This window comes from Centropristis striata, chromosome 19 (genome assembly GCF_030273125.1).
Source record: "Centropristis striata isolate RG_2023a ecotype Rhode Island chromosome 19, C.striata_1.0, whole genome shotgun sequence".
NCBI classification, from domain to species: domain Eukaryota; kingdom Metazoa; phylum Chordata; class Actinopteri; order Perciformes; family Serranidae; genus Centropristis; species Centropristis striata.
The window spans coordinates 34,728,070-34,872,248 of record NC_081535.1 but is presented as its reverse complement, the minus strand read 5'-3'; the positions used below and the strand labels follow the sequence as shown (position 1 = coordinate 34,872,248).

The 144,179-nt window shown below is 39.8% G+C and overlaps 6 protein-coding genes across 8 annotated transcripts; 2 read left to right on the top strand and 4 right to left on the bottom strand.

Annotated features, from left to right (window-relative positions):
• Nucleotides 1-13,467: 13,467 nt before the first annotated feature.
• Nucleotides 13,468-15,350, top strand: LOC131992215 (SCAN domain-containing protein 3-like). Its single transcript, XM_059357700.1, has one exon. It carries the CDS (start codon nucleotides 13,468-13,470, stop codon nucleotides 15,328-15,330), a length of 1,863 nt encoding a protein of 620 aa, XP_059213683.1. The 3' UTR covers nucleotides 15,331-15,350.
• An 11,988-nt stretch (nucleotides 15,351-27,338) lies between these two features.
• On the bottom strand, nucleotides 27,339-38,170 carry c19h2orf42 (chromosome 19 C2orf42 homolog). The gene is made up of 9 exons (XM_059358218.1): nucleotides 38,078-38,170; nucleotides 35,848-37,070; nucleotides 35,479-35,577; nucleotides 34,896-34,985; nucleotides 31,536-31,640; nucleotides 30,551-30,658; nucleotides 29,929-30,029; nucleotides 29,622-29,784; nucleotides 27,339-28,017 (listed from the first exon to the last, which is right to left on the bottom strand). The coding sequence occupies exons 2-9, from the start codon at nucleotides 37,019-37,021 to the stop codon at nucleotides 27,785-27,787; spliced, it is 2,073 nt and encodes a 690-aa protein (XP_059214201.1). The 5' UTR covers nucleotides 37,022-37,070; nucleotides 38,078-38,170; the 3' UTR covers nucleotides 27,339-27,784.
• Nucleotides 38,171-39,813: 1,643 nt separating this feature from the next.
• Nucleotides 39,814-56,801, bottom strand: LOC131992387 (cytotoxic granule associated RNA binding protein TIA1-like). 2 transcript variants are annotated; one of them, XM_059357955.1, is made up of 12 exons: nucleotides 56,610-56,801; nucleotides 53,989-54,085; nucleotides 52,837-52,935; nucleotides 50,620-50,674; nucleotides 49,709-49,796; nucleotides 48,150-48,225; nucleotides 47,908-48,013; nucleotides 47,582-47,680; nucleotides 47,349-47,433; nucleotides 46,777-46,915; nucleotides 46,499-46,647; nucleotides 39,814-41,742 (listed from the first exon to the last, which is right to left on the bottom strand). In XM_059357955.1, the coding sequence occupies exons 1-12, from the start codon at nucleotides 56,633-56,635 to the stop codon at nucleotides 41,604-41,606; spliced, it is 1,158 nt and encodes a 385-aa protein (XP_059213938.1). In that variant the 5' UTR covers nucleotides 56,636-56,801; the 3' UTR covers nucleotides 39,814-41,603. The 2 variants fall into 2 exon arrangements, with proteins under 2 accessions (XP_059213938.1, XP_059213939.1); XM_059357956.1 differs by having other exon boundaries at nucleotides 46,499-46,644.
• A 1,058-nt stretch (nucleotides 56,802-57,859) lies between these two features.
• Nucleotides 57,860-64,103, bottom strand: dtwd2 (DTW domain containing 2). The gene is made up of 6 exons (XM_059358125.1): nucleotides 63,800-64,103; nucleotides 63,457-63,547; nucleotides 61,899-61,993; nucleotides 61,210-61,816; nucleotides 59,640-59,768; nucleotides 57,860-58,410 (listed from the first exon to the last, which is right to left on the bottom strand). The coding sequence occupies exons 1-6, from the start codon at nucleotides 63,973-63,975 to the stop codon at nucleotides 58,231-58,233; spliced, it is 1,278 nt and encodes a 425-aa protein (XP_059214108.1). The 5' UTR covers nucleotides 63,976-64,103; the 3' UTR covers nucleotides 57,860-58,230.
• A 13,267-nt stretch (nucleotides 64,104-77,370) lies between these two features.
• On the top strand, nucleotides 77,371-104,398 carry LOC131992025 (homer protein homolog 1-like). Of its 2 annotated transcripts, XM_059357363.1 has the most exons (10): nucleotides 77,371-77,628; nucleotides 91,739-91,895; nucleotides 93,563-93,694; nucleotides 94,151-94,243; nucleotides 94,848-94,901; nucleotides 95,899-96,041; nucleotides 98,429-98,588; nucleotides 98,822-98,932; nucleotides 99,093-99,173; nucleotides 104,184-104,398. In XM_059357363.1, the coding sequence occupies exons 1-10, from the start codon at nucleotides 77,624-77,626 to the stop codon at nucleotides 104,370-104,372; spliced, it is 1,125 nt and encodes a 374-aa protein (XP_059213346.1). In that variant the 5' UTR covers nucleotides 77,371-77,623; the 3' UTR covers nucleotides 104,373-104,398. The 2 variants fall into 2 exon arrangements, with proteins under 2 accessions (XP_059213346.1, XP_059213347.1); XM_059357364.1 differs by lacking the exon at nucleotides 94,848-94,901.
• Nucleotides 104,399-113,532: 9,134 nt separating this feature from the next.
• jmy (junction mediating and regulatory protein, p53 cofactor) lies at nucleotides 113,533-139,871 on the bottom strand. Its single transcript, XM_059358663.1, has 10 exons — nucleotides 138,918-139,871; nucleotides 128,496-128,669; nucleotides 120,277-120,427; nucleotides 119,142-119,311; nucleotides 117,916-118,081; nucleotides 116,895-117,085; nucleotides 116,653-116,733; nucleotides 116,367-116,459; nucleotides 115,750-116,272; nucleotides 113,533-114,210 (listed from the first exon to the last, which is right to left on the bottom strand). Exons 1-10 carry the CDS (start codon nucleotides 139,755-139,757, stop codon nucleotides 113,900-113,902), a joined length of 2,700 nt encoding a protein of 899 aa, XP_059214646.1. The 5' UTR covers nucleotides 139,758-139,871; the 3' UTR covers nucleotides 113,533-113,899.
• Between the last annotated feature and the right edge of the window lie 4,308 nt (nucleotides 139,872-144,179).

The window sequence follows — 144,179 nt, the reverse complement described above, 5'->3', positions numbered from 1 at the left end:
ATAAGCATATACACCATGAAAAAAATATCTTGAAACAGATTTCTAACACATTATCCAAGTTGTAACTCTACAATATTTCCTACCTGGCAGCTGGAAATGTCACATGTCCTGCACATTAGAACAATACAACAATATATAGGTGTCATTTTTTGTCAAAATAAAAAATATCGATTTTTTTAAATGATAATTAAACACATACAATATTGTTTGAAGTTATACAAATTAAGCTTAGGTCATGAAAAAAAATTCCTTTCAGTGTACAATATCCAGGTAGCTGGAAATAAAAACACAGATAATACGGTCAAACACATCCGGGTTCAGCCCCGAAGAGTTCAGCAGAACGTTTCAGACATAGAGACGTTCTCCACATCCCCTACAGGTTCCTGCTCCTCTGGACTGATTGAATTAGGGAATTTCTTGGTTACCAGTTAATACCAAATAGGCTAGTTATTTTCACAAACTGCCCTTAATCATTTTTACTCTATTTGTACCAAGCAAAAAACTTTGAAAACCTATTAAATAAAATAAAAAATGTATCATGTATCTCACAGAATATTTTGTCTCCAGATGGTCTTTGAAGATTTTAGAAATATTTTCAGTAATAAATGCATTTACTGATCTTTTGGGTCTTTCACCAGGTTTCAGGGGAACTGATGCTGTGTGATAAAATATATTGGATATTATGTGATAAAATGATTTTAACTCATGCAGCAGTCTGTGTTTCTCTAGTTTTCTACCTTTTTTATTCTCTGCACCTGCGGCACTCTGCCGTGTTTCCACCTACACCAGCGAGGGCAGCAAAGGCCAATTTATGGTTAGTTTGCTCAATACATCCAGTGTGATTTAATTCATTGCCAAGGACCTGTGAAAAAGTTTAATGGCGGTATAGAAGGAAAAGAATTAGCGATACCAAAGCAGATTAGAGAGCATTAGGATCTGGGAGGCTGCTTAACGACTCCTCTGTCCTGAACAAATCAGTTTTACAAAGCAAAGCTGCTCTCAGCAGAATTATAGCCACTGTTATCCTCCTCTTATTGCCTGGCCCCATTAACTCCAGGTAGAACTACCTGGAGAGGGATGGCTGCAGCAACACCATCCATCCAGACCTGCTGGCCAGGTAGACCGGAGGAGCTTCATGTTTATAGAAAGACAGCAGAGGAATGCTTCAACTCTTTGTTCCAGACTCAAATATCTCAACAACTATATAATATAAATATCCATCAAGTATTAAACAGGCAGTCATGGTCCCCAGTGGATGAATAAGCCTGTTATAACATCTACTTATCAAGCTCAGCAAAAGTTATCGACTTCATTAATGTACGCATGTTTTTATTTACATATTGACAACATTACACCATAAAAAAGCAGGAAAACTTGGGTGATGCACCTTTATTTCTGTAAATATTGTAAATATGTAAATACTAAATACACTACATTTAGTTTTAGTTACTTTTCAGGTCAAGATTCAACATTAAAATATTATTAATTTAAAGTGATTAGACTTTGTTTAAAAAATAAACCTCATAACAGTCTAAATAGTTAAAATGAGCCCTAATTAAAACGCTGCTTACATAAATGCATCAATAATAATAATTCAATAATAAATCTGGAATATATAAAACAATCTGAGTGGAGCCTTTCTGCATAAAAAGTACTTTTAATTTTGATACTTAACTACATTTTGATGCTGATACTTTTGTACTTTTACCGAAGTAAGTTTTGCATGCAGGACTTTTACTGTAGTGGAATAATTTTAGTGTGGTATTAGTACTTCTACTGCAGTAAAGGATCTGAATACTTCCTCCACCACTGCTTTTACACTGTGGTATTAGTACTTCTACTGCAGTAAAGGATCTGAATACTTCCTCCACCACTGCAGTAAAGTGCATTTTGACCTGAAGATTTAATTTCTACGACTTGAATTACACGCTGATGTCAGAAAGGAGAATCCATCTCTGGCCACATTTCATCATGTTTCAGCTGCAGCTGTTCTCCCTAAAAAGGGCTGACGAGCTCCGTTTCTCACATAAACCTGAGCTGCAGAGCCAGACGTGAAAGAAATACAGGAGGAGGAGGAGGAGGAGGAGGAGGAGGAGGAGGAGGAGGAGGAGAGAAAGGGAGCAGGGGGAGAGGGAGTGGGGGAGGAGGAGGTGAGGGAGGGAGGAGGGGAAAGGCTGGTATTGATCATCCGCCAGGTGTGATGGATAGCGCAATAAGTGTCAGCGGCCGGCGGAGGAGAGGAGAGAGTGAGGAGAGGAGGAGAGGAGGAGAGGAGGAGAGGAGGAGAGGAGGAGTGAGTCCTGATGAATGGAGCGTCGGAGAGGAGGCCGGTGTCCAGAGCCGGCTCATGATGGACTGTTGTGTCAGACAGAGAAATTGAAGGAGAAAAGAGAGGAGAGGGAGGGAGAGCTGAGGGATGGAGGAGGAGGAGATAAAGGAAATGTAAAGAGGAGGTGAGTGAGATGAGAGGGTGAGACTTTAGGAAGAGGGTGAATAAAGTCGCTGACAGCAGAGTGAGTTCATCTTTATTAACGGCCACAGAGCAGAGAGGAGTTATTAAAAAGGAGAGAGATGAATGAGAGAATGAGTGTGAATGAGGGGAGGAGGTGACGAAGGGAGATCTGATATATTCCTCCTCCTCCTCCCGGCTCCTTGGATCCAATAATAAGAGTGAGGAATGGGCCAGTTGGTGGACGTGAAGGGAGGAAGTCAGTAAAAACCAGGTAGAGGAGCAGGAGAAACACATGAAGCTAGAGATTAGGACCTCAGGGCAATCTCCCCAGCACTGGTCCATACTGGTCCATACTGGTCCCTACTGGTCCCATACAGCAATATCTGCAGGGACCAGTGCTGCACTACTGGTATACTGTGGACTGTTCGACACAAGTCGCGAAAAACGGCCCAAAATTCTGCATTGAAATGAATGGGACGGCCGACAAAAAATGAGCGAAAAAGAACAATAATTGTAGATTTTTAAACGTCTACTTCTCCGGCATAATTTCACCTAGAGACTCCATTTAAACTTTAAACAGTAGACACAAGTCTTGTGTATCGGTGTATTAATCCACGTTTCGATAGGTCATATAGTTTTTTATCAATCCCTGTTCAATGACCATGATCATTTTTGGAGAAATTCTGAGATTATAATGGGTGTGTATTGCACGGAATGTTCGTGTCACAGTGTGTGACATCATCACCAGAGTGTAGAGGGAGAGAAAAAACTGTCAAAAAATAAATTTTAAAACTGCGCTCCAGGCCGCAAATTCCACTCTACAGAAATAATTTATACATAGAAACGTAGGAAAATTAGTCTTCTCACTCACAATCCTCTGGTAAAGCTGTCAGAGTTATAGTTTGGGCGTAGGACGCACAGATGATCCACCAACACCACCAACAGCCTCATTGGCTCCCATATTAAAAACACTGGAAGATTTCTGAAAAAAGGAGATGTAGCAGTTTTTTTTAGATCGCTCTAACAAAGCTATTTTTTAATTTTTCTTAAAAAAAATTACCTCACTCATTTAACACCATTATGTCTTATTTCATTCATAAAGACTATTTATATTATACATTACATTGCTGAAAAAGATTTTCATATTTCACATTTACTACGTTAGCAGGGTGTTAGCATGCTTAACACTAAATACAAATTATAGTTGATGGGACTGTTATTAGTTTCACAGCCATTTTATCTTAAACCAAAGTATTTAACAAATTGAAATTTTACATATTATCACCTGAAAAAGTTGATACAGCTAACATGTTAGCTCTATGTTCATATTTACGGTCGTATTTTTGTCCAGCTGATGGATTTAAGTCAGTATTTCTCTCTCCTTTATCTTCGTTTTTGGTCTCCACCACCTGCTGTCTCTTTAGCTAAATGCTCCATTATGTTGACCAGCTTTTCTCCAACTGTGTCCGCCTGCTGTTTGCTGCGGAGCAGGTAGTATAAAGTGGTTTAAGACATTTTTATTTGGTAACGTGTCTCAGAACATCAGTACGACAAAATAGTAAAGTTGCATGTGGTAAAGAGTTTCTATAAGTGTATATATAACTGCAGAGGTGATAATTCTCTGCCGGGTCGTTACTACAACCAATAAATTTCACATTAGTCATTCACAGAGACATGAAAACTCCTCTGGACTAAAATTAATACCATATTTAATCTAACCACCAACCTATGAGCCCCAGATGGCTTTAAAACGTCCAATCTCAACCCACGTCAAAACCAAATCCTCAAAGGGACATTCAGCCCAAAATCAAAAATACATATTGTTCCCTCTTAACTGTAGTGCTGTTTATTTTGCTGTTGGAGATATTGCCCATAGATAATAGATATATCTGCCTCTAACCAAGATAATGGGACTAAAAACGGCATTTCACTTGTGCTGCACAAAGCACAGTAAAAAATACATTTAAAAAAAACTATCAATGTGTTTTCCCAGAAATGATATGCCGGTGACTCAAGATATGATAAGATAGATAAACTATGTTTTGAGGAACTATTCTAAAAATAAGAATAAAGTTCCCTCTGCAACTAACACCAAAACAGCCTAGATTAATGAATAGTACTACAGGTAAGAGAAAATATATTTATTTTTTACCTTTAAAAGTCAAACATTGTTGAATTTCAAACATTAATGCCTCTGTCATTTATTATAAATCGCTGCATAGCTGGGAAGTGTTGCCATAAAACAGGTTTTTACAAGTGAGCAGCTTTTAATTTCCATGTGATTAAAGCTTCTTAAAGCATGTCAGAGGTGCAATAACTCAACAGTGCCGTTTATCTGTGTGGTTATCTGAATGTCACACTGGGAAACTGTAATATTTTTAATATTTCTTCAGAAGCAAGTGCAAGTTTGTGAGAAACTACCTGCACTTTATTTTATCCATACAACAACAATGTCCTGCACCATTAAAAAGATACAATTCTGCACCAAGCTCCACTTTAAAATCGGCTTTACTTTAAATGAAAGAACAGTTAAAGGATGACAGCTTGTCCTCACGTCGCCAAGCAGCGACAGACATTCCACCAAAAGCATAAATACACATCACCTCCAATGTGATGTGACCCGTCCTGGCAACAAAAGAGAGAGAGCTCAGTCTGGCAAAAGAAAAGGTTTCACTGGTGATTTATTAAAACAGAGACGGAGCAGTATTCACCAAAACATGTCTCTGCTTTCAGCAAGAGGAACGGGAGCATAAAACCTGATCACTCCCTGAACTCCTCTGCAGTTTGAGGTATACATGTATATATATAATGTATATATATATATATATACTGTATACATGTGTGTATATAATGTATACATTCAGTCAGTGCTGGTCGGGATTAAGACGACGGTTTTCTCGGTTGTGGAGCTGAGGAAGAAGTGAGCTGCTCCTCGTCTCCAGTTGAGGCTAGCAGCTAGAAGCTACATTAGCTATTATTAGCATAGCACACCTGAGTCTCAAACTGAACTGTTGGCAGCTGGGGTGCATTGTGGGTAATGTAGGCGCCAGGTTTTCACCAGGAAGAAAAAAACGCAGAACAAAAAATGCTAGCTAAAGATGCTATCTCTGGTTTTGTTGCATCAGTTTTAATCTTCTTTTTTTTTACTGTCTACTGTTTATCTGACTGTGTTGCAGTGGAACAACTATTGAGATCTTTTAGTAATTTTAAGTGAAAGTAGTAATGTCACAGTGTAAAAATACTTCATTACCTGCTTTTTTACTCCTTTTTGTTTGTATTTATGCTAAACCTATCGGGCTTTATTTCTTCTGTAAATTATTGATAGTATATACAGACAATAAATCACTATTTTATTTTCTTTGTGTATTACCATTTTATATATCTACAACTGCATAAATAAAACATAAAAAATATAAATAGTCCATTACAAGTAAAAGCAAGTAAAAAAGTAAAAGTAAAAATACAAAAGTATCATCATCCAAATGTATTTAAAGTAAAATACCCCACTCAGAGTATTTCTTATATTCTATAAATAATATTATAGTTAAATGGTTATTTAACTGCCTTATATGTAATATGTACATTTAATTTGTATGCATCATTTATTTTAAACAGTTTATATGTTTTACATGTAAAACATTGATGTGAAAATAAAGTAATAAATACATAAATGCAGCACAACAAATAATTATCTTTAAAATACAATATGTAGAGGAGTAGAAGTATTGTGTAGCAGAAAATAAAAAAAAACTCACGATAAGTAAATATCTCACTTCTGCCATTTATGTCCATTTATTTTACTTTTTAAACATTTTTTTCCTAACCATAAGCAAGTTTTGTTGACTAATCCTAACCAAACTGCGCCTGTTTCACCACTTTAACATATTAAAAAGTTGTGAATCAGTTGTTGACTCATGAATGCAGCAGTAATATTGATCCAATACATCATATATAATAGAACAACACTGAGTATATTTTACGTATACATATATTTACATAGTTCAGGTTTTGAATGCAGAAGTTTTGCTTGTAGTGGATTATTTTTACAGTGTAGTATTAGTACTTAGTAAACTATATGAGTACTACCTTCCTTAGTACTTAGTAAACTATATGAGTACTGCTGGAGGCTCTCAGTAGAGAAAACAGCTGTTGACATCCATCTAAAGAGAAGAAGCTTCGCTCGCTCATTGTTCCCAAGAAACTGACAACTGTTGATGTATTTGGTAGCTGGAAAATGTTTTCAAACTGTGCTGAAAATATCTCACTGTGACATCACTTCATACACATTTGATGTGGTGTGAGTGAAGATAAACACACCAATAAATATCAAAAAGGCTCCAGGAAAACAAGTTATATCACCAATAGTCATTTTTTTAAAGAGCATTTTAATTAGCGTCTCAGGATAAATGCTCCCCTGAAGCCTCCCTCCTCTGCACTCAAGAATTTGGCATCCTGCTCTGCCGGTCTTTATGTATCTGTATCCACAGGACATCATCCATTATAGTTGTGATTTCCAGCCTTTGATTCCCTCATATGTCTCATAAATCGCTGTTTGGAACTCATTCTGAGCTGGAATAACACCAAAAGCATAAATACAACAAGCTGTGACTATCCAGCACAGTTTTAAAAGCAGCACACATGGACGAGTCCTCAGCTAGATTTAGTAGCCAGTAGCACAACTTTCCATGCAGAAAGCCGAGCTGCACCGTTAAAGTGTATGATGAGAGTTGCATATGGCCGCTCTCCTGGAACTCTGTCAGCCTGATCTGACCTTTGACCTGCAGAATCTAAACTGGCTTCTCTTTGTTCTCATGTTGAATCCTTCTTCACAGCTGCAAACAAACAAGTGAAATAGTGAAAACATTGTGTTTACAGCTTGTTAAATCTCTGTTTACAGATATATGATGTTTATGGATTCACTTTAATGTTGCATGAATGCATTTACTGCTGTAGATTTCTAATTTGCTCATTTTAACTCCTTTATATACTGTTGGGTAGTTTAATCTACAGAAATGCATCATGTTGTATACACAGACATATAATAAGCATTGTGAAACTAGGTTTAGTCAGCAAAACTACTTGCTGAAAGAAAAAAGGGATATGGTTGGGCTAAGATAGTTAAAAAGTAAAATAAATATAACTACTGATGTATTTGTCATGTTGCTTTGCACATAACTTATAACTAACTTATAATAATAATGTTGACTTTCGTTACCATTTGGGACACGAGCACTGATCCTTCTACACCCATAACGTCACGGCCTCCTTCGTATTCACTACAACCACTAGAGGGCGGCTAATATATATATATACATACATATATATATATATATATATATATATATGTATATATACCACTATAGTGGTATATATATATATATATATATATACCACTATAGTGGTCACAAGTCAGAAAAACAGTTTTTTCTAAAAACTCTAACTCCTGTTTCTCTTCTGCAGACGAGTGTCAACAAGTTTCTCTCAGTTCCAGTTTTCAGCTAAAACTATGAAGCTACAGTCTGCTAGCAGCGAGCCGACACGACGCACTAAGATCTTTAATCCTGCTCAGGTTGAACGGATACGTTTAGCAAACTGATGCATGAAAAGTTTGCAGGATCTTTGGAAAAAGAACTTTGGAAAGCTTCTCAGGAACACTCCAGTCGTATTGGAGAAGCAGGAAATTGCATTTGACGTGATTTCATTGGCTTCATTGGCTTCTCTGGCTTCTCAGTCTGTGAAGGTAATGGAGGAATGTTTTGAGCGGCTTATGTATGATTTTCTCAGCACATAAAGTAACACATAATCCTTCAGTTTATCACAAACATTCAAAATCAACACATGTGGAGATTCATGGTTTCCACTGTGATTAATAACAGATTCCCCCTCTGAGGTAGAAGGATGAAGTTATTCTAGTAAAGTAGCTTGAAGAATCAACATCCTAATCAACAGATGCAGAGCAGCACAGCTCTAGTGCTAATGTTCAGGCTGATGAAGTGTTGTGTTTGGATCCAGAGGCTCCTTCATCATCCTGCAGGACACGTAAGGTGACTCCTGCAGCCAGCGAGGAGGCACCACATATATCTCCTAAAGGAGTCGCTGCAGCTCTTTATTCTCTCTAACACACAAACTGATGCTCAGCTCATTCATCTGCTCCTCTTAAAGGAGATTAGCTGCTCCAGCTCCAACACAACTACATCCACCATCATTACCTCAGCCAGCTCCGTCACCCAGCAGGTCAGACTGGTACAGTCAGGAACAGTCACTCAGACACTGTTCAGGGCTGTACAGGTATATATATATATATATATATATATATATATATATACATATATATATATTTGAGATGTTTTGCTCCTTGTTTTACTTGAGAATTATCTCCTCATAGTATATTCTTCTTCACTACATTTTAGAGGGAAATGTTCTACTTTCTCCTCCACTACATTGACTCAGGATTAAATGTCTCTGGACTCATCATTTTTTTATGTTCAACCTTTTATAACATTTTTAAAAACATTTCAAACCTCCGGCTGGCTGCTGTGATCTCCTCCCACTGTGGAGCTCACTGCCTCTATCATAAGCAGAGAAGAAGAAGTGACCTCTGACAGCCGGACAAGAGAGGAAAAATGTGTTTCTACATGCAGCCGAGTGGAGAGAAAAGATGAAAAGATGGAAGTCGTCAGCTGAAGGAGGGATGAGAGGTGAGGAGGAAACAGGAGGAGGAGCTGAAGCCAGACAAGCTCATTAAAGAGAGGAGAGAGGAGAGAGAGGAAGAGAGGAAGAGAGGAGAGAGAGAGAGAGGGCAGCGCTGAGACAAATGATGCTGGCGGCATTGATCCCCCCACTCACTACAGGGGGGGGGGGGGGGGGGGGGGGGGGGGGGGGGGTCTGGGCCCGGAGATGCATGGAAAAGTGTGTGTGTGTGTGTGTGTGTGTGTTTGTGTGTGTGTGTGTGTGTGTGTGTGTGTTTGTGTGTGTGTGTGTGTGTGTGTGTGTGTGTGTGTGTGTGTGTGTGTGTGTGTGTGTGTGTCTATGTGTGTGTGTGTGTGTGTGTGTGTGTGTGTGTGTGTGTGTGTGTGTGTGTGTGTGTGTGTCTATGTGTGTGTGTGTTTGTGTGTGTGTGTGTGTGTGTGTGTGTTTGTGTGTGTGTGTGTGTGTGTGTGTGTGTGTGTGTGTGTGTGTGTGTGTGTGTGTGTGTCTATGTGTGTGTGTGTGTGTGTGTGTGTGTGTGTGTGTGTGTGTGTGTGTGAGTGTGTGTGTGTGTGTGTGTGTGTGTGTATGTGGTGTGTGTGTGTGTGTGTGTGTGTGTGTGTGTGCGTGTTTGCTCTAATGGAGAGGCCAGAACAGCAGCCTGTTGACAGACGACCTGTCAGAGGAGGAGAGGAGGAGAAAGAGGAGGTGGTGATTAGATAGTTGTGCTAATGCTTGACCTCCTCTAGCCAGCGCCTCCTTCATCTCCAGAGGATGAGGAGGAGGAGAGGAAGAATAAAGGAGAGAGAGAGAGAGAGAGAGGTAGAATAAACGCTGAGATGCTGGAATAACTGGTTTTCTTGGCGCTACCTCAGCACATTGTTCGGACGCTGAAAGATGAAATAAATTTCAGGGATTTGTGAGTTTGACAGCATCACATCTTAAATCATCCGACATCACTTCCTGTCTGATTCTTCTTGTTCTTGAGGAGTTTTATTAATCATTTCAGCAGCGGCGTCATTACTGAAGAAGGATGTTTCCACCAAGATGAACGACACTAAGAGCCCCACGATGACATTATGTTTGTGTTTAAGTGACAAATCATGATAGAGGCAGCACTAATTATACACACACACACACACACACACACACACACACACACACAAATATATAACTACGTTTTACATAGGGATGAACCACATATATTTTTGCATCAACAAAAAACGAGCAGGGTGGTGGGGAGCAAGACAAGAAGCTGGTTATGGGTAGGGGAGGTCAAAAGCTTGGGAGAAGAGGTCGGTTTTCAAACGGGACTCGAATGTGGAGAGTGAAGGTGAGTCGCGGACTGTTACGTCCCAAAATTGAGGTTCGGGAGTAACCATTGATGTTGTATATTAAAGAAACAAGGGAAAACCAGGCAAGTTGAGTTATAGAAAAATAGGATTTATTTATATACGGCGAACACAAAACTACTATCCAACGGACAGCGACAATAACCTAAATGCCTTCACACTAAAACACGCTGAGGACACAAACCAAAGATATAAGGACCAACTGGGTTCTCCTAACACTTCCACAATCACAGCGCAACAATGGCCCACCAGCCGCGTCTGCTTCAGGATTCAGTCTATTTAACACCTAATTAGCAATAGATCATTGGTGCGGCTGGAAACACAGCAACTGGGAGGAGCAGGAGGCGGATCTATAAAGAAGCAAGAAAACAAAAGAAAAAACAAACACACCACACCTCCAACCGTAACATGGACAGTTTGGGGAAGAGAGTCCCAGAGTCGGGGTGCAGTTCAGGAGAAGGCTCTGTCGCCAAAGGATCTGAGTTTAGATGGTGGTACTGTCAGTGAGAGGGTGGAGGAGGATCGGAGGGCACGGGTGGGGCGGTGGGGGAGGAGGAGGTCAGACAGGTAAGGGGGAGCCAGATGGTGGAGGGCCTTGAAGGTGAGGAGGAGAATCTTGAAGTTGATGTTTGATGGGGAGCCAGTGGAGAGAGTGGAGAACAGGAGTGATGGCGGGACCGGGTGTGGGTGAGGCGGCGGCAGCAGAGTTTTGGACCAGTTGGAGTTTGTGGAGGGAACGTGAAGTGATGCCAGAGAGGAGGAGTTACAGTAGTCGAGGCGGGAGGAGATGGAGGCATGGATGAGGGATTCGGCAGCAGGGGGAGAGAGGCGGGGTCTGATTTTGGCGATGCGGCGGAGGTGAAGTAGGAGGTCTTGGCGGTGGAGCGGACATGAGGATCAAAGGAGGGTGGGGTCCAGGTCCAGGTCCAGGTGGGGTCCAGGATAACACCGAGGGGGGGAGGGAGTGATGGTGGAGGTGTCGATGGTGAGTGGGATGGGTCCGGTGTTTTTGAGGGTGGATTTGGTGCCTATGAGGAGGAGCTCAGTTTTGTCACTGTTGAGTTTGAGAAAGTTGTGTGTCAGCCAAGATTTTATTGTCGAGATGCAGGTTTCGATGTGGGTGGGGGGGGGTTTGGGTGGGTTTGGTGCTGATGTAGATCTGGGTGTCGTCGGCGTAACAGTGGAATTCCAGGTTGAGTTGTATTGATGCATTTATGTAAACAGCATTTTAATCTTGTAAAGTTTGGGCTCATTTTAACTATATCATATAGTCCTACTAGCATGAGGTTTAAATGTCTACTCACTTTAACTTCATCATGTTTTTATTTAATCTTGACCTGAAAAAACTTAAATTTAAATTTAAATGTACTTAGTTACATTCCACCACTGAGACAACGAAATGCACACAAACTCATCAAGGAAATAAATTTCCACACATCCACTGGATGATTCCTCGTCCTGACACCCAAAAGTCTTTTTATTTACAGACTTTACATTGAGATCTGATGCCGGAGGATTTAGATCCTTCACTGACAGAGACACTGAGCCAGGCTTATAGCTCTTCCTGGAAGTTAGATTATTATTATTATTATTTATTATTATTTTCACACTCTCCAAAAGCAAAGCAGGCTTAGAGAAACAGAAACCTGCGCTCAGTTTAAGTGGGTAGAAACACACCTATAGACATAGTATCAGGGTCAATGAGCAAAAACAATGATGTAGAATAAAGGATGAGGGGAATTAATGAAAACACTATAACATGCAGTATGAACACTATAATACACTATAAACATGCAGTGTGAACACTATAATACACTATAAACATGCAGTGTGAACACTATAATACACTATAAACATGCAGTGTGAACACTATAATACACTATAAACATGCAGTGTGAACACTATAATACACTATAAACATGCAGTGTGAACACTATAATACACTATAAACATGCAGTGTGAACACTATAATACACTATAAACATGCAGTGTGAACACTATAATACACTATAAACATGCAGTATGAACACTATAATACACTATAAACATGCAGTATGAACACTATAATACACTATAAACATGCAGTGTGAACACTATAATACATTATTAACATGCAGTGTGAACACTATAATACACTATAAACATGCAGTGTGAACACTATAATACACTATAAACATGCAGTGTGAACACTATAATACACTATAAACATGCAGTGTGAACACTATAATACACTATAAACATGCAGTGTGAACACTATAATACACTATAAACATGCAGTGTGGACACTATAATACACTATAAACATGCAGTGTGAACACTATAATACACTATAAACATGCAGTGTGAACACTATAATACACTATAAACATGCAGTGTGAACACTATAATACACTATAAAGATGCACTATGAACACTATAATACACTATAAACATGCAGTATGAACACTATAATACACTATAAACATGCGGTGTGAAAACTATAATACACTATAAACATGCACTATGAACACTATAATACACTATAAACATGCAGTATGAACACTATAATACACTATAAACATGCAGTATGAACACTATAATACACTATAAACATGCAGTGTGAACACTATAATACACTATAAAGATGCACTATGAACACTATAATACACTATAAACATGCAGTATGAACACTATAATACACTATAAACATGCGGTGTGAAAACTATAATACACTATAAACATGCACTATGAACACTATAATACACTATAAACATGCAGTATGAACACTATAATACAGTGGTCCCCATCCCCCGGGCCGCGGACCGGTACCGGTCCGTGGGTCAATTTGTACCGGGCCGCACAATAAATAATTAATTATTTCCGTTTTATTTATTAACTGAGTATGAACGGTCTTTTATTTTGAAAAAACGTTTATTTTGAAAAATGACTGGATTTCCGGTCACCTGGGCGCGAAAATATAACCCACAAACTAGCAAAATGAGTAAGAAACAGATGTCTTTGGAGAGTTTCTTTGCGAAGGGGAAAAGGCCCAATGAAGAGACAGAAGAGCAAACGACTTCTAAGAAAAAGAAAGCTTTTAACAGACAATACCAGGAGTCCTACTTGAAATACGGATTCATCGCGGCAGGTGATTCGCATGTACCAAGCCCGCTCTGCATAATATGCGGCGACCGGCTTGCTAATGAGGCAATGAAGCCGTCAAAACTGCTTCGCCACTTGGAGACCAGGCACCCTGGATTAAAAGACAAACCCCTGGATTATTTTGAAAGAAAAAAACAGGAACACGAGGGACAGAAGAAATTACTGAGGGCCACCACATCAGTAAATGCGAATGCACTGAGAGCATCATACTTGGTGGCTAACCGTATTGCTAAAGCTAAAAAGCCATTCACTATCGGTGAAGAATTGATCTTGCCTTCCGCTAAAGACATTTGCCGTGAACTTCTCGGAGAGGCTGCTGTTACAAAGATAGCACAGGTGCCTCTGTCGGCTAGCACCGTGACTCGGCGCATTGAGGAAATAGCCGAAGACATAGAGACACAACTGTTGGAGAGGATTGAAAAATCACCGTGGTACGCCCTCCAGGTTGACGAATCTACAGATGTTGACAACAAGGCAATACTACTTGTTTATGTGCGATATCTTTATCAGGAGGATGTGCATGAGGACATGTTATGTGCACTGTCGTTAGCAACCAACACCACAGCCGCAGAACTGTTCAAGTCGCTAGATGGTTATATGTCAGGAAAACTGAAATGGGCCTTTTGTGTCGGCATATGTACAGATGGAGCTGCTGCCATGACCGGACGGCTGTCCGGTTTAACTGCTCGGATTAAGGAGGTTGCGCCTGAGTGTGAATCTACACATTGTATCATTCACAGGGAAATGCTGGCAAGCCGAAAAATGCCACTGGAATTGAACAGCGTATTGAATGATGTCGTTAAAGTTATTAACCACGTCAAAGCACACGCCCTTAACTCGCGCCTGTTTGAGCAGCTTTGTGAGGAGATGGACGCGGAACACAGGCGCCTTATCTTATACACAGAAATAAGATGGTTATCCAGAGGGAAATCGCTGGCTAGAGTGTTTGAATTACGAGAGCCGCTGCAAAGATTTCTCTCAGAAAAGAAGTCACCGCTGGCAGCACATTTCAGTGACGAGGAATGGGTCGCAAAACTGGCTTACCTGTGCGACATATTTAACCTGCTCAATGAACTCAATCTGTCACTTCAAGGGAAAATGACAACGGTCTTCAAGTTGGCAGATAAAGTAGCTGCATTTAAAGCCAAATTGGATTTGTGGGGACGGCGCGTGAACAGAGGCATATTGGACATGTTTCAAACATTAGCGGGGATTTTGGGTGAGACAGAGCCTGAACCTTCATTCTCCCAGCTGGTGCACGATCACCTGTCTTTGCTTTTAAAGGAGTTCGAGCGCTACTTCCCAACCACAAAGGACCCACGAATTGGCAAGGAATGGATCCGCGACCCATTTGTCAATAAACCAGGTGAATCTAGCATGTCTATGCAAGAAGAAGATAAACTGCTGGAGATCGCAAATGACGGCGGCCTTAAAAGTACGTTCGAGACAACAACTCTGCCGGTGTTCTGGATTAAAGTCATGGCAGAATACCCTGAGATCGCCACCGCAGCACTGAAAACCCTGTTGCCATTTCCGACATCCTATCTGTGTGAATCGGGGTTTTCCGCAGTGACGGCAACCAAAACAAAACAACGGAGTAGACTGAACATCAGCAACACACTTCGGGTGTCATTGTCTCCCATCACTCCCAGATGGGACCGTCTTGTTGCAGAAAAACAAGCTCAGGGCTCCCATTGATTTGGCGTTATGGTGAGTTAAATTTTTCATGCACTTTCTATTTGTTTTTGTCGCGTATCTGTGTCTTATTTTGAAGGCATGTTTATACGTTACCATAGCGACCAGAGTCCGACAGCTTGTGAGTCTTAACGGGCATACAAACTTGCAGAAGCCTGGTCTGACGGTTCAAACTGGCAACAATATAACCGCCCGGGCCGTGGTAAAACTGTCAAGCGTTGACCGGTCCGCGGTAATAAAAAGGTTGAGGACCACTGCTATAATACACTATAAACATGCAGTATGAACACTATAATGCACTATAAACATGCAGTATGAACACTATAATACACTATAAACATGCAGTGTGAACACTATAATACACGATAAACATGCAGTATGAACACTATAATACACTATAAACATGCAGTATGAACACTAATACACTATAAACATGCAGTATGAACACTATAATACAATATAAACATGCAGTATGAACACTATAATACACTATAAACATGCAGTATGAACACTAATACACTATAAACATGCAGTATGAACACTATAATACAATATAAACATGCAGTATGAACACTATAATACACTATAAACATGCAGTATGAACACTATAATACACTATAAACATGCAGTATGAACACTAATACACTATAAACATGCAGTATGAACACTATAATACACTATAAACATGCAGTATGAACACTAATACACTATAAACATGCAGTATGAACACTATAATACACTATAAACATGCAGTACGAACACTATAATACACTATGAACATGCAGTACGAACACTATAATACACTATAAACATGCAGTACGAACACTATAATACACTATAAACATGCAGTACGAACACTATAATACACTATGAACATGCAGTACGAACACTATAATACACTATGAACATGCAGTACGAACACTATAACACACTATAAACATGCAGTACGAACACTATAATACACTATAAACATGCAGTGTGAACACTATAATACACTATAAACATGCAGTATGAACACTATAATACAATATAAACATGCAGTATGAACACTATAATACACTATAAACATGCAGTATGAACACTATAATACACTATAAACATGCAGTGTGAACACTATAATACACTATAAACATGCAGTATGAACACTATAATACACTATAAACATGCAGTATGAACACTATAATACACTATAAACATGCAGTATGAACACTATAATACACTATAAACATGCAGCGTGAACACTATAATACACTATAAACATGCAGCGTGAACACTATAATACACTATAAACATGCAGCATGAACACTATAATACACTATAAACATGCAGTATGAACACTATAATACACTATAAACATGCAGTATGAACACTAGTCATGTTGATCAGTGTTTTCTGATCCCATGCGTTGTTCTGAACAAAGTATTTGCTGTTTAATTTGGAGAACCTGTTGGACTTCACAACCTGGCAACCCAAAAGTAGTTCTCATTAAAACATAAATGTATAATTGATCTATAAAGCATCGTTCATTAATCATTTATGAGGCCATAAATGACCAAATGTAATGGACACATAAAACCAAAACCTGCACAATGAACTGTAATCCAATACTGCAACAAATAATAAAATGAGCTGTTTCTCTCTCGAAGAGATCACAGCGACGTTTATGGAGCTCTGTAGTAAATTCTGAGGCCGTGTAGAGTTACATTATATTGTAAGGTAAACCTAAACTACAGCCTCAAAATGTGTGAAGAGATGTACCCGGCACGGTGCCACCGGTTGGCTGAAAGGAAGCGAGCAGACTCACTGTTGGCAGCCTGAAGAAGGCAGCTGCTGGGAGTAACATCCAATTTCTTTAGAATATCTAAATCTTATCAAAAAATCAGGTTAAATGCAGGAAGATATCAACAGTGGAGCCGAGCAAACGGTATCTTTACTTTAACCCTTCATTGAGTCGTGATAGACGGTATGAAAACAGATATAAGAACGTTTTTTCATCTTTTTTGAGGTTTTGTCAATAAAACTCCTCCCGAAGTATCTGTAACACTTAATAATTAATAAATAACTGGAATATAACACTCTTCTATTCAGCTCCTTTTGTCAGAAATTCTGTTACAGCAAAAATATAAAGTAAATAAACAAAACTTTATTGTGTTCATAAGTTGGTATCTTGAACAAAGAAAGAAGTTTTAATACACTAAACAATAAAGTATTCCCGAACAAATACTTTGTGGAAGAAGCCTGTTTTATGTCCTTTTTTTCTTTCTTTCTTAAATAATTGCTTGTCAACAAATGAACCAAAGAAGCTCTAATTTACCTAAACTTACTGACAACTTGCCAAGCAGCAAACATGACTGTTTTAAAAGAGTTTGTCAATTTTATTATAGGTTGCAGTAATGGCATTATCCAGGAAGACAGCTTTATGTATTTGTGTAGATGCAGTGTATTATTGGGAGATGAGCCAAGACAACTGCAAGGACAAAGTAAAAAAGATAACAGTTTGCAAAAGAAAGGCAGTCAAGAAGGGAAGGAGGGAGGAGAAGAAGAAGAAAATAAATGAGTGGGTTTGTTGGGATTCAGGCAGCCACACCGGGACTATCATTACCATACATCAGCACAATGAATGAGCCTTTCAACAACCGTAATAAGAATTTGATAAATCATGAGCCGAGAATTAACTAGACGTCAAAACAATGAGAGCACCCTGATAGATGGAGAGAGGAGGAGGGCATAGATTAGTCAGAGGAGGAGGAGAGGAGGAGGAGAGGAGAGGAGAGGAGAGGAGAGGAGGAGAGGAGAGGAGAGGAGAGGAGAGGAGGAGAGGAGGAGAGGAGAGGAGAGGAGAGGAGGAGAGGAGAGGAGAGGAGAGGAGAGGAGAGGAGGAGAGAGGAGAGGAGAGGAGAGGAGAGGAGAGGAGAGGAGAGGAGGAGGAGGAGGAGAGGAAAGGAGAGAGGAGGAGGAGGAGAGGAGAGGAGAGGAGAGGAGAGGAGAGGAGAGGAGAGGAGAGGAGGAGAGAGGAGAGGAGGAGGAGAGGAGAGGAGAGGAGGAGAGAGGAGAGGAGGGGAGAGGAGAGGAGAGGAGAGGAGAGGAGAGGAGGAGAGAGGAGAGGAGAGGAGAGGAGAGGAGGAGAGGAGGGGAGGAGAGGGTGAAGGAGGTCGTCAGCAGAGGAAACTGTAGGGAGGAGAAATGAAGAAGGGAAATAAAGATCTGGTAACTGACTAGAAGAACAAACACTGAGCAGGTTCGTCTGTGGAGGCGTGTCCTCATGATGCAGCAGCACCTGTGTAGCTGCTCCGTCTCCCAAGAGAATATAAAAATATAATATATATAAATTAAAACCTGGAGCCTTCAGATCACCATGTAGTGTTGCAGGTGGTTTTAACCTGTGGAACAAATCAAACTAAAGCTTTATTTACGGCTCAACTCGTTGGAACCATTCCTTTTCCATCGTCCATTAACAGAAGCTGTTGCTGGTTCCTGGTGTGTTTATAACCTGGTCATGGTGTGTTTATAACCTTGGTCATGGTGTGTTTATAACCTGGTCATGGTGTGTTTATAACCTTGGTCATGGTGTGTTTATAACCAGGTCATGGTGTGTTTATAACCTGGTCATGGTGTGTTTATAACCCGGTCATGGTGTGTTTATAACCCGGTCATGGTGTGTTTATAACCTGGTCATGGTGTGTTTATAACCTTGGTCATGGTGTGTTTATAACCTGGTCATGGTGTGTTTATAACCTGGTCATGGTGTATTTATAACCTGGTCATGGTGTGTTTATAACCTGGTCATGGTGTGTTTATAACCTGGTCATGTTGTGTTTATAACCTGGTCATGTTGTGTTTATAACCTGGTCATGGTGTGTTTATAACCTGGTCATGGTGTGTTTATAACCTTGGTCATGGTGTGTTTATAACCTGGTCATGGTGTGTTTATAACCTGGTCATGGTGTGTTTATAACCTGGTCATGGTGTGTTTATAACCTGGTCATGGTGTGTTTATAACCTGGTCATGGTGTGTTTATAACCTTGGTCATGGTGTGTTTATAACCTGGTCATGGTGTGTTTATAACCTTGGTCATGGTGTGTTTATAACCTGGTCATGGTGTGTTTATAACCTGGTCATGGTGTGTTTATAACCTGGTCATGGTGTGTTTATAACCTGGTCATGGTGTGTTTATAACCTGGTCATGGTGTGTTTATAACCTGGTCATGGTGTGTTTATAACCTGGTCATGGTGTGTTTATAACCTGGTCATGGTGTGTTTATAACCTGGTCATGGTGTGTTTATAACCTGGTCATGGTGTGTTTATAACCTTGGTCATGGTGTGTTTATAACCTGGTCATGGTGTGTTTATAACCTGGTCATGGTGTGTTTATAACCTGGTCATGGTGTGTTTATAACCTGGTCATGGTGTGTTTATAACCTGGTCATGGTGTGTTTATAACCTGGTCATGGACAGACATTGCCTGCAGCCTCGCCGGCAGCAGATCAGCCCTGCAGGCTCCTGAGAGAACGTCAAGCCAGATTTTACAAATGATTTGACTTTGATTGACAAGTTTTTCATTAACATTCCACTTTATTGTCTCTTGCACTCATAGCTGGCCTCCTCTGCTCCTCTGCTCCTCCTCCTCCTGCTCCTCCTCTGCTGGCAGGCTGAGGGATGTGACAGGAGGATGTTTATTTAATGAGAGCAGTCTGGAGGGGGTAATGAAATCTACCCTAACACCATTAACAACCAGCTTATCAGCTGCCGGGACACACGTCAGCATGCTGAAGCCTTTTGTTCTCTGCTGCAGGCTGAAAGGCAGATTAAAGACTCCCTGAACGCGGTGACACCTACCACGAGAAATTAAAAACTGACCACCAATCTGTGTTGTGAACTTACTCTATCGTTTTTCACTTGGCTCATTATAAACTGACATGGACGGCATTAAAGCAGGCAGGTAAGTGGGCAGGTGTCTGACAGGTACATGTAAGGTATCTGCCCGGTGTGTTGGAGTGTGGGAGGTGGTTGGTTTGTTACCTGACCACACACACACAATCAATCTCCTCCGTGTCGCGGTAATTGATGCTGATGGATGGACTTCTCCTGCTCTAACACAGACAGGAAGTCTGAGCATGTACGGCAACACGCAGCGTGACAATAAACCTCCATCTTCCTGCAAATGTTTCCGATGCCTCCGCCTCTTTTTCCTTCCCGTTGCATGTTTGTGGCAATAAGTGCCACTGCTGTTCCACCCTTGAATCGTACAATATTCAGTGAAAGGCTCATTTGCTGAGCATTACATTAGAGCGGAGCTGCTGATGGCCACACAAAAGCATGTAAATGAGCTGTGAGAGAGGCCCATCAGTCATCATGCCAGATGCGCTCTCCCATTATTATTTATGGCCATAATTGGCCCGTGTTTCCTCAGGCAATGACTCCTCACTGATGGATCTGATGATGACTCCGCTCAGCTCCACAATCAGGAGGAAGTCGGAGGAGAGACAGTTTGTGTTCAGTTGCATATCAGAGACAAGCTGCAGGGTTGTCTTTACACCATGCTGAATGGTTTCAGGACGAGCACAGAAAGGTTGTTGTGTCGTGGTTCAACTGCACAAACTGGATCAACCCAAATACTGACGGGATATTTCAGTCACTAGTCAACTTTCTATTAATGTGAAGCACTAGGGCTGGGTGATATGACAATGGAAACCATTAAAAACAATATAAAAATATGAATCATATATATTTTCCTGAATAGTTTTGAAAAACCAGTAAACTGCAATACGGCAATATTTTTGTCATGACAATTCTTACAATACAATAATACTAATACTAATGTCCATGCTCTGATTTTTACATGTGGGAAAGCTTGACTGAATCATATTAATATTATTATTATTATTATTATTATTATTATTATTATTAATAATAATAATAATAATAATAAACTCTACTTTTGTAGCGCCTTTCACACATTAAAATGCAGAACATCGTTCACCAAGTGCTTTACATTATACGGCCGTGAAAATGAACATATTAAATAATATCAAAAGCATTCAATTCATAAAATGAATGAAGAAATATAGATAATAAAAACTGCAGCAAAGTAACTTAAAAGTTGTTGTTTTGCTAACATGGATACAGAAATAGGCTGAACCATGTAGTTATTTTACAGACTAATCATCTCCTGGACTTGATGCTCTGACTGGTTCTTCCTTGGTCCATGTGTCACTTTCCATCAAATATGACTCTAACTAGGCCGATACAAGCATTGTTTATAATATTAATGGATCAGCAACCAATCATTGGCAGCATCGTGGCTTTCACAGTCTCTTAGTGAGTTTAAGACGTTTAATCAGGAAGTCCTCCAGGCTGATCTGACTCCAGCTCCTCTACTCTGATATATGAAACATTGAGTCGGTGTAAAGCAGCATTGAGTCAGTGGAGGAGTCATCCATCATCCAGGGCTGGTTGAACCCTAACATGTTGTTATCAATGCAGGTTGCTGGCCGGTCAGCGGCAATCAGGAGACAGTTTGGGGAATTGAGACATGGATTGTCCTGGGATTGACTTTGGATTTGGTTGGTTGAACTGCCAGTCGGGGGTCAGAGGTCGTTGGTTAAGGGTCATTATGACTCCTCTCCTGATCTCTCTCTCTCTCTCTCCAGCAGTTTGTATGGTAGATGTAGAAATGTTGCGTGTGACGGTTTGTCGTCAGTCGTGTCGGATGTGTTGACAGGTGCTGTCAGCCTGCCTCTCCCTCTTCCAGTTGGCAGCAGACAACCTGTTGGCAGGTCTATTCCCCCTCGTCTACGCCGAAGGGCACCACGCAGCTTAGTGTGAGCTGGTGACTGCAGTATGCAGATCTGATGTATCAGCCAGGCTCAGATAGTGTTTTTCCTTGTTCATTTGGCTCAGAAAACGCTGACCTCTGGAACTGATGATCGGTGTTTCCTCAAGGTTTTCCCCTTTTAATGTTTTACTTTCTGCTGAAAGACACAAAGCGCTGTATCGACTTATTGCGTGCAGATCGTAGTGACCTTTCTGTCCTTATTATTATTACACAGTTGACTCAGGAGGTGAGGGACTCTCTCTGAGGACGCTGCCAGAGTGAAAGGAAGGCTTCAGAACTTCTAGGATTTAACAGTTTTGTCTTGAACACCAATGAAAGACAACATAGTTAGCCAAATGCTACTTAAACTAGCATACTTTTAACTGTATGGAAAACATTTCTCTTGTTTTACATCAGTGTATTTCATTTGTTGCACAGATGTTCCAGTGAAAGAGACTTTGACATGAGCTGAATAGATCTCAATAGATGAAAGGCTACAATCACGTGTTTGCTCTTTATTGCTCTTTAGCTTAATGTTCTTTGGCCTTCAATACAAAATCAATACACATGAATGTTTTCAGCCATGCTAGCAGCTCGGCTCTGCAGATGGAAACGCTGGTCGATCCTCCACTTTGGTCCAGACGGAGATATCTCAACAACTGCTGATGGATAGACATGAAATATGGTAGAGACATTCATGATCCATAGAGGATGAACCCTCATGACCCTGTGGATCCTGTGACCTTTGACCTCGTGTCTCGCTGTTGGTTTATGACCAAATGTCTTAAGACTGATGACATCAGCCTCAGCTGTACAGTGTTTAGTGCTAACATGCTAAACTAAGATGGTGACCATGCTAAACATTGTTATTATTGATATTAAGCTAGAAGCCTGACTGTGTCAGAGCCTGTAAAAATAGGTCAAAGTAGGATTTTAGGTAAATGTACTATTTGAAAATAAATATGGCAGCAGGAATGTGCAAAGATATATTCTGAGGGTTGTGCAAAGGTTTGAAGTAGCCTATTAGGAAAAAAAAGAAAATGATAAAGTAAACAAATAAAACTTACTGAGGCTGCCTTTGCCATATTCCTCTTCTCATTTTTCACTCTGATGTTTATCAGCTGCTTGGTTTGTGCAACAGTCTGCAAATATACAACTCTTTACAATCAAACACTTCTATTGTTTTCTAGACTAGACCAGGTTTGTCACACAGAACCGTAAAGATTGTTTCATGGCAAACACGATACAGGCGTCCAATAGTCGCTCTCTTTACTTTGTTTTTGTTTCCACCAACTCTTTAGGAGGAAATTCTGACTCTTTAGCTTCTAAATGCTCCACTATGTTCACCAGCTGATTGCTAGCTTTATCTGCTAAACACTGAAAATGCAGACACACACTGCACAGCTTATGAGCATGAACCAAAACAGTAAAATTGAGGCCATGAAACCAAAACAATTAGCTAAAAAATGCTATAAATCATTGTACAGTGCATTCAAAAGAACGAATACAGGCTGACACTAAAATGTATACTAGCCTGCTTCAATAATTTACTGTAATGCACATTATCCTTAAAACCAATAAGACATTATGGACGATGATGAAGCAATAGGCAACGTGCAGACTAACGAACATAGACGAGTTCTGATCATCACGGTGAACCTCATAATGAAATAAAACATCTGTGATGAGCTGTTTCTAAATGATGTCACCTGCTCTCAACCCCAGAATATTTTATTACTAAAGACAGGAAAAGGTAGAGTTGGTCAGTAATGTATCTGAAGCTGGAGGATGTTTAGTGAGTAGATAACGTGAATGTTGGAGCTAGAAGAGACTCGTCAGCCCAGCGAGTCTATTGCCGCGTGTTGACTGACGAGCAGTTATGGTCGGATATATTCTGGCTGCTTCCTTCAATCACACAACAAGAAGACAGAGTTGACTTGTCCGTGAACTTTGTAACATTCCACTTGACATGTTGTTGTGGGAACTGTCGTCTTTCAGCTGTAATATTCCCTTTTCACCTTTTCACCTGCTGGTGGAACGGATCCATGTCTGTCTGTCCGTCACCACTAACATTTCTCACCACCGAAAACTCCAGCAGGGGGCGCTGACGGCTGCTGCAGAAGCATTTGGCTCCATTCATTTTAATACAAAATGAGGAAACTTCTCACTTGATTTATTACCCAGAATTTTTTTAGGACAACACTACGGTCTCAATCACTAGTAATAAATCTTCTTTAAATATAATATGATGTTGATTCAGTAAATAATGGCCCCATTTAGAAGAAAATAGAGGGTAAAAACTCGTATGATTAGGGGCGGGGCTACCTTTGATTGACAGGTCACAGACAAGCCAGCCCTGCCGTCATCAGGAGAGAATCCAAGGGACCAGTAACCCTTTATATATATATATATATATATATATATATATATATATATATATATATATATATATATATATATATATATTATTATTATTATCCTCGCTGTTTTCAAAAGAATCCTTGAGAAAACTCGGCTATATTATGGACTCAAGTATTTCATCTGCGTTACGAGAGCTAGTGTAACTTGGTGGTCACCATTACGTTAACAAGTGGCCCAATATTTAGTTTAAACAGATATATACGCATATTTTATGGAGAAACCAGAAATCATAGCATTAAAGTATTCAGACGATTACAACCACGATATCTGCGGTTATAAACAGAATGTCCAGTACGGTGACATATACTCAGAGTCAGACCTGACGCCATTAAAAGGTCTAAAACAACAACATTATGAGCAAGCTGGTGGCAGCAACTCAGCCATGTCACCAAGCTTCTGGGCCCAAAGACATGCATGTTTATTTAACTGTAACATTTCCTACTGTGACCAGGCCTTTAGTAGTTATTTAAGATGATATAATTTACACCTTTCCTGGTTTCTGGAGCACATTTCTCCTGTCTTCCTCACTATCTTCCCCTCTGCAGCCTTTCTTTCTGTCTGTAACATCTTCCATAGAGGAAGTCTCTCTGTCACTGTGCTGCTCCTCCAGGAGAGGCTTGATGACTGACAGCCTCCATCACCAGCTCTCTGAGCTCGGAGCTGTCTGGCAGCCATGCAGCAGAGGCTGAACCAGCATGGTGTCCTGGGGCTGAGCAGGAACAGGACCGGGGCTGGCTCGCCTTCAGACGCCTACACCCGATCACAGACTCAGTGTGCAAGCTGCTATTCTGAGGAGTGCATATCATTTGGCGTGATGTTCTCGTGGTATTAACTTGTAATCTTAATTAATTCATGAACATTTGGACACATTTTGGAAGCATGTGTGATGTTTCCAGTGATATCTCTCAGCGAGTGTGTAATTCCTGCTTTGTGATGCCCAGAAGGGACGAAGCAGCTCGAGCCAAATGAGGGAATGCAGTTAAACACTGAATTTTCTCCTATATTTGTTCATTTTCTGACACAGAAACAGAAAACAACAAGGCATTGGTTACACTGATTTTCAGTTTGAATAATCCTATCATGTGTTCCACGGTCTACTTGAATTGCTTTGAAAAGCTTTAATCAGTCCTCTGTTAGGGAAAGAGAAGGCTGATGTCTCCATCTGCTGGGGAACGTCTGTATCTCTAGCAACTCATTAACAGTTGGGGAGGTAATACAAAAAACTTTGTTCCACTATGTAAAGTTGCTGCCAACATTCAACACAAACAATGATGTCTTCCTGTGCAGCAGGTTCCAAACACCACATTATAAAGTTACTAATAACTTTAGTTTGAAGTCAGTCAAGACTTCAGGAAACTATCACTGGTACTTTCAAGATTTATACATTCCCAGTGTCAGAAAAACAGGCAGGAAAACACAATAATGGGTGTGTTGGTCAGGAGGAGGGGCTATAGAGCCAGCTGAGGCTCTGATTGGACAGGCCCACATGTTGAGGTGATGATGTCACCATGACAGGACTGTTAGCCAGTGGTTAGCACCACAGTGCTACGACATAGCGCTTCGTACGACATTTCCCTGAACATGTGGTTAAAGAACTTCCAGCCATGATTAAATGTTCTTGGTATCTCCTGTCTGGACTATGTTATATATATATATATATATGTATATGTATGTATATATATATATATATATGTTATCATGGCCTGACTCAACTCAGGAGGAGCTCGGTCAGTTAGCAGCGCTGCTGGAACGCTGGGAGAAATCTTTCTCTACTCATGAAGAAGACTTTGGCAGGACGGACACAGTGAAACTCTCCTCCAGCCCCGTAGGAGAACGCTTTGACCCTTGACATAATAAATCCGCTTAAGTCACACACTTGACATAGGCCATTATCTTAAAGGGGTAAAATCACATGATCTGATAAACTGATGGAGGAGATTTTACCATAGGTGGCTATGAGGATGATTTAGGAAAAAAAACAATTTTGATAAAAAATGACTGAGTCGATTGGCTGTTACTCCACTTTAACCATTCATTAACCATTCATTAACCTTGTTGTCCTGTTAGTTTCTGGTTGGTTTTTCTCTCAGACAGATTCTTAACAACCTGAAGCCAGTTCTAGATCAGATACCATTACTCCCAATAATAACAGCAAAAAAGTGTCTTCTCTGACTAGCTAGCATTTAGCCACTGACTCCAGAAGAACCACTCCACATGACATCATCACAGAATCCACATAACATCTGGTTATTTTCTACAACAGGTTTGTTTTGGTGGCACTAAGAATAAATCAGACTTTAAACTGTGTGCTGTAGTTAGAAGATGACCCACATCATTCATGGTGACAACCATTACAAACTAGCTTCTTTAAAAGAAATGCTAAGAGGCTAACTACGAGCCAATAAGGAGAGGGCTAGTTGGGTAAAGAGCCAATCACAATACAGGGAACCAATCAGCCAATCAGCTTTCAGAATGTGAATTGTAGTTTTCTCAGAGGCAGCACTAGACACTGTGAGAACCAGACTATCACATCAAGATAAAGCATATTTAAAACCTCATTCAAAATGAATTCATGCATTCATCTAGAATATATTATTTTTAAATTACACTAAAAACACTTTTTTATGCAGCACGTGGGGCTCTAAGCAGGTATTATTTACCATGGTTACTATTTATTATTAAGTTTTAACTAGAATGGCACAAAAATATCAACCTGGGAAGAAAATGAATCCATCCATCATTAAAAGACTAATAAAGAGACATTTTCTCCATTAAAGTGCTTTATTTTCTTTAAGCTTTCAGCAGAACACAAATCCTTCTCTGAGAAGTTTGTTGAAAACATACAGGTGTTCACACTTAAAGGAAAAGTTAGGAATTAGAGTACAGGGAACATTTTAACAAAACTTTAGCAAAAGTTCCTCATTTGTAGTTTCTTTAAATAAAAAAATGAACAAATATATGCAAGAATACACTGTTTTTGTTATTCGTGGGTTTGTTATTATGAATATTTAGCATTAAGTATCAGACATTATGATGAGTGCTTCACTTATAAACTAGCCTGTTTAGATATGCTGTTGGTGAATATTATCCTGTGATTCATAAGGCTGATTGATTATCTGTACCATAATATAACATGTTTATATGGAGTGAGTCAGAAACTGTCTATGTTAATATTAATATCAGAGAGACTGTTTCTGTGATTAATAATTAAATTAAATAATTAGACGACCACCTGCAGGATCTCCACAGCTTTGGATTGTTTGGGTTGAACACAGTCCGACTTGTTGCGACTTCCTCTCTCCGGCGGCGGCGTCTTCTCTGCGTTCTCCGTCTGGCCGCTCTGCTGATGGCCGAACTCAAAGCTGAGACGCAGCTCGCCCATCTGGCAGCGAGGGAGAACGTCCGGGATCCACTCGATCACAAACGGGCTGGATCCCTTCTGATCCGCTGGGCCTGCACACGGGACAGAGGAAATATATATCATATAATAATATACTAATATATAATATACTAATATAATAATATACTAATATATAATATACTAATATAATAATATATAGTATAATAATATACTAATATAATAATATATAATATATAGTATAATAATATACTAATATATAATATACTAATATAATAATATATAGTATAATAATATACTAATATAATAATATATAATATATAGTATAATAATATACTAATATATAATATACTAATATAATAATATATAGTATAATAATATACTAATATAATAATATATAATATATAGTATAATAATATACTAATATATAATATACTAATATAATAATATATAGTATAATAATATACTAATATAATAATATATAGTATAATAATATATAATATACTAATATAATAATATATAGTATAATAATATACTAATATATAATATACTAATATAATAATATATAGTATAATAATATACTAATATATAATATACTAATATAATAATATATAGTATAATAATATACTAATATATAGTATAATAATATACTAACATAATAATATACTAATATATAGTATAATAATATACTAATATATAATATATAGTATAATAATATACTAATATATAGTATAATAATATACTAACATAATAATATACTAATATATAGTATAATAATATACTAATATATAATATATAGTATAATAATATACTTCTTGGTATGATGCTTCTGGTTCAGGACAGACAAACTGAACTTATATTTCTCTCAGAGATCCTCTGGTTGTCTTGGTAACGTGTTTTAGACACTTAAAGCCTGAACACCGTCTGAAACCTTTAAGTGTTTTCTTAAAGTTCAATCACACTGATAAAGTTTACGTTCATCATCATAATTTTGGGTTTTGAACCAACTTCACCGTCCAAAAAAGATCAACTCCATCATGTTAATTTCTCTGTTTTCATATTAATTACTACCACAACCAAACATGTTCAGCTGTTGGTCCTAAACTCTGGAATAATTAGCTGCTAACAATCATTCAGATCTTCCCCTCATTGATAATATTTAATATGATATCAAAAGACCTATCTATTCATTTATCACCATAAAAACATGCCTGGTCACAATCTGGCTTTTATTTGTTCTATTCTATTGGTAAATGGTGAATGTGGTGCACTTATATAATATAAATATATATGCTTTACCTCTTATAAAGATCTTTACACTCCGCTCATTCACCCATTCACACACACTCATACTGGTGTTAGAGGCGACCAGGGCACACCGATGAACGCAGCATCAGCAGCAGTTCAGGGTTCAGTATCTTGCTCAAGGACACTTCAACATGTAGTCGTGGTCGGGGATCGAACCACCAACCCTCCGATCAGAAGACGACCGCTCTACCAACTGAGCCCTATTGTATGGGCAACTGCTGTTTATTTGATTTTACAGTGACTTTCTCTGTCTCTTTGTGAAGCACTTCTGTTGTTTTTAAATGAATAAATAAACTAGACATGATTTGATAGAAACGGAGGATCAGATACTGTCAGACAAGCTTTTCTTAGCTTAATATCTTCAGTGTCTGGAGCTGAAACACTGACTGACCGACTTTGAGGAAGGTGCGGAGCTCCATGGGCCGGATGGCCTGGGGCCGGTCGGTCCGGTACCCGTCCGGTAGTTCTGGTTCAGGAGGAGGATCAGGACACCGGAAACGGGAATAAGAGCCGTCAACGTTCTTCACAAAGCTCTGAGAGAGCTCCAGAGGCAGCTGCAGGAGGAGACACGTTGGAATGAATGGAGACATTCAACATTGATTCTTGTCATCTATTGGTCAGCTTCAGGAGAACAATATTAAGATGTTTTAGTGAACAACAGAGAGTTTAACAACGTTAGCAGGTTTTAGAGTTTTTACCTCCGAAGTGTCAAAGATGCGTTTGACCTGCGCGGCGCTGGTGATGTGCCAGGTGAACCTGGAGAACGAACCCAGAGGAAGACCATCGTTCCTCACAAACGCTGACACACACACAGACACACACACACACACACACACACACACAGACACACAGAGACACAGAGACACAGACACACAGAGAGACAAACACACATTTGATCAAATATTTGTGGTTTGGAAGAAATAATTTCATCCTTTATGTTCAGTAATGTAAAAGAACTTCATTACAAGAAAAACTTAATTTAAAATTCAGTACCCAGACTCAACAACTTCATCAAAATATTCTTTTAACAAAAATATAAGTACCAAAACTAAAACTAAAAGTGACTGATGGAGGAAGACCCCTGGTGGTGATGCAGCAGCCCCAGATGTTTTCAGGTAAACAGTGTGATTATTAATTAATGTGTAATTACATCACTGATATAATGAGTAAAGATGCTGTTGAACCTGTACAGTGTGATTATTAATTGTGTGTAATTAAATCACTGATATAATCAGTAAAGATGCTGTTGAACCTGTACAGTGTGATTATTAATTGTGTGTAATTAAATCACTGATATAATCAGTAAAGATGCTGTTGAACCTGTGGTGAAGTTGGGCAGCCTCCTCTTCTTGGAGCCGAGCGACAGACGATGCTGCAGAGCGTTGAAGAACTCCTGAGGGACGAGGTACACCAGAGGCTGGGGCTTCCCTAAAATAAACAACAACAACATGTTTACTGCATGAAACAAACAAACAAAGACTCCAAAGATTAACAGATAGCAATAGTATATAAACAGTATACAGTCATGGAAAAAATATTAGACCATTGTTTTCAAAAATAGGTCACAAGAGATGATATCTAGTAATTTCTATGGTTTTCTTGATGGTGATTTTGGTTTTTATCAAGAAAACCATGGAAACGTCCAAACAAATACACCTTTAGTTGTTCCAGGCATTAAAATGGACAAGAAACTGAAGAAAACAAGGAGGTCTAATCATTTTTTTCTATGACTGTATTATATTGATGAGACCTGAGACCTTCCTTCATTTATTAACCTGTTGGCTGGTTTGAAAACGATGTTTTCTTCTTTTCTTTATTGCCAAAAATACCGTTTATCATAGAAAGAAACAGTGAAAACATGCATTATCATCAACGTTTCAACTTTCCATCCTGGAATAGTTTATGTTTGACGAATGCTTCCGTTCGAAAATATAACGAAAAAGGAATCTTAAAAAAAAAAAAAAACTCCCAAACAAATGTTATTTTATTATTTATCTTTTTTACCTGGAAACCCGTGATTGATTGATTGATTGATGTCAATCACAGCATCTGCAGTCTGTTTCTATGTAAATGGACACATTTTAGTGCGATAGCTATGAAATTCAGTCCATTACTTTAACTATTATATATATATATATATTATATGAAGTGGTGACTGGAGCTATAAATCATCTAACTCTCAACAAGAAAACCAAGAAAGTGTCATTTCTAAAATATCAAACTATTTCTTTAACACCGAACCAGAAGTTTAAATAAATGCTAAAAGATCAATCAACCTGCTGATTAGTAAATAAAGAACTTTCACCATCAAACTGGTAGTGCATGGTGTGGTGGATCCTCTCCGTCACGCTGGCGAGCCACGGCAGGAAACCCAACGCCACCGACCGCTCATCCACCGCCTGCCAGCTCCCTGACACACGAGCACAGGTAGGATTAATAAACTATCACACAAACACAGGTAGGATTAATAAACTATCACACGAACACAGGTAGGATTAATAAACTATCACAAACACAGGTAGGATTAATAAACTATCACACAAACACAGGTAGGATTAATAAACTATCACACGAACACAGGTAGGATTAATAAACTATCACAGAAACACAGGTAGGATTAATAAACTATCACACGAACACAGGTAGGATTAATAAACTATCACAAACACAGGTAGGATTAATAAACTATCACACAAACACAGGTAGGATTAATAAACTATCACACGAACACAGGTAGGATTAATAAACTATCACACGAACACAGGTAGGATTAATAAACTATCACACAAACACAGGTAGGATTAATAAACTATCACACGAACACAGGTAGGATTAATAAACTATCACACAAACACAGGTAGGATTAATAAACTATCACACAAACACAGGTAGGATTAATAAACTATCACACAAACACAGGTAGGATTAATAAACTATCACACAAACACAGGTAGGATTAATAAACTATCACACGAACACAGGTAGGATTAATAAACGATCACAGAAACACAGTAAGGATTAATAAACTATCACACAAACACAGGTAGGATTAATAAACTATCACACAAACACAGGTAGGATTAATAAACTATCACACAAACACAGGTAGGATTAATAAACTATCACACGAACACAGGTAGGATTAATAAACGATCACAGAAACACAGTAAGGATTAATAAACTATCACACAAACACAGGTAGGATTAATAAACTATCACACAAACACAGTTAGGATTAATAAACTATCACACAAACACAGGTAGGATTAATAAACTATCACACAAACACAGTTAGGATTAATAAACTATCACAGAAACACAGTTAGGATTAATAAACTATCACACAAACACAGGTAGGATTAATAAACTATCACACAAACACAGTTAGGATTAATAAACTATCACAGAAACACAGGTAGGATTAATAAACTATCACAGAAACACAGGTAGGATTAATAAACTATCACACAAACACAGGTAGGATTAATAAAATATCACACAAACACAGGTAGGATTAATAAACTATCACACAAACACAGGTAGGATTAATAAACTATCACACGAACACAGGTAGGATTAATAAACGATCACAGAAACACAGTAAGGATTAATAAACTATCACACAAACACAGGTAGGATTAATAAACTATCACACAAACACAGGTAGGATTAATAAACTATCACACAAACACAGGTAGGATTAATAAACTATCACACGAACACAGGTAGGATTAATAAACTATCACACAAACACAGTAAGGATTAATAAACTATCACACAAACACAGGTAGGATTAATAAACTATCACACAAACACAGGTAGGATTAATAAACTATCACACAAACACAGGTAGGATTAATAAACTATCACACGAACACAGGTAGGATTAATAAACGATCACAGAAACACAGTAAGGATTAATAAACTATCACACAAACACAGGTAGGATTAATAAACTATCACACAAACACAGTTAGGATTAATAAACTATCACACGAACACAGGTAGATTAATAAACTATTAATTAATAGATTAATAAACTATCACACAAACACAGTTAGGATTAATAAACTATCACAGAAACACAGGTAGGATTAATAAACTATCACACAAACACAGGTAGGATTAATAAACTATCACAGAAACACAGGTAGGATCAATAAACTATCACACAAACACAGGTAGGATTAATAAACTATCACACAAACACAGGTAGGATCAATAAACTATCACACAAACACAGGTAGGATTAATAAACTATCACACAAACACAGGTAGGATTAATAAAGTATCACACGAACACAGGTAGGATCAATAAACTATCACACAAACACAGGTAGGATTAATAAACTATCACACAAACACAGGTAGGATTAATAAACTATCACACGAACACAGGTAGGATTAATAAACGATCACAGAAACACAGTAAGGATTAATAAACTATCACACAAACACAGGTAGGATTAATAAACTATCACACAAACACAGTTAGGATTAATAAACTATCACACAAACACAGGTAAGATTAATAAACTATCACACAAACACAGTTAGGATTAATAAACTATCACACAAACACAGGTAGGATTAATAAACTATCACACAAACACAGTTAGGATTAATAAACTATCACACAAACACAGGTAGGATTAATAAACTATCACAGAAACACAGGTAGGATTAATAAACTATCACACAAACACAGGTAGGATTAATAAACTATCACACAAACACAGGTAGGATTAATAAACTATCACACGAACACAGGTAGGATTAATAAACTATCACACAAACACAGGTAGGATTAATAAAGTATCACACGAACACAGGTAGGATCAATAAACTATCACACAAACACAGGTAGGATTAATAAAGTATCACACGAACACAGGTAGGATCAATAAACTATCACACAAACACAGGTAGGATTAATAAACTATCACACAAACACAGGTAGGATCAATAAACTATCACACAAACACAGGTAGGATTAATAAAGTATCACACGAACACAGGTAGGATTAATAAACTATCACACAAGCACAGGTAGGATTAATAAACTATCACACAAACACAGGTAGGATTAATAAACTATCACACAAGCACAGGTAGGATTAATAAACTATAACAGAAACACAGGTAGGATTAATAAACTATCACACAAACACAGAAAAGAACAGTATTTTTTTTTGTCTATTTTTTGTTTATCTTTCTGTTTTAAGGTAGAACACCACCAACCACTTGTTTAGACTTTAAAGTCTGTAAAGCTTTTTCCTGTGAAGTTTAATTAAAAAGGCCTGAAATGTTAAAATAAACTGACTACAGTTTTCAACAGTGGATCAGATTAGAGCTGCAGGATTAGACAGAGACAGATGTCTACGACCATATAAGGCTCTAAGACAGAGAGACAGACAGACAGACAGACAGACAGACAGGCAGGCAGACAGGTCTGAGCAGCAGCAGACAGACAGGCAGGCAGACAGACAGGCAGGCAGGCAGGCAGGCAGACAGACAGACAGACAGACAGACAGACAGACAGACAGGTCTGAGCAGCAGCAGACAGACAGACAGACAGGCAGACAGACAGACAGACAGACAGACAGACAGACAGGCAGACAGACAGACAGACAGACAGACAGACAGACAGACAGACAGGCAGCACCTGGAGCCTTCAGCCCAGCGGCCCCGGGACCTTTCCTGTGAGCAGCCTTCCTGGACCCTCCGTCCTTGGCCGGCCCAGAGAGAGAGGACACTGGAGGGACAGGTAGGACAGGTAGGACAGGTGAGGGGGCAGGTAGGACAGGTGAGGGGACAGGTAGGACAGGTGAGGAGGCAGGTAGGACAGGTGAGGGGACAGGTAGGACAGGTGAGGGGACAGGTAGGACAGGTGAGGGGGCAGGTAGGACAGGTGAGGGGACAGGTAGGACAGGTGAGGGGACAGGTAGGACAGGTGAGGGGGCAGGTAGGACAGGTGAGGGGACGGGTAGGACAGGTGAGGGGACAGGTAGGACAGGTGAGGGGACAGGTAGGACAGGTGAGGGGACAGGTGAGGGGGCAGGTAGGACAGGTGAGGGGACAGGTGAGGGGGCAGGTAGGACAGGTGAGGGGACAGGTAGGACAGGTGAGGGGACGGGTAGGACAGGTAGGACAGGTAGGAAGAGAAGGACAGAGACAGACATGCTGTGGAGAACCATCCTGCAGTAATCAGTGATGATAAATATTTGAGATGAATGATGATAACGGACCAGAGAGAGACTCATCGAGGCGAAGCTTCTTAGTTTTCTGATGAGAGTTGACGGGATCAGCTGGTGGCTTCTCACTGATCACTCTGTTCTGCTGCACACCTGACAATCAGGAACACAGAGGAAAATAAACAACAAGAAACACAGAGCAACAGGTAAGAAACAACAGGTCATAATTAACTGAATAATACAGGAAAGGAATGGTTTGACATTTTTTGGAAATATAGAATCTGAATCTCAAAAACAAATGAAAATATGTGACTGAGTTTTTAAAAATGGTTTGTCTTTGCGTCATCGTTTCTATGGAGGTTTGCCTTTGTGTATGTTTGCATGTTTTTCTTTTGAAGCACTTTGTGAAGAAAGCGTTCCTACCGTTGGGCGTGTAGTCGATGAAAGCAGCGAACTCTGACGCCAGTTTCTCATCGCTGGCAAAGGCACAAACACAGGCGTAGAAGTGGAGGCAGGGTGGAGATGTGGCAGCAGCAGGAGGTGGAGGAGGATGGGAGGATCCATCAGCTCCTTTACTCCTTCTGCTGCTGCTGCTAACGCTAACGCTGCTGCTAGCAGCCTGGCAGGCGCAGTGGAAGAGGCTGTGCTGCTCCCTGCTGCTCCTCCTCTCGCTGGTCTTAGTCTCAGTGAGTCCTCCTGGACCCACCGTGAGGTGCAGCAGCCCCAGAGGATGCTGGGAGTCCGTGTGGCACTTCACCACCAGGGTGTCTCTGGCGACGCGCTGCACCAACGGGCCCAGAGACTCGGTGGCCAGGCGCCACAGCTCCTCGCGGGCCTGGACGGAGGCCTGCAGCGCCTCCAGCACGGAGCTCTTCAGGGTCAGCGGCGTGGCGCGGCTCCGGCACTCGATGGCCTGTTTGATGTGGACACAGAGGCTGTCGGAGGACGGTTTGGACGCGGCGGCTGCTGGTTCTGCCTCGCCTTGGTTTGACCTTTGACCCTGCCTGCATGAGGGCAGGAAGCAGCGTCCCAGGTTGATGCGTGTCAGCAGCGTGGCGCCGTCTCCGGTCGCTATGGCCGTATCCGTGGGAACGAGCTCCACGAAGCCGTGCTGCGTTGCTACGGCTCCTCGTCCTCTGTGACACACCGAAAACACCTGCACTCCTCCACCTGCGCCTCCTCCCAGCACGCCTCCTCCCCCCTCCCGCTCCTTCCCCCCCCTCTCCTCGCTGTCTATGATCACCTTCACCACCTCCACCGCGCTCTTCCTGCTGCTCCGGCCCGCCGCCGCCGAGGCGTTCCTCAGGGAGACGCCGCAGGCTTTGTTCTTGCAGCTGAGGCCGCGGGTCCCGTTGTAGACGCCACACTGGGGACACTTCCTGATGCCCCGCAGGGTCGCCCGGCCCAGGTTGGACAGGAAGGCCGGAGTAGAGGAGGAGGGCTTCCTGGGGTCTCTCTGCTTGGCTGCCAGGCTGGTCTGGGGGGTGGAGGTCTGGGGGGCGGAGGAGGTCTGGGGGGCGGAGGAGGTCTGGGCGGAGGAGGTCTGGGGGGCGGAGGAGGAGACGGAGCTCGCCGAGGACGACACTTCAGTTTCCATTTTAAAACTCTATGATGAAGAGTTTAGATGGAAGTGAAGGGACTCAAACCTGATGAAGAGAGAAAAAAACATACATTTCTGTGACTGAAGCAGCTTTTTCCAGCAGCTGAGAGAATCCTCTACACATAGAAGAGTTCATTTGCAAACAGATAAAATCCTTTAAAAAAATATTATATAGAATAATAAAAGTATATATATCATTTTGAAACATCTGAAATTTAAAATTTAAGATGTTGAAACAACCTAACAAATAAACTGCATATTTATATATTAAAATATATACTGTGCATGGATTGAAATCCAAAGACACATCTATCAACGAGGAACTCAAAATGACCAAAAGAAACATAAAACAGCTTCAAAGAGATTATAAAATGATGCAAACTATGACAACAGGAAGAACAAACACAAAGAGACACAAAGCAACTACAAAAACTCTCAAAATGATAACAAAGAGACAGACAAAAAATAAAAAGCTATAATGAGATGCAAAACTATGAAAAGGAGAAAACAACTATAAAAATATCAAAATGAAAACAAAGGCAGAAAAAAAGTCTAAAAGGACTATAAAAATGTGCTGACAACCACTAAAACTGCAGAAATAACTATACACACAACACAAAAAGTACAAAGGTAAACAAGATGAACACTCAAAACACAAACCAATGTTTGTCTTGCTTGTGTGTAGGAGGAGTGGTTCTGTTATCTCATCATAAATGTATGAATAAATATAAAACCTGACAAATAAACAGGTTTTAATCAGGACCCAGTGCAGAAGAATATATAGTAGTGGTATAATTATATCAGTATGGCAGCAGGAGTATAAAGTACTATCATACAGTGTGTGTAAAGTAGTACTATGTTTATTTAAACACAGTATTGGCATTAACTCATCTAAATTCAGATATGTGTCATAAGTTTTGAGTCCATTTTAACAGTTAAAAAGCCTTGTGGTGCTTTTCATGAGTCATGTATGAGTTAAATGCTGCTCCACCTCCAGGTAAACTCCCAGGTGAGTGTCACGCGACCTTGTTTGAGAGTAAATGTTTAAACTACCTGAGTCCAGCTCTGTTTGGTCGGATCCGGCTCGCTCTGGCCTCCTAAACCGTCTCGACCGTCGCCATTGCTCCTTACATCCCGAGCGCCGCACTGCGCCTGTAACGACACTCCCGATTGGCCGGACACGGTCACGTGGTGTGAAAAAGGGGGGCCGGCCTCTCTGGGAGCGCTGCATCATGGGAAGTGGAGTTCATGTGAATTGGCGGGTATATCAGTTTTCAGGTGTTTTATCAAAGTTTTTGGACTAAATTAAAACTATAAACTAATAAAATACTCTATAAACTCTATATCTATTGTAATGCAGTAACTCTGTGTATTTATATTACTTTACATATTTGTTTATGGCTATAGCTAATTTTAGCATGCTAACACTAAGCCATTAAAATAAAGCTAACCCAGGTAAAAACACTGATAAAAACTGAATTTTACTTAATTTTGGTATACTTGGTACTATATACATTTATATTTGATTAACCTGCACTTTAAAAATGAACTATATTATGTATTAACAATGTAATTAGTGTATACTTCCACATGTACTTGATTTTTGTACTAAGTGTGCTATTTCTGAAGGACTTATAATGTATTTAGTGTTTACTTCAATGTGTACTACTTGATTAATGTATTAAAAGTGTACTTTTTTGATGAACTAACAATGTACTGCACGTACACTTCCATATGTACTTGATTACTGTACTTAAAGTGTGCTATAATCACAGTTCATATTGCAAAATAAAAGGAAATGAGCGTTTCAACTGTTGTTTAAATGGTAAAAAATAATAATTGAGCCACTATGATGTGTAATGTTGAAAGTAAAAGTTTAAGAAATTGTTTTGTCCAAATATTAGTCCAATATAACGGAGAAAAGCAGTGCATCCTCACATGTGAAACCAGTGCTTTTTTGTCATTTTTGCTTAATAAAAATGCCAAATTATATTCTGTCCAATTATTTCAGTTTTACAGCTAATTAAGGTTCAACTAAAATTATGGTCCAATAACTATTGTCTCCCATTTTCCATTTATTAAGTACAAGATTACAGTTTTAAGTAAATTACAGATCCATAAATCATTAGATTTCCCAACATCACTGTCCAAATACATTCTCAAACATCTTCCCACAACCAGGAATATATTTCAGGTAGAATATTGAATCCTGAACTTTTTATATTTAAATCAAAATTTAAATATAAGTGGTATAAAAAAAATGGGATCAGCCTAAAAAGGTTTAACTAAAGATTTCTCATGTGGAGATTTGCTGCTTTTCCCTTTCATATGATATAAACTGAACATATTTAAGTTTCGGACTTTGATCAGACAAAACATTTTATGGACTAAATTGATAATTTAACCATAAAATGAGCAGATTGTTCTATAATAAAAACAGCCGCATATACAATACTGTAAATAAGATACCAAGAGACTTTAAGACTTTGGTAATGAAACAGAGAATTTAAGTCGTAACATTTCAGAAAAGGAACATGCTTGAGGAAGCCCATTTCCATCAGTGTGACAGGAAAACATTAAGATACTAAGTCTTTATTTTTGAGAAAATCATTTATTTTAAGATACAAGATCAGTTTGACAAAGTTTCTTTTGAAATAAGACATTATTTTTGCTGTTCTTAGTCATTACCTTGAGAGTTCTATTAATTTTATTTTCATCATATTTGTGGAAATGGGCTCTTTGCATGAAAATGTTCCACTGGTTTAAAGATAAGAAGCAACAGTGTGGAGCTCTTTAAGCATCAGCATTTTAATGGGACAAAGCAAAAACTCAAAACCATGAAACCATGAAACCATGTCACTGAGGCATCAACACAACTTTCCCGCCAAAACAAAGGTTGAAAACATTCTTAGGCACCGCCTACTCTTGATGATTTTTGGTTAAATTAAAAGTAACTCACTGATAATAAGGCAACACAATGGATTCTTCAACTCTATTAAAAATGATGGTGGCCACAGTGCAAAATTCTGATCCATATAAGGTTGTTTCTTAGTCTATAAAAACAATTGTTATTTAGGTTTCAAGACAGAATAACTTAAATTATGTATTTCTTGTCAATGGAAAGGCTTGTGCATTGCATAGCAACGCTGCTCGTGGTGGAAGCCTCCGGAAGAATCGAATGTTTCTACTGTCTCTACTGTCTGTCTCTACTGTACACGGACCAGCACTGGACAGGGATGCTACTGTCAGACAGCTTCCTTCATTAACATGTTGGCTTTATACAGATTCAGTACAATTCAACAGACCGTTTGGTTATTTACATAAAAAGAGACAAAAGAAAAGTGGAATGCAAAAACATAAAAAGAAAACCCTAGTATTTCAAATTTAGTGAAAAGATAACCTTAAGTATTTGTGCAATATTTGTCTGCCTATAAGTAAGATAAGAGTGGCAGTAATCCCTGCAATTGGTTTATTTGAGATATTGAAAATCTAATTTTAAAAAATAAAGTTGACAGTTGACAGCCACTTAATGTTTCATAAACAAACATAAAAGGTCTCACGGGTCACATGATGTCGATGGTGTCACTGCAACATTTCTTTATAAGACAGTCCCGAAAATGAAACACAAAAAAGGCAAAAGCTCTTTATACAATGTCAGCATTTTTAAAGTTGCTCAAAAAAAAAAAGAAAGGAAAATGACACTATTTCATCTGTTGCAAAAAAAAAAAAAGATGGCGTAGTCCTTTTTGTTTGGGGGGGGGGGGGGGAGGGGGGGGGGGTGAACATTGTTCTTGTGTGTAAAAGCATCAGTTCATGCACACACACACCAAGCACACACACACACATCATATCCAGAGGTGGATCCTCGTCAGTCTGTTCAGTCCGTCCAGGAGATGATGACACGTGAAGCTGAATATTATTAGTTTGGTGGTTTCAACCTGCCTGCTTCTTCTTCTTCTACTCAGTGATTTCCTACATTTCACAGAATGACTTGACAACACCCTGAGAACTTGCTTGGACTTGTTTTTCACTTTTTAACAGGTGGACAGAGCGGAGGTGAGCGGTTCCAATTGAGGAAAATAAAAAGCACCTTAACTGGTTCTAACTGGTTCTAACTGGACTATCGAGTGCTTCCTGTGGCAGAGCTCCTCTTCTCCCTGTACGATTGGTAACATTGGTATAAAATCTGCCCTTGCTCTTTGGCTCAGAAAACAAAACCTGGTGTTTTAATAGAATTATTTGATCTTCATTCAAACTAAAATGTGGCTGTGATAGAAATATCTTGACACGGTTGGTTTAATTTACATTTGGCCAGTTATCTGCAGGCATTACAAAAATACGCCAAACAATAAAATGGGCCCAGGAATGCAAGGTGCATTAGCAGTTAGCTGTTCTTACAGTGTTGACGTGTTCTGGAGTGGATTGTTTTCTTGCAGGTTTGGGCAGTGGGTGGAGTTACGGGCTGGTAAAGGTTGATAAATGGCGTCACCAGCCTCTCTAACGTAATAACTTTGTGTGGTAACAGAGCTGTTAATGAGCTCCTCCCCCAGCAGAGTGTCATCTCGCCTCCCAGCGCCCATCAGTGGGTGTGGTAGCCGGCGGCGCTCATGCCGGCCTGGTTGGTCAGCACCGTCCCGTTGACGCTCTGGCCCTGCTCCACCATGCCGCCGTTGCTCACCGCGCCCACGCCCGTCCACCCGGCGCCGGCGTGTAAATGACTGGAACAGAAACAATAGTTAGACACATCAAGCTGCTGGAGCAGGAAGCTGCTGGAGCAGGAAGCTCATGAAGCTCAGGGTTCAATGGTAGATGATCTGCACTTATATCTCTTTTCTAGTCGCTTAGCAACCACTCAGAGCTCTTTACAGACTGACTCATTCACCCGTTCACACATTCATCCTGGTGGCAGAGGAGAACCTAAACGTGCCTCCTGCCACCAGCAGGAATTCATTCACACAGATGAACGCAGCATCAGGAGCTATCTGGGGTTCAGTATCTTGCTTCGACATGAAGCTGTGACGGTGGAACCACCAACCCTCCGCTGGGGGGAAACCGCTCTACCAGCTGAGCCACAGAGCCACTGGACTCCAACACCCAGAAATCGTTAAAACGGATAAATAGAAATGAAAATCAAGCTGACTGAACATTTTGTGTAGTACACACAGTTCTTATTAACCAAGTTGTAAAACAAACACTGACACAGGGCAGCCTGTTGGTGCAGCAGCCTCTGACCTCCAGAGGATGCTGCAGCTGAATCCAACCTGCTGTAGCATGAAGCTAACCACTACTACCACTACTACCACTACTCTCACTACTACTACCACTACTCACTACTACTACCACTACTCTCCACTACTACCACTACTCTCCACTACTCACCACTACTCTCCACTACTACCACTACTCTCCACTACTCACCACTACTACCACTACTCTCCACTACTCACCACTACTCTCCACTACTACCACTACTCTCCACTACTCACCACTACTACCACTACTCACCACTACTCTCCACTACTCTCCACTACTACCACTACTCACACTACTACCACTACTACCACTACTCTCCACTACTCACCACTACTACCACTACTCTCCACTACTCACCACTACTCTCCACTACTACCACTACTCTCCACTACTCACCACTACTACCACTACTCTCCACTACTCACCACTACTCTCCACTACTACCACTACTCTCCACTACTCACCACTACTACCACTACTCACCACTACTCTCCACTACTCTCCACTACTACCACTACTCACACTACTACCACTACTACCACTACTCTCCACTACTCACCACTACTACCACTACTCTCCACTACTCACCACTACTCTCCACTACTACCACTACTCTCCACTACTCACCACTACTACCACTACTCTCCACTACTCACCACTACTCTCCACTACTACCACTACTCACACTACTACCACTACTACCACTACTCACACTACTACCACTACTCACCACTACTCTCCACTACTACCACTACTCTCCACTACTACCACTACTCACCACTACTCTCCACTACTCACCGCTACTCACCACTACTCACCACTACTCTGTTTAAAGCTCAAACATTCTGAGCTGCTTGCTCCTACGTGGTAAAATCAGCAGCAGTATCAATAACATAATGATGAAGAACTACGCTGGTCACGTGGAGTATTTTTTTTTTATTATTATTTTTGCCGTGTAAAATAAAGGAATTTTAATTAATAACTTGCATTTTTGACGGACACTTGCATTTATATTTTTTTTGACACAATATCTTAACACGTGCAATGAATCCTTCACAAGATGGAATAATAATATCTATTCTGTGGTATTACTGTTTCTGGGTCAAAGACGAGACGTCTCAATTTCAGGGTCCGAAGCATATTTATTATGTAATAAATAAATAAACATTTTAAAACACTACATTATGTTCTCCAACCCACTCCTCTTTACTTACTTATATCATTACCTATTGTAAGAAATAAACATTTAAGGAGCTATGGTGCTCAAAATTACCAAAATGTCCTTCCTGAGTAACGTCCGGGCTTAAATCTAACTATAAAAATTTGACAAAATGTCAAAAAAAATTAAGAAATGTATACATAATCTACTTGGGCATGATTGTGGTGTTGTTTGCAATAATACCTACTAATACAGTAACAACCCAAGGCTTTTTTACATTTTTACACAAGTAATACTTTTGTCCGCATTTTTGGATTTCCCTAATGTCCTCACTGGGTAACAGACATTGAAATTCCACCATTACCCATAAAGCATTTCTGTAGTCATTTGACCAGCTACATCATAATCAAGAAGACTCTGATGCACCCAGACAACTTCTTGAAAGGTCAATAAGTCTCTCTTTAAATGCTGATATTTGGACCTTTTTGGTCACTGGTGTATGATGTCCTAAAATCATGTGTCTTTCTGGATAACGCTTATAAAACATATGCTGGTTTTATTATTTAAAAAATGGCTTTTCCATGTGAAATCTATCATTGATGTGATGAAGACTACGTTATGTTTTAGTTATCTAGGCCATTGTTTGGCCAAGTTTTGGCGGGAAAATAGCTTATTTGTCCTCCCTGGATGACAATATGTCCTCCCTGGATAACGAAGATCTTCTGTTACCCAGGACATGTCCTCTGTTATCCACAATGGACATGTTGATGAATATAGTATTTTATTTCGTATTTTGTCAGTTTTTAAGCATCAAGTTGATATTGTAATATTATATTAATAATAGACTTATGTGTGTCTGATATTTTATGATGTTTAGTTGTATTTTTTCTTCAATTCATGATAGAAACAGTTAAGATTTCCTTCTTCTTCCAAGTTTGAACTATGAACATGTCCACATATTTCATACTACATGAACACTTTATACAGTACATCCCTACATACATCAGGTCCTACTCTTTCTGAAAATTTATGAATTTACATAGTGAGATCCTCAGTTTTGAGTTATGAAGATTTGTTTGGAGCCTAGCATTAAAATTAATGTTAGGCCTCATTTGTGATCATTCAAAAGGCAGAGTCGTTAACCCCCCGCACACAATTTATGAAATGCCAGCAAAATTAATTTATGAAATGCCTACATTTAACCCTCATACCGTCCTCAAGGGTCAAATTGACTCCATCTCTTTCTTTCCTTCTCAACCTGACTTGTCTTCTGTTAAACGGTCAGTTCTGTTTTTGAAATTAAGATTGAAAAATGATTTTTCAAATATTTAACAGTTCTCAGTGTCTCTCCCTTTGTACTATGTAAGATATGTTCATGAGTAGTGAAAAACTTTGAAATCTTGCAGTACGTCATTCCTGGATAACAACATGTCATTCCTGGATAACAGTGATGCAGTGAAGTAATTTAACGTAAAATTTAATATTATCTTACACAATCAGGTTTTCTTGAGTTGAGGATACAATGACAAATATTTTTGCCTTTACTGTAAAGTATTCTAATACATTTTCCATGTTTTTTCTCTTTTTGGCATGAAAGATTGTACGATCAAGAGCACCTAATAAGCCCATTCCAGTATAACTAACCAAATATATTGCAAACATTTTTGATAAAACTATGTTTTTCTGAGCAGTAATTGTTTGTTGAACTCTAAAAATTGATATCTATTAACTTTTATAAGCTAACAATGGTAGAAATTTGAATTTTTTAAAAATCCATTCCCGTTACCCAGGAAGGACATTTTTCATACATTTTGCATACAATCCACAAAAAATACGCAAATTTAATTCTTAAAGTTATTCTCTGTTCTTGAGTTGTATATAGAACAGTCTGATAAACATAGAAAGAGCTTAAATAGGCATTTTTAGACACTGTCATATATTTTCACATTTTAAATCCTTATTCGTCTTTGACCCTTCTACTGTATGTGTGAATACTCCATCCACCACTGGACATGTGAAGAAACCAGTATAAACAGGCCATTACAGCTGGATAAACACCAGACTACTGGAGACTCCAGCAGGGGGCGCTGCACGAACACTTCACTCAACTCATCTCAATACAAAATGAGAAAACTTCTCACTTGATTTATTACCTCAGACATTTTATAGGACAACACTATGAGTCTCAATCACTAGTAAAAATCTTCAAGATAATCTGATGTTAATAGTTCTAATAATGGCCCATTTAGAAGAAAATAGAAGATAAAAAATCATGATTTGGGGCGGGGCTAGCTTTGATTGACAGGTCACTGACAAGACGAGCAGTCATCAGAAGAGAAAAGAAAAGCAATGTGTATCCACGGCAACGTGGCAATTAAATTTTTATATGCGTGTATATATATATATATATATATATAAAAGGATGATTACCGCTTTGTCTCATAACTTTGACCCTTTCACTGTGTTTTCACTTAATGACTTAACGTTTTGTTCAGTAAAGATTTCTTGTTCAGCGTTTAGTTGGACTAACAGACACTCCGAGGAGTCGCCATTCATTTTTATTAAGTAACAATTCATTTTGTTAATTATTATCATCATTAACATCCCAGTTAATGCCAGTTTCCAAAAAAAAGATGGTGACACAAGATGGTGACGAGTGCAACGCTGAACTTGATGCCTCGAATGGGCCACAAACCAACAGGTGACATCACTACGTCCATTATTTATTATTAATATTTATTCAGTCTGATTTATACGCCTGTGTTAGGCAGCTCTGCATGCAGGTGTTTCCTGATGGTGGTTGTTACTGTTTAACTACCAAACATCTATCAAAAGCCTCTTTCATATCAAACCTGCTCACCATCATAAAACAGACAGACACTAAATAATAAAGTCAGGAGTAAAACTTCCTGCTGTTGCTCTGATCACAGAGAGAGAGACACCATTAACACAGTTAATAGGGAACATGATTAAACATGATTCAGTGTTTAGGAGAGAAAGGAATAAGAAGGTTCCTCTGGTTCCTCTGAGTGATCTATGTCTGTGGTTCCTGGTCTACTCACTTGTATCCCTGCTGGTCCCAGGTCTGGCCGTAGACCCCGTAGCTGGGAACCTGCCAGCCGTTGGGCACGTACTGGCCGATCTGCTGCGTGTTGCTGTACCACTGACCCCACTGGCTGTAGGGCTGCGCCGCGAAGCTCACCGTGTTCTGCTGACAGTCACAATCATATTTTAAGAGGCAGAGTTTCATGTTGCAGCAGCCATTAAACAGGATCTGCAGCAGAGCAGCAGGTTTATTTACTGGGAGCAGCTCAGCAGGTTGGTGGTTGCTGGGACGTACCTGGGGCATCTGGACCTGCTGGATGGGGCTCACCATGTCTGTGGTCTCTTTGCCCCAGTAACACTTTACAACATAGCCCTCTATGGACGTGCCGTTAACAGACACGATGGCGTGAGCTGCTGCTTCATGGGAGTTAAACCTGCACACAGGAAACAACAAGAGATTCAGTCTGACACCAAATCATCCAAACATCATAATAATCATAATAATAATAATCATATGTACTTATGTGAATTTATATGGAATATTTACATTCATACTTCAGAAATAGTTATACTTACACAAATATTACATTCTGGTGCAAAAATGACATCTGCTACAGTGCAATAAATACTCAATAATAATAATAATAATAATAAAATACTCTTATTCTAGTTCAACATGACATATATCATTCTTCTTTCTTTTTGTATTTGTGGATGTTTGTTTAAAGAAGTTGTTCATCAGGATTAGTGCTACTGCACAATGAATATAACAAATATAAACTAAATATAATATAATAAAGGCTTGCTATGGAAGGTAAAACCTTTATTGCATAAAATGTCTGACTGTAAACCAGGAAGTCGTCTCACCTCACAAACGAGTAGCCTTTGTCGGGGAAAACACGGATTTCCATTATTTGGCCGAAAGGTGAGAAGGTCTGTCTCATAATTTGCTCTACAAACAAACAAACAAACAAACAAACAAACAAACAAACAAAGACTGTTATCATTGATGGATCATGTGTCAACAGTAGCTGTGAAGCAGTTAAAGCAGTTAAAGCTGTGGCCAGTCTGACCAGTCTGACCAGTCTGACCAGTCTGACCTGTGAGGCCGGTGGTGACCCCCCCGCAGTAGACGGTGCAGTTACTGGGACTGGACTGGTTCACCACCTCATCAAAGGACAGCTGCTTGCTGTTGGGAGCTGAAACAAAAGGTACACCAGTTAGAATTCAGAACATGCAGTTTAAAAAGGTACAGTAAATTAAAACATGGGCACCTATGGTTTGGCTTTTAAGTGTTTATTTGCCCTGTGAGAATATAAAACACACTTAATATGGACATTCAGTAATTTTATGAACTCAGGAGCCCTTTGCAAAGCGAGGTCGGAGAGCTTTACTCCTCCATCAATCAATCAGTACCAGAACCTACTCTCGTTGGTGGTTTTGGGAGCCGGCTTCCTGGTGGCCCAGTTGGTCCTGATCTGGCGCCCCCCCAGCCACTGGCCTCCCATCTGCTGGATGGCGTTCTCAGCATCCTGGTTATTGATTATAAAGAGCAGAGTGAGTCAGTAAACCAGGTCCTGCTGCAGGTAAACCCTGATCTCTGAGTCACAACCAGAAGCTGCTGGTGTTCCTCAGGCCTCTAACACATGGGCATTCAGGCACACTTACCCATTTGTTGAAGAAGGAGACAAAGCCATAGCCTTTAGATTTACCTGTGGCCATGTCTTTCACCACGCGACAATCCCTGAGGACACACAACATTTACATTTAGTCATTTAGCTTTTATCCAAAGCCACTTACAGGAAGACAACGCTGTAATTTCCCAGCTTGGGATAAATAAAGTATATCTATCTATCTATCTATCTATCTATCTAACACACAGGCGCTCAGAACATTCAGAACAAGTTACATGTTGATAAAGTCATGATACTGATAAAATAACCTGCAAGATGAAACAGGGTCATATTAATATTGATGCCTCTACATGAACTTATAGTTTATGAAGCAAAGACTTGATTTATTTACTGTTAAAAGTTGTATATGAGGCGTTTGGAGTGTATATGTTAATTTTTGTATTTTTGTCGCTCCTGATCTTTAAACAAAGACAACCCAAGTGAAAACAAAATACAGTTTTAAAGTGATAACTTCCTTTTATTAACCCATTTAGGCCTAAAACGCCTGGAAAACCTCTGGGCAATTTAAAATAACCCCCTAAAACCAGAAGTTTTTCTGTAAATTCAACAGAAGTGTCAACTCTTCCTACTAAATAATAGATTTTTCCGCCTCTGTAGGAGATAGAAATTAAATGAAAAGTATTAAGAGCTTATACCTCTATGTGGCTTTCATGAGAAGTTGAGTTTATTTGTCCAAACCTTCAATACAGTTTTTTTTTTTTTTTTTTTTAAATCAACATGTTGCATTGCGACACTCCCACATGTATTCTGATCATTTCATTGGCCAAAAGACCAAAAATAGGTGGAAAAAACGACAAAACGACGTATCCGCTATTTAAATGGTAGAATAACAACAGCTCCCTGGTTTTAATGGTAGAAATGCAGTAATGCTTTCCCAGACTAACTGGGTTAAAGGAAAATGTTGTCAAATACCAACTGGACCAGTTAAATAAAAGACAAGCAGCACAGTATGCCTCAACTAAAAAGAAAATCCAGAAGAAATAAATTATATATTGAAAAATATAAATCTTGGTTAATCTGCCAATTCATGCTCAAAAACTCTGGAAGAGTAAAAATAAATTCTGCAGAGAAAAGTGGGCAAAGATTCGTCTGCAGCAACGTGACGGACTGATCTCGATATGTGAAGTGTTTGGTTGCAGCTGTTGCTGCTAAAGGTTGCATCACCAGTAATAAAGTTCAGCTTCAAGTTGTTCACATGGTGATAAATAAAAGATGCTGTGATTTGTTTTTACACAGGTTGTCTTTCATACAAAGTTATTTTATTTGTTGTGAAAGAATTAAGTGTAGAAAATATCCCAAAACAGATAAATTTAGGAAAAGGGAAAATTTTAATTAGACTAGATGCAGGGAGCAGACTTTAATATTCTATATTCTTTATCGTCAACAAATCTCATAAAAATACCAAAACCAACAACGGATGTATCTAATAACAAGCATTATGTGTTTTTGATTCATTGACATCTCTACAGGAAATATAGAATAAAATAAATAAAATTCAGAATCACAGACAAAAATGATGAAGAAATCACTTACGATATTTTCCCAAATGGAGCAAAAGCTGCTTTTATGTCATCTGTGGTGATTTCAGGACTGAGATCTCCAACAAAGACATGGAAGTGACCTACAAACAACAACAACAAACAAACATGCTGTAACTCATCTAAACAATCATTTAACACAGTAAAACCAACCAGTCTGACTATAACAACAATGTTTATTAATAGAATTACTAAAATGTATTACTTAATCTACAGTTTTGTCCATTAGAATATTTTACAGTTTTTAATAAAACAAGACACGTCTTTATTGGCTTCTTCTTTTTTTTTTGGCCCACCACCACCCCCCCACTTTTGGAGGACAACTTTATTTTTATTTGCATAACAAAAAAGGTCAAACAACTTGAACAGAAAATAAGGTAAATAATTAAAAAAATAAAAATAAAGAGTAGATATTTACAACACCAGTTGTTGTTTACGTTAATTTCTTTCTTTCTTTACTGGTTTCTTAATTAATTTACTGGGAATTGCATAATACTTAGCAAAAACAAATCTGAATTATTATGCAACTTTCTACCTGAAACCTCTGGATGGCAAGGCAATTACATCAGCAAAACGTTAAGACTTTGTGAGCTTTTGTATCACTTATTATTTATCTGTATATGCTGCCATCATTTACCTGCATTTCTGTTTACTATGTTATTGTCATAGACAACTATTACTGTAAAAAGTGTCTGTTGTATTGTAGCAGTGAAGGAAAGCCACTTTGTTTCCTGCATGCTGAGGAATATTTCCCCCGTTGAACCTTGATAAGACTAATATATATATATATATATATATATATATATATATATATATATATATATATATATATATATATATATATATATATATATATATATATATATATATATATATATATATATATAGACTGTGTTCTGTACTCACTGCTGGTGTCTTTCTTCTGGCTGGTCGGCGTGGTGGCCCAGTTGACCTTGACCTCCTGCAACAGAGACAGATGTCGAGAGCGAAGGAAGAAGGAAAGGTGAGAAGTGAAGGAGGCTTGCAGGAGAGAGGAAGGTGTTTTTCTCTGATTAGACGTTTTCTCACACACCAGTTTAACTTTTATATTTTGTGATTGAGAACTTTTTTAATAAGGTTGTCTCTGCATGTGGGCTCTTAAACCACAACTACAAACTGATTTATTCATTGTCATCATCCAAGTTTACATACCTTTGCATTTAATTAATAAAACAGCAAAATACAGTGGAGAATATAAAGGGAAATCAGTTTCAGTCTCAGTCATTTCAGTCAAAATTTGGAGTAAAACTGTAGGAAGTAAGGTCCAAATAACAAGGGACTTACAAACAAGTGAATTTTACGAACTTGTTATACTCCTCAAATGGTCCTTCAATACCTGTTGAGGATAAAATATTTTCAACTGAATGTATTTCTCTTGATGTTGCTCTTATGTGGATTCTATGTGGAAATAACGTTGCAAAAGAACACAGCAGTAAAGACGTCAGAAGAGCATCGATTAGATCAGAGAATGTTACAGTAGCAGGGCCAATCAATCAATCAATCAATCAATCAACAGAGAATCTTCATTAGAACACACAGCATCCCAATCAAGTCACAACACAAACAACAATACCTCTGGAAATACAGATACAGTTAATGTATTTAAACAGTTTATTATGTGGTGAGATCTACTGAAAGTCTTCATTTAAAGATAATAAATAAGATAATAAAAAGATAATAATAACTGTTGAGACCATCAGCCTCACAACAAACATGGAAAGACAAATAATAGAGAATACTTTATCATTTTTACTTTACTCCTTTTAAAATATATAAACCGGTAACCTAACTGGCCAAATGCCTAAAGTCTTTAAAAAAAACCCTAAACTAATAAGAAACCATTCTGACAATCGACTATTTCAGGACATTTTTTCTAAGTAAAAATAAATAAATAAATTATTACATATTATAATATTATATTATTTAAAATGTATGTAATGGGAGTTTATTTATTTCATTTTAAACATTATATATTGTTTGCTCATTAATATCATTAACTATCTACATATCACGTAGGTATTTATATCAATATAATACTGGATATTTGTTATTATACAAAAAATGTTTTTGTAAAATGCTGAAAACTTGATAGACACTGTGTTACTATCGGACTATAGAGAGAAAATAGTCTTTAACATTGTGTTACATTGTGAAAATAGTCTATAATTTATTATTTTCTAGTTTAATAAATCTCATTTCCTAAATTTGAAAAAAGGCCATATCCGACTGCAAAAACAGAAAACTTTTTTCTTTTTTCTGTGTGAACAAACTTCAATTATATAGTCGCACATAAAATATTGTACAATGACATTGTTGCTAAAATAATTATTAAAACTTTCATAGCTTAAGTGAAAAACATAAGCAGGAATCTAAATTAAATTCCAAAGAAATGGGACACTGTGTATCACTTGGATAAAAAAAGAAAAGTTTAGCAGTTTGAACGTAAAATGAATTGTCTGTGGAAGTTCTAAAATTGAAAATATAATATATATTGCATTGTGTTTTAGTTTTTAGACAATGTACATTTTTGTAACCGTGGTTGTAAATAGTCTCGATTTCTGCAATACTTATAATTTTCTTCTGCACTTTTAGAGGAATTAAAATGGCAAAATCACAATCTCTAAGCCTACTAAAGCTTGAATACACTAAAAGAAGCAGGATATACTATAAATATATATACTATAACAATCTAACACTTTATATATACTATAAGTACTATGAGTACTTTATTATTTCATGTTACTATAACAATCTGCCCTGGATTCAATACATGACATAATAAAGTGTTAGTCAGTTGATGGAGGAGCTGCTGGTTTGTGCTAAAACAAGAGAAAGCAAGAAACAGACAACCGAGAGCTCACACCATGAAATATTACGTCATTATGTTTTTAGGATTCTGATCCTGAACGAGAGTTCAACGTGAGGTCATTTGGTCAGAATAATAATGTTCCAGGGAGTAAAACAGAGTAAGAGGAGCAGGAAGAGGAAGTAAGATAAGAGCTAAAAAAGATACAGTTTTTCCAGCGGTTGGTCTGAACCCTCCCACCCAGCTGATAGCTGACTCACCCAGACAGGATAGCTTACCTTACCCAGTATTTTCCGCCCGTTCATGGCTGCGATTGTGGCCGTGGCATGTCTATGTTCATAGAACTCCACAAAGCAGTACGGGTCATGACCTGCTGTCTGGAGGGACAGAGACAGAAACATTCATCACATGTACTGTTGGTGTTTTATTAACACACAGGATGAGAGAATAAAGGTGTTTATTAACACAAAGGATGAGAGAATAAAGGTGTTTATTAATACAAAGGATGAGAGAATAAAGGTGTTTATTAATACAAAGGATGAGAGAATAAAGGTGTTTGGGGAAATATCAGGAGTGATTCTAGTCTCATTCGACTGGTGAGAAATGTCTGCTTGATTGACAGCAGAATGTCTGTTATGTTGTAGAGAATGAGAGATAAAACGCTGCCAACAAGAACATTTATAGATTTAATATCTACGGCAGACGGTTTCTCAGCTGATCTCTATTGTGGCCGGTAAAACTGTCATGACATCATCTTTAATGAGACGATAGTTCGATCCTTCCCTCAGCACTTAGAACCGTTTTCGATCAATTAGGGGAAAAAAATAATTGTGATCATTTGAACAGAAATCACAATTGCGATATGATTCACAATATTGGTAATTATTCCCATTTTCATTGAAAAACAGAAAAAAATGATCACAGTGAGATTTTTGTGAGGATATCAACCAAAAAAATATTTTGTATTCGATGTGTGGAATAGGACTGTCTGCAGCTCCACTATACTTATCAGAATAATATTAGTAATTATTAAATATTAATATCCCCCACTTGGTTTCTTGATTTTCTTTAAAAGAAGAAAGATTGAGCAGATGGGGTAAAAAGGTATTTCAGTTGGATTTTAAGTCACTGTTAAGTCATTAACCAGGTCTTACTCCATATAATGACATCAACATTAGTATTAAAATGGGACGCCACAATAATCCTGAGCACTGGAAACATAGCTGTGGATCAACAGGATGAATAATCAGAAGCAACACAATCTAATCACAAGGAGGGAAGTAAAGAGATGGATGGATGAATAACCAAACATTATATCTAATCTATATCTATCTATATCTAATATATCTATATCTATCTAAGGACAGTAAAAGTCTCAGACAAGAAAGGAAAAAAACAACACATACTGAACATTTGACCCATGAACTTACATCTACTATCATTTTACAGCTCTTGCAGGGTCCAATCTGGCCAAACAGCTCCAGGATCAGAGCTTCTGTCACATCTCGGGACAGATTCCCCACATACCTGCCACGGACAGAGGAACAGACGGATTCAACAGTTAATGACATGTTGTGGTGCTGGAGCAGGTTTTCCTCTTATTGCAGAATGAAAACACAAACTTCATCCGAGCCACTGATCGGCATCCTGGCCCTTGTCTGGGACCTTTTGTTTACTAGTGTAGATGACGAGGTAAATAGGTGGTTTCCTTCTCTGATCTGTTTGGAAAGGTTCAAGTAGAGGAGCTCACCTCATTTATATGAAATATTGTTGTCTTAGTATCTATTTACCTCGTCTAGCATCTAAACATTAAATATCTAAATATCTTGACCTGCCCCTTTACAATGGGATTGATTTTCTTTTGTTTACTGTGGTGTTTGGGGGATGTTAACATACAACTACAAAAGCATTTCTAAAATCCATATTCCCATTGAATATTAAAATAATAGACTGATCTTCACACAAAAAACATTTTTATTGTTCTGCAATAATCAGCTTTCCAATCCACCTTCAGGATTCAAGTAAATGCAAATGTCTCAAGGCTGTCTATGACAAATTAATCTGTATTTCCTTTTAATAATCCACTCAGAGCAACCAGGGACAGCTAACATTATGGAGACGTATGCTGCTGACCTTGTCTACAACACTGCTGGCTTTAAATAGATTTAACTTAATCTCACCCGAAGCAATTAAAACTACTCTGTTTTTAAAACCAGATGAACTCCCCCGCATGTTAACACTGAGCAGGTTACTGCTACAGAAACATTATGGAGGAGAAACCAAACTACACAGAAACATTATGGAGGAGAAACCAAACTACACAGAAACATTATGGAGGAGAAACCAAACTACACAGAAACATGATGGAGGAGAAACCAAACTACACAGAAACATGATGGAGGAGAAACCAAACTACACAGAAACATGATGGAGGAGAAACCAAACTACACAGAAACATGATGGAGGAGAAACCAAACTACACAGAAACATTATGGAGGAGAAACCAAACTACACAGAAACATTATGGAGGAGAAACCAAACTACACAGAAACATTATGGAGGAGAAACCAAACTACACAGAAACATTATGGAGGAGAAACCAAACTACACAGAAACATTATGGAGGAGAAACCAAACTACACAGAAACATTATGGAGGAGAAACCAAACTACACAGAAACATTATGGAGGAGAAACCAAACTACACAGAAACATTATGGAGGAGAAACCAAACTACACAGAAACATTATGGAGGAGAAACCAAACTACACAGAAACATTATGGAGGAGAAACCAAACTACACAGAAACATTATGGAGGAGAAACCAAACTACACAGAAACATTATGGAGGAGAAACCAAACTACACAGAAACATTATGGAGGAGAAACCAGACTACACAGAAACATTATGGAGGAGAAACCAAACTACACAGAAACATTATGGAGGAGAAACCAAACTACACAGAAACATTATGGAGGAGAAACCAAACTACACAGAAACATTATGGAGGAGAAACCAAACTACACAGAAACATTATGGAGGAGAAACCAGACTACACAGAAACATTATGGAGGAGAAACCAAACTACACAGAAACATTATGGAGGAGAAACCAAACTACACAGAAACATTATGGAGGAGAAACCAAAATACACAGAAACATTATGGAGGAGAAACCAAACTACACAGAAACATTATGGAGGAGAAACCAAACTACACAGAAACATTATGGAGGAGAAACCAAACTACACAGAAACATTATGGAGGAGAAACCAAACTACACAGAAACATTATGGAGGAGAAACCAAACCAAATAGATAAAACAGGCAGTTCAGTGTTCTGCTGCTTATAGTCAGCCTAACTAGCAGTACAGAGCAGTAATAATATATATAGATATTCTCTGTAGGCCGTCATTTAATTCGGCAGTCACAGAACACACCAATCAGTTTTTATGGTAACAGAAATGTGATTTTTCCTTCTTTAAACCGACGCGTTCATTTCAGATGTTTCCAGAATTCGTTAGCTAGCTAGCTAGCTAGCGGCGGAGCCCAATTCAGCAGATTTTAGGTCATTACGGAGTGTTTGGTTAATATTTACTCTTATAAGCATAAACCCACATTTACTTTTAGGATTTTAAGTTGAGTTTGAGGTCTAAATGTGTGCATGTTGTGGCCGGAGAGCGCTAATGTGCTGCTGCTAGCTCTGGATGCTAGCATAATGTCTCTGGATGCTAGCTCTGGATGCTAGCTGTGGATGCTAGCTCTGGATGCTAGCTGTGGATGCTAGCATAATGTCTCTGGATGCTAGCTGTGGATGCTAGCTGTGGATGCTAGCTGTGGATGCTAGCTGTGGATGCTAGCTCTGGATGCTAGCTCTGATGCTAGCTGTGGATGCTAGCTCTGATGCTAGCTCTGGGTGCTAGCTCTGGATGCTAGCTCTGATGCTAGCTGTGGATGCTAGCTCTGATGCTAGCTCTGGTGCTAGCTCTGATGCTAGCTTAGCTCCGTGACGGAGACCAGCTCTGGATGCTAGCGGAGCGCAGCAGCACTTACAGGGTTTTGGGCTGGTCATCGTCCATCCTGGTTCACCTGCTGGCCGAGAACAAGTCGCAACCCTGAGAGCAAATCCACGGCTGTGGCGGGAGCTGCCTGTGAACCGTCCAGAGGTTATAACGCGCAGTAAGAACTGGTTAAAGCTGCTGCTAGCTCCAGACTGAACAATGGGCTGCCGACAAAGATGGCGGAGGACCGGGGCCGACGCTCAACGCGCATGCGCAGCGGTCCGGCCAAGCAACAGCAAGGCATGTTAGAAAATACAAAAAAAACAAAAAAACATTATAAAACACACGTTTCATATATATAAATGTGTTTTCACCAGAGAAAACCTTGTTTCTGTGTCTGAATATGAGCACTGTTACTAACTTTCACACTAATAACCTAATAACAAGCTGTAAAGAGCTGAATGAGCTACTTTTAATGTTAATATTTAATTATCCCTGCTATTTTCTTATTCATCTACTTTATTACAGCATTCTTTCCATTTGTTCTTGCTCTGTTTTATTTACTGTGTTATGTAATGTGTGTATATATATATATATATATATATATATATATATATATATATATATATATATATATATATATATATATGAACTGTGGTCATTTTGGAGATTTCTGTATTTTCTGCAATTGGATGACATTCACAAGTTTCTGTTCTTCAAACTGTTGAGAAACCGTCTTATTGTCAATATACCAAGGGTAGCTGCAACCCTCTGAATGCTCCAGGTCTCTAGTTTATAGCCGTTCAGTTTCATGACGCTGTGATTATTCTAGAGGCCACAGCAGCTCATTTTATACACTGAGGTCAAGACTCAAGGAATGCCCTCACACAGCATGAGACAGATCTGTATGTAAAGAGACTCGTGGAAACACAGAGAGCCTTTTTTCATTCAGACAGACACATCTCAGAGGTCACACCATCACTTGAAAATTGCCAAAATAGCCTAATTTTGCAGCTCTATAGATATAGATTTGCTCTACTAGTTTAATATGATATCAGTTTATTCAGTATAGTCCTAAAACTGAGCCCGCTACGCCCTCTGGAAGAAAATAAATAGTGGAGATTTCCTTCTGAATGGGAACTTCTTTGTCATATGTCATAAAAATGCATGTCGGCCTTCAACTACAAACATTTAAAGCATTTTAAAACATTTCAGCTACATTGTAACTGCTGAATTCACACACAGAGAAATACAATCTTCACTTGTTTCTTGCTTTGTGTCTGGTAGATTAACCAAAACACGTTTTAGAGGTATTTTTCATTTTTTAATATATCTGAATGAACATATTGCTTAAAATAAAATTAAAAAACATCAGCCCTTACAGATGTGTCAATAGAATCACAACAGAACCACAGTTTGTTTATAAAATGCACCGAGGAACAAATAAACAGTTTTTAAAACAACAAAACCTGATTTATTGTCACATCATGACATTTAAACTACAAATTTAATTTGTCGTATTTTCTTTTTAAATTAATGACAAATACATAAATTATATGAACCAGAAACAAACCTAAGAAACAAAGTAAAGGAGTCCAGTGGTTTCTGGAGGAGAACCAGTCCTGAGCAGCGTATAAATAATAATAATAATAATAATAATAATAAGACGAGGCTCATCTGGGGCAGACGCTGTGGTCCGTCACCAGCTTCTCCATCCTCTTGATCTTGCGTTTGTTTTTGGGCATGGGTTTGTCGTACATGCCGTTCTTCAGCAGATGTTCCTTACTGTGGTGGATCTGAGCGCCGTGCTGCAGCTGGAAGGAGCAGAGCGCCTTCAGGGGCCTCAGCAGGACCTGGACGCACACATTAATGAGGAAATATAAGAGAGAAAAGATGGTGAACAATCGAAGAAAGAGCGCCTTCAGGGGCCGCAGCAGGACCTGCACAAGGATTATTTATTTAAAGATTATTATTAGAGAAGAGATGATGAACAGCAGGACCTGGACACACATTACAGAGGAAATATAAGAGAGAAAAGATGATGAACAAAAGAAGAAAGGGGTTTATTTTACATCTCAGCCTCTGATTGGTCCCGTGGACTCAGTTGTATTCTATTAAATTGTTTGCTAAGATGTTGAATAAAAGATATTTTGTGTTGTCAGAATCCAGCGAACCTGCTTCATTAACAGAGGAGTTACATACAGATTAATATTATTATTATTATTATTATTATTATTATTATTATTATATATTGTTGAAAATGTTTAGGAGTTTCAGAGGGCTCGCCAGAACTCTACAACATATTTATAACATTTATTTTATTCTAATGCATTTTTTAATTTTAATATATTTTTTATTTACATTTAGTAGTTTTCAGCAGCTTGTGGTAGTGCACTAGGACTTATTTGATTTGATTTATTTTGGTCTAATTTATCTTTATTTATTTTTAATATTTATATTTAGTAGTTTTCAGTAGGTTGTAACTTTATACACTAATGTTGAAACAGCTGGTTTTATTTATGTTATGTTGCATAATCCAGCAGCCATAATGTTGTGAATCCAGTATAGTTTGGCTAACTTCAAATTATACTAATCTATTTGTAATTTTGAAGATGCTATTATTATTATTATTATTATTATTATTATTAACAAGAAACCAGCGCTGGTCCTCTCAGCTCCAGGAACATCTAAAGCTCTTCCAGCAGATTGTTGTTTTTAATAGCCTTTTATTAATTTAATTTACTGTTTACAGCTTTAATCTCCCCGATCAGAAACACAGGCAGCTAAAGAAGCTGATCACCCCATTGATCACTAGCAGTCTACCTCCAAACAGACACAGTTATTGATTAGCAGCTGAACCAAGTGGGTCACAAACATGATCCCAGATTCATTCTAATGTTGTTCTTCTTCTGCTGCTGCATGTGGAATCACCAGCTGTATGAAGTATTATCTTTATTCCAGCTGTATGAAGTATTATCTTTATTCCAGCTGTATGAATCTTTATTCCAGCTGTATGAAGTATTATCTATATATATGTAGTATGTATGTATATATATATGTGTGTATATGTGTATGTAATGACCTCCTGGATGTGGTCGTTGCGCTCCAGGATGGAGAGGGCGACAGCAGCACACTCCAGCGTGGAGAGGCAGATGTTGGAGGGTTGAGTCCTGATCACGTACTGACTGGAGAGACTTCTGTTCAGCTGCACCTGGACACACACACACAGGATCAATAATCAATAATATCTCAAATACACTATTACTAGTTTGATATCTGGACGTGAATGTATTTAGGTTCAGTTATGACCTACCGATATAGAAGTTTAGTTATAAAAGTGATGGATTCATTGTTACAGCTTTACTGTTTTAAATTAAATAATTGGCTCTGTATTCAGTTTCTGTTAAAACAAACCAAACATTTCCAACAGCTGCTGCTGCTTCACATTAAAAGCATTTCACCAAACATGAGGTGGCGTTTTAAATAAAATTAATATTAAACCTTTATTTAACCAGGTCAGTATTTTCCAAGGGAGGCCTGGGAAAGACAGCAGCAGTGTTTCAAACAACATACACACACAGTTATATCACATATTATATATTATATTATATATGGATATGAGTCATATAAAAGGTCTCAATGCTGCTCCAAACTTCCTGCATTGGCTGCCATATCATTACATTTCTCCACTCTAAAAGTGTTTATCAGTATCAGTCTCAGAAGTGCCGTATTGCTTGGTCTTTTTATTTATTTATTTATTTAACTCAAATGTATTTTGGAGGTGTCAGGGATTAAGTCTTTGTTGTGATAATAATAAAAACAATCATTAGTTTTGGGGAAAGTTCAATGAACTCGCATTTATTGTGAAATAGTAAATCCAGCATGCAGTAACTGAGCAGCAGGACTGACAGTTACAGTTACAGTCTGTAAACAGCTCTGACTGTTCCTGAGGCTGAGTGTTAAACTATCTGATAGTATCTGCTGATTCCTTTATTAAAACATGTTTCACAGTGCTGTACAACACAAACATCAGCTGATCTTCTGCTGCATTTCAGACAAAAAGCTGTTTAATGAGGGTTTGTTAACCCAAACATCCTTTTTCCTGAACACCAGTAATCAGATGTCTGTGCTTCAACCAGGACTGAAATCTGAAGGATTACAAGATGTTCTATAACTGAAACAGATGAAGAAGCAACAATAAATCCACTGAAGACAAACTGCACACAGCTCAGTCCATTAAAACCAGCTGGTCTAGGATTTAATTTGGCTAAAAGACAAAATGTTACTTCAAAAACAAGAGGGAACAGAAGAAATGTTGATAAAGTCCACAGAGTTCAGTTGTCCACATTTAAGAAACTTTTATTTCTTGCTTTGAGTTCAAATGAGTCATTTAATGTGGGTGGAGCAGCTTCTGCAGCAGTGGGTGGAGAGGGCACTCCTTCCTATTCTATTATTATTATTATATTATTATCATCTATTATAAGATTTATAAGATATTATAATCTATTATAAGATTTAGAGATTTAAACTGATAAACAAAGATCATTTCAACATATAAATCTTTACCTAAAAGGATGTAATTGGCCTTAAAGAAATGTTTATTTTCTGTTTTATTTTACTTCCTGTCTCAGTGTGACATCATGCATACGTACCTGTTTGGGCAGGTGGAACAGGCTGTTTTTGAGGAACATGTTCTTGGCCTGGCTCCACGTGCCGTCTATGATGATCACGTTATGTTTGGCTGGTCTGACGTCCTGGTTCTGGTGCTGAACCAGCTCCTCCAGGTCCTGCTGCTGAACCAGCTCCTCCAGGTTCTGGTTCTGGTGCTGAACCCGCTCCTCCAGGTCCTGGTGCTGAACCAGCTCCTCCAGGTCCTGGTGCTGAACCAGCTCCTCCAGGTTCTGGTGCTGAACCCGCTCCTCCAGGTCCTGGTGCTGAACCCGCTCCTCCAGGTTCTGGTGCTGAACCAGCTCCTCCAGGTCCTGGTGCTGAACCCGCTCCTCCAGGTTCTGGTTCTGGTGCTGAACCAGCTCCTCCAGGTCCTGGTGCTGAACCCGCTCCTCCAGGTTCTGGTTCTGGTGCTGAACCAGCTCCTCCAGGTCCTGGTTCTGGTGCTGAACCAGCTCCTCCAGGTCCTGCTGCTGAACCCGCTCCTCCAGGTTCTGGTTCTGAACCAGCTCCTCCAGGTTCTGGGACTTAGGACCCGGATACAGAATCAGCGTCCTGCTGTCCCGACAGACCGCCGCCAGCTCCGGGTACCTGGTGAAGAACAAGAACTAAATATATAAAGATAATGATTCAATAAATCAATGAATGATGCAGAAACAGGAAACCGTCTCACTTCTCCTCGCTGAATCTGCGTCCCACGATCACGGTGCATTTCCCCGGAGGCAGACAGGCAGCGAGGAGAGGAACCGTCCGGAGAACTCTGCTCTCCTGGAGGCAAGTCCAGGTATAATAAGGTAAATAATAATAATAATAGATCATCAGGCTCATGATTGTCTGATTAATATTAAAAAGGAGCACACAGTGCAGAATATCTCACTGACGAGGAGAATTTACATTTAGTTAAATAAGAAGACTCGTCATTGTTTTACCAGACAAAATAAAGGTGAAAAAAACAAACAATTGAAATGATTTACAGAACTTCAGCTCACAAATCATAGATAAACATTTGATAAATGTAAACATGTCGATATATTTCTGAATGCATCAAGGAATGCGTGTTTTGTCCCCTTTGAAAAGGAAAGAGGAGATAAAAGATAATATATGACAGATCTGTGTTTATCCTGAGGGGAATTGTTTGTAATATAGGAAAGACTGCAAATATAAAATCTTACATATCAAATATCAATAAGGTGCAAATCCCAAATTATACACAATGTAATGCAACAATATACAAACTGTTTTACTTCTCATGGTTCATACATTTACAACACCAAGGTCTAATTTATCCGTCATTTCATATTTTATTCCTTATTTTAATTTGCACCATTTTATGTTCAGACTAAAATGAGACTAAAGATCCTTATTGATTGATCAACAACTGCTAAAACTATAAGCAGGTTCACTGTAAGGATCATAGCTACGTATAAGAGGTGACATAGCTCCGTTTGCACAATATCATATCTCAGGAACAGGTAAGGGACATTTTAATATCCAGTTTTATTTGGCTGATGTGCACCTGACTACATTAGAGAAACTAGATTTAAAGAATTATAAACCAATCACTTGAAAGCTACAGTCTGATGTTGAACATGTGATACTAAATATCATCACCCTGTTAAAATAATCAACTAACTCATTATTTCAAGTTTTGCAGCAAACACAAAAAACTTCACCAAAAGTGTAACATATGACATTAATTGATCATTTCACTCAAAAAGGATGTAACAAAGGATGGCTGTTGGCATAGTAATAACACTGTGTAAATTATGTAACTTAAGAGAAATAAATGACTTAGGCAATGTTTTGAACATGCCTTTGTGACTTAAGCAAGATATGGTAACACTTTATTTTGAAGGGGTCTACATAAGAGTGACACAAGCCTGTCATAAACATGACATGACAAGTATCATGAGCATTAATGTTACTGCAAAGTGTCATTAATGTTCATGACACATCCCATGTCATGTTTATGACACGCTCATGTCACTCTTATGTAGACACCTTCAAAATGAAGTGTTACCAATATTAGTGTCAACAATAAAACACTGATAAACTAAACTGATAACTAAACAATCTCCCTCTAGCTCTTCTTTCTCTGCTGGGTTCTGATCTGATGATGTTAAAGGGTAAAATCATGATCTGATCACTGATGGAGGAGATTTATCATCATGAGGAGATGATTTAGGAATAATAAACTATTATTGTCCCAGTGTGGACAGGTAGTGACTCACCTCTGCGGGGTGCTGCACCACGTACAGACAGGTGGACACCTCCAGGGGTCGCGGCGGGAGAAAGGGACAGAGACACACCTTCTGAGGGCGACTACAGGGAGGAAAGTTCACACGTGAAGCTGAGCCCAGTTATTCCAGTTATTCCCAGTATAAAGCCCCATCTCTCTGTTTCTGCTGGTCTTGAGCTGTTTTTCTGAAACGACATTAATCTGTTCCCTCATTAAAACATGCCAGATACTTGAGGATGAGGAGGAGAAGAAGGGGAGGAAGAGAGGGGTCCAACCACTCTATAAAAACGTGTTAGCTAGCTAGCTAGCATTAGCTTCACTTTAATTCAGCTCACCGGCACCGTAAACACGTGGGTCTTCTCTCAACAACCTCCACCGGGAGCGCCGCCAGGCCGCCGAACGCGTCCACTAGCCCGTCCACTAGCCCGTCCTCCGCCGGGGAGCTGTCGCCGGTTTCTGGCCCGGTTTCCTCCGAAGACACGGACGAGCAAGAACCGGGAACATCTTCCATCGCGGAGCTAGCAGCAAGCTAACTGCTAGCAGCAAGCTAACTGCTAGCAGGAAGCTAACTGCTAGCAGGAAGCTAACTGACCCCCGAGGACTCAAACACAGCGCCGAGCATAGAAATACACCGAGTAGAGAGGACCGATCCTAGCATAGAAACACACCGAGTAGAGAGGACCGATCCTAGCATAGAAATACACCGAGTAGAGAGGACCGATCCTAGCATAGAAATACACCGAGTAGAGAGGACCGACCCTAGCATAGAAATACACCGAGTAGAGAGGACCGATCCTAGCATAGAAATACACCGAGTAGAGAGGACCGATCCTAGCATAGAAACACACCGAGTAGAGAGGACCGATCCTAGCATAGAAATACACCGAGTAGAGAGGACCGATCCTAGCATAGAAACACACCGAGTAGAGAGGACCGATCCTAGCATAGAAACACACCGAGTAGAGAGGACCGATCCTAGCATAGAAATACACCGAGTAGAGAGGACCGATCCTAGCATAGAAACACACCGAGTAGAGAGGACCGATCCGAGCATAGAAACACACCGAGTAGAGAGGACCGATCCTAGCATAGAAACACACCGAGTAGAGAGGACCGATCCTAGCATAGAAATACACCGAGTAGAGAGGACCGATCCTAGCATAGAAACACACCGAGTAGAGAGGACCGATCCGAGCATAGAAACACACCGAGTAGAGAGGACCGATCCTAGCATAGAAATACACCGAGTAGAGAGGAACGATCCCAGCATAGAAATACACCGAGTAGAGAGGACCGACCCTAGCATAGAAATACACCGAGTAGAGAGGACCGATCCTAGCATAGAAATACACCGAGTAGAGAGGACCGATCCTAGCATAGAAATACACCGAGTAGAGAGGACCGATCCTAGCATAGAAATACACCGAGTAGAGAGGAACGATCCCAGCATAGAAATACACCGAGTAGAGAGGACCGATCCGAGCATAGAAATACACCGAGTAGAGAGGACCGATCCTAGCATAGAAATACACCGAGTAGAGAGGACCGATCCTAGCATAGAAATACACCGAGTAGAGAGGACCGATCCTAGCATAGAAACACACCGAGTAGAGAGGACCGATCCGAGCATAGAAATACACCGAGTAGAGAGGACCGATCCTAGCATAGAAACACACCGAGTAGAGAGGACCGATCCTAGCATAGAAATACACCGAGTAGAGAGGACCGACCCTAGCATAGAAACACACCGAGTAGAGAGGACCGATCCTAGCATAGAAATACACCGAGTAGAGAGGACCGACTTAGCATAGAAATACACCGAGTAGAGAGGACCGACTTAGCATAGAAATACACCGAGTAGAGAGGAACGATCCTAGCATAGAAACACACCGAGTAGAGAGGAACGATCCTAGCATAGAAACACACCGAGTAGAGAGGACCGATCCTAGCATAGAAACACACCGAGTAGAGAGGACCGATCCTAGCATAGAAACACACCGAGTAGAGAGGACCGATCCCAGCATAGAAATACACCGAGTAGAGAGGACCGACTTAGCATAGAAATACACCGAGTAGAGAGGAACGATCCTAGCATAGAAACACACCGAGTAGAGAGGACCGATCCTAGCATAGAAACACACCGAGTAGAGAGGACCGATCCTAGCATAGAAACACACCGAGTAGAGAGGACCGATCCGAGCATAGAAACACACCGAGTAGAGAGGACCGATCCGAGCATAGAAACACACCGAGTAGAGAGGACCGATCCTAGCATAGAAACACACCGAGTAGAGAGGACCGATCCTAGCATAGAAACACACCGAGTAGAGAGGACCGATCCTAGCATAGAAACACACCGAGTAGAGAGGACCGATGCTAGCATAGAAACACACCGAGTAGAGAGGACCGATCCTAGCATAGAAACACACCGAGTAGAGAGGACCGATCCTAGCATAGAAATACACCGAGTAGAGAGGAACGATCCGAGCATAGAAATACACCGAGTAGAGAGGAACGATCCTAGCATAGAAATACACCGAGTAGAAAGGACCGATCCGAGCATAGAAATACACCGAGTAGAGAGGACCGATCCGAGCATAGAAATACACAGAGTAGAGAGGAACGATCCTAGCATAGAAATACACCGAGTAGAGAGGAACGATCCTAGCATAGAAATACACAGAGTAGAGAGGAACGATCCTAGCATAGAAATACACCGAGTAGAGAGGAACGATCCTAGCATAGAAATACACCGAGTAGAGAGGACCGATCCTAGCATAGAAACACACCGAGTAGAGAGGACCGATCCTAGCATAGAAATACACCTAGTAGAGAGGAACGATCCTAGCATAGAAACACACCGAGTAGAGAGGAACGATCCTAGCATAGAAATACACCGAGTAGAGAGGTGGCGAACCGGTTCTAACCATAGACATATATACATATATACATGTCATATATACATGTATATATGTCTATGGTTCTAACAAGCTAACGAGCTATTTTAATATCTGAGCTTCCTCACTGACTCTGGTTTACTTTGGTATGGTAAAAAAAAAAAACGGCAGCTGTGGTTGCCAGAATGTTAAGATTGCTATTTTATTCCATGTTTTACCGTATAGATAAAAAAAATCCATCAAAAGAAACGCTGTTCTGCCATATAATTTACAAGAAAATACTTTATGAATGCCGCATAAATTAAAGCTTTTACCATTTAATATTACAGTATATATTTTTTAGAGATATGGTGTTTAGTACACTTAACAGTGAGAAAAAGTATTTTTTACAAATAATAAATGCAAAAATTACAGTGATGACTTGTATATATTACAGTATATTGCCAGTGTATTTTACAGTTTATTTTACAGTGGAGTAATGTATGCTGTAAAAATAAATAAATATATATATATATATGGTCGTGGTTTAGCTGTTTCTCACCGTAAAATCTACGGTACCGCTGTTAGCATTCCCATCATATTATTTTGAGCTAAGCTAAAGTAGCAGCTAATGCTGCATTCACAGCCAAGTTGTTGTTAGCAACGTTGTCAGTTGGTCAGCCGTTACGTTGATTTACGACTGTTAGCATCTAACTTTTTATCTTGTCTTTTTTAAAAGACAAAGCTAAAGTAACTGGTCTAAACGATGTTCAGTTAGAACGGTAAGAACCTAAACTTTTAACTAACTCAATATATTACAAGATAAGTTATATAAAAAGGTAAAGTGGAATTTCAAGCCTCCGAATTTGGACACATTCTTGTTAGCTTTTGCCACAAATCAGGCACAAATATTAGGGAAACAAAAACTTGGACCAATTTTTCCTAAATTCAACATCCTTGGTTAACTTTTTAATGTGATAAATGTTTGCTTAATTTAGTTGGGTGAAATTATAAAAGTATAGTATTAGCTGTGTGAATCGCTTTTCCATTCTAGCTGCTCTAACTCTATGATCTCCATGGTGACCCATGAACTCACCGCTGCCCCCTGTTGGTGTGGAGGAAAAGGTGATTTTAAAAAATAAAACAAAAAATGGGAAAATGCTAATTTGTAACACTGGATGTCGCCAAAGCTTATAAAAAATGACGATAAGAGCTGGAGGGAAAAAAAGCATTAAAACAGCCTTTCCTTCTCTTTTTATCTTGCACCATATCTCCAGTATGTTTAGGGTTTAATTAATCCCTAACAGCTCACACCAGGTCTACTTTTTGTCCAAGCAATGCATTGTTTGTTGTGTAAAAAGGTGTAGAATGATTTAATCTCATCCATATGAAACTAATGAGCCGTTTAATGTGGAAGCCTGCCGGAAACAGAGTAATCACTGGTATGTGGCCCTGCAGTACCTTAAACTAACATTAAATTAATCACATTAATCACATTAATCTTGTAGGATGTACGTTTGGGGATTTTGTGGCTCTGTGTTTGAATTTAATGTCACTTTTTAAAATATGTTTTCATGGCAATGCATCAATGATCAATAGGTTAGATTGGTTTATTTGTTTGTTTCTTCTTTTATCTAGCCTTTTAATGGACGCACAGTGTTTCTGCAACATCTCCAACAGGCTGAATTCAAGTTTTCAAAGTTCATAACATGTGTTCTGCCAGTGATTAGCTCTGCAGATTCTATCGTATCTAGACACACTTAATGAAGGCTAAATCAACAATTTCAAAATAAAATGTAATTCAGGAAGCAACTGTCTAATCTATTGTATTTTACCAAATAGTACGGACAAAATACAGACAGAAATAAGCAAAGAACAAAGGCAACCAAACAGGAAACATATCACCCTTTTACACTTTGTAAGCTGTTTCCATGTTTCTGCATGTATGTATGAATATCTGTGAGTTAAAGTTAAAGGTCAGCAGGGATCACTGCTGAACTGCATATCAGATTAATTGGATTCAGGACAGAATCTGAAATTAATAAGGACCACATGAGTAGTTAAAAACTGTCCAGTCTTTAAAAAGCTCCTTAAAAGCATCTACACACAATCATGAACATCAGTGTTTTGCCTGATATTTTGTGTTGATTAACCCAGATGCACAAAGTTGTAATGTTTTAATTCAGCATTAATTTCAGTTTCAGAGACTATGCACACGTTTGCACATGTTTTTTTGACTGTTTACCAGTGGGACACCGACTCCTGAGCTGAGACGAGGTGTCAGTTAACAGCCAGAGATTATTTTTAGCTGGAGATCGGCACTAACGTCACACCGACACCAACACATGCACTCTCACCCTTTTATTCACACTGAGACCCAAACCTCTCCTTTCAAATGATTCATGCTCTACTACCTGCATGAAAATATCCTCCTCTGGATGTTTGATCAGTGTGATAGTTTTTGAATAGATGACTTTATGCAGTACGAGTACAAATTATACAAACTCTAAACTATTCTGCACGTTTACAATAAGAAATGTGAAGTTTTAAGAATCAGTTGGCTCTTCCTACTGATTTAGATCTTAAACACTGAGACATCAGAAACATCTTCTTGAAAACACTAACTCAGTTAAAGAATGACACACTGTCCTTTGTTTTTAGCTGCTTCAGTTGAACTTTCAGCTTTTATCTCCGTTGTAGCAGATTCTGACTTCATATCTACTTCTTCTGCTTCAGTTTGTTCTGCAGCTGCTTCAGTCTCACTTGTTTCCTTTTCTTCTTCTTCTGTTTTAGTGTTTTTCTCCTCAGCAGCAGCTGCTTCGCTGCTTTCTTCCACACAGTCACTTTGTGGGGCTTCCACTGCTAACAAGGCATTTTCCAGAAGAGCCTCATTAGAGCCCGGTTCCTCTCCATCTCCTTCATCGGCGGTCTCTGCTGGTGATGCTGTCTCTTTCTCCTCCACCCTCTGCTCCTTCCCACCAGCCTCTTCTTTCTCCTGCATGATAACATCGACTGGAGTCAGAGGTGTTAAGTCCAGGCACGTCTTTGGAGAAGATGTTGCCTTTCTCCTGGGAGGTGCGACTGGTTTTTGCATTTCCGAATCTTGTTTCCACGATTCCTGTTCTGTGCCGACATCTCTGTCGTCCAGAGCTGCAGGATGATCGTCTGTCCAGTCGGGTTCCTCCGAGACAAACTCAAAGCTTGAGACACTCAGAGGATCTGCTGGGATTCTAGATTCTACCTGGATGGAGACGGTTTTGTTGGTCTTCTCTTTGCTCTTTGTCCTTGTTTGGCTTTCTTCCTCCTCCAGCGATCGAGGGAAAGGATCTATATCAACGGGAGAAGCGTTGTCTCCGGCCCTGAAGAAGTCTGTGATTTCCTCCTCTGAATTAGGCATCTCGTCTTTTTCAGGTTTGGACAGCAAATCGCCAAAATCATACAAATCTTGTGTCAATACCCGAGGCCCGTCCTGTGGATCGTCCTTGTCTTTATCAGTGGACTCTGTTTCCACCACAGGAGTCTCGTCTATCAGGACGAACTTCTCCAGATACCCTCTGGCCTCGCGGTCTGAATGCCTGCTATGGAAAGATTTCTCAGACGTCAAACTTTCTGTATCCTCTTCTTTCATCCTGCAGCCAGTCGCCTCCTCGTACAGGTCAGTGTAAAGGAACGCCATGGCTTTGGGCTCCTCCAGCAGGATTTGGTCGATAATTTTGGGAGGTCCTTCGGGTAGAAAGATGGGAGTCAGGATGTCCTCCTGGCTCCCAAACAACGTGGAGCCGCTGGGTTTGGACGGGAGCCTGGAGGAGGCACCATGTCTGTCCTCTTTGTCTGAAGTATCGGTGAGGTAGTTCTCTGTACCGCCGTAGAAAACTTCATCCAGAAGCTCGTTGGTGATCTCCTCCAGACTGATGGTATCTGAAGTGTCTTTATCCACAGTTGTTGTTGTTGTTGTTGTTGTGGTGTTGTCTGTAGACGCAGCGCTCTCTCTGTCCTCCATCTCCGTTGCTCCCTGCACCTCCTGCTGCTGTGAGACCACAGCAGGACCTCCTGGAGCTTCAGCATCAACCAAGGAGAACGCCTCGAAGTAGTCTGCGTGACCAGCAGCTGGTCCTCTGGCCGGAGGTCTGGGGACCGGGGCCCCGGGAGGATCCATCACACGAGCAGGTGTGGAGGATGAGGAGTTGACCTGGTCTGATCCTCCTAACATCTCGTTCTCCTGAGTCTCCTGGCTGACTTTAGGAACGAGGCTCTCCTCCAGATAAGAAAGGTTGTCCTCCATGTCTCTGCTCTCCTCTTCATCCACGGTCACCAGCTTTGGAGGGACAACAATGTTGAGGATCTCCGAGCCCTCGGAGACTAATCTGAACAGCCGTTGTTCTTTATCTTCCAGAGGATCGTTGGCCTCCTCTTCCTCTCCTTCCTCGTTCTTCACGTTGGGCTGTGAGACTTCCACCAGCTCCGGCCTCCCGGAGACGTTCTCCCAACTCTCCACCAGGACTTCTCTCTGTCTGTCTCTGCTCTTCTGGTTCGCCCTCTCTTTAGTTTTCTTCCGTCTGGAGATGAGCTCCTCGTCCATGACGAAGATGATCTTCCCGGCTGGAACGGACCCAGAGGTTACAGGTTGGACTGGAGAGCTGAGCTCCACCGTGGTGTTTCCAGCCTCGGAGGCCCACGGCGTGGTGCAGCGGCTGGAGCTCGTCTCCCAGGCGATGCCGCTGTCCTCGCCCTGCACCGTCACCATGGAGAAGGACGAGTCCATCATCAGACACTGCATCTTGGGACGGACGCTGTCGTCGTGGACGGCCTCGCGTAGACTGAAGGCAGAGAAACAATGTAGAGCTGAGATAATAAATATAATATATAATAAATATAATATAAAGACTGGAGGTGATACAGGTGATGAGGGTAAAAAACAAAAGAAACTAATAGATATCACCAGGAAACTTCTGCAGATGATGAATTATATTAAAAGTTCTTTTTTTTATTACAAGTTTTCTGATTTTTTTTTTTGTTTAAATGTGCAAATTATTTTATTAAATATGCATTCATTTGCATAAACTTTCAGAAAAGAAACCTGAACATTGACTTGAGCGAGGTTTAAAATTCTCTTTTCATTTTGTTGAAATATTAGAGACAAAGATTTTTACTGAGGGTATTTTATATCTCTTTTTTATCACTCTATACATCAAAACAGTCATAAAAACAACTTTTGTCTATTTTAGGATATAATGTTCTATAAATCAGGCTTTGAATAATTTAAGAGCAACCCTCGAAAAACCTTTTAAAACATTGATAGGAATAAAACTGGAAAATTTGGTGTATGTAAAGAAAAGAAAAGTCTTTAAAGATAAATATTGTAAATTTCCTTAAATTTTGCAAAACACAACAGAGGAATAGCGTATTTTTTAATTCATAGATTCCCCAGCTGATAACTTACATTAAAACAATCATTTTTTGTATCAATTGTTTTCTGAAATTGTGTTTTTAAGTATGCAAATGAGGCATTAACTAATGCAAACTTCTGGAAAAATCTACAGATACAAATAAACAAAGTGAAGTAAAAGAAAACAAAATGTACATTTTGTCAGTTTAAAGATGTTGGGCTATATATTTCTTGTTTTTATGTAAGTTTTGCATGGTTCTCTCCTGTGGATCATGAGAATTAGACTTTGACTTGCTGGTAATTAATAATTGATTATGGAAATTAAGGGAAATTGTTGATTCATGGCAGACTTTTTGAATAAAATGCTTTCCAATCTTTGGGCTCGGGGGAAGGTGTTGAGTGTCTTTGAGTTAAAAGACCTCAAGTCCAAATTAAATCACAAGTCATTAATGTTAAAGTCCAAAATGGAGCCTAAAGTATAAAATCTGTGAACTCTGACCTCTCTGTATAACACATTACACAAACTAATGATCCTCCAAATGATCCTAAGATTTAATCAATCTGTCTCTGAAACAGTTTTAACTTCATAACCTTCATAAAAGGAGCATTTATTGTCTTAGACTGTATTTACTTTAGCTAGTTGTACCTAATAAATTGGCAACTGAGTGTATTCTGGACTGGATTCAGTTTATTTCTGTAAATTTGAATTGTTGCCTCTGAGTGAAACTATAACACAAACCTCATTACGCAGCAAACTTTAGCTCTGAGCTGCAGTTCTCCACCCAGAACCAGAACCAGAACTGATCCGTACCTGTTCCTCAGGTTCTCCACCTCGTCTCCTCCCTCCAGGTTCTGTCCAGTGATGTCATCAGGTGTCAGCGCCGTCATCTCAGCGTCCACGTCCTGCTGGGACACGTTCTCCGTCAGAGGATCCATTATTATTATTATAGTTGTAACACCTTGATGAATCTGCTTCAGCCTCTAACACGACTCAGCTGCTCTGTTGATCATCTTCAGCCGACCGGCTCCAGTCCAGTCTTCATGCTTCAGCGTAATCTTGAAATAGAAAACTGGTCTTCCAGTGTTTCATGTGAAGCATTTGCAGCATGCAGGAGGTTAATTTGTCATGTGTTCACACGGCTGAAGCCTTGCCTTTGGCAGATACAATAAACAGGTTAATCTGGGTTCATAAGTTGTTGCCTTGTGATGAATTTGAGGTGTAAAAAGTGCAGCAGCATGAAGCGAATGCCTCGGCTTTATTTTTCCTGCCAGGTCTAAATATAATGTTTTGCTGTATCCGATGTCAGGAATCTGTCTGTAAGTCTGTCAGGCAGACAAGACGTTAAAGAAGGATTAAGTTTGGATATTAGTATTAAACAAATCTCATATCAGGCTTTAACCGCTGAAACTGAACTGGTGAAGGAATCATAAAGGATAAACAGCATGTTTACACCCATAATTACATGTTTATGGCCAAATGTGCTGCTAAAATTGTCAAATAATAAAGCATATTGTGTTTAAAAACCTGCTTTTCTTCACTTTTGATCAACATTTCTATGAAAATGTCAACTTCACACCTGCTTGTGTCTGTTTTTCAGTGTGACAGATACTATGAGGGAGGGATCAGTCGACAGGTTGTATCTGGGCAGAAGTTTCCTCATGTCAACTAGTCCGCCATGTTCATATATTACCTTCTGTAAATCACATACACACCAGTGGACATGGCACATGGAGGCTAAAAATGCAATTATGAATTAAACACCACTATAGTTTTGCATATTTAGTTAATTTATTACAAACCACAAAAGTACAAAAATATCAGAATCAAAATATAGTTTAAGTACCTATATTAAAAGTACCCATGTTGCAGAATGGACAATTTATTAAACTTATTTATTTATTTATTTATTTTTGTGTAATGCATCCAATATTAGAAATAATATGTATATTTATTAATTTATGTATCAAAGTGATGAAAGTAAAGAATGCACTGCTCTATATCAATAACTGTCCACAAGATGGCGATCACCAGTCACATAAAAAGGTTTCTGTGTGTTCACTGACGACTATCACTATATAACTAACTATCTTACATTATCTTTAATTTAATATTATTGGCTTTTGGATTGTTGTTTGGACAAAAACAAATAAACTGAGGACATCTCCTTGTCTGTAGAATATATGTGGATACAGTAATTTTCACAGTTTTCTCATCTTTTGGTTCATCTCCAAACATTTTACAATAAACATCAAGTCTGATCAAAAAATAAACGCAAGCTATAACATTATTCACATCATTCTACATATATTTAATCAGAGAATAATTCAAGGACACCCTGGCTGGGTGTCACACATTAATGCACCAATAATTAGAACCCACTAATATAATATACATTATTCTTAAATGGGCCATTATGCATCATGAGTAGTTTTACTTTTGGTACTTTTAATACTTTTTGTTTCTATACTCTTGTACTTATACTACTTTTGAATGAGGACTTCTACTTGTGGCAGAATATGTCTGCACTGTTGTAATAAAGCTATTGCTTTTTTAACCGAAGAAAAAATAATAATAAAAAACTGACCAATTCTTCCACCACTGCAAAATGTAGACTACCCTCTTTTTAAAATTATGATTATTACTATTATTATCTTTATTAAATAATAATAACATTTTTATATTATATTTTTGTATTTTTCTCACTAGTATTTTAAAGTATTGTTATATAGTGTTTTTACATAGTATTTCTAAATATTTTTCATACAATTTATATATTGTAAATATTTGTATTGCATCTCGTCACCCTGGTAAAATTATCGCCTAAGTCATTTTTTGTCAAAATTGTTGTTTATTTTGCCTAAATCATCTCCTCATAGCCACCTATGGTAAAATCTCCTCCATCCTCAGTTGATCAGATCATGATTTTACCTCTTTAAGATCATCACTTCTTTGATAATTTTCCACATTCATAGTCATCAGATCAGAACCCAGCAAAGAAGAGCTAGAGGGAGATTGTTTAGTTATCAGTTTAGTTTATCAGTGTTTTATTGTTGACACTAATATTGGTAACACTTTATTTTGAAGGTGTCTACATAAGAGTGACATGAGCGTGTCATAAACATGACATGGGATGTGTCATGAACATTAATGACACTTTGAAGTAACATTAATGCTCATGATACTTGTCATGTCATGTTTATGACAGGCTTGTGTCACTCTTATGTAGACTCCTTCAAAATAAAGTGTTACCATATCTTGCTTAAGTCACAAAGGCATGTTCAAAAAATAGCCTAAATCATTTATTTCTCTTAAGTGACATAATTTACACACAGTGTTATTACTATGCCATAACCATCCTTTGTTACATCCTTTTTGAGTGAAATGATCAATAAATGTCATATGTTACACTTTTGGTGAAGTTTTTTGTGTTTCCTGCTGAACTTGAAAAAATGAGTTAGTGATTATTTTAACAGGGTGATGATCTATAAGTAAGCTCCTACAGCATCTCATTGTACTTTGACAACAAAAGTTATCTTATACTATTATTATATTATTATTATTATTATTATTATTATTATTATATTTTATTATTATGTTATATTATTTTAGTATTTATTTACCCACTTATGCCTAAAGCTGTTTTATAGGCATGCCGGATGTGACGAAACACTTTATTGCCAATTACGTCAAACATTTGAAAGGTGACGTGATGACGTAATGACGTGGAGGGTTTAACGCTCCGCAGCGGAGGATGGAGCGGAGAGAGATGAACGAGGAGCGGGCTGACGGAGCAGACAGGCGGAGAGGAGAGGACCAGCCGGGCCCATGGAGCACCACCACGGCCTGATACCGGCCTGATCCGGTCTGATCCCGGTCTGATCCGGTCTGACCCGGGTTAACTCTGGAGAAACCACAGGAACACTTAGTGGAATAAATCAGAACCAGATAAATCAGCGTGTTTCTGGTGACATCAGCCCGACACGGACTCGGTTCCTGCAGCCGTCGGTGAGCTGATCTCTGCCGGAGGATAATGTGATAAAACCCGGAGGATAATGTGATAAAACCCGGAGGATAATGTGATAAAACCCGGAGGATAATGTGATAAAACCCGGAGGATAATGTGATAAAACCCGGAGAATACACCAGTTTATTCTGTCTTTTCTTCAGGAAGATGAAGCCCTCCCTCCAGAGAAGATCTCCTCCACCGACCTGAGGCAGTTAGACTCTGATACCGGACTCTGTGGACCGGATTTAATTTACTGTCCCAGCGGACTGAGAGAGATCCGGAGACTGGGAGAGGGATCGATCCACAGACTGGTTATTGGTTATTGATCGGCTGAGGACTACTACATCTACTCCAGCTCCATGTAGGAGTTTATCAGATTTCACAGCTCCAGCAGCTACCGGACTAACGCTACTAAAGCAGCTAGCAGCGGATATATTAAGCTAGCGGGTTAGCCTTATTTACCGGTTCAACAACATTTTTGTTAGACTTTCGACCTTTTTATTTGCATTTTTTTAAAAGGCCGCCTCAGAAGCCTGATGTGGTCTAAATCACTGTGACTTTGAGTCAGTCTATCCCGAGTTCAGCTCCTTAATCCTCATCTGAGAGGAGTTTACCAGCTAACAGCTAACAGCTAACAGCTAGCTGCTGCTGCTGCTGCTGCTGCTCAGCATGCATGCTCAGACACGTCTGCTCCCATCAAACCACCACACAGAGATGTTCCCAAGAGCATAATAACAGCAGGAACCAGCCCCAAGAGCATAATAACACCAGGAACCAGCCCCAAGAGCATAATAACACCAGGAACCAGCCCCAAGAGCATAATAACACCAGGAACCAGCCCCAAGAGCATAATAACAGCAGGAACCAGCCCCAAGAGCATAATAACAGCAGGAACCAGCCCCAAGAGCATAATAACAGCAGGAACCAGCCCCAAGAGCATAATAACACCAGGAACCAGCCCCAAGAGCATAATAACACCAGGAACCAGCCCCAAGAGCATAATAACACCAGGAACCAGCCCCAAGAGCATAATAACACCAGGAACCAGCCCCAAGAGCATAATAACACCAGGAACCAGCCCCAAGAGCATAATAACACCAGGAACCAGCCCCAAGAGCATAATAACACCAGGAACCAGCCCCAAGAGCATAATAACAGCAGGAACCAGCCCCAAGAGCATAATAACAGCAGGAACCAGCCCCAAGAGCATAATAACACCAGGAACCAGCCCCAAGAGCATAATAACACCAGGAACCAGCCCCAAGAGCATAATAACACCAGGAACCAGCCCCAAGAGCATAATAACACCAGGAACCAGCCCCAAGACCATAATAACAGCAGGAACCAGCCCCAAGAGCATAATAACAGCAGGAACCAGCCCCAAGAGCATAATAACACCAGGAACCAGCCCCAAGAGCATAATAACACCAGGAACCAGCCCCAAGAGCATAATAGCACCAGGAACCAGCCCCAAGAGCATAATAACAGCAGGAACCAGCCCCAAGAGCATAATAACAGCAGGAACCAGCCCCAAGAGCATAATAACACCAGGAACCAGCCCCAAGAGCATAATAACACCAGGAACCAGCCCCACGAGCATAATAACACCAGGAACCAGCCCCACAAGCATAATAACACCAGGAACCAGCCCCACGAGCATAATAACACCAGGAACCAGCCCCACAAGCATAATAACACCAGGAACCAGCCCCATGTCCGGACGGAGAGCAGCTCCGGGGCCGTGAAGCCGCAACCAGCAGAGCAGAGCGGCTTTAGTCGGACCGAGAGGATCAGGAGCTGAAGCTAGCCTCATCCAGCCTCCACCAGCCTCCACCAGCCTCCAGGACCTCCACAGGACCCTCTACACCCAGCTACAGCAGGACCAGCACCATGGGGTAGGTCAGCTCCAGTCTCTGCTGTCATGTTGTGACTGAGTGTTTCTGCAGACTAAGCAGCCTTTCTGCAGGTTTCAGCAGCTGAGCCTCTGCTAGCCTAGCCACCCTGCTAACTGCATGAATCCTCCTGTCAAACAGTAAATAAAAAGCATGTCTCTATAGAGAATATGTCCCAGAGATGCAACATGAACCAGCTCATCCTGGTAGATGTAGCTGTCTATTATCATCTCCACTCAGATTCTCTGATATTTAGATGAGTGAAGCCAAAGATTATTCTGTAATGAAGCTGTCTGCTGTCTGCTGAAAGGAACAGCCTTCCTTATTCTGTGATTAAAAGGATGCAAACTACATGATTGTTATGAGAAAATCCAGTTTAATAGAGTTATAGAGCTGCAATATTAGTCAACTAATCGATAAGTTGATCGGAAAAAAAATATTATAGACTACTCATAAGTCATTTTTCATGCACAAATGATCTAAAATGCTGTTTGCCACCTCTCATTTGGTTAATTATTAATAATTATTGGCATATTAAACTGAATACTTTGAGGTTTTGGACTGACCGATTAGTCGACTAATCAATAAATGGTTTGTCACAAAAATGTTGATAATCAGTTTATAGTTTTTTCCTCTCATGTGGAAAGATTTCCCCCTTTTTTCTGTTTTATATCATATTACGATTAATATTTGGGGGTTTTGGACGAACAAAGCAAATACTTAAAGATGTTGTACTGTTGTCAGCCTCTCAATTGTCAACTGGGACTGACATGTTTCACTGTTTTCTGATATTTTATATATTTCCCCACAGTGTTTAGAACAGAGAGAGCTGCAGCATCTTTACTCTGATGTGGAAATATCTTGAGTGGACACCATGATTAGAGCTGAGCAGTTTCTCTAAATGCAGAGTAAAGATGCTTTCACCCTACAACCCAAGGATATTAAAACATGTAGTGGATTCACTGCTTAGTCTCTCAAAATTACCCATCAGCTATTGTGGTTATTATTGTTTCATAATTTAGGTTATTTGTTTCTGCAAACATGGTAAATCCTCTCTGTTTCCAGCTTATCAAATGTGAATATTCAGTTTTAGGTTTACGCTGTGGGCTCATGATGTCTGTTCTATAAACCAGATGACTGACAGATCATTTACGATTATCAAACAAATAATCAGAAAATAACCTGCATATGAATGGATAATGACAGATTGTTATGCTAGTTTATTGTGTAAATAATCCCTGCAGTGATCTGGGCTCCAGTAATGCATGTTGAACCTGCAGATGTTTGCTGATTGTCCTGATCAGAGCGACCTAGTTCTTCCTCCAGATGAGCAGATGATGTAGCATGTGATTGGTTTGTTGTGGTGGTGTGGTCGGGGTGGGAGGGTGGGCTGGTGCCCAGCACAGCCTCTGTAATTCTCAAGACCAACGTTATAATCCAACAACCAGTTCCTCTCCAGACAGAGAGCGCGTCCTCGCTGTGCTCTTAATTAGCAAGTCAGCCTCCAACAAGTTCTGAGCTTCTCTTCTTCTATAATAGATACTGTAAACACGCTGTCCTCCTCATGCTGCAGCTCTGAATAAAAAGTGTCCGGGGAACATTTTCTACTTAACCAGCGAGTCAGTAGGTCAAAGTTCAACTGGCTGCCGGCGTGTTGTTACTGGAAACAGAAGACATATTTAGTCAGCGGAGGAATGTAGCAGAGAGATAATAACACTCCTCATAGTGACACCTGTTATACAGAGAGCACATAGAGCAACACATGATTCATTTATACTTTTACTGACTGACTGGACTAAATATATCTGAATCATTTACTGAAACAGAATTTTGCATCTTAAAAATGGAATACTAAAGATTTTTTGTGTAATTTGGTGCATAACGGCTTTGCAGATGCCATTTTTCTTTCTGTCAGTGACGCAGACTTTTTCTGTCAATCTAGCAATTTAGCCTTTTTTTATAGTAACAGTAAAGTGTAATAAGAGAAGAGAGAAGTGAAGGACCTGCAGCAGCAAGGCTTCCTGATCCAGCAGAGCGATTAGATGATTAGTGTCTTAACCTGGAGGCCTCTCAGAGTCTTCAACTTTAAAGAAGTCCATACTTATAGCTAAACACCAGCATTAAACAGAGAGATGTCAGAGCTGCTGTCTGTGGACTGGTGAGCTCCCAGTCCACCTCTGTCCCAGTCACCAAACACACCCAAAACCACTAAAATCACCATGCCATTAAACTTTATTTTGGTAAAATCTCACATGAATCATCAACAACAAGCAAAGCCAAAACATTTACAAATCCAGACACTTCTTCCTTATCTTTATCTCAGGTATGTGGACTTGTGTTGTTTTTGATTTATGGGAGCAGCTGCTGAGGTCACTTTACTCTCTGACATTTAGATAAAAGTTGACAATTATGAGACGAAATGTGGTGAAATCTTGTGGTCATTGTCCACCAGTGGCTTAAAAAAACAGTCTGTGCCTAAATCAGCCCAGACTCCAGCAGAAGAAGCATTTGACTGACCACAGATATGTTGAATGTTGGCGTTTTCTGTCTCGTGATGAAGCAACATGATGATGAAGCCACGTAGATCCCTCAGTGCCTGGTGGACAGCAGGCAGGAAGACGGGTTGGAGCAGTTTAAAAATGTTGAGAGGCAACATTATTGTGGTTTGCTGAAACTTAAAATGCCAACATTTATTCTAGTTAACCAAAATCCCACATGAGGCTTTTCCTGCAACCCTTGTTAACAAACCATTTATAATATAAAATACAGAGCTACTCATTGTCAACCTTTTATGCTTAATTATAATAATCAAACTTTATTTTTGTGCCACCTTTTTATGAATTATATTTACAACATGCAGACACGGAATAAATGTAAATGAAAGCTCAAATCATAGAGGTAAAAATACAAGATAACAGTACTGAGGTTGTTGTTGTAGCTCAGTGTGAAGGTGCAGGAAGAGACAACATGTTTCACCACAGAGTTTAGAATAGAGAGAGCTGCAGCATCTTTACTCTGATGTGGAAATATCTCGAGTGGACACCATGATTAGAGCTGATCAGTTTCTCTAAATGCAAAGTAAAGATACTTTCACCCTCCAACCCAAGGATACTAAAACATGTAGTGGATTCATTGCTTAGTCTCTCAAAATAACCCATCAACTATTGTGGTTATTATTGTTTAATAATTTTATGTAATTTGTTTCAGCAAACATGGCAAATCCTCTCTGTTTCCAGCTCATCAAATGTGAATATTAAGTTTTAGGTTTTGGACTTTAGGTCAGATAAAACAAGACATTTTAAAATGACACTAGGCTCTGGAAACGCATGATGTCTGTTCTATAAACCAGATGACTGACAGATATAAAATGTAGAATCATTGATAATTAAATGATGGAATAGTCATTTTTTGAGCCGGGATGAAAAAACTCTGAGAGACTTTGTCAAACATAAAACTTGTTGTTCATTATACCAACAATGTATTACATTGTCGGCCAAAAAAGTGTCAACTGAAAAATTAAAGAATAAATAGAAATAAAAAAAATGCTAAATAAACATTTCTGTTCAGTTTCAGTCAATTGCTGACTATTTTTTTTTTAAATTCTTTTTTAAATAGCGAACAACATTTCTAAATCAGCAAGCAACATTTTCTGCATTATTGTGTAAAAACAACTTTGATAATGTTTCCGCAGCGTTGGGTTTTTATAACTTCTTCACGTTTCTCTTTCACTTCTCCTCTCAGTCTTATTATAACTTCATGAGGTCAAGGAGAAGGGATCTGACCAGACCAGACTTTTCTTTTACTTATTACGCAAAATACATTCAGTGCATCCCTTTTTTTTTTGAGAAATTGTCAGAAAAAAAACAGTAGTGTCAACCAAAATATTCTTTGCACATGAACATAAATACACACTCTCTCTCTTCATCGTGGCTCTTTTCTGGCTGCTGAAAGCTGTGCGTCCCGTAAATAACAAACATAACATATGGGCGTTTTAAACTGGAGGTTGTGCCCTGACAAGGCCTCAGAGAGAGGGTTAACCCGACAGGGACGCTGGGATTGGATAGGGCGAGAGAGCATGTGGTGGGAAGGAGAGAGAGAGAGAGAGAGCGAGAGCTCATGACCAGCCCGGGGTCACATGGCTGTTGCCATGACGATGCAGCAGCTAGGTTAGTGATGCAGGTTATTTTTTATTTTTCCTAAACTGAACCGTTGGCGCTCTGATACTGTGTTCGTTAACATGCGGGAGGAATGTTTACTTTTTTTTTATAGTAACATGAACTAAAATGACCTCTGATTCTTATTATGAGAGCCTGAAGTACACTTTATAGGCAGCCATTACATTGAGAAATAAATAAATAAATAATGAGGAAAAACGTACATTATTAGAGTTGCAAGAATTAAAAAGTATGAAAGGTATAATGTGTAATATTTTCACATAAACTGTCTAAATAAGGATAGACCTATGTTCTATGTCTTGTTGAGTTGTGTACTTACATTATCGAGTATTTCCATTAAGTTTCAAACTCTTTAGTAATTTTCGTCAAGGTAACTGCTAAATTTCAGTCAGTGACATTATTATTATTATTATTAACCCCTGTAGTTGCTCTAACAGATGTTGTCGCCCCACTGTCTTGAACTGTGATTGGCTATCTGCCCCGTCAGACCTTTGGCTTTTTATAATCTTTAATAATGTAAATATTTTTATTTTGTTCCTTATTAAACCGAATATCTTTATATTTTGGACTCTTGGTGGACAAACAAACCTCAAAATTTGAATATGTCAGTCTGGACGTTTTTCAGTTAATCAAGAAAATAAACAAATCAATTGATAACGGCACAAAGGTTTTTGTGGTCTGTAAAAGCCACATCAGAAACAAATTCATATCAAAGTTAGCACTGAAACATCTTGTCCAATGTCAGATTTACTGCTTTTTGGTTTTGTGTCATTATATATTAATGTCTTTGGGTTCTGGATGGTTATTTAGGCAAAATATGACATTTAGAGATCAGGGAAATGAGAGATTAACTGACAATAAAAATATATATTTTTAAATGAACACATTGATCACTGTATTGATGAATAAGGACTTAAGATTATAGAAAGGCCAATGGTCTTTTCACACTGCGGGATGAAAAAAAAAAAAAAGCAGAATAGTTTTTAATTTTTCACGTTCAAACTTTAGACACCAATGCTGACACAAATAACTTTATTACAATAAATCCAAACTCAACTGGACACAGTACAACCAGCCGGGCTCAGAGCCCCGAGGGGCTGATTTCACCAGCCGTGATAAAGAACGTCCTGTACCGAGTTAGAGATAATCTGAACAGTAACTTTCCAGCAGGACAATGGCTGCCTTTGTTCCCTCTGTGTGCAAACACCAGCGTCTGTGTGTGTCTTCTGTTTCCTGCTGGTTGTAAGTGGAGAACTGCTGATTTGATAACATCTGCGGTCAGATTCCTCTGTCAAAGCACTTGTCATTTAGCCTTGAATGCCTCAGTACGCTTCATTGTGAAAAGGGATTATGGGCTAACAATCGCCACACACTCTGATAGAGACACACACACCACGGGGCAGATCTGATCTAGGCCACGCTGTCACACTAATGACACCCTCAGATATAAAACGACTCGCTAAAATATAAAACCACCCGCTCAAATATAAAACCACCCGCTAAAATATAAAACCACCCGCTCAAATATAAAACCACCCGCTCAAATATAAAACCACCCGCTAAAATATAAAATGACACCCTCAGATATAAAACGACTCGCTAAAATATAAAACCACCCGCTCAGATATAAAACCACCCGCTAAAATATAAAACCACCCGCTCAAATATAAAACAACACCCTCAGATATAAAACGACTCGCTAAAATATAAAACCACCCGCTCAGATATAAAACCACCCGCTAAAATATAAAACCACCCGCTCAAATATAAAACAACACCCTCAGATATAAAACGACTCGCTAAAATATAAAACCACCCGCTCAAATAGAAAACCACCCGCTCAAATAGAAAACCACCCGCTCAAATAGAAAACCACCCGCTCAAATAGAAAACCACCCGCTCAAATAGAAAACCACCCGCTCAAATAGAAAACCACCCGCTCAAATAGAAAACCACCCGCTCAAATAGAAAACCACCCGCTCAAATAGAAAACCACCCGCTAAAATAGAAAACCACCCGCTCAAATAGAAAGCCACCCGCTAAAATATAAAACCACCCGCTCAAATATAAAACCACCCGCTCAAATAGAAAACCACCCGCTCAAATAGAAAACCACCCGCTCAAATAGAAAACCACCCGCTCAAATATAAAACCACCCGCTAAAATATAAAATGACACCCTCAGATATAAAACGACTCGCTAAAATATAAAACCACCCGCTCAGATATAAAACCACCCGCTAAAATATAAAACCACCCGCTCAAATATAAAACAACACCCTCAGATATAAAACGACTCGCTAAAATATAAAACCACCCGCTCAGATATAAAACCACCCGCTAAAATATAAAACCACCCGCTCAAATATAAAACAACACCCTCAGATATAAAACGACTCGCTAAAATATAAAACCACCCGCTCAAATAGAAAACCACCCGCTCAAATAGAAAACCACCCGCTCAAATAGAAAACCACCCGCTCAAATAGAAAACCACCCGCTCAAATAGAAAACCACCCGCTCAAATAGAAAACCACCCGCTCAAATAGAAAACCACCCGCTCAAATAGAAAACCACCCGCTAAAATAGAAAACCACCCGCTCAAATAGAAAGCCACCCGCTAAAATATAAAACCACCCGCTAAAATATAAAACCACCCGCTCAAATAGAAAACCACCCGCTCAAATATAAAACCACCCGCTAAAATATAAAACCACCCGCTAAAATATAAAACGACACCCTCAGATATAAAATGACCCGCTAAAATATAAAACGACACCCTCAGATATAAAATGACCCGCTAAAATATAAAACCACCCGCTAAAATAGAAAACCACCCGCTCAAATATAAAATGACACCCTCAGATATAAAACCACCTGCTAAAATATGAAAAACGAGCCGCTAAAATATAAAACGACACCCTCAGATATAAAACGACACCCTCAGATATAAAATGACCCGCTAAAATATAAAACGACACCCTCAGATATAAAATGACCCGCTAAAATATAAAACGACACCCTCAGATATAAAATGACCCGCTAAAATATAAAACGACACCCTCAGATATAAAATGACCCGCTAAAATATAAAACGACCCCCTCAGATATAAAACCACCCGCTAAAATGTGGTCCGGGCGCCACTTCAACCCCACCAACACTGGCGGTAACTGAGACTTTGAGCAGAAGAGAACATGTTTTCCAACAGACAAATTAAAGTAGTGACCATTAAGTAAATCAAGTATTTCCAACTAATGTGATTAGTTTTAACGGTTGACCCAATCATCTTCTGCCAACCTCGTCATTTGAAGGAAAAAAATCACAAAAACATGCAAAATAAAAGTTGTTTTAAGCCAGCAAACAGCCATTAGCTGATGAAGCAGCTTCTACAGAGAATATCATTCGCTTGGCTTCACCAAGAAGGTCATGTTTCTGCTCCTTTTTACTGCTTTTCAGCAGGATTATGGATAAACTGCTGGCCTGGTTTCATTAAACTTAGTGGAAGGTGAAGTAAGGGCCAAGGAGGAACTCATCATGGGGCAGATTCAGAAATTATTGTTGGAATAATTGAAAAAATTGGTTGACTGGGAAAACTTTAAGGTTACTGGTAAGTGTCATATAAACTGGTTATATACTGTGTGACATTGTTTACAGATATTGGTTAAGTTTCCATCAAAGACGACTCAACAAGCAGAACTAGACTCAACAGGTCTGTCAAGCTGCACATTGGTGTTTACAGCGAGTCTTTCTTTCTTCAGAATGTGGGGAGTGGTGTCATTTGTTCTCCTGGACGCCGTCAGACTAAATAAACATCATTTAGTGTAACAGAAGCAGCTCTTTAACTTGTTCAGGACGTGTTACATTCACCACTTCTTCCTCATCCTGAAAGCCTTTTCTGTTTGATAAAAAGTGATAAAAAAATGTTTGAATCTACAAACAAAGTATTAATCTAATGAAATAAGAATTTAATCTTACATTTTTCATTCAAAAACACACTTATAACCACATATAAAACAGAAAGCATTTTCATTTATCTAATGTTAGCTCAGGTATTTAGCTTGCCACAGCTAAATAAGAAGATCAAATCTGACAGCAACAGTTGTTACAGAAGCCAAATCAGCAGTCACTGATGAGGAATGATAAGCCTGGTTTAATCTTCCCCAGTGAAATCAACAACCCATTGTTGAAAAGTTGCAAACCTGCCACTTATGCTTGTTAATATGCCAATAAGCCATGTGATAACAGAAAGCTTGACACGCAAAGCAACAATAACTTCAGCCAGTTTAGGAGTCAAGTGTTGGATTTACATAATAGTTCATCCTGAACACGTCCTGATAGATAAATGGTGAATGGACTGCACTTATACATCTCTTTTATCCAAAGATCTTTACTCCTACTTCTACTTTACTACTTTACATTCTCACACTGATGAACGCAGCATCAGGAGCAGTTTGGGGTTCAGTATCTTGCTCAAGGACACTTTGACATGTAGGACGATCAGAAGACGACCGCTCTACCAACCGAGCCGCCCAGATGACACGGAAGATAGAAGACACGGAAGAACTGCTGTAAGCAAATCATGTCGGAGGAAGTGGAAGTTTTTCCTGATCACATGTGTACAGCACCTTCAACAGGATCAAGGGAAGATTCTTTACTATCAACATATTAGTTCTAAGAAGAAAATGACAATTATATCATAGTACACTGAATAAAACCCCTTTAAGACCCAGCCAATGGATCTTTTGGGCCAACTTTTAGGCCGTTTTTCTTCTTTTCTTTAAAGGTTGAGGTAGTTTTTAGGAGAACAGAAAAGATTTTGATTTCCATGAAAGTAGAAGATCTGTGGACTTCATTGGTTCCAACCAGGCCGTGATGTCATCAGGAAGGGTCAAATAATGTGACGATGCCATTTGGGAAATGAAAATGGGCTGTATGATAAAGTTATTACTTGATCACATTTTTGTGGTTTTAATTAAATCTACTGTACATCTCTCCAGTTAATGTATTGAAGTAGTAAAAAGTACATTATTTCCCTATAATGTATCCTCAAATGGAAAAACTCAGGCAAAGTTGTGTCAAAGTTGCATGAAAGAAGTTGAGCAGCTGTCTGAGCTGAATCCTGTGATCACATTACCAGCGTCTCTGACTAACTGCATCTATCTGTAAATAACTATCTGATGACTTAATTAACACCAGACATGACGAGAGGATCCCAGAGGAAACTCAGCAATCAGCTTCTCTCCCTGGAATCTGGCAGATTACACTTCATGCCATTAATACTCCTTCTGCACTACATTTTTCTGACGGCTTTAATTACTTTTACAGTTTTTACCCTGTTCCTGTCTCCTGACGTGCTGATTTTGAGTATTGATGAAGGGATCCTTTATGTGTCCTTTAACAATCTGAAACCCACAACATGCCAGTGGTTTTTAAAACCCTGTTGTCTTTGAATAAATAAAAATAAATAAATAAAATTGCCCAAATTACACCATTGATGATACACAGAAACTGTAAAGACATTTATCATCACATTTTCAACTTTCCCAAGTTCCTTTAACAGTTTAACAGTTCCTTTTTTTTATTAAAAGAAATCACTTTATTCAGCATGTCTAATTTAAACTGAATCACTGAAAAAAAGTTTTTTTTTTGTTGTTGTTCCAGCTTTTAAGGTAGAATCCAAATGATACATTTGCAGCATTGTCTGTGTATATTTTCTCATATTTAAGGCGATAATTGTCAATTTCCATTGTCAAATGTGACAATTATTCCAAAACTTTTTTACCCACCTTTTTACATTCTTGAAAATCAGTATAATAATTCCCATACTTTTATATTTTTGAAGGAGAATCAGGAGGTTTCCTGATGTTGTGGAGCGTTCAGACTAGTAGAGCCGGAGCGCTGCAGCTCGTTTGGTTTAATCCAGACCAGCTTTCATCCAGAGCAGGGTTTGGATCAGTCCACAGCCTGCTGGTCTCTGTTGGCTCAGGTGATTCTTCCAGCTCACCTTTGGCAACACTTCAGTCTGTCTGCGTCAGTGTTGCTGCTGCTCAGCTCGCTTCACTCACAAGAACCAGATTTATGGGGGTGGCTCAGTTAATAACAGAAATAATACCAATGCAATAATAATACAAATAAAACCAATGAATGAACGATGTCCAGGGTGTCACATATGGTTTTTAATCTCAAAATGTAGCACATTCAACTAGAAGAGTGAGCTAGGGTTGATTTACACGTCATTCCAAATGGTAAAACAGTACATAAAAAAACCTATATTATATATATATTTTAGTAAAAGTGGCATCTGGTTTATTTTTTTTGGCTTAAATAGATCTATCTATCTATCTATCTATCTATCTATCTATCTATCTATCTATCTATCTATCTATCTATCTATCTATCTATCTATCTATCTATCTATCTATCTATCTATCTATCTATCTATCTATCTATCTATCTATCTAATATATATAGCATATAACATCTTTACTTCTTGAATAAGTCAGCCAGCTCTGCTTGACTTTTGCCCCATTGACTAATTGTCTGTAGGTTTAGTGGTAATGGTAACTTCGGCCATCTTGCCTTTTGGGGAATGAAAAGTTCTCCTTAACAGGCAGCGGCCCTCTGATCAGCTGCTCAGTCCTGTCTAAACCTGAGAGGAATAATAATTATTTTTTTTAATTGCTCTTGGGGGGCCCCTAGTGGCCCTAGTAGTCCACAGCTGATCAAGACAAACAAATATGGAAGCATAGCAACTGTTTTTATTGATCTGAACCCACATGACCCCACATCAATCGACCTGTTTGTTTTTTAATCAGCCTAATCGCTGTTTACTGGGACATAAAGGTCCTGGAAGCTGCATATCATCATCTCTGGAACCAGACTGACTGGTGGCTGTCAGTGTGTGTGGGGCTCTGCTGCATTCTGCAGCTCCTGTTATTATATATTATATTTAAGAAGGAGAAGTGACATTAACATTTCTGCCCTTTCTTTTCTTTTGCTGCTTTAAAGAAAAGCATAATTCCTGTGTGATGATCTTAAGAGGCGGTGTGTTTAAAGAGAGACCCGTCTGTCTCATTCCTCTCCAGGTTACATCCTGCTCTGTCACTTTTTGTAGCTATTCTTTCTCATTTTAACTTCAGAGTTACTCCCTGCCATGCTTTAGATGCTGGACTGTCATTTTTAACATTTTATTGCGTTTCATCTTGTTTAATCATGTTTAATAATGTCTTCAAACGTCCCACCACTTCTGAAAAACATTTCAGTTTGACAGTTTTTAAGTTTAAAAAAATATATAAACACAAGATAATCAAGATAAAATAATAGCTACCACATAGTTGGTATTTTTTATTTTTACCTGATTTATTTGTATTTATTATTTTTATATTATTAGTTTAAATACCATTTTTTTAAAATATAATTTTGTAATTTTTAAAAACATTTTCTAAATCTATAATTATTTAGTTGAATAATTACTTGATGTTTCTTAAGTCATGAGTAATCGTGTTAATAATAATAAATACTATTGACTAAAATAATTGTGATTATTATGATTTTAGCCAGAATCATACAGCACTAGTGATTCATCCAAAAAGAGAATAAATTTATAATGTGACTAAAGTAAAAGATATTCTAAGGAACATCATTCTCCAATCACAGGACTTAAAGCTAGATTAATGTTTCATGTTGACAAATATTTTAGGCTTTTGGGACAATTTAACATATTGCTTAATAACAAAATTTAATAATCATAAAATAAATAATAAATGTTCACTTTTTTAAATTAATTAATATCATCCAGATGCACATATTTGCATTTTACAACAAATATATTTTCCATAATTTTTATACTAAAACTTATTTTGATATTTGTGATGATTGCCTTTTGCAGTACTTTTAAGATGTTTTTACTATGTTTTTCTGTCTGTTATGCTATTCTATGTGTGTGCACACACACACACAGTGTTTGATGCAGCAGTAAATATCATTTATAAATGATAAACCCAGGCGTTAGGGCATTAGGATTGTTTGTATGACATTATTTCTGTAAAGCTTCCATGAGGCTTTCTTTAAAACATAAATCATATTTAATGACTTCATCACCGCCGGCTGCTGGTTCATTAACTGGAAGTAATGGAGTGACTGGAATTATTATCAGTTTATTAGTAATTTGGAGCATTGCTCAAACTCTTCAATATAATAATATATAATATAATATAATAATAATATGAAGCATGTTTTTAATATTTGCAGATTATTTTTGTACCAGACATTTATTTTAATTCCTAGAAGAAGTCTTTTTTTGTTGTTTCTGTCCTTGTGTTGTCAGTGTGAAGGTTGTACATAAACACATTGTTGTCAGTGTGAAGGCCTGGTGGTGGGTTATTCCCAGTCCAGTCACTGGGAATCTGCTGGTACTCTGCTGGTTCTGCAGCAGCAGCTGGTGAATTATGGATGTTCTGGGATCTGGGAGGCTTTTCCTCACACCTTCCTCTGATTCAGCACGTTCCTCATTACTTCCACTTCCTCTCCTCTGGCAGCAGAGTGATAAATATCTCATGTGGAGTTTTTATTCACATGTTTTCTGGCTCCAGGAGTCTCAACGTCTGTCGGCTGGTCAGTTGGTCTGCTTCGTTTGTTCCTTGATGAATTTAGTTTGACAGGATTCTGATTTCAGGTTTTCTTTTTTCTTTTTTTTAGTCAAAATGCCCTGACAACTATTTGATGGATTGTCATGAAATGTAGCACACACATTCATTTCCCTTCAGGATGAATTCTAGTTGTGCATGATGAGGTTAACTGTTTCAGCTAAAATCAAATCAAGGAATCATAAACCAAAGAGCTGCTGCCTCACAGAGCTAGCATGTTAGCATGTTAGCATGGCTGTAGACTCTAATCAGAACACTAATGAGTTAAATAATAACTTTATTTCAATAGCACCTTCTAAAACAACAGAGAGCAGTTAATCACAGAGAATGATGCCATAAGGCCAACAGAGCAGAAATATAAGAAAACACAGATTCAATCAGAAGATAATCTCAGATACCAAGGAAAAGTAGTTCAGTAACAAGAACAGAGAAAAAGCTAAGAGGATATTTAAATAAGGAATAGAATATAATCAACAAGAGTAAGATTCAAAACATTACATAAAAGCAAGTTTATGGGTTTTCAATTATTTAAAATAAGTAGTAAGTAAAAAAGGCTACAAGACAAACATCCAACAGACTAAAACATAACTATAATAATAAAAAAAGATAAATAAAGAGGAAGGTTGCCAGTCATGTGCTGTATTACAACCCTTGGGACTGAATCTCTGTTGTTCTGAATGTTGCATTGTCCCATATTATTATACAGGTAAAGTGTAGAAATGGCTGAATCAGAGCAGAATGTAAACAACAATATTTACCTCCACAGGGAGGTTTTCTCTTCCTTTTGTTTGTGTTTGTCAGCAGGATTACAGAAAACTACTGGCTGGATTCTGAATGAAAGCCATTTTATTTTGGGTTAGGTCCAAATCACCAGGTGGATGTTAACGTTAGCAGATGCATTCTCTGATTACCCTTCTAGTTTATCTTAAATTAATATTAAATGTGTTTTGAATGGAGACATACACTCAAACATTGGTTAGTTGTATTTGTAGAACCATATTCCATCCGTTTCTATAAATGTGATCATTTCCTTGAACTGTTCCTGAGAACGAGGCTGTAGTTGTAAGTTTTCTCTGTTTTGTGTCTTTAGATCTGAATCTCTGTTGGACCACCAGCTGGTCGTTGTGGCTGCAGGCAGAATAACTTCTTGTTGTTTTATCTATTTTGGTGAAACCAAAGCTTGTTGTCCTCCTCATGCACCAGTGTTTAGTTCCACATCAGTTATTTTAGGCTCAGCCTCAGAGCTGGAGGCCTTTCCACCAGATCCTAACTCTCCGTCCCTGTTTCCTCCAGAGAGCAGCCCATCTTCAGCACCCGGGCCCACGTCTTCCAGATCGACCCCAGCACCAAGAAGAACTGGGTCCCCACCAGTAAACATGCCGTCACCGTCTCTTACTTCTTCGACAGCACCAGGAACGTTTACCGGATCATCAGCCTGGACGGATCCAAGGTGAATACAGTCATAAAGAGTTTAATGGAGCTCTCAACTCGTCCCATCACGTTAATACAGTAGATTCTTTCAACATGTCATCACATCTCCACTCAGCTCGCTGACTGGTTTCTGACTGGTTTCTGACTGGTTTCTGACTTGTTTTTGACTTGTTTTTTCTCTCCGGCCTGTTATATCTGTGTGTCAGTGATTATTCTGGTGTGAGAGGAGCAGGGTGGAGTTATCATGGTTATGTAAGATCTCTCTGACTGCTGCTGCTGTTGTTGAAGCAGCTAGTTTTAGTGTTCAGCTGTAAACAGAGACTGGAGGCTGCTGGTATTATCAGGACCAACAACAAGTCTCAGCAGAGAAAGAGCAAGAAAACAAACAGAGACGATGGAAAATCTTTCTGCTTCTGTTTCTGGTCACATTCCAGAAGTTAGAAAACTTTTCTTGAAATATGTTTTGTATTTTTTGTATTTTGTGAAGCCAGATTAAAGTCGTGACCGCCTTAAAACAAAGACGAAGAAGATTATTTTACTGGAATCCTTCGTTCCTAGTTAAAAGGATTCAGTAATGTCAAACAGAGAGGGAAGTCTAAATACTAATTATAATAATATTACTTTGTGTAACATAAATATGTTTTGCTTTGCTTTTCTCTTCTGTTAATTGTCTTCATTGTTAAAATTTATCTTGTGATCCCTTCTATGATTCCTGTTTTTTTAACCAAGTCGTCCCATTATACCTTTATATATATACCCTTTATATCAAAGCGACATAATAAAACACAGAGCGAGTAAAACCAGCTGGAACAGGACTCAAGAATCGGTCGCTGCTTCATTTTCATAACTTTAAGATATATGAATGAAAGTTGATTTTATGTGTCTCCCCTTAGACAGATATCCATCATTACAGCTACAGTCTTAAAAGATTAATTACACAGCAAACTGTGCAATAAATTAATGTTTTAAAATCCATTCACAGCCCTCACACACACACACACTATCTATATTATCTCTATATTATCTCTATATTATCTCTATATTATATCTATATTATCTCTATATTATATCTATATTATCTCTATATTATCTCTATATTATATCTATATTATCTCTATATTATCTCTATATTATATCTATATTATCTCTATATTATCTCTATATTATCTCTATATTATATCTATATTATCTCTATATTATATCTATATTATCTCTATATTATCTCTATATTATATCTATATTATCTCTATATTATATCTATATTATCTCTATATTATCTCTATATTATATCTATATAATCTCTATATTATCTCTATATAATCTCTATATTATCTCTATATTATCTCTATATTCTATCTATATTATCTCTATATTATATCTATATTATCTCTATATTATCTCTATATTATATCTATATTATCTCTATATTATCTCTATATTATCTCTATATTATATCTATATTATCTCTATATTATCTCTATATTATATCTATATTATCTCTATATTATCTCTATATTATATCTATATAATCTCTATATTATCTCTATATAATCTCTATATTATCTCTATATTATCTCTATATTCTATCTATATTATCTCTATATTCTATCTATATTATCTCTATATTATATCTATATTATCTCTATATTATCTCTATATTATCTCTATTATATTTGCTGTCTCCAGGCCATCATCAACAGCACCATCACCCCCAACATGACCTTCACCAAGACGTCTCAGAAGTTCGGCCAGTGGGCCGACAGCCGGGCCAACACCGTCTACGGGCTGGGCTTCTCCTCCGAGAGCAACCTGTCCAAGGTGAGGACACACACCTGCACACACACACACACACACACACCTCAGGGGTCTGGAGACAGAATAATTACTGAATGACTTCACTGCATTTATACAGAGCCAACAAGGCATTTTACCTGACTGACCCGTAGTCATTGAACACCTCGCCATCACTGACTTTACAGTTAGCAGTTGCTAACTGTAAAGTGGCTGGAAGAGCAGAAAGAATGATCCAACTCTAGAAATTCGGGACAAATCATAATTTTATTCTCGGTCAAATCTATAGTTAGAAATCATTCGCTCATTTGTTAATGATTATATAACCATTTAGTTCTGTTGCATTTTCTTAATTTATCTCCATAAACTCCGCCATGTTGCAGTTAAAAGTCAGAGGCAACTTCAGTTTTTCCTTCTTACTTTTATTTCTAAGGTTCAACTAACATTAAGTATGTAGTTTAACTTGTTTCTGTTTATTTTCAGTTTGCAGAAAAGTTTGCAGAGTTCAAGGAGGCAGCGCGGTTAGCGAAGGAGAAGTCTCAGGAGAAGATGGAGCTCACCAGCACTCCCTCTCAGGTTAACAACACATTTACTTCATTTACATCATTTACATCATTTACAACATTTACATCATTTACATCATTTACATCATTTACTTACTCTGAAGGAGGAAACTTCAAAGGTTCAGCTTCATTGTCTCAATACAAACCAGTGCACAATGACAAATATCATATTAGAAGAGAATAAAATCACACAAGCTGCAGAACTTAGAAGCATTGAAGTGTTGTCATTCTGGATATTATATTAGTAACTTCAGTTTGTATGAACTTGTTGCTGTTTGTCATCAAAATATACCAATAACTGCAGACAGATGTCTTATTTTAATGTAGAAACTAAAAGAACTCTCCACAACTTTATTAAGATCCAAAGCTCTGACGTTTTCAGCTGATACTGTCTGTGATTTCTGCAGTTTGAGACACAGAAACTCTTCATAAACTCTCACTCATTCTGTTTTAATATGTTTCACGGTGGAGTCAGTTTCCCTTCCAGAATCAGTTAATAACGTCAGTAACGGACTCCAGAGCCAGCCGTCATGTTTCACTCAGCGTTCCTCTCATTAAAGCCTCTGAGCTGACTCCTGGTGGCTTGTTTCTCTGCTCTCCTAATGAATCCTCCTCAGGGCGGAGCGCTAAAAAGGAATGTGTTGTCTGTGAGCAAACCTGCTAAAAAGAAGGTAAAAAAGAAACGGAAATAATCATTTTCATCACTCCGATGGCCCTTTTTCCCAATTCTATCCTCCAGTTAATCATGCAAACTGCCCTCAGGTATCAGTGAGCAAAATGATTTATATTTATATATATATATATATATATATATATATATATATATATATATATTTATAATGCTTTCATCAGTCTTTATATCATCCTGATGTGACACTAACAGAGGAACCCGTTTCTGTGAATTTATCCCTCCGGTTCTCCTTTTCATGCTCTCAAAAAGTGACAGTGAGCTACAACTAGAGCAGCTGACAATGATTACACTTAAATAAATGGAAAAGGAGACTTATTGTCTTCAGCAAAGGAGTTCTGAAATATTTGCAAATATTTCAGAACTCCACAGGTTTTTAAAAATGCTATTTAACGTTAAACCAGCAGCTCAAAAAACTGGCTGTTTTGCATCCCTAACTGCATTTAAGCAGAAAATGCTGTTAATTTTTGAGAGCACCGAGTCATTGACACTCGATTGTTGTTTTATAATGCACATTTAGAAAATAATTAGGCCTTTTGGGAAATATGTTTGTTTGCCGATATCATTCATGTCCGAATGTTAAATATGAAGACACAGCCAGCTAGCTTAGCTTAGCATAAAGACTGAAAACAAAGGGAAACAGCTAGCCTTGCTATGTCCATAGGGAGTCTTTGTGCTAAGCTAAGCTGACGCTCTACTGGCTTTATCTTCATATTTCATATTCTTGCCGTGAAAGCGAATAAACCTTTTTCCCAAAATGAAACTGTTGCTTTAAATATTTTTTTCTGTTTTTTTTATTTTGTTATTTTAAAATATATATATTTATTTTATTGTAATTATTTGTTTATTTTTTGTTTTAATTAATAATATAATTTATTAGTATTTATTTTGATATCTTAAAGAAAAATTGTGCATTTTTAATTAATTTTTTTCTAAATAGTAAATAATAATATATTTGTGTCCCTGATGTGTCGCTGCAGGAGTCGGCCCCGGGGGAGCTGCAGTCACCTTTGACCTCTGAGAGCATCAACGGGACCGACGAGGAGAGAGTGACCCCCGACACGCCTCAGCCCCCCGAGCCCCGAGCAGAGCCTTCCCACAATGCACTGCCCTTCACTCACAGGTAACCACCGCCAGGTGTACACAGGACAAACAAGACAAACACCAGATATGTCTCGCTAGTATTATAGCTGTTTGTTTTGTTTGTTTTTTGCTGTTATTTAATAATGTTTAAATCTGTCTGTGTTTTCATTGGTTTTCGCTTTAAGGAAAACAAATGTGTTATACAAAAACACATAAGAAATATAAAGACTTTTATATTTGTATAAAACAAGAAAATGACCATATGAAATACATAGAAATTTTGATTTGAAAATATAAATAAAATGTAAAAAATCAAATATATAAACATAAAAAAAACCTTGTACCTGCGACCAAGTAAATGAATAAACATCCTGAATGATCACATCCTGAATGATCACATCCTGAATGATCACATCCTTAAATGATCACATCCTGAAATGATCACATCCTTAAATGATCACATCCTGAATGATCACATCCTGAAATGATCACATCCTTAAATGATCACATCCTGAAATGATCACATCCTTAAATGATCACATCCTGAATGATCACATCCTGAATGATCACATCCTGAATGATCACATCCTGAATGATCACAACCTGAATGATCACATCCTTAAATGATCACATCCTGAATGATCACATCCTGAATGATCACATCCTGAATGATCACATCCTTAAATGATCACATCCTGAAATGATCACATCCTGAATGATCACATCCTGAATGATCACATCCTGAATGATCACATCCTTAAATGATCACATCCTGAAATGATCACATCCTTAAATGATCACATCCTGAATGATCACATCCTGAATGATCACATCCTTAAATGATCACATCCTGAATGATCACATCCTGAATGATCACATCCTGAATGATCACATCCTGAATGATCACATCCTGAAATGATCACATCCTGAATGATCACATCCTGAAATGATCACATCCTGAATGATCACATCCTGAATGATCACATCCTGAGTGTAAATGTCCGCTAACGTCTCTGGAGCGCTGATTTAAAATGAAATTGGCACAGTGCAGCGCTGCAGCTGGAGTCGATTCATTCGTTCATTATTAATGTGCCTCTGAGACTCTGGACAGCATTAAAGCATTACATTAAAACACTCCGCATGCTTCCTATTAATTATGAACCACTAAATGAGTGGAGAGCGTTTTGTCAGCTGTGCTTCAGGGGATATTAATGCAGCAGAAACTTAGGTTAAAAAAGTTATAACTGTAGAAATTAAACTTTTCTAAAAATGCTTTTCACAACCAGGATCATAAATATAACACTTTCCTCTTGGGGAGGGTTATATTTTATTTTTAAAATCAAATATAAAGGGACAATGAGAAGAGAAACCTTATTTATTGTCCACAAAACGTTTTATTTGATTTTGATAATCTATTACCTGTTTAAATAATTTATCAAACAGAATGCCAAATATTTCTAACTATGTAATATTGTTTAACATGTTAGACTAAAGGATCAGTTTGTCTGGTTGTTGGACAAACAGATATTTTTCTTTTATACATGTATTTAGGGTTGCTCAGTTATGGCAAAAAATCTAAATCAGAATTATTCTGGTTAAAATAGAAAACCTCATACATATTGAACTTGAATTGTTAGTGACCTGTCAATCAAAGGTAGCCCCGCCCCAAATCATACGATTCTTTATCTTCTATTTTCTTCTAAATGGGGCCATTATTTACACTGTTAACATCAGATTATGCTGAAGAAGATTGTTTACTAGTGATTGAGACCATAGTGTTGTCCTGAAAACATTCTGAGGTAATAAATCAAGAGAAGTTTTCTCATTTTGTATTGAAATGAATGGACCCAAATGCTTCTGCAACCTTCGTCAGCACCCCCTGCTGGAATTTTTGGTAGAATGCAGCTCAAGGCACTTCCTGGTTTGCCTCATTGCCATCTGGTAAAAACATATTACATTTATTAAAATAAAGAAATATAAATATATATCAAAATACATACACAATATATAATTTACAACAAATGCATATTGTAGTGCACTGCCAAAACCTACCGAAAACTCCTGAACATATATTCAATATATTAATAAACTATATTTAACATATTCCAGTCAAAAAATCTCTTATTACACTTTTTTATTTAAGTGAAATAAAAAACCTGCAGGTAGCAGCTTCTCATCTTTAGCCGACTGTCACTGGTTAAAATAAACATCAGCTTTATATTATTATTATTATTATATTATTATATTTAAAGTTTGTCTGTTCTCCGATGAGTCTGCAGCTTCAGTAGATTTAATGTAACACCTTCATTTGACACCTCAGGGAATTGTTTATTTCACTGTTTTCTAGACCAAACGATAAGCAGATGAGTTAATAATGAAGATAATAGTTGGCCCAGTCCTGCTAACAGTCTCTCCCTCACTTCCCAGTTCACCCAACATCAACAAGCACTGGGAGGCGGAGCTGGCGGCGCTGAAGGGGAACAACGCCAAGCTGACGGCGGCGCTGCTGGAGTCCACGGCCAACGTCAAGCAGTGGAAACAACAGCTGGCGGCCTATCAGGAGGAAGCTGAGAGGCTACACAAACGGGTATTATTATAATAACAAGATCTGATATTAGAACAAGATCTGATATAAGAACTAGATCTGATATAAGAACAAGATCTGATATAAGAACAAGACCTGATACAAGAACAAGATCTGATATAAGAACAAGATCTGATATAAGAACAAGATCTGATATAAGAACAAGATCTGATCCATTAAAGTTAGTTTCATCATGCTGGGATGACTTTCTGTTTGTTTGTTTGTTTGTTTTCCAGGTGACTGAGCTGGAGTGTGTGAGCGGACAAACAACAGTCATTAAATCCCAAAAGACAGAACTGAACCAAACGATAGAGGAGCTGGAGTCAGCTCTGAAGGCCAAGGAGGAGGTAGGAGGAGGAGGAGGAGGAGTAGCAGGAGGAGTAGCAGGAGGAGTAGCAGGAGGAGTAGAGGAGGAGGAGGAGGAGCAGGAGGAGCAGGAGGAGTAGAGGAGGATGTGTTGGTCTCATTGTTGTGTTTAATATTAATCTTGATGTTAATCTCTTCCAGGAGCTGGAGAGACTGAAAGCAGAGGTGGAGAGCGCCAACGAGTTCCAGTCTGAGAGAGACTCCCTCACTCAGAAACTACAGGTACAGCTACACCTGACCTCCTGCAGGAGGAAGTACAGGAACACCTGACCTCCTGCAGGAGGAAGTACAGGAACACCTGACCTCCTGCAGCAGGAAGTACAGGAACACCTGACCTCCTGCAGCATGAAGTACAGCTACACCTGACCTCCTGCAGCAGGAGGTACAGCTACACCTGACCTCCTGCAGCAGGAGGTACAGCTACACCTGACCTCCTGCAGCAGGAAGTACAGGAACACCTGACCTCCTGCAGCATGAAGTACAGCTACACCTGACCTCCTGCAGCAGGAGGTACAGCTACACCTGACCTCCTGCAGCAGGAAGTACAGGAACACCTGCCCTCCTGCAGCAGGAAGTACAGCTACACCTGACCTCCTGCAGCAGGAAGTACAGGAACACCTGACCTCCTGCAGGAGGAGGTACAGCTACACCTGACCTCCTGCAGTAGGAAGTACAGGAACACCTGACCTCCTGCAGCAGGAAGTACAGGAACACCTGACCTCCTGCAGCAGGAGGTACAGCTACACCTGACCTCCTGCAGCAGGAGGTACAGCTACACCTGACCTCCTGCAGCAGGAGGTACAGCTACACCTGACCTCCTGCAGCAGGAAGTACAGGAACACCTGACCTCCTGCAGCAGGAAGTACAGCTACACCTGACCTCCTGCAGCAGGAAGTACAGGAACACCTGACCTCCTGCAGGAGGAGGTACAGCTACACCTGACCTCCTGCAGCAGGAAGTACAGGAACACCTGACCTCCTGCAGCAGGAAGTACAGGGACACCTGACCTCCTGCAGCAGGAAGTACAGGGACACCTGACCTCCTGCAGCAGGAAGTACAGGAACACCTGACCTCCTGCAGCAGGAAGTACAGGAACACCTGACCTCCTGCACCAGGAAGTACAGGGACACCTGACCTCCTGCAGCATGAAGTACAGCTACACCTGACCTCCTGCAGCAGGAAGTACAGGAACACCTGACCTCCTGCAGCATGAAGTACAGGGACACCTGACCTCCTGCAGCATGAAGTACAGGTACACCTGACCTCCTGCAGCAGGAAGTACAGGGACACGTGACCTCCTGCAGCAGGAGGTACAGCTACACCTGACCTCCTGCAGCAGGAGGTACAGCTACACCTGACCTCCTGCAGCAGGAAGTACAGGAACACCTGCCCTCCTGCAGCAGGAAGTACAGCTACACCTGACCTCCTGCAGCAGGAAGTACAGGAACACCTGACCTCCTGCAGGAGGAGGTACAGCTACACCTGACCTCCTGCAGTAGGAAGTACAGGAACACCTGACCTCCTGCAGCAGGAAGTACAGGAACACCTGACCTCCTGCAGCAGGAGGTACAGCTACACCTGACCTCCTGCAGCAGGAGGTACAGCTACACCTGACCTCCTGCAGCAGGAGGTACAGCTACACCTGACCTCCTGCAGCAGGAAGTACAGGAACACCTGACCTCCTGCAGCAGGAAGTACAGCTACACCTGACCTCCTGCAGCAGGAAGTACAGGAACACCTGACCTCCTGCAGGAGGAGGTACAGCTACACCTGACCTCCTGCAGCAGGAAGTACAGGAACACCTGACCTCCTGCAGCAGGAAGTACAGGGACACCTGACCTCCTGCAGCAGGAAGTACAGGGACACCTGACCTCCTGCAGCAGGAAGTACAGGAACACCTGACCTCCTGCAGCAGGAAGTACAGGAACACCTGACCTCCTGCACCAGGAAGTACAGGGACACCTGACCTCCTGCAGCATGAAGTACAGCTACACCTGACCTCCTGCAGCAGGAAGTACAGGAACACCTGACCTCCTGCAGCATGAAGTACAGGGACACCTGACCTCCTGCAGCATGAAGTACAGGTACACCTGACCTCCTGCAGCAGGAAGTACAGGGACACGTGACCTCCTGCAGCAGGAGGTACAGCTACACCTGACCTCCTGCAGCAGGAGGTACAGCTACACCTGACCTCCTGCAGCAGGAAGTACAGCTACACCTGACCTCCTGCAGCAGGAAGTACAGGAACACCTGCCCTCCTGCAGCAGGAAGTACAGCTACACCTGACCTCCTGCAGCAGGAAGTACAGGAACACCTGACCTCCTGCAGGAGGAGGTACAGCTACACCTGACCTCCTGCAGCAGGAAGTACAGGAACACCTGACCTCCTGCAGCAGGAGGTACAGGGACACCTGACCTCCTGCAGCAGGAAGTACAGGGACACCTGACCTCCTGCAGCAATATAGTACAGGTACACCTGACCTCCTGCAGCATGAAGTACAGGGACACCTGACCTCCTGCAGCAGGAAGTACAGGGACACCTGACCTCCTGCAGCAGGAAGTACAGGGACACCTGACCTCCTGCAGCATGAAGTACAGGTACACCTGACCTCCTGCAGCATGAAGTACAGGTACACCTGACCTCCTGCAGCAGGAAGTACAGGGACACGTGACCTCCTGCAGCATGAAGTACAGGGACACCTGACCTCCTGCAGCAGGAAGTACAGGACCAACTGACCTCCTGCAGCAGGAAGTACAGGAACACCTGACCTCCTGCAGCAGCAAGTACAGGGACACCTGACCTCCTGCAGCATGAAGTACAGGAACACCTGACCTCCTGCAGCAGGAAGTACAGGGACACCTGACCTCCTGCAGCATGAAGTACAGGGACACCTGACCTCCTGCACCAGGAAGTACAGGGACACCTGACCTCCTGCAGCATGAAGTACAGCTACACCTGACCTCCTGCAGCAGGAAGTACAGGAACACCTGACCTCCTGCAGCATGAAGTACAGGGACACCTGACCTCCTGCAGCATGAAGTACAGGGACACCTGACCTCCTGCAGCAGGAAGTACAGGGACACCTGACCTCCTGCAGCAGGAAGTACAGGAACACCTGACCTCCTGCAGCATGAAGTACAGGGACACCTGACCTCCTGCAGCAGGAAGTACAGGGACACCTGACCTCCTGCAGCAATATAGTACAGGTACACCTGACCTCCTGCAGCATGAAGTACAGGGACACCTGACCTCCTGCAGCATGAAGTACAGCTACACCTGACCTCCTGCAGCAGGAAGTACAGGAACACCTGACCTCCTGCAGCATGAAGTACAGGGACACCTGACCTCCTGCAGCATGAAGTACAGGGACACCTGACCTCCTGCAGCAGGAAGTACAGGGACACCTGACCTCCTGCAGCAGGAAGTACAGGAACACCTGACCTCCTGCAGCATGAAGTACAGGGACACCTGACCTCCTGCAGCAGGAAGTACAGGGACACCTGACCTCCTGCAGCAATATAGTACAGGTACACCTGACCTCCTGCAGCATGAAGTACAGGGACACCTGACCTCCTGCAGCAGGAAGTACAGGGACACCTGACCTCCTGCAGCATGAAGTACAGGGACACCTGACCTCCTGCAGCAGGAAGTACAGGGACACCTGACCTCCTGCAGCAGGAAGTACAGGAACACCTGACCTCCTGCAGCATGAAGTACAGGGACACCTGACCTCCTGCAGCAGGAAGTACAGGGACACCTGACCTCCTGCAGCAATATAGTACAGGTACACCTGACCTCCTGCAGCATGAAGTACAGGGACACCTGACCTCCTGCAGCATGAAGTACAGCTACACCTGACCTCCTGCAGCAGGAAGTACAGGAACACCTGACCTCCTGCAGCATGAAGTACAGGGACACCTGACCTCCTGCAGCATGAAGTACAGGGACACCTGACCTCCTGCAGCAGGAAGTACAGGGACACCTGACCTCCTGCAGCAGGAAGTACAGGAACACCTGACCTCCTGCAGCATGAAGTACAGGGACACCTGACCTCCTGCAGCAGGAAGTACAGGGACACCTGACCTCCTGCAGCAATATAGTACAGGTACACCTGACCTCCTGCAGCATGAAGTACAGGGACACCTGACCTCCTGCAGCAGGAAGTACAGGGACACCTGACCTCCTGCAGCAGGAAGTACAGGAACACCTGACCTCCTGCAGCAGGAAGTACAGGGAAACCTGACCTCCTGCAGCAGGAAGTACAGGGACACCTGACCTCCTGCAGCAGGAAGTACAGGGACACCTGACCTCCTGCAGCAGGAAGTACAGGGACACTTGACCTCCTGCAGCAGGAAGTACAGGGACACCTGACCTCCTGCACCAGGAAGTACAGGGACACCTGACCTCCTGCAGGAGGAAGTACAGTAACATCGACCTCCTGCAGCAGGAAGTACAGGGACACCTGACCTCCTGCAGCAGGAAGTGCAGGAACACCTGACCTCCTGCAGCAGGAAGTACAGAGACACCTGACCTCCTGCACCAGGAAGTACAGGGACACCTGACCTCCTGCAGCAGGAAGTACAGGAACACCTGACCTCCTGCAGCAGGAAGTACAGAGACACCTGACCTCCTGCAGCAGGAAGTACAGGAACACCTGACCTCCTGCAGCAGGAAGTACAGAGACACCTGACCTCCTGCACCAGGAAGTACAGGGACACCTGACCTCCTGCAGCAGGTAGTACAGGAACACCTGACCTCCTGCAGCAGGAAGTACAGGGACACCTGACCTCCTGCAGCAGGAAGTACAGGGACACCTGACCTCCTGCAGCAGGAAGTACAGGGACACCTGACCTCCTGCAGCAGGAAGTACAGGAACACCTGACCTCCTGCAGCAGGTAGTACAGGGACACCTGACCTCCTGCAGCAGGAAGTACAGGGACATCTGACCTCCTGCAGCAGGAAGTACAGGAACACTTGACCTCCTGCAGCAGGAAGTACAGGAACACTTGACCTCCTGCAGCAGGAAGTACAGGGACACCTGACCTCCTGCAGCAGGAAGTACAGGAACATCGACCTCCTGCAGCAGGAAGTACAGGGACACTTGACCTCCTGCAGCAGGAAGTACAGGAACATCGACCTCCTGCAGCAGGAAGTACAGGGATTTAAAATCATGCATAGTATAAAATGTAAAGTAAAGAACAGAGATAACCAGGACTGATGTTTGTTGTGCAGGACACGGAGTTGAGGAACCAGACGTTGGAGGAGCAGCTGAGTGATCTGGAGCAGCGTCTGGAGAGCAACCAGCAGCAGAGAGAAGCTTTCCAGAAGAGCCTCCGCTCTCTGCTGCAGCTGCTGGACACCAAGATCTTTGAGCTGACGGAGCTGAGGGACACGCTGGGGAGGCTGATGGAGAGCAGCTAGAGAGAGCGACACCACAGCAGCTAGAGAGAGAGACACCACAGCAGCTAGAGAGAGCGACACCCCAGCAGCTAGAGAGAGAGACACCACAGCAGCTAGAGAGAGCGACACCACAGCAGCTAGAGAGAGCGACACCACAGCAGCTAGAGAGAGAGACACCACAGCAGCTAGAGAGAGCGACACCACAGCAGCTAGAGAGAGCGACACCACAGCAGCTAGAGAGAGAGAGCGACACCACAGCAGCTAGAGAGAGCGACACCACAGCAGCTAGAGAGAGAGAGCGACACCACAGCAGCTAGAGAGAGCGACACCACAGCAGCTAGAGAGAGAGAGCGACACCACAGCAGCTAGAGAGAGCGACACCACAGCAGCTAGAGAGAGCGACACCACAGCAGCTAGAGAGAGCGACACTAGAGAGAGCGACACCCCAGCAGCTAGAGAGAGCGACACCACAGCAGCTAGAGAGAGCGACACCACAGCAGCTAGAGAGAGCGACACCACAGCAGCTAGAGAGAGAGACACCACAGCAGCTAGAGAGAGCGACACCACAGCAGCTAGAGAGAGAGACACCACAGCAGCTAGAGAGAGCGACACCACAGCAGCTAGAGAGAGCGACACTAGAGAGAGCGACACCCCAGCAGCTCGCAGCAGGAGGAACACCTGCACGTCTTCACTCACGTCACTTGAATTCTTTCTCTTTTTTTTCACATGTATACGTGTAAAAGTTTACACACAACTTTATGCATTTAGCGGGACACACTTTAGTTGCTACGTCAGATCGGTTTACAACGAGCCAAGTGAAAAGTGAGCGAGGCTTTGCTTGGACCATGCCTTCCCTCTGGAACATTCTCCACTCTCTTAAAAACTCTGAATGAGGCTTTTCGTTTTTTTTTTTTTTGGTTTGATTCTTGAATATTACTCTGTTTGCGGGGAGGTTTTTGTTTTATTGCTCCTTCAATCATGCAGACTTTTATTAATCATTTAAATGGGATATTTGTGGATTTATTGAAGTGGTTGTATGAGGATTTAATCAATAATCAGTGTAACCGACAGTAGGTGCTGTCAGCACAAACCCAGTTTGGAAAGCAGGCAGGAGAACTGGTGAGGAAGATAAATATTATTATTATTATTATTATTTTCTACTGCTGAGGACGGGGCAGCAGATTATCAGATCATTTTAGACCTAAAAACTGAAGCTGTTTGTGCTCTCTTCAAAGCCTCCAGACTCCTTTGACAAAAACTGTTATTTTACCTCACAGAACACAGGATTTGCTGCCTTGATCAGTTTGTTTTTGGTTGTTTGTTTGTTTGTTTGTGTTATTGTGTGACTTTGATGTTTTAAAAGGTTAGTTCAGATTCACCAAAACCAAAAAATAACAAACTAAAAAACTGGAGACCAACAACTCTCGTGTTCTGTGAGCTTTCAGTTTTGATTATCAAAATCAAAAGCAGAATTTGAAATTCTAAATTTGACCAAATGGCCTTTGGTGTACAAGCCACCAACCGACTTTAATGGTAAATTCATATAAAAATAGAACGTTTTGTTTCTCTGATTCTCTGATTTTTAATGTAGATGCAGATTGAATTTGCAGAAACACAGGTAAAAATGAGGTAAAAATACTGGTTTTGTCAGTGGAGTCTGGAAAAAAAACTGTTTGACATCAGCTTCTCTTTCCCGTTAGACAGGAAGTGAAAAAATATTCTGATGTAGACTTTTTTTAGGTGGCTAAAATTTTCAATTTAAAATCCTGCTTTTGATTTTGGTAATTGAAATGTAAAGCCACACAGAAGACAGTTAGTTTCTGTTATTGTGACTTTGGTTTTAAAACAGAACAATAACACAAACTAACAGATCAGCTTTGACAGTTAAATGACTCTTTTTGGACTCTGGTGGCCTTAAAGAGAGCGACTTAACTTTATCCCACGTAAACTGATATAGATTATTTTATGTGGCTAAAATAACTTTAGCTGCCGACCAACATTACCGCAGGAACCACTGACTGTTTTAACTACAATCCAATCAATCAATCAATCAATCCAAACTATTCCTGTAAAGTGGAGCTTTTGTTTTTGGAGCTTTTGTTTTTGGAGCTTTGCTTCGGTGCATTCTGCCGTCAGCTGGAGATCTTCTTCTGTTTCATCGTCAGCCAAATGAAGACTTTGGAGTCAGATGACTTTTCTTACTCTCTGATGACTTTTTATTTATTTGAACTCTGGAGAGCTTTCGAATGTCAATGAAGAGACAAACGTTTCCACCTGTGAACCACCGAGAGACTGCCAAAAAACAAAACAAAGAATAAAAGAAGAGAGAAGATAAAGAAAAGCCGGGAGGACTCCGTCTTATATTCTTCTACAATATATGAGCAATACAAAAAAGGAGCATCAGAGGGTAAATAAACACTTTCCACTCTCACTTTCAGGTACTTTTACTCCTCTCGGATACATTTAAACCACAAAGCGAGATTTTATTCACTTTCTTTCTATACACTTTTTTTAAAAGAATATAACAAATTCATAGTGCACTTGTAAAAATGGAGTTGTATGAGTGAATCTTTCTTTCTCCTCTTGTTTCTGTTGCGACTTGAAGTGCAATGATTGAATCCTCTTTTCTTTTTTTGTCCTTAATTTATTACTAAACCTACTTGTACAAAAGCAAAGAACTTTATTTACATCTTGTTTTCACTTAATCTTTTTTTTATTGTCTGGTACGTGGGTTCCGAGGTAGTTTTTGTTTGTTTTGGGGGAAAAACTGGCAATATTTTTGAACTATTTATGAAAATGAGACTATAAAGAAGGCGATCGCAGGTTGCAGAGAATCTTTTTTCTTTTGCCAAATAACGTTTTCCTGTACAGATTTGAATGGTTGCTGACGTTGCCTTTGGTACAGAGACGTATCAATGGTAGCCAACGAAGCGGTACTTTATTTTTTGTGGGATTTACTATTGCCAAAAATTCAGCGACGTTAAAGAAGAAATAGTATAAAGACACCTGAAGAACACTATTTAAGGGCTTGTTGTTGGTTCTGGTACATTTGGGAGACTTGAATGATTTTAAGCGGTGAAAAATTAAAGAACATTACAGCTTGAAAGGGAAAAAAACATTTGAATAAGACTTTTAAATGTTGATTATACCACATGCTTAAAGACACAAATTGTAATTTTGAGTTTATAGTAAAAGGAAACCAAATGAAACTGTTGCTGTCGTGTCATTCTTTTCATCAGTTGTTTTAATGCTACAGGATGTTATATTTTATATATTTTAGTGCTCAGAGCGTTTAAACTGGAGCTTCTCAATCTTTTTCAACACAAGAATCATTCACCAGATGCAGAATTTACCGGAGACGGCGTCATCTGTCTCTCTACAATAATTACATTCTAATTATAATTTTTAACACTTGTAATTATGAGTAGGGATGGGTACCGAATTCGGTACTTTTATAGGTACCGACCGAATTCCGTCAGTACTACCGAGTACCGATTCATGTAAAATCAAACGGTACCATGTTTCGGTACCTAAACGGCATTAACTTTAAACTAATCATTGATTTCAACCTGTTTTCATTTAACGTCTTTGATTAACAAGCGTGCTGACGATCGCACTATTTTTTAAAAATGTATTTACCTCCTCGTCTGGTCCTGTCTGCTCACCGCGGCCACTAGCCACTAGCTGCTGCCCTCTTCCACCCCGGCGCAGAGACGAACAGCCGGCTCTAGGTCTGCTAGCCGCCAGCTGCTATCTCTCCAATGTCTCTACCCGGGCTTGGCCTTCGTCTGCCTCCAGATTGGACCTTCCTTTCTCCGTTTGCTCTCTCCATTCTTCTGTAGACCAGTCATTAGCAGCTAGCAGCTAGCTGCTGCATCTCTGGTTAATAATCCATCTCCGCTAATACTCCGTTCTTCAACTCAGGAATATTACCTGCCACTTTACTCCAAACTGCCTCGCTGGAATTAAATCCCTCGGCCTCCTGCGTCATCCTCGATATGTGCACAGAGCAGCCCGACTCAACTTAGTTTATTCCAACCATGCCACGCCCACAATACTGTCTGACCGGTGCAAATGTGAAAGGCACCCATCCCTAATTATGAGTACATCTCAGATCAAACACATCTAGAAAAATGTTTCCCTCTCAAAAGGGCTGCACAATTAATTACATTTTATTGAAATTGCAATATGGACCAGTGGAATATCCTCAATATCTGTTAAAGATGAAATATGAATATTAAAGCAAGCTGTGGGACCAAAAACTACGTATGGAAGCAGAGTGCAACACCTTTTCTTCTTCCTCTAAAGTAAAATAATGTCACAAAACACCGTCCTGCATTTAGTGTTGTCGTGCTGCAGACATGTCCTGATTTAAAAAATAATAATAATATTGATATATTTTTCTGTGAAAATTACAATAATTATGCATAAATGATTATTCCCTTTTTGGTAAAAAAAACCTATAGGCCTATAAAATAGTTTATGGAAAGGAAAAAGTATGTGTATATAAATAGTATAAAAGTCTAGTATAGTTCAGCCCATAACAATAATATTCTATAATAATTCATTATGAGACGGTTGATGGTAAAGACCTGATTTATAACCAATTGTCATAATTATAATAGTTAAAATCTGCAAAAGGAGTTATTGCAGTTAAAAAAATACATTAAATGCTTTAATCCGCCTAAAACTACATTAGTGTTACAAACCGTCTTTATAAACTGTTTTCAAATTAATTAACTAACAATTAATTAATAATTAAAGACACCAAAGAGGATTTAAAGACAACATGTTGGTGCTTGATTTTATTTTGAAAGGAAAAAATATAGATATAATTGGAATATAGAAAGCAGAGAGAGAGGAATGTCATGATAGGAAAACAAAAAGCAACAAAAAACAAACAAACCTTATAAAGAACATTTACATTTGTATGTCTTTTTTTAAAAATCATTTAAAATATGAAGTTTCAATAAATACTTCAATACATTTAGGCATGCGGATATAGTTTTTTTTTTACATTTCATTACAGTATTTAATTAATAAAAATGACTTTTTCTTCTTAATTATTGCACTTACGTTGTGATGGGTTCGTCCTAAAAACCAGTCACATGCATAAGGTCATCAAAAGGTCAAAGGTCAAACTCAGGTCACGTTCAGGGTCCAGAGACAAACAGGAAGGTTTTTAAAAAGCACAATGGTTTCATAACTCAAATCAAAAAGGACAGAGTGAAGGAGTTACTGTCACTGAGCAAAGATCTGCTGCAGCTTTTACTGTTCAACATGATTTAAAATGTTTAATATCTTAAAAACTTCTGAGGATGAAGAGAAGCAGCCTGATGTCGCTGCATGCAAAAGCGTTTTAACAGTTCTTCTGGCAGCTGTGACTCCGTGTTTACAGGAATAGTTTGACTTTTTTTATCAAAATGTTGCTTTGTTGCAGAGATTTAGATGAGAAGATGAGATATTACTTACGTTTGTGCGTTAAATATGAAGATAGTTAGCTTAGCTTAGCATAAAGACTGGAAACGGATGGGAAATGCTAGCCTAACTGTCCACAGAACCTTAAATTCCTAAAATTTAGGAAGGACAGCTGGCAAAATAATAGCCCAGTGTGAATGCATAAACTGATATCAGAGACCAAGGTGAAGGACATGTAAAAGACGGGAAAAAAGTCTGCAAAACGCTCAAAATGTTCCTGTGTGGTAATAAAATATGAATATATGGGAGCATTATTATTATTATTATTATTATTATATTATTATTGTGTCAGTCCAGAGTCCAAAACAAGCTTCTACAAGCAACACAAAGGGAGATTTATGCTTTGGTAGGTGTATTATTATTATTATTATTATTATTGTTTACTGTGGCTAGTTTCATGTTTACCGCACAAACATGAGTCAAGTTCTTCCTTTCATCTAATTCTTCAAATAAAAAGTCAAACTTCCTTGTGAATGAAGCCTCAGAGACTCAGACTTGTTAAACAGAGGAAAGTAAATGTGACTTTCAGTTTAAGAGGTTTGACACATTTTAACACACTGGTAGAAAATCACACACACACACACACACAACAAACTCAAAGAACAACAACAACAACAACTGTAAATAAACTGGAAAACAAAATGTTTGAAGGCAGTGGAGAGAGAGAGAGAAGAGTCTCTCAGTGAAGAAATAAAAACTAAACTGGTGAGTGAATGTTGAGCAGCAGAGAAACTTTAGTTACTCTGGTCTAAACTTTAGTTACTCTGGTTTAACTTTAGTTACTCTGGTTTAAACTTTAGTTACTCTGGTTTAAACTCTAGTTACTCTGGTTTAACTCTAGTTACTCTGGTTTAACTTTAGTTACTCTGGTTTAAACTTTAGTTACTCTGGGTTAAACTTTAGTTACTCTGGTTTAACTTTAGTTACTCTGGTCTAAACTCTAGTTACTCTGGTTAAACTTTAGTTACTCTGGTTTAACTTTAGTTACTCTGGTTTAACTTTAGTTACTCTGGTCTAAACTTTAGTTACTCTGGTTTAAACTTTAGTTACTCTGGTCTAAACTTTAGTTACTCTGGTTTAACTTTAGTTACTCTGGTTTAAACTTTAGTTACTCTGGGTTAAACTTTAGTTACTCTGGTTTAACTTTAGTTACTCTGGTCTAAACTTTAGTTACTCTGGTTTAACTTTAGTTACTCTGGTCTAAACTTTAGTTACTCTGGTTTAAACTTTAGTTACTCTGGTCTAAACTTTAGTTACTCTGGTTTAACTTTAGTTACTCTGGTTTAAACTTTAGTTACTCTGGGTTAAACTTTAGTTACTCTGGTTTAAACTTTAGTTACTCTGGTTTAAACTTTAGTTACTCTGGGTTAAACTTTAGTTACTCTGGTCTAAACTTTAGTTACTCTGGTTTAAACTTTAGTTACTCTGGTCTAAACTTTAGTTACTCTGGTTTAAACTTTAGTTACTCTGGTTTAAACTTTATTTACTGTGGGTTTAAACTCTAGTTACTCTGGTTTAAACTTTAGTTACTCTGGTTTTAAACTTTAGTTACTCTGGTTTAAACTTTAGTTACTCTGGTTTAAACTTTAGTTACTCTGGTTTTAAACTTTAGTTACTCTGGTTTTAAACTTTAGTTACTCTGGTTTAAACTTTAGTTACTCTGGTTTAACTTTAGTTACTCTGGTTTAAACTTTAGTTACTCTGGTTTTAAACTTTAGTTACTCTGGTTTTAAACTTTAGTTACTCTGGTTTAAACTTTAGTTACTCTGGTTTAAACTTTAGTTACTCTGGTTTAAAGGTTTTTAATCTGAGGGAAAATAGTCAAAGTGACGCCTTTAAATATTTTTGCTTTGTTCAACAGTCCAGAAGTAGAAATGTTGTCATAATGGAGAAGATGCAATCAGTAAACAACAGAAAACTTAAACTATAATTCTTTGTTTAAATACTTTTTCTAAATTGCTCCAATTATTTTTTAGACGAGAGCTCCATAAAATAGACTTTTCATCATCTGTCTGAAACACTTCTTTTACTTTCCTTTTTTGGTCATCTGTAATTGGTTAATTTAACTGTTCTATCTATTATATAATCTATTATAAAGAAGATGATCTCAATGGAGGTTATTAATATTCATCAGGAGGAAATCCTTTGCAAATATTGATCATATTTCCATCTCAAAGAGTGACGAAACAATCAGCCGTTAGATTCAAGTAATAGATTATATTTCAAATGGTGCCGAAAATATATTTTATATTATATATTTTGTCAAAATACTGTCCTGGTGGAAAAGCAACCAGATTTTTGTTATGTTTATCAGTTTGTGTTATAATATTTCCAAGGTGTTTTTGTATTTCGGAGCTTCTTTAAGTCTGATCCTTTGTTTTTAACAGTTTATTTAACTAATTAACTCATTTATTAACTGCAGCTCTATGAGTTACATGTTAATCTAGATCTACTGTTTTTAAAGTGACATGAATACAGTATAAATATTAAATATTATAGGATTTTGTCTTTTTTATTACTAATAGAATCATGCTCTAATTTCTCATGTAAACATAAAGTAAATGATGAGTCAGTGGGCGTTCCTTATTTCTGTATTTGATGCCTCCTCGCCTCCTCGTCTCCTAGTCTCCTCCTTCCTTCTGCTGTCATTTGGTAAATGTTCATTCCAACATGGATATTACCAGATTATTTAGTCTGTCTCAATCAGCATGTCAGTTATGGTAAAAATACTAGCATGTCATAAATCATCTGCTAGTATGAAGCCAGAATGCTTCTCTACATTTTCTGACCCACAATCCTTTGCACATCCAGGTCAAGGTGCCTTTACCTGACAAATATTATGTCCCAATGAAAAACATTCTGCATGTAACAGGAAGAACTGAGTCATGGTACCTGCAGTACTAAAGTAACAATCAACAGTTTGAGATCTGGAACTCAGTAACAAAATGCATCTTAAGGAGAGGAGACGAGGAGAGGAGACGAGGAGAGAGGAAGCAGTGAGGGAAGGTGTGTTTGACCTACAGAAGACAACATGCAGATGATGCAGTTTGCTTCATGATAAAGAGAACTAGAATGTAGAAACTGATAAAGAGACAACCATCACTGGACTATTTTGATACTGAAGAAAAGTTAAAACTATGTTATTTATCAGGTTCTACTCTACGAGCACCTTTTGTCTGATTTATGGATATTTATCCAGGATAGACCTGAGAGATGATTATGTCCCCTCTTATATCTCTCTCTGATTTTAAAACTATGTGTATCTGCCCTAGTGTTCAAATTTGAGTTAAAACTCAGAGAATAAATACATTTTTTGACACAAATTGTGGCCTTTCAGCATCAGAAGGTTGTTTTCAGAACAGATGATGGAGACTGAAACCACAAATGAGTTGGAGATTTTTCCTCCGGAATCTTTCCGCCTCTTATATCATTTTACTCTATTTGTAACTATTTCTCTATGTATTATTTTTTAAAGTAAACGTGCTAAAATCAGGCGTGCTTGATTTGCTCAATAAACAAATCAAAGCCCGTTTTAGCATTTTTCCTGAAGCATGACCTATAAATAGCTGATTAGAGGAACAGTTTGACAGTTTGACAGCAGCTTTATCTCCTCAAATATCAAACTATTCCTTTAGCGAAGGTGAAATCCTGATTTTCTGCGCTGACATACAGTACGAATGTTAGAATGTAAAGGTGAACAGCACATTATTCAGTGAGGTGTTATTACCATGAGAGAGAGAAAAGAATCAGAAACACTCACGTCCTAAAACAAACCCATCACAGCAAGCTACAGTACGACTCTGACATGTAGACTGACATAATGAGAGGTTACAGGTTGTTTCCTCGGTTGCCACGGCAACAACATAAAAAAGATTAGTGGTCCATCTTTACAAACACAGAAGTATGAATAAAAAAACAACATACTTCTGAGCGGTTTTCTGATATAAAAAACAAAGTAAATCAGGTTTTTGTTCAGATTGAGCTCCAGCTGGTTGAACCGGGCCGCTCTGCTTCTTTCTCTCCGTTTGGCTCCATAAATCCATAAAAAACCTTCTTCCATCCTTAGTTCTCTAGTTCTCCCAGTCGGTGCAGGGCAGACCTTCGTCCTCGGACTCGGACTCTGGCGACGCCTCCTTGATCCTCCTCAGAGCCTCGTGGATGCTGCGGGTCAGGGCGTCGGCGGAGTGGGGGAAGGTCTTGGCGTGGCGCTGCTGCTCCGGCCGGGTCCGGACCTTCTTCAGCCGGACGCCCTGCCGGATCTGAGCCAGGATGTTGTCGCTGTCGTCGTCGGGGTCCGGCGCCAGGACCCGAAGCTCCGCCTTCCTCAGGTGGAAGCAGCCGCGCTTCAGAGACGCCAGAACCTCGTCCATCGGGGAGCCGGCTGCAGGGGCACAGAGACACAACACAGAGATTAAAAACTCTTTAATAAAGATAAAGATTAATGACTCTTTAAAAGAAACAAGAAACTCAGATTAAGATTAAAAACTCTTTAAAAGAAACAAGAAACTACAACATAAAGATTAATGATGTTTTAAAAGAAACAAGAAACTCTACTCAGCTCTGCTAATTAACTAGTTTATATTTTCATTTTCGGGATGGACAACTTTAAATGTATATTAATGTCTTTTAATGCAATTAGAGCTGGGAAGAAACAGTGTTTTCTTACTTTTGTGTATGAAAATACTCAATGTAGGGACCAGTGCTGCACTACTGTTATACTGTGGATTTCTTCTTCTTCCTCTTCCGGACGCTTTTCGTCCCGCTACTAGTCCTACAACTTGAAGAGTTGCAGGACAAATTATATATCAAAACGTGCGGTTTGATCGGGATCGGTGTGCTATTACTTTTCTCTACAGAATACGAATTTTTAAAAACTGCCCAAAATTTTGCATTGAAATGAATGGGACGGCCGGAAAGAAATGAGCGAAAAAGAACAATAATTGTAGATTTTTTAAAGGTCTACTTCTCCGGCATAATTTCACCTAGAGACTCCATTTAAACTTTAAACAGTAGACACAAGTCTTGTGTATCGGTGTATTAATCCACGTTTCGATAGGTCATATAGTTTTTTATCAATCCCTGTTCAATGACCATGATCATTTTTGGAGAAATTCTGAGATTATAATGGGTGTGTATTGCACGGAATGTTCGTGTCACAGTGTGTGACATCATCACCAGAGTGTAGAGGGAGAGAAAAAACTGTCAAAAAATAAATTTTAAAACTGCGCTCCAGGCCTCAAATTCCTCTCTACAGAAATAATTTATACATAGAAACGTAGGAAAATTAGTCTTCTCCCTCACAATCCTCTGGTAAAGCTGTCAGAGTTATAGTTTGGGCGTAGGACGCACGGATGATCCACCAACACCACCAACAGCCTCATTGGCTCCCATATTAAAAACACAGGAAGATTTCAGAAAAAGGGACATTTAACATTTTTTTTAGATCGCTCTAACAAAGCTATTTTTTCATTTTTCTTAAAAAAAAACATATGTAGACGTTCAGGAAGAACTCAGGACGCTCAAAGTGAAGTCGGATCAATGATAGGTATTATGGTTTTGCCAAAAATGCTTTCTGTTCGAGGCCAGAAATTCCAGTCTGTCCACCTCTGGCTGCTGTCACTCTTTCATTAACAGGTGTCAGTTAATTCTGTTGATTGCTTTGATCTTTGATGTGATTACAGTTACAGATACACACACACATGCGCGTAAGCACTCACACTCCACACACATTTTGAGGTTAAAGGGCATAGTTTGAAATCTCTGAAGAATCTCATCATAGTGTACACACACCGGCAGTAGCCCCCGTGGCCCTTTCAAAATTTCCCCAGAGGAAATTTTCTAGTTTTTATTGTTGGTGTCTGCTTTCTGTAGAACTTTAAAGACTTCTCATGAGTAACGATAAGGCTGAGCTCCTCCTCACCTCTCCTCCACTGCGAGGAGTCCAGCGAGGAGGTCTTCTTCAGCTTCTTCCTGGCCGTCTGCAGCTGGCTGCTGTCGAAGAAGCGAGGAGAGAAGGGAGCGAGAGGAGGAGACGAGGAGTCAGACTGCTGCTGCCGCTCCGGGCTGGGGTTCTCCTCCATCCTCCCCCCCTGCTGCTCCTGCTGCTCCTCTGAGGGAGGGAGTGGTGGAGGAGGAGGAGGGGGAGGAGGAGGAGGAGGAGGAGGAGGAGGAGGACCCAGTGACAGGATAGATGGAGGAGCTGAGAGAGGAGGCAGCGAGAGGAAAGGAGGCGAGGAGTCCAGAGTCTGAACTGTGGGTAAAGAGAGGCTGTCACAGCTGCAGGAGTCAGGAGGAGGAGGAGCAGACAGCTGAGGGAGGTCTGAGGAGGAGGAGCAGGGGGAGGAGTCAGTCTGGACGCTGGTGGAGGCCAGCTGAGCGTTTCTCCTCCTGCTGGGAGGCTGCCGCAGCCGGCTGGTTCTCACCGTCACCTGGCCCGGGTAGCGCTGGTTAATAAAGAGAGGTCAGAGGTCAGAGGTCAGAGGTCAGACACGCAGCAGCTCAGGTGAGACGTTCTCACTGGATGATGTCACAGTTTACCTGTTTGAGGCTGCGGAGTCGGTCCAGAGTTCTCCGTCTCTCCTCACTCACTCTGATGCTGCTCCTCCCATCCTCCTCCTCAGCTCCTCCTCCCTGCAGGAGAAACACAGTCATCAGCATGATTTATCATTCAATGATTTATGATTCAATGATTTATGATTCAATGATCATTCTGTTCTCTGTTAATCTGACTCAGTGACATCATGCAGTCTGAACCAGAGCCTCAGCTTAATACTCAATATACTATACTATACTATACTAAATATATATAAATATAGAGTCTTACCTGCTGTAGTGTCTGCAGGGAATCACCATGGCAACCTTCTCTCTGTTGTATCTTGTGGTTGTGATTAACAATACAGATTTCCTATTAAAGAAAGAAAAAGCACATAAATATTGCAATAAAAGACTCTCATAGTAATAATAAAGTGGAATAAAAGACAGTCTGAGTAATAATAAAGTGACAGTGAACAGTGTGCAGCAGTTCTGAAACAGTCTCAGAGGTGTTCCAGCAGCAGGAGGTCTCACCTTCTTGTTCTTGAGGTAGACCTTCTTGGAGGTGATGCGCCCCCTGCGGGCCTCCAGCTGCCGGGTCCTCTGCTGCAGGAGGAGCAGCTCCTCCTCTCTGAGGGGGGAGGGAGGAGCAGCGGGGTCCTCCTCCCCCTTCATGGCATCAGGACTCTCAAAGGCATCGTAGTACACCACCTCATCCTGCCGCTCTGCCACAACACATCACACATTACACATGGAGTTACAGACAATAATAATAACAACACATCACACATTACACATGTTAATAATAATGTTAATAATGTTGTTACAGACAATAATGATAATAAAGGGACTCAGTTTAACATCCAACACTTTACTGGCTGTTAATAAACTGAACCTGAAGAGGAACACCTGTAGCTGCTGTTCCTAATCTCAATTAAAGTTCATATATGAGTTACGGTTGAAATCTTCTTTAAAAAAAAAGCTAAAATAATTGTTTGATTTAGAGTTCTGCAGAGCTGAACCAGCAGCAGGTTTTTGAAGACTAAGAGAGAAAAAAACCTGATAATAACAAGTCTGGGAAGGTCTCAGTGGTTCCTATTCTCTAATTCAGATTTATTCCATGTCTATTTTAATCAGTAAACACACTTATTTTAACTATCTTAATTTTAATTATGAAAATCCTTCCCAAATACAACCCAGTCTCTTTTATTTATTTTTCTGTGAATGTACACAAATATAATTGTATGATTCTTTAAATGGAAATGAGCATATCTGTATGTATAATCTAACCTTGGCTGATTAAAAAGATTTAATATACAGTATAGATAATACATGAGCCACTAACAATAACAATAACAAACTGTTTTGGATGCATTTTAAATTCGTTTTTTTTAAATTATGTTGAAGACAGCATTGACAGATGCATGTTTCTACTGTAAAACAGATTTAAAACTGCAGTTTTTGTTAGTTATCAGCAGACGTATAGAGATATCAGTATATCTGTAATAACGAGGGTTGGTTTCATAACATCAGTCAGGTCTCCAGGTGAGCTCACCTGTCATCTGCCTGCGCAGACTCTGCAGCTGCGCAGTCAGCAGCAGCTCCTCACAGCGCAGCACCTCCGCCCCGACATCATACAGCTGCAGCTGGAACTCATAGTAGAGCGCCTCCAGCTGGTCCAGACGCAGCATGGCGTCCTCCCCGCCCTGCAGACTCTGCATCTACACACACACACACACACACACACACAGACACAGACACAGACACAGACACAGACACACACACACACACACACACACACACACACACACACACACACACACAGACACACAGACACACAGACACACACACAGACACACACACACAGACACAGACACAGACACACACACACACACACACACAACACACACACACACACACACAGACACAGACACACACACACAGACACACACACAGACACACACACACATTACATTACATTACTCTTCAAACACAAACAGAGGGCAGGCTGGGTATTCTGCAGTACTTCTATGCTGCACTAGTTGCTCTGCTTGTTACACACTCAGTAGTTTCTATGTATTTTGTCATGTTCAGCCAGTGTTTGACCCCAACAGTGAGTCATTCCCTGTTAACACCAGGATGTTATTCTCTCTGCAGGATGTCTGAGCCATGAGCTCATGGTTCTAACATTCATTATCTCGCTTTTTTCCTTCTCGCTCAACTTTTCTATGATGACATGTTTCTGTCCCCAACTCTTGTTATTGTCAGTCAAGTGCTGTAGTTAGGTACTTTAATATTTACATTTAATGCTCAAGTATTACCTAATAAATGTACTTATTGTAAGTCGCTTTGGACACAAGCGTCTGCTAAATGACATGTAATGTAATGTAATAAATGATGATGTATTAACATTGATTAAGGCATCAGTAGTATATAAAATAGCTGGAATTAACTCCAGATTCACCGGCTTTAACGTTAAAGTGATGAACAAATTAATGCATCAATAATTATATTATGACAATAAAATATACATTATTCTTTGGTGGGATATTCTACATAATGAGTCATTCTAATATTGGTACTTAAAGTATATTTTGATGGGAAATGTTATGTACTTTTATTTAAATAAGATCTTCAATGCAGGACAGAGTACTTTTACACTGTGATATTACTACTTTTACTGAAATAAAAGATCTAAGTTCACCTTCCATCACTGGTGTTTGTGTCTTCTTAGAAACTCTTTTAATAAAACAGCCGTTGGTGAATCCATCAGTTCTTTACCTCCTCCTTCAGGCCGTGTTTCCTCTGTTCCAGGCAGATCTCTTTGGCTCTCATCAGCTGCAGCGTTTCTTTAGAGACGGCGTACTGCAGCCGCTCCATGCGCTCCACCGCTGCCGTCCACGCCGCCTTACCGAACTTCCTCTGGTCGGCTCGCATTCGCTCGTACAACGCTGCAACACATGACGTCATGAATAAAGTAATCTATCTATCTATCACTGTCAGAGCTGCAATCACCAGTCCACTAATCTAACAGTTAACTGACACTGTTAAATGGAACTATTTAGATAATCTATGAATCCTTTTGGTTAGTTTTTCTCTGCTGTTAGCTTTTCTGCTTTCTCTGTTTATGTTTATTAATTGAACGTCTTTGGGTTTATGATGATCTGCTCAGAAAAAAACAAGACATTTGAAGAAGAACCTTCGTATTTGAACACTTCTGATAGATGTTTAACGTTTTATAGAGTGAACTGTAAACTGATTAATCAAAAGAGGGATAATGAACAGATTAACCCTCTCAACCCCACTAAGGCATGTCCCCCCCCCCCCCACAAAAACAATGACAACATTACACAATTTATCATAGAAAACTGTAAAAAAAGAAACTATTGGCAGGTCTTGAAATAAAAACATTAAACTCTCGAGACCAACAGAGGTTATAAAAATGTAAATAGCTATATATATTTAAAGCATACGGAGCCTCCATTTTTATTTACTGAACCAAACTTCTTGAGTTGTTATGATTGAGCTGCAGTAATAGGTAATAGGAGGTCCAGGACAGTAAAACCTGCTCAGGTTCAGAGGGTCGGATCAAAGAAAATAATGTCTAGTTGCAGCTCTAAATGGAAGCTGAAGCAGTGTTTTAGTGCAGAAAGCTTTGACTGAAAGGAGGTAAACTGTCCTTTATCTAAACAGGATCAGTCGACCAGTTTCCCTGCAGCTCATTGCTGAGATGTTTGAGGATTAAAATAGTTGTGGAGGAAAGGGGACCTGGAGATCTGAGACTGGGAGGTTTTAAATCATCTACCTGGAGAGCTAGCTGCACTTTGTTATGAAGTTCACATACATCACAAAGGTTCAAAGGTCACACGGAGACAAAAGCTTCCTAAAGACAGGAAACGGTTTTATTTCTGTTTACCTTTCTGTGCTCGAGTCGTGGTTTCAAAGAACTTGACGGTCAGGTCCTGAATGGAGAGAACGGCAGCGTGAGCCTTCTTCTGCCACTCCTCGTCCTCCTTCCTCAGGCCCTCCACCCTCCGGGGACCCAGACGCTCCGTCTCCAGGCAGATCTGGAGGAGGTCAGAGCAGCTCGTTAACGCATGGTTAACATATAATATTAGCTTCAGCACAGGTAACACAGTTCACACAGTTTATCAGTCACATATCCACCACATTACATATTATATTATATTATTATATATATATATATATATATATATATATATATATATATATATATATATATATATATAAATATATTATTTATGGACATTTATTCGATATGAATGAACAAATATCCTTATTTTTACAATCTATGGTCTTCAGACAAAGAAGGAAAAAAACTCTGATTAACTAGTTTTGTTTTTAAACTGATTGACAGCCCTAATCTGTTTATTATTTTTTTAAGTAAAGGTGATAAAAATGACCCAAATTAGCTAATTAAAAAGCAATAGTTTTGCATTTTGGGAAATATGCTTATTGGCCTTTTTTGCTGAGCATTTCTGTATTCTAAATCTGAAGCTACCGCCTGCAGCTACAGCTCCCAAAAGGTAAAAGTATTCCTTTAAGAAGTAAATTCTGTAGTTACAAGGAGTGTCTTTCCCATCACATCACATCTAAGCAGATTTATGGATGTTAATTTGCGATGAACATTAAAATCATATCTGTGGAAAGTCACCCTGGATCTAAAAATGATATTTATGGTGTCAGATGTTTGAGTTATGACTCCAGAAAGACTTTCTATAATGACGCAGGAATCCGGTGCGGAGGGTTTTAATGCCTGCATGTGTCACAGCATGCAGAACTACAATAATTAACTTCCGTTGTCTTCACCCTTTCACCTCTCACTGCTTCTTCCCCTCCGCCCCTCTACCTCCACCAACCCTCCACCTCTCCTGCTAACCCTGGTGTAGTACCAGCAGGCTGCAGCAGGTGGTGCTAACACCGACCAGAGGCTGGTGTTTAGAGTGACACTAACCCAGTGTCCTACTGGGCTGCTGCAACAATAAATACAGAGGAGAAATGTCTGAAAACAAAACAAGAAACTGTGAATAGAGTCTGGAAGGAGCTCCAGTTAAACATCACATGTCAGCTTCATCTTCCACAGCTCGTGTTGGGCCATGTGAAACACAGAGAAACAGGGAACGCAGTGCCACGTGGAGTCCTGGTCCTGCTGAGAACTGAACCCCACCTCCTCCAACACCAGACCACATGGAACAAAATGTACACAGACGGATTAAAGCCCCTGAGAGCCCCGTGCACACACACTCATATATTAATATCTCAATGTAAAACAGATGTGTGGAGGTGCTCAAACATAAACACCAACAAACCTCAAAGGCCTTGATTTAAGTCAGCCAGCATACTCAGTGCTTTGTGTTGTTTGTGTGTGTGTGTGTGTGTGTGTGTGTGTGTGTGTGTGTGTGTGTGTGTGTGTGTGTGTGTGTGTGTGTGTGTGTGTGTGTGTCTGCACGTGAGCACATGGAACAGGGAGTGGTTTCGGGGTGAAACCGGGAGCGAATGGGGGAGGAGAGATTGCGTCAGAGACCAGAAAGAAAAAAAGTCTCTGACAGAATCAGAAAAAAAACGTATAGTTCAGGAATGAGAGAAAGAACATATTAACTGAAAAACCGTTGCAGTGATCTCACTGTTTAGGTATCCTACAACAGAAAGGACACAGAAACAAAGCAGCAACAAGAGAGGAGCAACCTGAACACCAGCAGAGCACTAAAAGGCCTTCAGCTGATCATGTCACACAGAGAGACATGTCAGGCTGCCTCTGACTCTGTGACATTTTAAAGCTTCTGTTGTTTCACTTGTCGTGGTTGTCAAACTGAAGCCAAACGTCTCTAACGTCTCTGGATCCAGTCGCCTCTGACTGTCAGTCTGCTCAACTGGTTTTATGCAAAGCAGAGAGCATCAGAGCAACTGGCAGAATGAATCTTTGTTCAGTAGCTTATTAAAGCAGAACCTTCAGATCTGCACAGCTCTTACCTTTAACTTAACACATCAGTCTCATGTCAGAATGAGCGCTACGCTAACTAGCCTACAGCTGAGTTACATGCAGTCAGACTGAAATCTGCAGCACAAAGGAGGTCCAAGTAGAGAGAGGAGACAGATTCATCGTGGCGTGCAAAATGTAGTCAATGATCTGGGAAACAGTGTGAAAAGGCTCATTTATATTGATTTATGATCAATGTTCTTACAGTTCCTCTTCTCACACAAAGAGTTCTCATGTGTAAAAGAGTTTTCCACAGATTCATGATAATTCAAGATGATTACTCATCGACTTTGGCAACATCATGCATTTTTTTTAACAGGATAAAAGATTAACTTGAACTTCAAAATTAATTTGACCGAAAACAAATAAAAAATGTATGTAAAATAAAAGATAAATAAGTATTTGATGTATTTGATCAAAATAAATGTGATCAACTTGTTGTTACATTGTTGTGCGCCACCACAACCTACTGACTAGTACCTCTATGTAATGTATATTTTTAATCTGTGCTTTTCTTCTGCTTGTCAAAATCCTGGTGCCTAAAAAATATGTGTAGAGCAAAGTGACATAATTATATGAAAAATGGAGGGTAAAATCTTTGCTGGGTAAGTGAAACATCACGCTCACACAGACTGAAAAAAAAAAGAAGAGACAGGATGATTTAAAGGAATATCACCTATAAAAGCTACTGTTGTCACTCACTCTGTCCCTGACCTCATCAATACTAACCATGTATTCATCTCCAGTCATAATCACAGTGTGAGACAGAAACTCTGGAGCGATGAGCTCACTAATCTACTACACACCTAAATGTTGATTTGGATTCAAATATACCCTCAATTCTTTCAGATTTTACTTGCAAATTAGCGTGTTGTAACCTCAGATCATAATGTCTGCTGATACAAGTGAACAACTACATATCTAAGCAGCAGTTTTACCACTAACTTTTTTTCAAAGTCAGCTACTAACTTTTCTTCTTGTTTACCACTAGAAGAGACAGGAAGTGGCGGGGGAAGATGCACAGAGAGTGATTTCCTTTAACACCTCTGGTCAACAGCTCTCCATGACACAACACAGACGTGTCAAACTCCCTAAAATAGAAGTGACGCCAGTTCTGGTAGCTGGGATTACAGCATGGATGGTGTCATGGTGGACCTTATCATTTGGTTAAAATAGTCTCAGATACTAGGTGTGTTTATCTGTGTGTGTGTGTGTGGGGGGGGGGGTAACACTAGTGAGCTCAACAAGGTGCTGTAGTAAAAAGAACTCCATGGCCTGCAGCTTTCTGTATATTCTCTGATGAAAAGTCCAAAATAAACAGTGGGGTATTGTGTGTACCAGAGCTTGATGTATATCTCCTTCCTCTGTGCCAGAGAGCTCCATTGTTATTAAAACACATCAGTGAGCTCCACTGTGGCACCATGAACACACACTCTACTTTATTTAGACTGAATCACACACACATTGTGCTGCTGAAACTAAAACTTACTAGAGCACCAACTGTGGATTAATCCGCCGCTGAAAATAGTCCAAAAAATGCAAAGTTTTCTTCTGTTTGCTTGATAAAAACAATTTTTTTTTTTTTAATATACAAGTATTGACACATTTGGTCTTTTCATATGATTAGTCGACATAAAGAAATATAGCTTTTCTTTTAAAGCACATCGAGACAAATTATCTCCACATAATCACAGAAGTCTTTCCTTCACAATTTGTACTCATACTTATAAATGTCTGCCTGCAGCTTGTTTATCTGGACTAAATGTTAATTGTAAATTGAAATACAAACTTAATTCAGGTTTGTCAGCTGTCTGACCTATTTATTTATTTATTTATTTCAAATATTCTTATGGAGCCGAAGAAGATTATACATTCAGCATATTGTTCTATCAATGCTCATTTCCATTTATATAAAATACTTGTACAATTCATGTACATTAACAGATATAAAAGGTATAGGACTTTATTTTGATATTTGAACAGTATAAAAACAGTGAAAAAAGAATAAAAAAGCAAAAGCAATAAATAACTACATTAAATAAAAATTGACAAAGATAAAGTAAACATGCCTATTATTCAATTAGTATAGAGCTGGAACAATGGACAATAAATTAATCTGCAATTTGATGATTTTCTGGTTTTCTCCATCATTTATAAGACATTTGAAGATTCATTACTAATACTAATAATATTTAAATTATTGTGTCAGATTTTGTTGACAGCTGGTGTTTAAGGGACGGCCACAGCAACCGTTGCCATGTAATAATGCAACTGAAACAGTAACTGGACCTCGCTGTGCTACAAAAGTATCTCAGACACGTTACAGAGGATCCACATCTTTAATTCATGGCTGACCTCTGACCTTCCAGGCAACAGGACACCAACACCAACCACAGCACCAACACCCAACAACACGTCCAACAATGCTCCATTCACTAAAATACTCCACACCCTTTGGTGTTGATTCATTCATTCACTGCTCCACCTGGACATCATTCACTGATTCATTCATTCACTGATTCAGTAAAAGCTAAGAGGTCTATCAAAGAGTTAAAGATTAGATTTTACTGCAGACCTGCAAAAATTAGTCTCTTCAAGTTGTAGGACTAGTAGCGGGACGAAATTGCGTCCGGAAGAGGAAGAAGAAGAAATCCACAGTATAACAGTAGTGCAGCACTGGTCCCTACAGATATTGCTGGATGGGACCAGTGCTGGGGAGATTGCCCCGAGACCCTAATTATCTCAATTCATTATATTGTTAATGTCAGAAAATACTAAAACATGCCATGTCTAACTTACCAGAGACCAAGGTGACATCTTAAAATAGTATGATTTATACAACCAACAGTTATTATCATGAACGACAAAGAAAAGCATCAAACTCATATTTAAACGTTTGGTTTACTTGAAACATACGACTTAAAAGATACTAGATATCTGATAACCGCTATAGCTCTACTCTGAAAACAATCACCATGAAAATTCAGACCTGCAAAACACTAATATATATATATTAACTCCTCCTAACCTGGTGTACAACATTCCCTCTCCTGTTTGACGCCTCTAGTGATTGGTTCCTATCTGGCAGCTCTGTGGTGTGTTGCTCTCCAGCATCCTCACACCTGTCCATGTGTCTTCACACCTGCAGATGGAGTCAGGAGCCTGTGATCTACCTGCTGCTCTGGTCTCTTTCACCTCACCTTTAGGCCCGTTCATAGTGCATTCCCGATATATTGCCGTAAAGATCTGTGCTGGCTTCTCTCTTTGGGGTGTTCATAGTCATCCTGCGAAGGCATGACATTGGTGCCCATTCATAGTGCAGGATTAATGCCGGTTTGTTTACAATAAGCCACAGACACTATGCACAGTTATGTTGTATGTTCATGTTGTTGATCAGGATTTGGTGACTGTTTGACTCAGTGGGAGGCGTGCTGCCAATGAAACTTCACCTATTTTACGCCTTGCCGGCTTGGCCGATTCATGGTGATCCTGCTTCCAACAGTCCCACCAGTTCAACGGCTCTGTGACTCCCTCTGAAGGCGTTACAGAGACTCTGAAGGCGTTACAGAGACTCTGAAGGCGTTACAGAGACTTTGAAGGCGTTACAGAGACTCTGAAGGCGTTACAGAGACTCTGAAGGCGTTACAGAGCCGGATCACTGGATCCCCCGTCCTGCTTTTGGCACGTTCGTAGTGTAGGCGAGACGTTCCAGAGGTGTAAATATGGCGGCTTGAAATGGCACCATCAAAGGGCCTTTTGTGGCAATAAATAGGATGCAAACTGCATGGAAATGAGCCCTCTCCTTCCCTTGTGACAAAGGCAGAGGATCTCCACAATCTCGACTCATGATTTCAGGAGAAAGCAACAGCCTCTACTGGCATCCAGGTTCATTTACATACAGCTTTGTTTGCAGCCGTTGGATCAGCCTGAGGGGAGCAGGTGGGAGAGCTGGGAACTCTGGCATCGTACAGTTCAGATTCTCAGAAAACTTCATGAAGCACATCAGAAACGTGCAGAATAGTTAGAGGGGGTTTCACATCTCCAACCTTCAGGTAAACCTGTCCAACACCTGTTTCCAGTTCAGGGACTCACAAGATATCCTGACTTTAAGGCTACATCTGCTTTTACCACCTTAAAATCATGTGACTTTCTCTAGTATTTTCTGTATGTTTTAACTGCAGCTGAACACTGTGGTTTTAAGCAAATGTCACCCAAATAGGATGAAGTAGTGCATTTGTTGAGGACTATTTTTAGCTGTGAATTAATCCCAGTTTGGTGGTCTGGTTAGTATTCCAACAGCAAGACGGTATTTGTGGGATTTAGTCCAAATAAACATGTCACAGTGCAGCGATATATATCACACGTATACTTATCTGTAGATGCATTTTGTTATTTTTTTGTCATTTCATGGCATTTGTTGACAATAATACAAGCATGACATATCACCAGACTGTTCCTTTAAGATAAGGTGCAGCATCAATTTTGGTGATTCAGTAAATTGTCTTAATTTAGAACAGCAGCCGCCCAAGAACCCAAATACCATCTTAGTGTAACACACACTGATAAAACACACCCACACAGTGACTGGTGCTGCTAGTGACACGCTGCTGGAGGAGCACGCTGTAAGGATGTAGTTTAGAGAAGGAAAGAACTCAACACAACAGAGAGTTGATACAGATACAGATACAGACAGCATGTCCAGTTCAACAGCACTCAGTAAACCTGACTCCCTGAACACTCTCACTAACAACATACAGACGTTCTGCTCATGTTGTTTGAGAAGTCTGTTATTTTTGCCTCTCTACCACTGACTTTCTCCTCTGTTGTGTTTTTTGACTCCACCTTGAACTCATGAGGTTTAGTGGAATGGACACACCTGTTAGCTGTGGTTACTGGAAGTACAGAAGCTGTGTCTGAAATCAATCATGATTGAAATTAACAATAAAGTGTGATATATATTTACGGTCATTTTATTTTAAAACAAAACAAAAACAAGAAAAAGCTCCTTGTTAGTCCAGAAACTGGCTGATAAATATCCCGTTTTTACATTTTCTTCAGTATCGAAGCAATCCAGTGATAGTTGTCTGGACATCCATGGGTACACTGCAAACTACAGCAGCTAATTCTGCATATATATTCTGCATCTATACTCTTAATGGGGACAATTTGACAAAATGTACAACCCCACTATAGAGTAAAACTACAGACTATACAGGAGTATGACATGAGGGGCGATGTAAAAAATGGTTTATTTCATAGTGGAAGCAAATCTTTTCTCATATAAATTGTATTATATTTTTGTGACACTGTTATATTATTTATTTTTATTTTTGGAAAGCACACAAAAGTGGCCCTCAACTATTGCTAGCAGCAGAGAAGCTGTACGTCAGCAGAGAGAGTAGCTGGAATTCCCTCGGTGGAATGTGGAATTTCATCGTTGTTTTAAAGCGAATTAATCCAATCTGTTGTTATAGTTCAATATTATTAAATGCACATGTTCATAAATGAGTTTAGTGTTGGTAACCTCTTCCTTCTGGGCTGTTTACCAAGTAGGAGGACTGTGACCTATTGACCCCAGCAGGCATGTGTTCAGACTGTATGCAGCTCTACAGTAGAAATTACCCTGCAGATTTACTTCCCTTTTCAAGCCTGTAATGAAGAAAAACAACAAAGATGGAGTGGAGGAGAAAGAGTGTGGAAAACAGAAGAGTGTGCTGAGGCTGCAGAATTACTGAGTGGTTTAGTGGCTGCTGTAATAATACTTATGCTGGTTGTTAAGCCGCTCTGGGTGGAGGGGAAAAAGCCTCTCTGGCTGATCCTCTGCCCTCCACAGCCCCCAGATGCAAAGCTACATGCTAGCATAGAGCGACTACATCATCATCATCATCATCAGCACATGAATCCTCAGCAACTAATGCCATTACAGTGGACTTAGGAGCTCAATGGAGGACATTATCAAGCAGTGGTTCAGGGCTGGTTTCCCAGCACTAACATGGTTCTTCTAACCACCAGAATAGAATATTAACTGGTGGAGAAGGCTGCAGCACAGAGCAGTTAGCCGGCTACACGGAGGTCTAAACCTACTTAAATCAAGCCCTAAAACAGATGGTATTTGTATCAGTGTGTGTGTGCATTACCTTAATCTGCTGTCTGCGCAGCATGGCCAGCTCCCTCATGTCCCTGAAGGGCTGCAGCAGGTAGTGGTAGAGCTGCGTGGTGGCCTCCAGCAGCTCTCCGTACGCCTCGTCCTCCTCCGGGTACACCTGCAGCAACTCCACCATGCTGTCCATGGCTTTGTGTTTGTCCAACACCTGGACATTTAGAGTGAAGATATATTGAGAATGGGTGCAGACAGGGATACACAGGGTGCTACATGTTCCAGTAGAACATCTAAAGACAAGGATGGTGTTATTTTATCAAGAAATGCCATTAAAAAGACCAAAAGTATTCTAATCTTTAGCACACAGCCCGGAGCCTATTGGTGTAAATCTTTGCTGAGAGGATTAATCAATGAGTTGATCAACAGAAAAATCAATCTGCAACCATTTTGATAATTATTAAAGTATTTTTAAAGCCAAAAGTTCACCCAGGCTTCAGCTTCTAAAATATGATATTCTGCCATGGTTCAAGGATGTCCTGATCAGTATTTGGAAAGTTGTTTTTTTGTTTTTTTTTCTTTATCAAAGAGCGAGAAAGTGAGCACTTCCTATCCATGGACAACAATATTGAAGAATCCAAAAGGAATTCAGATTACTTTTTAGTAGCAGAGGGTTACATAATGCTTTAGTTTTGCAATTCATGTAACCAGTTCTTTAGTTATATTTTAAAATAAGCAATTTGTTACCACTACTGCTCAGCCTTCTGGAGCCTGTTTAATATAGTTAGTCAAAAAAAAAAAATCACATTCTCACTGTGTCACAGGTGTACACTAAAGAGCCTATTTAATATCGATAATAATAAATGAGGCAATGGCTGTGATGCTGGCTTTGCTCATTTTGATGGAAAAGTGAGTTGAATTCATAAGTCTTATCTACACAAAGCTTTTTTAAATCCTAAACTATAAAAATGAGAGTGAAGAAAGAGTGACAGAGTGTCTGTGTGAATGTGTGTGGTTCGTCATGACACCATAAAATATATTGTCCGAGTGGAGTACAATGAGAATAAATTGGCCCCAACTGTTGCTGATTGGTACCATATGTGCTGCCATCCACAGACTGCTCATTGTTTGTGAGATAAACCCTATGAAAACAGCTATTGTACACACAAATACAATTCATGTCCCAGCTCTCAGAAACCAGTAGCTCCAATTCATTCAGCACAATACTTCTCCTTCACTTCTGCCTCAGATAATATTGAAATGTGCCACCACCCGATCTTCGTCCAAAGCGGTGGATAAAGTGCTCTTCTCTCTGCGAGCAGCTATAGATATGAATAGAGACTCTTATATGAACTCCAGGCTGCTTTTCCAAAGCCCTCCACGTTGGCTGAGACACTGAACGATTCAGCTGGAACACTGCTCCCACTGTTTACCTTGGGCCGGTCTCCTAGTAACCACTGGCCAATACACGGCTCCCTGGGCTCCTAAAGGAGGAGCGACTCCTGCCTGGGCTACAGGAGGAGCGACTCCTGCCCGGGCTACGGGAGCGACTCCTGCCTGGGCTAAAGGAGGAGCGACTCCTGCCCGGGCTACGGGAGCGACTCCTGCCTGGGCTAAAGGAGGAGCGACTCCTGCCCGGGCTAAAGGACCGACTCCTGCCTGGGCTAAAGGAGGAGCGACTCCTGCCCGGGCTACGGGAGCGACTCCTGCCCGGACTAAAGGAGCGACTCCTGCCTGGGCTAGAGGAGGAGTGACTCCTGCCTGGGCTACAGGAGCAACTCCTGCCCGGGCTACGGGAGCGACTCCAGCCCGGGCTACGGGAGCGACTCCTGCCCGGGCTACGGGAGCGACTCCTGCCCGGGCTACGGGAGCGACTCCTGCCCGGGCTACGGGAGCGACTCCTGCCCGGGCTAAAGGAGCGACTCCTGCCCGGGCTACGGGAGCGACTCCTGCCCGGGCTACGGGAGCGACTCCTGCCCGGGCTACGGGAGCGACTCCTGCCCGGGCTAAAGGAGCGACTCCTGCCCGGGCTACGGGAGCGACTCCTGCCCGGGCTACGGGAGCGACTCCTGCCCGGGGTACGGGAGCGACTCCTGCCCGGGCTACGGGAGCGACTCCTGCCCGGGCTACGGGAGCGACTCCTGCCCGGGCTACGGGAGCGACTCCTGCCCGGGCTACGGGAGCGACTCCTGCCCGGGCTAAAGGAGCGACTCCTGCCCGGGCTGCGGGACCGACTCCTGCCCGGGCTACGGGAGCGACTCCTGCCCGGGGTAAAGGAGTGACTCCTGCCCGGGCTACGGGAGCGACTCCTGCCCGGGCTACGGGAGCGACTCCTGCCCGGGCTACGGGAGCGACTCCTGCCCGGGCTAAAGGAGCGACTCCTGCCCGGGCTGCGGGACCGACTCCTGCCCGGGCTGCGGGACCGACTCCTGCCCGGGCTAAAGGAGCGACTCCTGCCCGGGCTAAAGGAGCGACTCCTGCCCGGGCTACCGGAGCGACTCCTGCCTGGGCTACAGGAGCGACTCCTGCCCAGGCTAAAGGACCGACTCCTGCCCGGGCTACGGGAGCGACTCCTGCCCGGGCTACGGGACCAACTCCTGCCCGGGCTAAAGGAGCGACTCCTGCCCGGGCTACAGGAGCGACTCCTGCCCAGGCTACAGGAGCGACTCCTGCCCGGGCTACAGGAGCGACTCCTGCCCAGGCTACAGGAGCGACTCCTGCCCGGGCTACAGGAGCGACTCCTGCCCGGGCTACAGGAGTGACTCCTGCCTGGGCTACAGGAGCGACTCCTGCCCGGGCTAAAGGAGCGACTCCTGCCCGGGCTAAAGGAGCGACTCCTGCCCGGGCTAAAGGAGCGACTCCTGCCCGGGCTAAAGGAGCGACTCCTGCCCGGGCTAAAGGAGCGACTCCTGCCTGGGCTAGAGGAGCGACTCCTGCCTGGGCTAAAGGAGCGACTCCTGCCCGGGCTACGGGAGCGACTCCTGCCTGGGCTACAGGAGGAGCGACTCCTGCCCGGGCTACAGGAGCGACTCCTGCCCGGGCTACAGGAGGAGCGACTCCTGCCTGGCCACAAGCTATGCAAAGCTACAGAGTTCTGGGTTTCTGGCACCATTTGAGCATATAAAACTTTTACAGATACAAGTGCTGGAATAAAGAACTTGATATATTCTTTCACTGCTTCCTTTGAAGCCGGTTCTTTTGTAGTGCAACATTTCCTGCAGCATTGTATTTCCATAGTCAAATCTACTAGTTGATGGTGAAAGGCCAGCAGCTGCTCCCTGTGAGCTGATCAACAGCAGGGTTACCGTCTCAATAGAGCTGAAACAATTACTTCACTAATTAATGAGACGACTATAAAAAGAAACAGTCTGGAGCTGCAGCAATAAGTTAAGAAATTGATTAACAGGATAATAATTTCCAGTTATTTTAATAAACAACAAATCTTTAAAGTAGGTGCTTCAGAAAATGCCATTTTAATAGTTCTCTGAATGAACTGAATGCTATTTAAGAGACATAAAATGCAATGAAACTTTTAAAAAGGGGAATACCAGTTATCTTTCCCACAAAAAGCACTCTTAAAGTAATTTTTCATGCAAAAATTGCATGAACTGTAATTTTCAACATCTCAAATCTGGAATGTTCCTTTCTTTTTTCTGCTTAAAATCATATTGACTGAATATCTCTGGGTCTTTCGACTGACAAAACAAGACAAATGACAAATTAAGACTGGACTTAGAGAACTGGGTTGAACATTTTTCACCACTTTCTGACATTTTATGGACCAATCGATTAATTGATTTATCAAGAAAATAATCAGCAGATTTATTGATAATAAAAAAAATCATCATCAAACCTATCTGCATAATTGACATTATTCTTTAAACGACTATTTTCCTCGTCAAACTGTGAGGACTTGCTGCAAATTTTCTTTGTCTAAGTGTACACTAAATACATTTAAACTTTGGACTATGGACAATATAATTTCCTTTGACTTCTTGAAATTGGATAAAGGACAATTTTCATCACTTTCTGACATTTTACTTACAAATAATCAGCAGATTAAGTGATGATAAAGAAATCTGTCATCACCCTCTTTTTAATCTTTGGTTGACTTTGACTCATGTGATGTTGACTGTTTGCAGGGTCAGTGTTGTAAAAAACAAAAGGACACGATTAACTCTCAGTGAAGTTATGAAAGCTTCCAAACAAACCATAAGAAAAAGTTAACGAACTGAGTTATTGATTAAATGATCAATGTTTACACTGATAGAGCTCTACTTGCCATCCAAAATCCTGGTCTAGGGTCAAAAAGCAGCATCCAGGACTTTAGACATAGTTATCTTAGCTCATGTAGAATCTGTTTAAACACCAAACAAAAATGCTGGCTCAACATGCTGGGGATGATTCTAATGAATGACTAGTTCAGGTTACTGTCTGAAGCATGTGCATATGGCCATGCTCCTCTGGAAGGAGGAGGGTGTATTTAAAAAAAAAAAAAAAAAATTGCCTTTTCCAGAGAACTGCCTCCCCCAGCTTGAAGTCTGCAGAAAGCACTCCAAAGTGCAAAGAGTACATAATTAGAGGAGTGATGTGAGCTCCAGTGTGTCATCAGGAATAACTCTTCCAGCTTGTTGGAGCTAAATCTGCTCCGTCTTGTTGGAGGACTCTTCTCTCTGCCTTTTAATTGAAGTATCACACAGGAAGTTGACGCCTCGACTGTGTTGCGAGCAGACACTAACTTTAACAGCTCTCTGAATTAACTAAATGCCATTTATGAGACATAAAATGCAATGAAAGTCTAAAAGGGGAATAGCAGTTATCTGTCCCACAAATAGCACTCAGTGAAAGGTTCTTAAAGAGCTGCCACCAACCAACTGGACCTACAGCTAGTCATCATTTCTGCCAAGTGGGTTAATTCTGCACAATCTGGAAAGTTTTCACATTGTGGGGATACACAAAAGGATTAATGATAGCAGAAGTCTCTACATGCACCTGCACACAAGAAACTGCTTTCAGCTCACAGATTACCAACAGAAGGTCACTAATCTAACATGTGTTGGTGGGGAACAGAACTAAATACTACCTGCATACCCCAACATGAAGCATTGTAAACAAACACTAAAATGTTGTTCCACAAAGCCTCCGCATGGCACAATAATCCCACTAAGGCAGCTGGGACTAATGTGACAAAACACACACACATCAACACACTAAACATTCAGGAGTAAATATGCCTATGACCCCTTGTTGTGTTTGAGTGAAATGTATAGAGAGTGAGGAAATACATGCATGTGCATCAGAGATGAAACTATTAATCCATTACTGTTTCAACGTCATTAGAACTTTCATATGTGAATTTGTCTTTTATGACAATAAACCAAATATGTTCAGGGTTTGAACAGCTGGCTGCACATAACAAGACATTTAAATCTGTCGACTAAAAGGTCTGATCTCGTGATGGACAATTTTGACTGTTTAACATTTTATAGACAAAGGCTGAACTGGAAAAAAACAAACATCAAACTGCAATCACTTTGACTAGTATTGAAACTGCAATATCATTCTCAATTCTGTTTATAGTTGTATTTTAGTCTCCTTTTTCCTAAAACCTTTTATACTACTTGTGTTTAAATCACTTTGTTTCCTGCCCAGTGACTATAGATAAAAAATAAGCTTATTTATATCTATATATCTCTAGTACAGCTAAGAAGCTGTGCATGGTCCTTGTCAAATAAATAAATAAATAAATAAATAAAATAAATATTGGAGGGAATTGTCATTTTTGCATCATTGTTCTCATTTGCAATGAAAATATATCAAAATAATCTTTCTAATCAAGGATATGTACCAAGTAGAATAGAATTTGCAGGATGGGACATCTCTGCAGCACCACAATACTTAATGCAAAATGGTATTTTTCAACACAAATTGCTTTTTAGATATTGCACTAGTTCATATTGCGACTTTAATTTTAAAAAATCATGACTTGTTCAGCCCTAGTTTAAAGCATCAAGCCTGCTTTGACAATGGCTTTTAAGTTTGTCAACCCCTAATTACAAATGTAGTTAATGTTTCATCAGCATCATAAGCTTTAAATCATCATCATCACACATAAAGCCATTAAAATGTATCTGCAACGTGTCAAGTTCACCATCAGCCAGCCTGAATGTGTTGAACCACAGGCCAGATAAGGAAAGATATAAGTCTCTGGTCAATGATTGACAGACTCATGGCCTACATCTGATGGTTCCACCAGTCGGCCTTTTCTCTGTTTGGCTCAGTTATCATCACAAACAGGAAGAGATTCAGGCTGCAGCTTGATGATAACAGAGATTCTCCAGCTGCTCCAAACAGCCATAAAACAGCATCACAGGAGGAGAAGAAGCATCCAGCAGTAACTAAACTCTGCTGTGATGCCTTTATTACTGCTTACAGACACAGAGCTAGTGGGCATCTCCCAGTAATGCCCTCCTTAGACTTTCTTATAATCACATAATATTTTAATCCAAGTCTGAGGTCTCTTCTTCATAGTAGCCAGTGTTATGGAGCTATACAGTACATTAGCTTCTAATGTGATGATTATTTTCTCCATTAACTGTTAAAAATGTTTGGAAATTAGTCAAAAATGTCTGTTTTGTTTTCCCACAACCTAGCATTATGTATTTAGCTTTTATTATAGGTGCAAAAACTAAATATATTTAAATAACTCATATATTGCAAAGAAAAGCATTAAAGCTTCATATCAACATAACAGTACATTACAAAGTTAACTATTATATGACTGTAAGTAGAATAAAGAGTGGTAAAACTCTCATTTTCCTTTTTTTCTTCCTCTCTAAACAGGTAATTAAATCCAGACTCCAGCCCTTTAAATTGCAGCTCAGCACTCTGGTTTATTTTACCTACAGCAAAGCTTTAATAAGAATGACTTGGTGGCGGGAAAATGTAAACACGTGCAATCTAATAAACCTCGCTGTGATAAACAACCTCTGTTGTTGTCGTTGACATCTCAAAGTAATGATTTTTGACACCGTTTCTCTGGGTTTCATTTTTTTATGATCTGTTTCTGATTTTGTGTTCTTCCATGCATGCAAATGAATCGGACAAAAATACTAAAAACATTACATCTGAATCCCACCAGATCCGAACATGCTGCTGAGTTCTCATCATAGATTAATCTGCAAACTGTTTTCTAGATTAATCGATTTATCTTGGAGTACAAAATGTGTCAGAAAATAGTGAAAATTTTCCTGTTTCCTAAAGTTTCTTGTTTTGCCTGAAAAAGAGCCAAAAACCAAAATATATTCAATTTAAAAAGACATAAAACAGAAAGGAAAGTAGTAAATCCTCATTTTGACAATCTGGTAAAGGTGTGGGGGAAAATCGATACAGCATAGTATCGTGATATTTTGTGTGGCAATATTATATTCATTCATGGCCGCCAAGTATCGATATTTAGCGTTACAATGGCCGGTGGGCTGTCAGTTTTTTACGCCGTTTTCACTTTTATGAATATACTGGAGATAGTGGCATCATATGAATCTAGAAGATCTCAGGAATCTATTGGCCCCATGTGGTCAAAATAACGCTGCAAAATTAGTATTACTTATTATTAGTAGTACTATTTTTAGGTTTCATTAAAAAAAAAATTAAAAACAGTGAAGCCTTAAGTTGAGGAAAGTTTGATAAAATGTTACAATTGTTGTCTTCAATACAGGTTTGATATCAGTTCAGTTTGACTGGATACTTTGTTGGTCAGTCTTTGTCTGTCATTTGAGGCTTCCCTTATCATCATCATCATATTTTGACAAATTTGACCAGAAACAGAAAAGTCCTGCTTCTCTTGCAACAGATAATCAATTAAACTCACCAATTATATAACCAAAAGTAACTGATTTTATAGCTGTTACAATCAGTGGATGAATCGATCAACGGTAGATTTACTGCCAACTATGTAGTGTCCAACGTCTTTGCACTAAATGAGCGTTACTATGGGTTTGGGCCATCCGTTGGGAGAAAACAAGACGTTTAAGGAGATTATCTGAAGCTGTGGCTAACCAATGTTCACTATTTTATTACATACATACAGATAAAAAAGTTTGAGTTGATTTTTTGATCATGATAATCAATAGCTGCAACTAGATTTCAAACACTAGAATCAGATGAAATGTATCCGTGTCATTTTAATAAATGCAGGTAGAACCAGAACAGGTCACCATCTGCTTCAGAGCTGAGTCACATATAAACAACATTATTAAGTTTCATTTAATAACTTCTTCCTGGTTGGTTTAACTCTTACTCAGCTGTTTTTGGGCCAATCAGTTGAACAAAAACAAGAGAGGTGACAGACTGCCGGAGGCTTTGTCTCCACTAAAAACATGTAACGTGACGATCATCACAGCAAGACTTTATCTCAACTACACAGCAGTTTCTGCTCTAACAGCTGGATCATATCTGCAGTGGTTGCAGGTGCATTTACTACAAACTACAAGAACTGTAGTTGAGTAAAGTTGAGGTACTTGTACTTTGAGTATTTCCATGTGATGATGCCTTATACTCATACTCTACTGCATCTCAGAGGGAAATATTGTACTTTTTACTTCACTGCATTCATCTGACAACTTTATTTACTTTTAAGATTACAGTTTTTGTGAAAATCTAGATGTGTTTATTTTGAATGTTTGTGCTAAACTGACAGACAAAGTGTTCTGTTGTGTTGTTAAATCCTTCTTAGGCTAAATAAACTATTTAAAACCCTCTTAGATCTGCTGGAAATGCATCTTCACAGAGCTGGAAACAGGGCTGCTTCTTTAAAGTAATTTCTCATGAAAAACTGGCAGAACATTTAGTTTTCAGCCTCTAAAATATGGAGATTTCCTGCCTTTGTTTTTTTATGATCATAAAGTGAATGTCTGGAGTGACAAAACAGGACATTAAGAGACTTAAACTTTCTAAATTTCTGAGAAAGAAATTGTTATTACAGGACAGCCACACTCCAAACATATGATGATCATATAGAAATAGGTGCATTCTGTAGTTTAAACTACCCAACAGGATATAAAGTGGGTGTAAAATAACATAGATACACTTGAGTAATGCTATTTTATGTTTTGTGATATGGTTATGTGTCTCTATCGATTTTTAATTCATAGTTTACATACAAGGATTTATGGAAGAAGTTTATTTTATGCTGTATTTAAGATCCCAGTCTTCTGATTGCATAAAAAGTTGTTTTACTATTATTATACATATGGTGGTGTGTTCTTTATACTGATTTCTAGTATTCCTGAAACTAGATTTGAAAAAAATGGTTTATTGCAATATATCAATCATAAACTCTCTATTGTACGTATCTTATCGTCAGATTAACAAAGCACTGATATAAAACAGGTAAAATTAGCCGTTCTAAAAAATAAAATGCAACATACAGATAATAACACTGACTGGGATCATTTTATTCCAGAATTAGCACTTTTACTTTTTAAGTAGATTTTGCTGATAGATCATTTTACTTAAATAAGGTTTTGAGGACTTGTAATGGAGTATTTTCACAGTGTTGTTTTAGTAATTTTACTTCAGTAAACAATGTGAATACTATATTTGGCACATGGATGAAAACATATGTTACCTTCTCACACTGCAACAATCTCAACAGCTGTGGTGACACATCGTTTCTCTAACTCCACCTCTAATTGTTCTCCTAGTTTTTTCTATGGAGACTCCCTTCAGACTATCCAGCCAACTAGAGAGTGATGTGTGGCCGCGGATCATGTTTCAGCCTGAGAACGTGCAGCAACAGATGGTAGATCACAGGACAAAGGAGGAGGAGGAGGAACAGACCAGGAGGCTCAATTATACTCACAAAACTACATGTTCTGTCTGTGGTTGGCTCAAATATGCATTCTCTTATAATAAAAGGTTGGCTTTAAGAGTGTATAAAGTGCTTTTATAAATATAAAGTAAAAGAAGAACCATGCTAAACTTACATGCTCTCTAAGAAAGTATTCAGGGAGCCTGTGTGACAGTAAAATATAAGTATACATACTAGATAAAATGCGGAATATCATCATGATGAGTAACTGAGTTCACACATATTCTAAGAAAGTATTCAAGCAGCCTGTGTGACAGTAAAATATAAATAAAATGCTGAATATCATCATGATGAGTATGAGAGTTGACATATTCGTTTAGTGATTTGAACTCTGGTTTTCCATATGGTAAACATAATATTTCAGTTACAATTACTCAATTTATGTGGTAATTGAGCCAAGTCAATTCATTCAGATGTATTTGAAAGTATTATTTAACTTTACTCATTACTCGTGTTGTGTTTAACAGATCTGAGAGCTTTCAATCAATATGTTTAAGTGTAAATGTTGCACTGATTGAATTTGGTAATATGCATTATTATTATTATTTTCTGAGTGCGTCATTCAGACGTGATAAATGAGCAGTTGTTCACCTCCTGCATGCGCCTCCTGCTCCTCTCCAGAGCCTCCTCGTAGCCTTTCTGCCGCAGCTCGCTCAGGCTCTCGTAGTACTCCTCCGCGTCGTCGCTCCCGGAGAAGAGCACCTGGGAGAGGATCCTCCAGCCGCAGGTGTCCAGGGCATGGCCCAGGTACACCTGCAGCTGGTAGCACAGCGCGTCCGTCTCCCGCTGGGACACCCGGACCCCCGGAGCCCCGAACAGCACCGACCACACGCCGGACTGCTCCTCCGGGAAGCGGGGCAGGCACGGCTCCAGGGCCGAGTTCACGGCGCACAGCTGGAGGTGGGCCGCCCGCAGGTCCTGGAAGGAGAACAGCCCGGCCCAGCTGAAGTCCTCCCGGCCCGAGCTGTCCCCGTCTCCCGGGTCTGCATCATCCACCGGGTCCAGGATCTCCATGTCGACCACCTTGGGGGTCACAAGGTCCCAGGAGCCCAGCGTGGTGCTCACACAGTCCGAGGTCTTGGAGCTGGAGAGTTTCTTCTCCCCGGTACTGGTCTTTGTTATGGCTTTCCCCTTCGGGACCGAGTGGGGTCGAACTTTACCGTCTTTCTTCGCCGTCACGGGACTTTTTGTGCCTTTTTCCGCCGCGGAGGAGGCACCGGGAGGAGGACCCGGGACCGCGTCGAGCAGCGGGTCCAGCAGAGCAGCAGTCCGCCTCTGCACGGTCCGGTCGTGGCAGGTGATGGCCAACTTCCCCTCCACGTCGTTCCAGGCCACGATGAAGACGAACTTATGCCTCTCCTTCTCATCGAAGACCCGGGGCCGGACCGAGACCCAGCCGGACTCCAGGGTCTCCTCCATGGTGAAGGACATCTCCTCCAGCCCGGAGGAGGAGGAGATTAAAAACAAAAAGAAGCTAAAAACAGACGGAGGCCAGCGGCTGCTGCTAGCTAGCTCCGCTAGCTGGAGGAGTCAGATTAGTCGCAGGTGGAGCAGCTGATTCAGGAGGAGAAACAGGAGGAGAAACAAGAGGAGAAACAGGAGGAGAAACAGGAGGAGAAACAAGAGGAGAAACAGGAGGAGAAACAAAGGAGGTGCAGCTCTGTTTACCCGCCGCCAGCTGCGCGCGAGGCGGAGAACCCGCCGCGGTTCTCCCTGGTCCTGGTCCCGGTCCGTCTGGTTCTGGATCCGGACAGTCACAACATGTTCAGGCGGCCAGACGCGCTCGGACCCCGCGGCACGAGGCACGGTTCCTAACGACGGTTGTCATGGCAGCTGCCCGGTAGCCGTTAGCAACGGTCGCTGCGGCTCTTTGTCCGCGAGCAGACAATGCGCTCCGTCGGTCGGTCGCGCGGCTCGCTGTCACGTGTGCGCTTCTGTTTACAAGCAGTCAGGTGCGTGCGTGTTGGATCCGGGGAGGGATTTAACTGCTGCACCCCACCCCCACCAAGCTGCGTTCAGGGGCCGGGAGGAGAGTAGGAAGAGGCAAGACCTGTCTACTAAACAAAACATATGCACTGCGTTTAATATCTTTAACATGTAATCATGCGTCTGGTTATTTTATTATTTATTTGTTTGTTTTTGTTTCATTCTTTTCCATTTAATTATTCTTCTATTTTTTCTAAATATTATTTCCCTCAATTTTTTTTGCATTGTTTATCTTTCTGTAACTCGTTTCTGTTTCTTTTTAACTGATTTGTATTGCTGTTTGATATAAATAAATAAAAATAAATAATATATTTTTAAAAAGGAAGAGGCAGCGACATCTTTTACTCCAGTACATGTCGAGAGAAGGTGTTTCTATTACTGCATACAATGGCTAAATTAAAAAAATGTTTTATTAAAATTATAATAAAAATACTTAATGTATGAATTTTCATTAGTTGCCATTCTTGTTTAATCCCATGTTTTCGTTGTTGTCGTAATCACAAAGTATGTATTTTTTTACACTTGAAATTTGAAGATTTCATTACACACACACACACACACACACACACACATCGAGAGAAAGTGTTTCACTCTTGGTGCATACATAGGCTAAATTAAAAATTAAGATTAATGTATGAAATATTAATACAATTTAATTAAAAAGAAAGACCTAAAACAGGCCTCAACTGGGACATGGAAATGATAGGTCTATAAAGATATATATAATTACATTTTTAAGGTTGGTTTGATTTGAAGTAATTTGACCCAACCATGTATGTATTAACTCAGATGATTTATGGTAATTTTTATTTATTGTTAGAAGGGGGCAGGTTTATTAAGTATTACATTTTCTAATTTCTCCTGTTTCATCATTCAGCGGTTAAAGATTCCAGTTTTTATTTTGCGAAAAAAATCTTCAGTCTCACCAAAATAAATCATGATAATATTAATGTTAATATTCAGATCGTTTTTAATGTAGACATATTTCAGGCTCGTAAAGACAACGACCACTTTTGAAAAATAAACCATGTACTCATTATCCCCATGTCCCCTGAAGGCAGCACAGCAGTCCCTTTACTTTTCAGACAAACAGAAGCCGAAATAAAGCCGCATTCATTAGTTCTCTCCTTCTCTAATTAACTGTTTTAATAGAATCATCAGTCAGTTTTCCTCCTCTTCTTTCTGTAAACAGATCTCTACGTCTCCCTCTGTCCCCTGCAGACGTGCACGAGGAGCATAAACATCTGCACGTGGGCAAATCCATGACGTAAGCACGCAGAGAACGTGACGACAGCTGGAGGATGTACGGCAAGAGATGTGGGACAAAAATAAGCGATTTAACAACAACAGAGACGTCTTTTTCAAACGACTAAAATCAATGATATCCAACAGAAAATTATTCCAAAAGATTATAAATACATTTATATTAATTCCACTTCCCGTAGACTTGATGGTGAAACAAATTTATTTGTGAATTTGTTGCATTTTAATGCTTTATTTCTCAACATGAAACCGTTGTAACATTTGTGTTTGCTTTTCGCTGTGAACTACAAAGATGTCTGCAGTAAATAAATAAAAAACCCTTTACTATCGTCTCGGTGCAACTTCACATCCACAAAAGACCATTTGTAACAAAAATAACTAAATAATAACTTAGAATAGATGGATGAATGAATTATTTAATTATTAGAAATGTTTCATTTAAATGCAGCAGTATATTTAAACTATTCAGAACTCCAACAACCCCCAAAGCTTTAGAGACAATAAATACATTTTAATGATATAAATGTCTGAACTATTTTTTTCGTAATTTACTTGTATTCTTTAATGTTACAGTTGCCTTGACATATTTCTATTTATTCAAAATAAAATAACATAAAAGTAAAATCCCACATTGGGACAAAAATATTTCAAAAATAACAATGTTAGAATAAAGGTACTAAAATTGGAAATTACAAGAAGTTATATTTAATTAAAGGTTGTATGAGATGTCAAAGTATAATGCCTATTTGTTGGCTGGAAACATGAAAGGTTTTGATGTGGGATCGCTCATTAAACCTGAGAGCATTCAATGCTTTATAGACAATAGACAGAACTTTTTATAGATTTTTTTTTTTTTGACTAGAAATAGTTGGCACACATTGCTGAGCCGCATCTCATATAATCTTCAGGTTCCCATCATTCAGATGAATCCTGATGGATCCTAAAACAGAGAAACACTCACACACAATTAGTTTTGCTATTAAAAAAACAAGATAGAAATATAATCAGACAATAACATGTTTCCTGTCCTCTGGTGGAAGGTGTCATGAGTCAAACAGCATGTTGAAGGTGAATGGTTTTAGATGTGGCTAACTGTGTGATGGTCATGCATCATAAAGGTCAGCAGGTTAAAACCACATCAAAACATTTCCACATGACTGTTCAGACACAATATGCCCACTGAATAACAACAGGAAATCAACAAATCCCTTCGGACATAAAGTATAAAACACAAACACGAGTCAATCAAAGCTTTAAAATGCTCTCTGGGAAAAAAACAACAACAACTAAAGAACCTACAAGATGCTTCATGCTGCGTTTTTATCCACTAGATGGCAGCAATGCCTGTCAAAACATGGGGCAAGGACCCTTTACTAGATATATATATATATATATATATATATATATATATGTATATATATATATATATATATATATATATATATATATGTATATATATATATATATATATATATATATAATGTATATCCCTGGGAATCATTTCACATAAGCTATTTTTCTACACTTTGGTCTTCTTAGGAAGGTAAACAACACAGAGGAAGGTTTTTGAAGGATATAACACAGGTATTGAAAATAATTCCCATAAAGTAAGTAACACATCACCTACATACACACAGGTAAAGAAGTGAAGTTTCATTACGATTTAATGATTCTGAAAAAAATACATCTAGAGCTCTAAAGCCAGTATTAGTTCAGATGCATTCACAGCTGCTCTTTAGAGATTTTTCAGTCATTTCAGAGTAACATTCAGGCTCTTTTGGAGAGTTGAACCATTTCTTTAAGTCAAAGCTGCTCTATTAGTAATAATTTAACGAGGCTCCTGGTTGTGTCCTCAGCATGATGACATAGTGAACACGGTCAGGAGAAACTTCAGCATTTCCATCTTGTTGGTCTCTGACCTTAAGGGAGTGTGTGCATGCTCCATCCATCTACAACAGCTGATCAGTGTTTCTAGTTAGTCACAATGAATAATGACTCTGTTAAAGAGCCCACAGAGAGAAACACAGGAGACTCTCCTGGTAGCAGGAAGAGCTGAAGAGCTGAAGAAGACACTTTAATTATATTTAATCGAGTGCAGCTGCCTTTATTGGAGCACCATGACCTGCTTCAGAAGGATGGATAACATTCTGGTTAATTCTTAAGTTAAGTTTAGCTTAATTATCCGTATCTTTGATCCTTTAATTTCATTGAGAGTATTCACAGGGAGTCAAACTATATGTTCCTTTTGTTTGTCTTGCTGCGAGCCCATAATAAAGCTAATAAAGTTTAAAACTGATCCTTTAAAAGGGCTGAAACCTTAACAATCACAACTCTTAGTCTGTTTTTTGCAGAATAGAAGAGAGGAGAGTGAAATCCTTTTATTCTTTTATTAAACCAGTAATGAAGGAGTGGACCATGTACATGGACCTTAATCTGATCAGAAATCAGTCTGTAAAACAGAAAGAGGATCCTATCTTACTGTTACACAGTTTATCATGTGAATGTTCAACTATCTAATAGATCAGAACTCTTTAGACTGGGCCTGGTCCTGATGACACTAAGCTAGTCCTTAGCCTCTTGGTGTTACAGCCTCCACTCAGCATC

Excerpts from the sequence above, each read along its gene's own strand:
- c19h2orf42 (XM_059358218.1), bottom strand. The coding sequence starts at position 37,021 with ATGGAAACTGAAGTGTCGTCCTCGGCGAGCTCCGTCTCCTCCTCCGCC. Across the intron at positions 34,986-35,478 it reads CCTCGATGAGTCTCTCTCTG|TGTCCTCTCTCTCTGGGCCG; the intron begins GTCCGTTATCAT and ends CTGTCCCTCCAG. Across the intron at positions 28,018-29,621 it reads CCGCACCTTCCTCAAAGTCG|GCCCAGCGGATCAGAAGGGA; the intron begins GTCAGTCAGTGT and ends TCCCGTGTGCAG.
- dtwd2 (XM_059358125.1), bottom strand. The coding sequence starts at position 63,975 with ATGGAAGATGTTCCCGGTTCTTGCTCGTCCGTGTCTTCGGAGGAAACC. Across the intron at positions 61,817-61,898 it reads CGCAGATTCAGCGAGGAGAA|GTACCCGGAGCTGGCGGCGG; the intron begins GTGAGACGGTTT and ends GTTCTTCACCAG. Across the intron at positions 58,411-59,639 it reads GCAACGACCACATCCAGGAG|GTCCTGCTGAGGCCCCTGAA; the intron begins GTCATTACATAC and ends GTGTGCGTCCAG.
- LOC131992387 (XM_059357955.1), bottom strand. The coding sequence starts at position 56,635 with ATGGACGATGACCAGCCCAAAACCCT. Across the intron at positions 47,681-47,907 it reads TCCCAAAACCACCAACGAGA|CTCCCAACAGCAAGCAGCTG; the intron begins GTAGGTTCTGGT and ends CTTTTGTTTCAG. Across the intron at positions 41,743-46,498 it reads TGGGACCAGCAGGGATACAA|TCATTTACACGCCGGCGCCG; the intron begins GTGAGTAGACCA and ends TTTCTGTTCCAG.
- jmy (XM_059358663.1), bottom strand. The coding sequence starts at position 139,757 with ATGTCCTTCACCATGGAGGAGACCCTGGAGTCCGGCTGGGTCTCGGTC. Across the intron at positions 120,428-128,495 it reads TGCGCAGACAGCAGATTAAG|ATCTGCCTGGAGACGGAGCG; the intron begins GTAATGCACACA and ends GACCTCCTCCAG. Across the intron at positions 116,734-116,894 it reads TCTACCTCAAGAACAAGAAG|GAAATCTGTATTGTTAATCA; the intron begins GTGAGACCTCCT and ends TTTCTTTAATAG.
- LOC131992215 (XM_059357700.1), top strand. The coding sequence starts at position 13,468 with ATGAGTAAGAAACAGATGTCTTTGGAGAGTTTCTTTGCGAAGGGGAAA.
- LOC131992025 (XM_059357363.1), top strand. Across the intron at positions 94,244-94,847 it reads TCACCAGCACTCCCTCTCAG|GGCGGAGCGCTAAAAAGGAA; the intron begins GTTAACAACACA and ends AATCCTCCTCAG. Across the intron at positions 99,174-104,183 it reads CCCTCACTCAGAAACTACAG|GACACGGAGTTGAGGAACCA; the intron begins GTACAGCTACAC and ends TTTGTTGTGCAG.